The sequence below is a fragment of the Brachypodium distachyon genome, chromosome 2 (assembly GCF_000005505.3).
Source record: "Brachypodium distachyon strain Bd21 chromosome 2, Brachypodium_distachyon_v3.0, whole genome shotgun sequence".
NCBI lineage: Eukaryota > Viridiplantae > Streptophyta > Magnoliopsida > Poales > Poaceae > Brachypodium > Brachypodium distachyon.
Genome location: NC_016132.3, coordinates 20,060,112 through 20,170,699, shown reverse-complemented (window position 1 = coordinate 20,170,699; position 110,588 = coordinate 20,060,112). Strand labels below are relative to the sequence as shown.

General features: G+C 46.9%; 11 protein-coding genes, 1 long non-coding RNA gene and 1 other non-coding gene across 26 annotated transcripts; 7 read left to right on the top strand and 6 right to left on the bottom strand.

Moving 5' to 3' along the window:
- The first annotated feature begins 4,655 nt into the window (after nucleotides 1-4,655).
- Nucleotides 4,656-7,623, top strand: LOC100828386 (ammonium transporter 2 member 1). The gene is made up of 3 exons (XM_003568214.4): nucleotides 4,656-5,352; nucleotides 6,087-6,372; nucleotides 6,804-7,623. The coding sequence occupies exons 1-3, from the start codon at nucleotides 4,726-4,728 to the stop codon at nucleotides 7,367-7,369; spliced, it is 1,479 nt and encodes a 492-aa protein (XP_003568262.1). The 5' UTR covers nucleotides 4,656-4,725; the 3' UTR covers nucleotides 7,370-7,623.
- A 345-nt stretch (nucleotides 7,624-7,968) lies between these two features.
- Nucleotides 7,969-8,865, bottom strand: LOC100828084 (UPF0098 protein CT_736). Its single transcript, XM_003568213.3, has 2 exons — nucleotides 8,326-8,865; nucleotides 7,969-8,231 (listed from the first exon to the last, which is right to left on the bottom strand). The coding sequence occupies exons 1-2, from the start codon at nucleotides 8,737-8,739 to the stop codon at nucleotides 8,151-8,153; spliced, it is 495 nt and encodes a 164-aa protein (XP_003568261.1). The 5' UTR covers nucleotides 8,740-8,865; the 3' UTR covers nucleotides 7,969-8,150.
- Nucleotides 8,866-22,063: 13,198 nt separating this feature from the next.
- Nucleotides 22,064-23,513, top strand: LOC100825400 (RING-H2 finger protein ATL66). The gene has a single exon (XM_010232971.3). The coding sequence runs from the start codon at nucleotides 22,457-22,459 to the stop codon at nucleotides 23,012-23,014; it is 558 nt and encodes a 185-aa protein (XP_010231273.1). The 5' UTR covers nucleotides 22,064-22,456; the 3' UTR covers nucleotides 23,015-23,513.
- Nucleotides 23,514-28,742: 5,229 nt separating this feature from the next.
- LOC112271012 lies at nucleotides 28,743-29,578 on the top strand. Its single transcript, XR_002963787.1, has 2 exons — nucleotides 28,743-28,811; nucleotides 28,924-29,578. It is a non-coding gene; the product is annotated as an uncharacterized LOC112271012 (long non-coding RNA).
- A 1,130-nt stretch (nucleotides 29,579-30,708) lies between these two features.
- LOC100827774 lies at nucleotides 30,709-33,043 on the top strand. Its single transcript, XM_003568212.4, has one exon. The coding sequence runs from the start codon at nucleotides 30,995-30,997 to the stop codon at nucleotides 32,639-32,641; it is 1,647 nt and encodes a 548-aa protein (XP_003568260.1). The 5' UTR covers nucleotides 30,709-30,994; the 3' UTR covers nucleotides 32,642-33,043.
- Nucleotides 33,044-38,238: 5,195 nt separating this feature from the next.
- Nucleotides 38,239-41,833, bottom strand: LOC100825093 (sorting and assembly machinery component 50 homolog A). The gene is made up of 4 exons (XM_003566110.4): nucleotides 41,255-41,833; nucleotides 39,408-39,890; nucleotides 38,749-39,258; nucleotides 38,239-38,652 (listed from the first exon to the last, which is right to left on the bottom strand). Exons 1-4 carry the CDS (start codon nucleotides 41,756-41,758, stop codon nucleotides 38,569-38,571), a joined length of 1,581 nt encoding a protein of 526 aa, XP_003566158.1. The 5' UTR covers nucleotides 41,759-41,833; the 3' UTR covers nucleotides 38,239-38,568.
- A 3,147-nt stretch (nucleotides 41,834-44,980) lies between these two features.
- LOC100824484 (protein MALE DISCOVERER 2) lies at nucleotides 44,981-50,469 on the bottom strand. Of its 2 annotated transcripts, none has more exons than XM_024459898.1 (9): nucleotides 49,828-50,469; nucleotides 49,599-49,734; nucleotides 49,020-49,091; nucleotides 48,083-48,217; nucleotides 47,882-48,001; nucleotides 46,537-47,012; nucleotides 46,190-46,380; nucleotides 45,973-46,105; nucleotides 44,981-45,876 (listed from the first exon to the last, which is right to left on the bottom strand). In XM_024459898.1, exons 1-9 carry the CDS (start codon nucleotides 49,916-49,918, stop codon nucleotides 45,311-45,313), a joined length of 1,920 nt encoding a protein of 639 aa, XP_024315666.1. In that variant the 5' UTR covers nucleotides 49,919-50,469; the 3' UTR covers nucleotides 44,981-45,310. The 2 variants fall into 2 exon arrangements, with proteins under 2 accessions (XP_024315666.1, XP_003566156.1); XM_003566108.4 differs by having other exon boundaries at nucleotides 46,537-46,997; nucleotides 49,828-50,467.
- A 16,317-nt stretch (nucleotides 50,470-66,786) lies between these two features.
- On the bottom strand, nucleotides 66,787-68,697 carry LOC100824175. The gene is made up of 2 exons (XM_010234893.1): nucleotides 68,640-68,697; nucleotides 66,787-67,385 (listed from the first exon to the last, which is right to left on the bottom strand). Exons 1-2 carry the CDS (start codon nucleotides 68,695-68,697, stop codon nucleotides 66,787-66,789), a joined length of 657 nt encoding a protein of 218 aa, XP_010233195.1.
- Nucleotides 68,698-69,883: 1,186 nt separating this feature from the next.
- On the bottom strand, nucleotides 69,884-72,488 carry LOC100823865 (uncharacterized protein At5g39865). The gene is made up of 3 exons (XM_003566107.4): nucleotides 72,347-72,488; nucleotides 72,177-72,233; nucleotides 69,884-72,084 (listed from the first exon to the last, which is right to left on the bottom strand). Exon 3 carries the CDS (start codon nucleotides 70,895-70,897, stop codon nucleotides 70,211-70,213), a length of 687 nt encoding a protein of 228 aa, XP_003566155.1. The 5' UTR covers nucleotides 70,898-72,084; nucleotides 72,177-72,233; nucleotides 72,347-72,488; the 3' UTR covers nucleotides 69,884-70,210.
- Nucleotides 72,377-79,716, top strand: LOC100823049. Of its 4 annotated transcripts, XR_002963044.1 has the most exons (9): nucleotides 72,377-72,518; nucleotides 72,600-72,698; nucleotides 73,280-73,378; nucleotides 73,487-73,552; nucleotides 73,666-74,496; nucleotides 74,580-75,494; nucleotides 75,575-78,891; nucleotides 79,206-79,261; nucleotides 79,332-79,716. XR_002963044.1 is itself a non-coding variant. In XM_010232970.3 (6 exons), exons 1-5 carry the CDS (start codon nucleotides 72,404-72,406, stop codon nucleotides 79,226-79,228), a joined length of 402 nt encoding a protein of 133 aa, XP_010231272.3. In that variant the 5' UTR covers nucleotides 72,378-72,403; the 3' UTR covers nucleotides 79,229-79,261; nucleotides 79,332-79,716. The 4 variants fall into 4 exon arrangements, 1 of the variants encoding a protein (XP_010231272.3); XR_002963046.1 differs by lacking the exon at nucleotides 75,575-78,891 and having other exon boundaries at nucleotides 74,580-74,720; XR_002963045.1 differs by lacking the exon at nucleotides 75,575-78,891.
- Nucleotides 79,717-80,997: 1,281 nt separating this feature from the next.
- Nucleotides 80,998-88,620, top strand: LOC104582639. 10 transcript variants are annotated; one of them, XM_014898317.2, is made up of 16 exons: nucleotides 80,998-81,220; nucleotides 81,408-81,468; nucleotides 81,575-81,634; nucleotides 82,439-82,498; nucleotides 86,134-86,167; nucleotides 86,341-86,416; nucleotides 86,475-86,573; nucleotides 86,646-86,779; nucleotides 86,886-87,103; nucleotides 87,190-87,315; nucleotides 87,385-87,518; nucleotides 87,591-87,666; nucleotides 87,748-87,841; nucleotides 87,909-88,090; nucleotides 88,177-88,280; nucleotides 88,358-88,620. In XM_014898317.2, the coding sequence occupies exons 8-16, from the start codon at nucleotides 86,764-86,766 to the stop codon at nucleotides 88,428-88,430; spliced, it is 1,023 nt and encodes a 340-aa protein (XP_014753803.1). In that variant the 5' UTR covers nucleotides 80,998-81,220; nucleotides 81,408-81,468; nucleotides 81,575-81,634; nucleotides 82,439-82,498; nucleotides 86,134-86,167; nucleotides 86,341-86,416; nucleotides 86,475-86,573; nucleotides 86,646-86,763; the 3' UTR covers nucleotides 88,431-88,620. The 10 variants fall into 10 exon arrangements, 9 of the variants coding, with proteins under 9 accessions (XP_014753803.1, XP_014753802.1, XP_024314368.1 ...); XM_014898316.2 differs by having other exon boundaries at nucleotides 86,134-86,199; XM_024458600.1 differs by having other exon boundaries at nucleotides 86,341-86,573.
- A 2,875-nt stretch (nucleotides 88,621-91,495) lies between these two features.
- On the bottom strand, nucleotides 91,496-91,567 carry TRNAG-UCC. Its single transcript has one exon. It is a non-coding gene; the product is annotated as a tRNA-Gly (tRNA).
- An 11,761-nt stretch (nucleotides 91,568-103,328) lies between these two features.
- LOC100822734 (protein G1-like7) lies at nucleotides 103,329-104,372 on the top strand. The gene has a single exon (XM_010234892.3). The coding sequence runs from the start codon at nucleotides 103,450-103,452 to the stop codon at nucleotides 104,233-104,235; it is 786 nt and encodes a 261-aa protein (XP_010233194.2). The 5' UTR covers nucleotides 103,329-103,449; the 3' UTR covers nucleotides 104,236-104,372.
- The last annotated feature ends 6,216 nt before the right edge of the window (nucleotides 104,373-110,588 follow it).

Genomic DNA, 110,588 nt, shown 5'->3' with positions numbered 1-110,588 from the left:
TTCCTTCAATCTACTGCATGAAATCCATTCTGTTTCTTGAACCTAGTGATTCTGTTCAATGAATCTTTGCCATAACGTGCGCTCATGTGCTTCACCAGTTAGAATTATAGCCTTAAGGAGCTAGTGTTGTACAGCTCAAGTTGTAGCTAGAGAACTGTTAACGATATGCAACTTGTTCAGAAAAAATATACTAATGCTAAGCGAAATGCAAGACGGCTTCCATTTCGTGGATCGATGGAAACTGAGAATGTGGTGCGGCTAACACTAGATGGACACTGCACAGTCCTTGGCATCTACTTTAAGTGAATGCAGAAAACACTGTAAACACAGTTTTTTTAACTAGTATTTATATATGACAAGTTACATCACGTAACAACCGGGTTTTTTAATTTTATTGTAAAACCATCAACATGTAAGTTTTGAGTTTTGACACATTGCACTGATTGCACTCAGCTGCGGTTGAGCGCGTTTTTGGCCGGTGGGGTCCGCCAGTCAGGTTGACTGGGTGGAGCCAGCGTTAGTGGCGCCCCGACATGCCGTTAACGTTTGGACCGAGCCGGACTCCGGACCGAACAGCTAGTGGCCCCTAGGTTCTGACTAGGTGCCATCTCTGTCGCACTCCCTCTCCCCCTTCTCTCACCACTCATCTGGCTCTTGCCTAATGCAGGTTCGATTTGGGTGAAATTTTAGGGCAGTGTTGTTGTACATTCGTACTCTCTGCACACTCAATTTCATTGGAGTGGTTGTAGGTTGGGGTTCCAAGTAGTGGGGGAAATTAATAGGGTTTTGATAAGGGCTACATTACTGCTGCAGCTTGGATGATGAAATATATTTGATCAAAACGTGATTTGATGGAGAAACTACACTTGAAAAGCAATTGGGACGTTCAGACGTTAGATATCAAAACCTGTTAGGACTGATGGTAGCACACGATATGGCATAGATGGTTACTATGTTAAGGATGAATGCAAAGGGGTGACTGGTATGGAATCTATTATATACTAAAAGCAATATGAGGGGTATCGAGAGAAGCCACCACGTTGATCCACATCACTTTAAATATTTTGATTGTTGGATGAGAGATTTATGAAACCATAACCGTTAGATCTATGTAAGTCACGTAAGCGGATTTTAAATCCAAATCAATCTGGGACGCGAAGTATGTCACGGGGCCAAAACAACACGTAGAAAACTATTATCCCTGCCCACCGAATTTATTCAGGGCGCTCGCTACGCGTCGGCTGGACTATCACAATGCGTCTAGCCGTACGATTTGGGAGATACCGTACGACATCGAAACAGAAACACTATCACACACACTGATGCGACATCAAAACACACAAGCAAAACGATAGGGAAGAATAGCGAGAAAAATAAGATTTTTTTTAAGATGCGTACTCGATATGTGTCTTCTGTGTGGCTTCAGGTCACAGGTTTCTTCACGCATCTTTAATGTGTGCAAAAACTGGGTCTTAAGAAGTTGGAAAAATATAATGATGGATTTTAAGCATTGTGGGGGTGGGTCTTAAGTATTTTTTCCAAAGATCGGTCTTCACCCTATGTATGGGTTTAAGCAAACTGAAAAGGGATGAAAGTGGGTCACGAGCATTATGGGGGTGGATCTTAAGCATTTCATTCAACACATAGCCATCTATTCTATATCTAATATGAGGGGTACCGAGAGGAGCCTTCAGGATGAGCCACATCACCCCAATTAATTTGACCGTTTTGTTTTATATCTAATGGTTCCGATTTGATGAAGGAATATATTTATTGGGCTTTCAATTGGTTTAAGACCCACCTAGCCGGCTAGGGCCAATATGCTACGGTAAAATCAGCTCCATTACGACTATACCAAGATGGCGGCAAGACTGCACCAGCCGCCACTCCCAATACATTAAAGCAACCAACTCTTACAGTACTATGCTCAATTAAACAAAAAAAAACACACCCCAACGTTTTTTACGTGCTAGCCGGGAAGTAGCCGGTCTGAAACAGAAGATGCCCACGATATTGATACGAGAAGCAGATCGTCGTAACCGGAGAAAGGTGACGTCGAGGGCTGGATACCATGGTAGATTTGGCCAAATAGATATGTCGAGACCTAACCTTACTAGCTCCGAGACGAAGCCGAAGTTGGGTAGACCTCTCTGATCAGAGAAAATGCACCAAGACAAGAAAAGCATCTGCAACACACAAAGAAAGAACCATAACAACCACTCCAGAAGAGTCGCAGCCAACGAGATCGTCGCTGATGAGGTGGATCATAGTCGAGAACAACTTATTATTAAACCGCACGCCGCCGCCATATCCATCATAGTGTCATAGCCGAGGAATCAAAGCTAACTCTAAGAACAACACAGGTCGGAGTCCCACGCCTACCATACCGTTACCGCCGAGGAACCAAACCTAATGGCTGGCAGGGGAGGAGGGGTCCGTCGCAGTGCCGGCGGCGAACGGTGTGGCGAGAATGCTTTTTTGGAACAGATTTAGCTACGGTTTCGGGAAATATAGACTTTTTTTATTTTGACGAGTTATGACAATCTTAGGCAAGACGTCATGTCAACGACGTATCATGAAGAGTTCGCCGAATTGCAAGGATAAGTCTAATACAAATGTGAACAATCGAACAACTGGTCCACATTCTTTGCGAGCTAAAATCAAATAAAAATAAAATGTTGTTTCATGTCCAAAATATAACATGATATACTTCCATACTTATAGGTGTAGCCAAGTTGGTTAATTCTACTTTTGTAGATCTACTAGCGTTTATCTCATAATCTAAACTTTATTCGAATGTATTACTCCCATGTCTATACAAACACGACACGTTTTTCCTTTTTATGTAAAAACTATAAGGGAAATCCCTACAGCTGTAAAGAAAATCCTGCGGTATAATTATGATCATCAGGATTTGAATCCCCATGGTGAAGTTAACCTAGTTAGTAGACAACAATGCAAAAGTGGATGACATGATTAGGAAGTATCGGAGCAATTTGGTGTCGAATCTGATCGCCATGAGCGGCTTAGGCAATCAACAAAACGTGTGTCACGTGTAAGAACTTTGCTACTAACTCTTACACTAATTTGCCTGGTGACAATAAGAAGAGATCAGCTGGTAGCTCTAAGCAGATATAAAAACTCCAGCAAATTAGAAAGTTTTGTTTAACCCAACCAGAAATAGGCAGTTGTGACAGATCTTACCGGAGAAGATGAGGCAGTTCAACATTGTGAGCCAGTTATGTGTGATCTCACTTTTCGTCAAAAAATATGTGTGATCTCACTGCAGTAGTTTTTCTTCTGTGATTTGATCTTTTTTGTGAGGTTGACCATTCTTATTCTTCACATTTGGCAACTGCCTAGGATCCAAGGTTTTAAACGACGGCATTGCAGCTAATCTGTCTGATCCTGATTGGGAACATAGAGCATATATTACTCCGTACTACTCCCTCTTTTTTGCTATGTAAGGCCTGTAAATTTTTTTCTTTGAATTCCAAAATGTAAGTGCGCTAGTATTTGCGCAAAACTATATGCATCCTATATAAAACAAAACAGAGGGTAGCAATTTTTTTATGGGTGGAAAACCCTAGCCTTACATATATCCTTGGGCAACTGAGCCATATATAAGCCCATTCCCAGAAATATTCGACGAAAAATATTTAAGCCCATTCCCATATATAAGCCCATTCCTCCCAAAGAAAAATATTCGACGAAACATACAGTTTTTAAAATACAAACCTGGATACCGATCGAAACGTACTAATCATTGTCAGTTAAACTTCCAAACAATTGCCCGGCACATTCTGAGAAGGTCGACGTGGTGCTGTTTAACTCGTAATCAATGGAGGTCAACAAAGCTCAAGAAAATATCAAGGTCAGCACAAACTCCGGTCCACGAAAACGCGCTCGTCTTACACAGCCGTACACATGCGCCCCACTGCAACCATCGAAGTCTTGGGGACATCTTCTAGTCTCCAAACTCCAAAGTTCCCTACCATCTTTTGGACGAATGTTTGCACCTAACACTAACAGCAGTAATTGACGAAGCGGGCATACGAAGACAATCCGAAGATTTGAAACGACTCCCTACGTTCTTTTCTTAAGAACAAACCCAGACAGGTCACGTTCCACAGGGAGAACCGGAGAAATGAAGGAGATTATACAAAGTGGAGTAGTTTAAGGGATGAAAAGCGCACCACGCAACATCCTGTGGGCCATTCATGGCTGGCTGCCCGGATTGACCCGGAGACTGGATCCTGTTCCCCTCATTGGCTGCTCCATGCCCGTCACGAACTAGCCGCATCCTTTCCGTGTGCAAAAAGATCTGACTAAATTTCAATGCATCTATACATTTCATGTTTAGATACATCTAAATTTTAACAAATTTAAGACAATTTTTGTTGGAGTAGTACTATCCACTTGATCCATTTCAGTTGTGCAATTACTCCAGACCCAAGCAGTACGCAATGTCGCAGCGAATCGTAAACATGAGAGCTTAGCTAATTACAAGTGCCATCACAAGCAGGGTAACAAAATCATCCGCCGTGAGTATGACGTCTGGGACCTGAAGCCACGTGCAAGTGACACGTCCACGATAGCTACAAGCTCCTATATTAAACCCGGGAGCGGCATCGTTGCCCGGCTAAATTCGCGTCTCCTCTTCCCCGGCACAGGCACAGCTACGGCAAATAAAGCCAGCACGCGAGCAAATCGGCCGCGCGCGCGATGGCGGCGGCTTCCGGCGCGTACGCGGCGAACCTGCCGGCGGTGCCGGAGTGGCTGAACAAGGGCGACAACGCGTGGCAGCTGACGGCGGCGACGTTCGTGGGCATCCAGTCCATGCCGGGGCTGGTGGTCCTCTACGGCAGCATCGTGAAGAAGAAGTGGGCCGTGAACTCGGCCTTCATGGCGCTCTACGCCTACGCCTCATCGCTCCTGGTCTGGGTCCTGGTCGGCTTCCGCATGGCCTTCGGGGAGCGGCTGCTCCCGTTCTGGGGCAAGGCCGGCGTGGCTCTCTCCCAGGACTACCTGGTCCGCCGGGCCTCGCTGTCGGCCACCAAGCACGGGAGCACGCCCCTCACGGAGCCCTTCTACCCGGAGGCCACGCTGGTGCTGTTCCAGTTCGAGTTCGCCGCCATCACGCTCATCCTGCTCGCCGGCTCCGTGCTGGGCCGGATGAACATCAAGGCCTGGATGGCCTTCACGCCGCTCTGGCTGCTGCTGTCCTACACCGTCGGGGCCTTCAGCCTCTGGGGCGGCGGGTTTCTTTACCACTGGGGCGTCATCGACTACTCCGGCGGCTACGTCATCCACCTCTCCTCCGGCATCGCCGGCTTCACCGCCGCATACTGGGTATGTATGCTGCTCGCAACTTTTCCTCATTTTGATTTCCTAAATCCATGTCGGAATGGCCACGTTGACTGGCTCCATCCATGGGTTAATTTGGCTAACGTGTTAGGTGGTCGTACTCATCTTTAGAGTAGATAGTTTGACCCAGCAATGTGGATTCCTCGTTTGGTATGGCATACCGCGCGTGGGAGTACACAGTTAACACACCAAACATGCAATCAAATTGTCTGACTGGAAAAATTGCTAAATGCTGTTCAAAGTCATGGGTCTTGGAAGAACTAATGAGTGCGTGCGGTGGTTTGTAGTACAATTATCTTTGAGCAGTCACATGATACGAGTATATATATTTCGCTGATAGCTGCAAGCACCCGATCGGAAAAAGGGGACTCGCGCCTTTACCACATGGTTCGTGTGAACAAGTTGGACTGTGTCGTTTGCTTCGTCTTAGCTGGTGGGCGTCGGCGGTGGCAGCTCCGTTTTGTGGTGGATGCTACTGCTAAGGGTCCCAATCGCTGTGTCATCTTGAACTCTTGAAGCAGCAGCAACCGAAGAGAGAGAGACGTGGATTTCATATAAGGCAGCCTGGACTAGGACTGCAGAGCCAATTTTAATATCTGATGGGTCACAGTTACAACTACAAATATCCAGTGGCGCTATCAGTTGCGTTATCCAGTTGGTGTGGCGCCCGCTTGCTTAGTTACTAGTGAGTCCGAGACTAACTATGGCGTGGCTGACAGGTGGGTCCGAGGCTGAAGAGCGACCGTGAGCGGTTCTCCCCGAACAACATCCTGCTGATGATCGCCGGCGGCGGGCTGCTGTGGATGGGGTGGGCCGGGTTCAACGGTGGCGCGCCGTACGCCGCCAACATCGCGGCGTCCGTGGCCGTGCTCAACACCAACGTCAGCGCGGCGACGAGCCTCCTGACGTGGACCTGCCTCGACGTCATCTTCTTCGGCAAGCCGTCCGTCATCGGCGCCGTCCAGGGCATGATGACCGGGCTCGTCTGCATCACCCCCGGCGCAGGTACGTACACAACATCTCTCCTTCGTTCTCTTGGTCCGTCGATTGGCTTATTAGTACTGCAGTCTGCAGGGGCAGTACTGCTATCCTACTGCTAGATAGAATTTAGAAATGTCAGGTCGCAATTAATCAAGGGAAACCGATTAATCAAACAATGTAAAGAAAGTCAAACTAGGACAGCGGAAAAGTCCGGCCTATCATTCATGGCCGGCTCGCACGGGTAATAACAAGTCCACACCAACGTAGTACGAACAATTTGCGTAGCTTAAGACCTCAAGTGTGCGCCGTGCTTTTGAACTAGATTTTTAATCAGCTGACATTGACAAGCTCTGGAAATAATATATCTGCCAGCAAGAACCCCCAACGAATTAAGCCCCTTCTTCATGTATTGATTTCGCGGTTTAACTAACGTGATGACTTGCACGTACGTACAGGGCTGGTGCAGACGTGGGCGGCGGTGATCATGGGCATGTTCGCGGGAAGCGTGCCGTGGTTCACCATGATGATCCTGCACAAGAAGTCCGCTTTGCTGATGCGCGTGGACGACACGCTGGCCGTGTTCCACACGCACGCCGTGGCGGGCCTCCTGGGCGGGCTCCTCACGGGGCTCCTGGCAACCCCGGAGCTCATGGCGCTCGAGTCCCCGGTCCCGGGGCCCCGTGGGGCGTTCTACGGCGGCGGCATCGGGCAGGTCGGGAAACAGCTCGCGGGCGCCGCCTTCGTGATCGGGTGGAACGTGGTGGTCACCACGCTTATCCTGCTGGGCATCGGGTTGTTCGTGCCGCTGCGGATGCCCGACGAGCAGCTCATGATCGGCGACGACGCGGCGCACGGGGAGGAGGCCTATGCGTTGTGGGGCGACGGCGAGAAGTTTGACGCCGCGCGGCATGATGTGTCGAGGGGCGGCGGGGGAGGGGACAGGGAGAGGGAGATGATGGGGGCTACCGCCGAGCAGCGGCTCGCCGGCATGGGCGCCAGGGGCGTCACAATCCAGTTGTAGGCGATCTTGATCAACGTCCTGCAGGAGTAGTGACGTGTTTAAGTTTTAACCACAGGGCGTGACTTGTGAGTGTATGTTGCTGGTGCTGTAATTTTGGCTCGGATTTTGGGCATACATACATTGGCGGGAAGATGTACTAATTAGTTTCCTTTGGGGAGAGATTTTGTACGTGCAGCACTACTGCACTAGCACTCGGAGGGAGAATATGTTAGTTTTCGTTGCGTTGTAATTTAATTTCATGCTCTTCGGATGATTATCGTGCACAGCTCAAACAAACAAATGGGAAAGTACAAATTGATCTTCAGTCTCTCCACAAAACTCCAGGGTGGCCTGGTGGGAGACTGGACGCTCCTCTACTGGGCCGTCCAAGAGGACATCTCGCTAGCTACCTGATGGGCTGCCTGTCAAGCCGTGGGCCGTGGCAACGAGGCACGATATGGGAGTGTTGTTGCCCCCTCAAAGAAAAAGGAAAGAAGGCCTCTCAAAAAAAAGAGGAAAGAAGGAATTCTGATGATCAGAATGGTTCTCGCCGCCTGACAAGATGTCTTCCATGAGCAGCGACAGCTTAGTGCGCACCAATTATCTGAACACTACCACAATTGATTTGAGAAGTTACTTCCTTTATTGGATAAAAAATTACAAGACCGGCCGTCGCCTTACGTACACAAGGCACACTACTGAACAAGGCACACGCAATACACAGGACGACGAGGGTGAAGTAACAAACAGGTCAGACACACGCGCGGACGGTGTCAAAATCCACAAGCTGATCGTCGAACACTTATCCAGAGAACACGGCCGTGAGGTCGGCTTCCGCCAGCACGTGCCCCTCGATGGCCAACATCACCTTGTCCACGGTCACCTGCAACAAGCACGATGTTCAGAAAAACTACCGCGCACGCATGCTAAAAACGTCTCCAGCAACGAATTAACCGGTGCATGATGCACTTAATTACCTTGTTCCCGAGGCTGAGCACGTCGTCGAGGGCGTAGATCTTGAACCGGATGCGGTGCCCTTCTGAGTCCGGGACGGGCCCGCGCCACCCGAGCTGCTTCCAGTCGTTGATCCCTTCCTGGACGGCGTCATCGCCGCGGGCGTTGCCCCCGGCGCCGGAGAAGCCCTCGGGCAAACCCTTGGTGTCGGGGGTGATGTTGGCGACCACCCAGTGCGTCCACGGCAGGACCGGGTCGGCGTCGATGTCCTGCACCACCAGCGCCAGCGAGCGCGTGCCGTCGGGCACGCCGTACCACTCCAGCGGCGGGGACATGTCCTTCTTCGCCCCCTGCCCCTCCAGCGTGTACTGCCGCGGCAGCCGCCCCTCGTGCGCCGAGATCGCCGGCGACACCAGCCTCAGGCTCTCCTGCGCCATCTGATCGCCTCTTCTGCTTGCTTGAAACGACGGTTACTGAGAAGGACGGATGAATGGTTTCGGTTGTTCTAGGCGGTGTTGTGTGAGGTGTGAGATGGCTTGACGTATGGGGAGCTAGCGAGCTGATCGTGCTTAATAATGGGACGAGGGTGGCACGCGGCGGGGGGAATCCGTTGGACGCGTGTCCCGGCGGTGCTGGGGTACGTGGAGTCGGCTCGAGTCGTGTCGTGGTCTCGGCCTCTCGTGAAGGGATAGAGGTAACAGGTTAGCAGTATTTTAGTGCCAGTTTCGTGCTTTGTCCAGAACTCCAGATGTTCCGCGTGTTACGCCGGCAGGAGGACGGTGCGGGATTGGTTTTCGCTTCTTGCAACATTCAAGCCTCTGGTCCAGTAGTCCCAGTTGTAAATGGGCTTTGTTCATCAGGATTGACGCCAAGGCGCGGTATTGCCCTGTCCGTAATGAGCGGTATACCGCTGGCCTGAACAGAACTGGCTGTAAACGGCCCAGTTTGGGTGGGCTCTCAAATGGGCAGAAGCCTGGCTTCTCAGAATAGCAAAGTCTCGGCCTTTATTCTTTTCCATCACACTTGATACAGCCCGCGATGTAAATACACCGGCGGTCCTACTATTATGGCCGCGGTGTCACTTTAGTCTCTAATATATGAAACTGGACACGTAAGTCCTAATTTTATTATAAGCTGTTCACGCGAGGTCCTAAACTCGCTCGGCGGTTCTGACCGGCCTACGTGGCACGTTGACCGCGGCCATGTCGGCAAAGGGGGCTTTGGCGGGAGTTTTGCCGCCGCGGGCAGTTGGGATTTTTGCACAAAACCCCCTAATGTTGGCATCTTCTTCATTTGTTCCCGGTCGGTCCGTTCCTCTCCTTCTCCCCTTTCTCCCGACGGTGATTTAAAGGCGACCAAGTGGCGACTCTCGGTGGCGACCGGCGGCGGGGAGACGGTGAAGGAAGCCGGCAGGGAGACAGTGAAGGCAGCCGGCGGGGAGACGCTGGTCGAGATGGCCCCTGCACGCCGCCGTCCTGGAGATCCCGCCCCTCGTTACGGTCAGAAACCTAATCTTTTCTTCTCCTAATCCCTCTCCCCCAATGTTGTTGCTGTTCGATGTCATGGCTCTGGTGTCGTGATCTCTTCTTTGTGATGGTGGATCCTCTTTATGTGAATGCTCAAATTTGGAATTTAGGATTTTGATGGATGCTGTTATTAGGAATTACAATCTGCAATGCCCCATCTTGTAGCTACAAAATTCATCTTTCTTTAGTACTAGGGGATGAAGAGGAGTTGTTCTGTGTTGAAATTAATCATGGGGGGTTCTTTTGCGGTCATGGAAGGAACAAGGCATATGTAGGACTTACGTGTCCAGTTTCATAGATTAGGGACTAAAGTGACACCGCGGCCATAATAGTGGGGCCGCGGGTGTATTTACCTCTACAGCCCGCTATACGCGTTTGTCCTCCCATCCAGCCATCCTTCTGTTCCGTCACCCCTCGTCTTGTCATCAACCCGTCCTCGCCTATCTCCCTCTCGCCGAACCGTGTTTTCTTTAGCTGATGTCATACTATATTAAACGGATAAAAAGCGAACTTTTACTTTTTCATCTCTTGGAATGAACACTCTGCTAACAGTCCGATCAGAAATAGTCTGCGTGCGATTGAGTCACGTGTAAGAGTAAATTACAGAAAGCTATCACATTTGTAGCTTGGGTTCGAGATCAGATCAAACTTTTGCTAATTGCAACAATAGGTATCATTTTTCGGTCGTACGGTTACAAATAGCCCTAAGGTACCTATTGGAGCGCGTTGATGCCGAACATCACTGTCAAACCAGCGTGGCAAAAACATAACCTTCTCCCTAATGTAGCCATAAGCCGGGGGGCAAAAGGAAAATTCTCCACGTGTAATGTGGCCATTTGACTTGAGTAAGCTAAGTGCCACTTGCCTTGTGTAACTGACATTTATTTCCGTAAATGGCATTGACAACTATTTTAGGAAATGCCATCATGGCTAGCTTTATTACCAATTAGACCATAGTCACATCATCAATGAGTAAATGTAAAATAAAACTATGAGGATTATCCAATCAAACATTCGGTTGATCAATTCTCGCGATTCTATCTAGCTCACGAGCAACTGCATTTGCTTCTCTTGGACAATGCTCGATGATGACTTTCCCAAATCCCTTTAGGGTCTCCATGCAATCAATATAGATTGCCGCTGCTGGCGACGAGGGCAATCACCACTGGTCATCTCATGCACCACCTCGCTACTGTCAGAGTGTATAAGCATATTACAGCATCCCACACTCTATGCAAACAAAATACCCCGTTGCAAAGCCAGGGCGTCAGCCATATTAGCGTCATAAACCACTAGTATCAAACTATTTGAAGCTCCCGCAAAAGCGCCGTTAGTTCCCAGATTATGGCCCCCGTAGAGCCTTCTACCAGACCCTCAAGGAAAGATCGATGCATCAATATTTAGTTTTTGCATTCCCTGGAGGGCGCTGCAACCCATGAATGGCAATTGACAACTTAGTTGTGTAGGAGTGAAAACTTTATCCTATGGAGGTTCTGTGCGATCGCAAATTTACTCCGTCCATGTGTTCCCTATATTAAATCAATCTACTTTTACTATATCATCATAAAATAAAATAAATGTATACACGACTCTGTAGAGAGTCTTCCTCCTGCAATCGTGTGGGTTGTGCGCGAGCGAAGTTCGATGATGCTTTCAAATACGGATTTGCTAGGCGTCAAGATTCGTGCGAATACATACAACCTTACTAATTAAAGAAACAGCTGAACTCTTAAGTTTGCTTGGTTGGCTCGGTGGTTCAGCATGGCAAGGCATTAGCAGAGGTTGTGAGTACTACTTGGTCTTTTTATCTGTTTTTTTTTCTTCTTTTGCATGGTTTTTTGTTTTATTTTTTCTTTCATCGTAACTTCTGTTGTAATATAATAAAATCCTTGCATGGGTCGGGCAGCGATCTTACGCGGCAACGACCAAGTCAACATATCTCGGAGACCGGTCAAATCGTCAACAAGGCCTAGCCATGCCGACTAAGTGCCGGTCAAATGAGTCAAAGGGTCAAGCCCCCCATGTCATGGTCAAAGGAACTAGAGTAAGGGTCAAGAAAGCTCTAGAAGCAAAGTTACCACCTTACCCTCACTTTCCCTCTCCCTCAAGGGTACCATGGTCTTTTGTCATGGACCCCTAGGCTATAAATACCCCTCATGGGGGCAATGTATCATTCACTCTCCATTGGAATAAGATAAAAGGGGAGAGGGCTAGAGCAACTCAAGGAGCCCGCTCTCGAGTGCTTGGGTCGAGCCTAGTCTCGACTCGACCTCGGGGACGCGACTTGAGAAGCCTAGTTTCGAGGTTCCGGGCCATCTAGTACGACCTCGACTCGAAGTAGAGGGATCGGGTTAGAGTCTCGAGGGTATCCCAACTTCGCTACCTGGGAAGACGAGTTCGGCCTAGGTCCGAGGTGGCCCCTAGAGATCTCTCGCTATAGGTGACTTGGGAAGACGAGTTCGGCCCAAGCGCTTGGCTAACGACCCCCTCGAAGTCTCTCCTCACATAGGACTAAGTCGTACCCGTAGGGTCGACCGAACCTATTCAAAAAATATCGACGTGTCAACTTGTCCAAGTGTACGGCGACCTTCGCTATTAGGCCGGCGTACACCCCCTACATACTATTCTTGCATTTGTGCCGTCGTGCATTGCCACCCCATACTCCTGTTGTTTTCTAGAACAACAACAGTGGCGCCGACCGTGTGGAACCCTCGCCGCAATTGAAGATTCGATGGCACCGACGAAGCCTACTTCATCGGGTGCCCAACTTGCCACGAAATCTACACGGTTACAAACAAAGAAAGCAAGCACCTCGGGGGCTCCCAAGGAAGGAGAAATTCTCACCAATCCGGACGCCGCCGCAAGCATGGGCGCCACGACGGAGGCCGCACCCCCGCTCCCGGCCGTCCCCGAAGGAGCCGAAGCACTCGGAACCATCGTGGGCGGTCCTTCGACCCGCACCGACGTGGTGGCAAGGATCGGCGAGCTACTTGTGGTTACCGCCCACGCAAGGGACACGGAACTTGGTATGCCTCGTTCAGTGGGCTTCGCGCCACCTCCCCTGCGACCGGTGGTCACCTTGCCCTCGGAACCTACAAGAGGAAACAATATGGCCTCAGGAGGATCCGCGCCGGAAAACCAAGGAGCCCCGGCTTACGACCCCTCCAACCCAGGACTACCTCCATTAGCACTCGTCGCAATCGCCAATGGAGCTCCTTGGTACCATCTGTATTGGGGGCTTCCGCCGCATGGCTCTCTCCAAGTCGCACACGCTCCGAACCATCCTCGCTTTGCGAGCACTCAGCAAGCGCCCCTTGTTCCCCCCGCCGGGGCCGAACAAGGTGGCAACCAAGCTCCGCCTCAAGACGCGCCCCACGGAGATCGAGATCCCAGTGTACACGGAAACGAGTAGGTGGCGGAGTCCGGAGCCCTCGCCGGCGGTGAAAGAAATCCTCGCCAACGCTCCGACCCCCCAAGAAGACGCCGAGATCCCTCTCCGAGTGACCCCTCTAGAAACGAAAGCGACCCCGACGAAGGAGGATCGCGTCGCCGGAAAAACCGGAAGGGCCGACCATCTTGTAACCCGCTCACGCGGGAAATCCAAGATGCGGCTTTCCCGCCAAGGTTCAAGCCGCCGCCGATACAGCCATACGACGGAGAATCCAACCCTCTTCAATTCCTGGACGTCTACTCCACCGCCATGCGAGCGGCAGGTGGAGCCCTCGTCGGATCAGCCCCAGGCGTCCACACCACCCTCCAGGCGGAAGAGGAGGCGGGGGAAGAAGGCGCCCGGCGACCAAGCTCGAAAGATCTTCGCCGTCGAAGGGCAAAACTCGTCCCAAAAGACTTGGCAGCCCAAGAAGCCTCCTCGCCTCGCCGAGGTAAGCGCCGGAAGATGCCTCATCCCCAACTCGGCGAGCCACAGCACCGAAGAGTGCAATACCCTCATCGCGGCCCGTGAAGAGTTCCAAGCACGAATGCAGGCCCGACGCAAGGACGAGAAGGCGCCCGAGGCCCCGCGCCCCGCCAACGTCATCCTTGCCGACCCTGCGCCCAAGAAAGAGAACCTCCCGTTTCAAGAACCCGCTCACCATGTCGGGGTGATACTCGGGGGCTCCGCCATAGGCCGAGGGTCAAAGAGACAGCGCGAGGAGTATGCGCGCGAAGTCAACGTCGTCGGAACCTTCACTCTGACACCACCACCCAAGTGGGTGAGTGTACCCATTTCCTTCACCGAAGAAGACTAAGGGGATACGCTTCCCACACGACGACGCCCTCTTCGCGACGGCCATCGTCTCGAATTGCGAGCTCAAGAAAATACTCGTGGACGGCGGAAGCTCCGTCGACATCTTGTACCTGAGCACGCTAAAGAAGCTGATGGAGCCGCAAGGAGGATACAAGAACGGTTCCTTGCAACCGTCGCTTTACCCCCTAACCGGTTTCGTCCCAGGCAAGTCCATCCAGCTGCTCGGCCAAATTGAGCTCCTCACGACCTTCGGAGACGCCACTAATCATCGAACCGAGCTCGTGCGCTTCGACGTGGTGGACATGGAGGCCTTCTTCAACGCCATCCTTGGCAGGACGACCCTGAACCGCCTCTGCGCTGCCGTCCACCACAACTTCCTATGCATGAAGATCCCGGGCCCAAAAGGTGTGATCACGGTCCGTGGCGAACAATCCTCCGATAGGAAGACGCTATATCGCCACGAGACCAAGTGCGCCGAGAAGGGGGAAGCGTCCAGAAGTATCCACATGCTCTCGGGAGCAGGGGAGTCCAAGCCCGATCACCCGGAACGCTACAACCATAAGCCTCTTCCCAAGGGAGAGCTTAAGGAGATACGCGTCTCTGACAACGACGCCACGCGCATCGTGAAGATCAGAGCCGACCTCTCGATCGAACTCGAGAAGAAGCTCATCGACCTGTTCCGGGAGAACTCCGACCTCTTCGCTTGGTCCCCCTCCGACATGGGAGGAGTCTCGCGTGATGTCATGGAGCATCGACTCGTTGTAAGGCCCGACAAGGCGCCCGTGAAGCAGAAACTTTGAAAACTCTCCACGGAGCGAAGCGAGGTCATCAAGCAAGAAATTGCAAAGCTCTCCGAGGCCGGACTCATCCGAGAAGTTTGGCACCCCGAGTGGTTGGCCAATCCGGTCTTGGTGAAGAAAGCCAACGGCAAATGGCGAATGTGTGTCGACTTCGCCGACCTGAACAAGGCATGCCCCAAGGACGACTACCCTTTCCCGCGAATCGACCAGCTAGTCGACTCCACGGCGAAGGAAGACGAGGAGAAGACCAGCTTCATCACTCCCGTTGGCACCTTCTGCTATCGCAGAATGCCTTTTGGGTTGAGGAACGCCGGTGCGACTTTCCAACGCCTCGTCAGCCTTATCCTCAAAGAGCAATTGGGGAGAAACGCCGAAGTCTATGTTGATGACGTCATCATCAAAAGTCAAGCGGCGAGTACCCATCCCGAAGACCTGCAGGAAACCTTCAACAACCTCCGCAAATACGGTGTGAAGCTCAATCCCGAGAAGGGCGCATTCGTAGTCCGAGGAGGAAAGCTCTTGGGTTTCCTCGTCTCCCAACGGGGAATCGAGGCCAACCCGGAAAAAATCCGGGCCATCCTGGAGATGGAGCCCCCTCACTCCGCCAAAGATGTGCAGCGCCTAGCAGGAAGGATGGCGGCATTAGGTTGATTCGTCGCCCGATCAGCCGAGAAGGGTCTTCCTTTTTTCAAAGTCCTAAAGAGCCTCGACAACTTTGAGTGGACCGACGAAGTTCAAAGGGCGTTCGAGGAACTCAAGACCTATTTGTCGACTCCTCCACTCCTCACAAGCCCGAAGCAGGGAGAGCCTTTGCTCCTGTACCTCGCCGCGACTCCAGTCGCCGTGAGTGCAGCCCTCGTGAAGGAAGAAGATGGGTCGCAACGCCCGGTGTATTACGTGAGCGAAGCTTTGGGAGGAGCAAAAGGTCGATACGTGCAGATCGAGAAGATTGCGTACGCCCTCCTCATGGCCTCTCGAAAGCTCCGTCATTACTTCATGGGCCACACCATCATGGTGCCGACGACGTTCCCCCTCAAAGAAGTCTTCGGCAACAAGGAAGCCACCGGGAGAATCGCCAAATGGGTAACGGAACTGGCTCCCTTCTCGCTGGAGCTTACCGCGAAAACGGCTATAAAATCCTAGGTCCTCGCCGACTTCGTGGCCGAATGGCATGCGCCACAAGCCTCGCCCGAAGAGACGCCGCCCAAGGCCGAGCCCCCCGCGCCACACTGGATAATGAGGTTTGACGGCTCCAAGCGCCTCAACGGTGCCGGGGCTGGTGTCATACTCGTCAGCCCCGAAGAAAAAATCTTGGAGTACGTCGCCCACCTCGACTTCAACGCAACCAACAACATGGCGGAGTATGAAGCGCTCCTACTCAGACTCCGGTTGGCTAAGGCCATGGGTGTTCGACGCCTTCTCATCCAAGGTGACTCCCAGCTGGTGATAAACCAAATGAACAAGTCATATCAATGCCTTGATGAAAAGATGAAGAAGTATATTGAAGAAGTTCGCAAGATGGAACGGCACTTCCTGGGCATGGAGGCGCGACGCATCCCACGAGGAGAAAACCACCTCGCCGACAGATTGGCCCGAACAGCTGGTTCCAAGGAACCTTTGCCACCCGGCGCATTCTTCTAGGTGATCCGCGCCCCTTCCATAGGAGAAGAAGCCGATGACTCTGACGAAGCTTCGAAGGCCAGCATGGTCATCGACAATCCACCCTCTTGGATGACGCCAATTATCCGTGCCCTGAAAGGAGAGGTGGACAAGGAGGCAGAAGGCCCGAGCGCCAAAACTTTGCTTGCAGAAGCAAAGATGTACGTCCTCCTCGATGGCATCCTTTACAAGAAGGGGGCAGCCACGCTACTCAAGTGCATAACCCCCAACAAGGGGGCTGAGCTCATCCAGAAGATCCACTCCGGAGTGTGCGGCCATCATCTCGCGCCAAGAGCCACCGCGGCGAAGGCTTTACGACAAGGATTTTATTGGCCCACCATGGTGCAAGACGCAATCACGATATTGCAAAGATGCGAAGCTTGCCAAAAAATGGCTAAGTCCATTCACGCGCCGGTGACGACCCTGAAGAATATTCCAATAACTTGGCCATTTGCACGCTGGGGAATGGACCTTCTCGGGCCTGTCCCCGCATGCATCGTGGGCTGAAAGTACCTCGTGGTGACGATTGATTACTTCTCCAAATGGATAGAAGCTACGCCACTCGGCAAGATCACGTCACAGGCCATCCAGAATTTTTTCGGGGAAAACATCATATGTCGATATGGCGTCCCACGAGAACTAACCGTGGATAACGGCAAACAGTTCGATTGTGCGGAATTCATTAAATTCTGCGAATGCCTTGAGATCAAGCTGCACTTCGCGTCCGTGGCCTACCCCAAGAGCAGCGGCGCATGCGAGAGAGCCAATGGACTAATCCTCCAAGGACTCCGCCGAAGGGTAGAACACACATCCAGCAAGGCAAGAGGAGCATGGGGGGACGAACTCGCCAGCATGGTTTGGGGCCTACGCACCTCCGTAAGCCGTTCCACGGGCCGAACACCATTCTCTTTGGTGTATGGCGCCGAAGCAGTTCTTTCCGTCGAGGTAGAGTTCCGCTCACCTCGGGTCGAAAGACTCCAAGAAGCTACTCCACTCGCCTTCATCGAAAATGAAGAGCATCACAAGACGGCCGTCGATCTTGTGGAAGAAGCTCATGACAAAGCCCTCATGAGGCACGCCGTCTACGAGCAGAGCGCCGCACGCTTCTACAACACGAGGGTGCGGGAACGAGCTTTCTCCCAAGGAGACCTCGTGCTGAAAAAGAACGTCGACCCAAAACTCCAGCGCAAACTTGACCCTAAATGGGAATGACCATACCGCATCGCCGCGGTGTTGGGCAACGGTGCATACCACCTCGAGAACATGGAAGGAAAAAACCTCGTCCATGCCTGGAACGGCGACAAACTTCGGCGCTTCTACGCCTAAGGAGGAATCTCAAGGACGACCCTCGCCACTCCCGAAGGAAGACTATCAGCGCCCAACCGGCCACTTCCCTGCGAAACTTCGAGGGATCGTAAGCGCCAACAAGGCCACGTCTATTTAAGGCTTGTAAGTGCTTTGGCACCCCGTACTCTTGTTGTTTTCTAGAACAACAACACCTTCTATTTTGTCTTCTTTTTTCATATGCAACTCTAGTTAGGAGAGTACGTTAAATGCTAAATTAATATTGCACAAAATTTATATTTTTGCATTAACGTAAAATAGCAACACTAGTTAACTTTCACATTTATTTATTTTCTTGTGTCCTAATTCTTTTAGACTATAATTGCACGTGAGTCGCAACTTGCAACTTTAATTTTTCGAGTTGGGCGGATGTTGCAACTGTAATTTTTCAGTTGTTTGGACTCTAATTTTTCGAGTTGGATGTTGCAACTGTGATTTCCCCCCAATGAGGTTGCACTGTAATTTTGTAATTTTTTTAATTACACGATGATTGCAAACTATAATTTTCCCATTTGTATGAAAGTTTTAATTATAATTTTTTAAACTTTAGAATAATTGCAGCTATTTTCCTAATACCATGAGGTTGCAACTATAATTTTTCTAGTTTAAATCGGAACTAAAAGGATGCAAGACGCATTGTGTCAGTTTCTGATTTTTAGTGCCAAATCGAAGGGCGTGTGTGTGCACTGCTTTGGTTTGCCATGGCGTGTTTCCGGGACGAAGCAACAGATACGTACGAGCAGCAGCTAGCTACTGTCACAGTCTCTCTGTCTCTCACACACACACGAAACACACGCGCGCGCGCGCATGCACATGCACATGCCACTATGCTCCGTCGAGCACGCACGCGTTCGTAGACGATGGTTAATTTAGCTAACTAAATATAAATTAAATAATTAAATGATTATATCATTAGAAAAAAATTCGATTACAAATTTAATGATATATTTTAAAAACATACATATTTAAAATCAAATTGAGGATATAGCGTGCGTGACTCATATTATGGGACGGAGGGAGTAGAAATAGAATCGCTCACGGCTCTCGTCGACTGAGAAATTAATTTCTCAGACTGAGCGTTAGACACTCCCTTCTGAATATCTAAAGGAAACGATTGAAGAATAAGGCCGTCAATCCACCCATCAAGGAAACGATTCTACAGGCGCACGTACGGAAGATCGTAATTCTTCAGATCAAAGCCCTCCACCCCTTCCTGGCTTCCTTCGGCAACAGTGGTCACACGAGCTACTTTCGCATCGGACATGCACTCACCGGCCGCAAGTAGTCCACTACACCCCACCTCTTTACCTGCTGCGTCCATCTATCTCCCCGAAATATCCATCATCTGCTGCACCAGCAGACCGACTTCACGCCATATCTCATCATCCTACAAGACAGCCAACACAACGACCTGTCCAATCGCGCGCATCGCATTATTCGCATAATTAACAACCCCTTTGTACGGCGCGTACGCATGCATGCATGCAAATGTTTCAATGTCAATGTGCCTCGCTCACTGGCTAGCTAGCCTCTAGCCAGCCAGTGGAGGAGAACTGAAGAAGAGTGGGGTACTGCCAATTTGGCCGGCCGGCTAACTCCTTGCACGTACGAACAGAGCAAGTAGAGATTGCAGCCATGATGGAAACTGTACGCCAAGTCGACAAGATCCCAAGAGGACGAGGGGGAACCGGCGGGGCCTGCAGTGCTTGCGCGCGGGTAGTGCGATGCTGGCTAAGATACGGTAACTTTTAATCGGTTAGCAGCTGGACCGCTGCTTAATTCCCACAGCTAGGTCGCACTTAAATTTGCCCAGATGCAAACCTGGGCAGGCCTGTATGCGCCTTTCCCGCGCACGACGGCCGACTGCCCTCGGCCATAAGCCAATTAAACCTCGAGAACTATAGCTCGAGCCGCAGTACTGCGATACACCTCACTGTTCGGCCTGCAAGAAAAAGCTAGCTATATAGTACCAAGCTGATGACAGAAAGCGCACAGACAACAGCCGGCTAGCTAGTTAACCAGCGTCTCGATCTTCTTCTCCCTGCACTGGATATTTTCAGAGGTGATGACGATGCGTGATTAGCTAGACACAGGGGTTTTGGCTTTTTGATTAATCGTGCCTTTTTCAGCTTAGCTATCTAGCTAACGATTGCGGGTGTGATCCGTGTACGGCACCAGTCACTGCTATATATGCGTTAATAATTTATTATACCAGGAAGCAAAGCATGATCGGGTTGGAAAAAAAGATGCTGATCGATATATATATGTCGCTAGCTGGTGATATGTATGATCGAGCACTACTACTACTACTCGAGACGGCCGGCCGGGGTCCATGCAGGGGTGGTGCACTTTGTTTATCTTTTTTTTATCTCAGGCTTATCTCGAGGAGCTCAATTAAAGGGATCAGTAGCAGCGCGGCCTGATCACCTGCCAGAATTGTTGGCTCGAGATGGCAGAGACACAAAAGATAGAAGGTGGGTTGCACGTAACATCGCACCATATTTGTTTCGGAGTTTCGAGGGCATATATAGTGCTCAGAACAGAGAGGTGCAGTGTGACAAGCTGAGCAGTTGTAGTTACTGCGAAATGCATATGGTAGGGGGAAAAGTTTGCTATGAACGGGTCGGGCCGGTGGCAATCACGGCACTGTACGTGCAGCTTATGTTTAATTTGGGGCAGTCCGCGTCGGTTCCATCGTGGAAAGTTTGCCAGAAATGTGTGTACACGGCCTACATGTGTACGTAGGTTAGGTGCGTTAATGGACTGTATAAGTTTCGAAAGTTTGACATAAATCATGAGTGTACTGTCTATTCAAAATTGCACCACGGAGGTTGGAGTAAGTGTGTTCCGGACCCAGGAAAAAAAAACTAGTTTTCGAATGATACATGTCAATTCTCTGGTTCTTGTAGTTGCCTTGTGCAAAAAACAAAGTTAATTGTCCTAAAAAACGGTTTTGCTATTTTTAAAAGGGCTAAGAAATAACTATTTCTATGTCGAAACAACCATTAATCCAATCATTAATATCTGTACAAGATTTGTGCAAGTACGAGGGACAAAATAATATAAATTGAATGGATATGATTGTCGACTGAAAAATAACAATTTTTACGTTGGTTGGCTGAGAAATATACACCCCTAAAAAGGCATTCTCATAAAATTTGTTTGTTTACCGGGGCCACATGAGTGTTTTCTCTATGAGCATCACAGCATGTATGCACACCTATAGAGCTGCAAAAAGGTTAGGATACCCTCTGGCCCTCTTTATTCAAACAAATGCACTAAATTTTCAAAAAGTGCTGTGATTTTAAAATTTAAGTTCATTTGGTTGGTCTAGGTAGGATCTAAGGCACCGGGTTTCACCTCTACGACTGACACCTGGAACATTCGCATTTTGGGGCTTTCCTAAAAGTTTCTTTTTTTCTGTTAGCTGCCCGCACTACGTACACGCACCTCCTGACTCCTGTTACACGCCATGGCCAATTCAAACGATGTTTTTGTGTGAACTCTGAAGTACTAGCTACTTAGAAAAGAGTGTTTAGAAAGCTAGCACTGACGTTAAATTAGGGAGATCCTTTGTTTCAAAGTCATTGATCTTGGGCGTACGTTGATTTTCCTTTGTGTGTCAAAAGCAGAGCAGTTATGCATACTAAACTCTTTTTATGCAACTCGATTGACAAACCATCCATTGGAAATATTCGTTGAGGAAAAAAAATGCAGACCAGGGGTAGCCCCGTTGGAAAAAAAATATTTATTCGTAGCAGAACGGTGCAGTGCAGGTCAACAAAACTTGTCCGTGTGAATGCACGAGCGCGTCACAAGGCACGCATCCATTATTTTCCCGTGGATCGCGACCGAAGACTAGAAAGGTTGCACCTACAAGTCAGCACAGAGCACAGTGTCTCAAAACGCGCCGGAATTAATTAATTAATTAATCTTCCCAGCAACTCGGAGAACTACATGTCGAAACGAACGATATGCACCGCCGCTTGCCTGCCTCCGTGCCGTGCCAGCCACCCCCGGCCCAGCCCGAGCTCGATCGCCCGCCGCCGGCCCCAGCGCCCAGTCATGCATGCCCAGTTCGTTCCCGCGGCGGCTTCTCTGCCTGCCCGTGTGTCCCACCGGGCTGTCCACGTTTACACCACTGGCGCCCGGAGCCATTGTTTCAACCTTAAAAGGGACGGCCGAGGACTTGGAAATTTTAAAACCACGCACACACCCATCCATCCATCGTGCAATTCACTCACTCCCCCACAAATCTCGATCGCTCTCGGACCTCGCGCGTCGACGCCCGGTCGACAGGCCAAACCACAGCGCGCCACTTGCGTGGAAGTTTCCTCGCTTGCTCGATCGATCGCTACTACGATCGCCTCCACCACAAGCCGCGAGCCCGGCATGGCCGGCCAGTCGTCTTCCATGCGCTGCCTTTGACTAGCACGCACGCACGCACGTACATCCACAGAGACACATGGCCTGGCGTGGCTTCTGAGCCTGGGCTAGCTTAGCTTAGCTTGCTGGTCGACCTCCTGCACGAGCTTTCAACGACCCTCGCGTGCTGTGTGGAAGAAGATTAGGAGAAGAAATGGCGGCGCAGGAGGGCGCGGCGGGGAGCCCGGGGATGAGGGTGCGGTACGGCGCCGACATGGACGACAGCAACTTCGCGCTGCACGGCCGCGCCGTCCCGCTGCTGGTGGGGCTGCTCTGCCTCGTCGTCGTCTCCGTCGCCGTCAGCCTCTACCTCCGCTGGGCCTGCCGCCGCCGCCAACGCCAACGTCGCTCCAACGACCCGGAGGCCACGTCGTCGTCCTCCGCTCCGGCGCCCACGATGCCCGGCCTCGACGCGGACTCCATCAACCGGCTGCCCGTCACGCTCTACAGCCCGCCGCCTTCCGCCTTGAAGAAGAAGGGCGGCGGTGGCGACACTGGCGAGGAGGAGCAGGCAGCGGCGGAGTGCTCCATCTGCATCGTGGAGCTGGTGGCCGGGGACAAGGTGAAGGCGCTGCCCCCCTGCGGCCACTGCTTCCACCCGGACTGTGTCGACGCCTGGCTCCGGTCTCAGCCCAGCTGCCCGCTCTGCCGCACGCTCCTCGTTGCCGCCAAGCCGCTCGCCGTCGATGGCTCCGGCGACTCCCCCGTGTGATCGATCGAACCGCAAAGATCTGACGACGTCCTCTCCTCTCACGACGACTCGATGTTCGAAGCGATGACAAGCAGGCCCCACCTGTAAGCCATCGGATCCAGGCCGCCATTAAACTATCCGGATCGCGCCACTTACGGCTGCCTTGACCGCTTCGGGTCTAGCGATCTGGCCCGTTTAACAGTGCCTAATCGATCACCAATGTGGCTTGGCTCCGGCCTCCGGCGAGGGGCGTCGTCCTCGAGCTAGCTTGCCTCTCCGGAGTTTGGAGGCCGGCCCGGATGTGGGGCCACCTCGCCGACTCACTTTTCTAGCTTCTTTCTGTTCAAGTTAGGCTCCTAGCAGGGAAAGGTGGCCTGTTCTGTTTGTAAATATGTTTTGAGACTTTTTAGCATAGTATTTTTCGTCAGTGGAGGAACAATATTGCAGTGTACGTGCTGCGTGCGTATGCGGTGGAGGTTCAGGTGGAGCTAATGGAATCTTTCTAGTTTAACTTCGCTGACACGCGCATGAAAGCCCGCCTCAAATTAGTCTCAACGTCTCCCTGTTTGTCGGCGTCTCGTTCGCGTTTGCATAGAGTATGCATACTTTGGAATATCTTTTGTGAGGTGTGCTAGCATGTCTGCATGTGTCTTAACCATACGGACTAGCGGTAATACTTAATCCAGGGAAGGACATGACGTTTTCGGCTGTGCTTGATGCACTACCGAGCCTCTATTTGTTTTCTGTTTGAAACCAAGACGAGCCGTCGAATTTGGGCTGGACTGTCGGAGTTATCGTGCACAACAGATAGTGGCAACAGAGATAACACTAGGCAATATTTTAACAGAGACCAACAACTCGTTTAATTAGTCCTCACGCATGCACTCCCCAAGTTCTCATGTCATGCCAATCGATCCATCATGGCGCGCGTCTCCTCAACTGGACATTCGGTCTGATCCAGAAGAAGAAGCCGCGATGGAAGATATATATCGTCTCAAGGAAAAGGTGAGAAAGATAACAATATTGCCGCTAGCTGTTCCTTCTTTCACTAGTTGTAGCTGGATCTGGACTAGCTAGTGCAGCAGTATTTTAATTTTCACTTTAAAGCGGGCCGGGGGAGACACTGGATGGGGTTATCTCTAATCAAATCATCACCCAGTGGTGCCCAGTGCCTACTCTTTCGGTCTTTCCTTTCCCAGGTGCAATTTGATGAATGAACCCACAGCGTACCGCGTAGTGGTTGACGCCCTGTCCTCTCCGTGAGGAAAAGAAGAGCAGGCGGCAGCTTGGATGGATGCGAGCCGAGCTAGCTATTGATGGCACCTTGGACTAGTTGAGACTTGAGACATGGATGGCCCCGGATCAGATGGTCGGGCAGCTCGCGTGCTCTATTGCCTGTGCCGTTCTTTGCCACTTGCTGGGCCAGTGGGGTTGCTAGCGGAGTAGATTACACTCTTTCTGACGAAGAAGCCGAGCAACTTCAAATTTCTTTGAGTCGCCGCGCCGTCTCGAGTCTCGACAGAGAACGGTGGCCTCGGCAGTTTCTTTAACATTTTTTTCTCGAACTGTTTTAGGGTAAGACGGGGAAGTTTCTGTTCTGTCTGAGCCCGAGGGATGAACGAAGGCCCGTCCATGGAGTACATGTTACTGGTAGATACAGAGGCTGTCATACAGCCCACAATGGCCTGGCGATGATTGACTTAATATGCTGACTGTATTACGGCCCATGGTCCTCTCGCCACTACACCCACACTGAAGAAGGGCCGTTTTGTTCTAAAAAAAATACTCCCTCCGTTTCATAATTCTTGTCGAATTATTACATGTATCTAGACGCTTTTTAGAAATAGATACATCCATTTTTAAGCAAATTTGAGACAACAATTATGAAACGGAGGAAGTATATGAAGAATGCCCGTTTCGTATGGGGTCTCCTTGTTTGCCACAATGCGACCTTCTACGGAAACTTTGTACTAAAATCCCGACACTTATTATGTATCGGAGGGAACGGGTCTCCTTGTTTGCCACTGTTGTTGTTCTCGACAACAATTAGAGTAAGAGGTGCCAATGCTCGATGGCACAAGTGCGGGTATAAAAGTAGGACGTGTACGTCGGCTCTATAGCGAAGGTCGCCGTACACTTGGACAAATTGACACATTGATATTTTTTGAATAGGTTCAGTTGACCCTGCGGGTACGACTTAATCCTATGTTAGGAAACTCTTCGAGGGGGTTGTTAGCCAAGTGTTTGGGCCAAGCGGATCTTCCCAAGATACCTTTAGCGAGAGATTCGTCGAGGCCGCCTCGTACTTGGACCGAACGCGTCTTTCCAAGTATCGAGGTTAGGATACCGTCGGAACTCTAACCCAACCCTTTTTCCTTCGAGTCCGTGCTAACCAAGGTTAGCTCGGAGCCTCGAAACTAGAGTCCCCTAGAAGACTTCCTCGAGGCCGGTCGACTTTTAGTCGAAAACGGTGCCCGAGAGCGAACCTTAGAGGGAGCACTCTAGCCCTCTCCCCTTGAGTTTATTCAAGTTGAGAGTGAATGGTACATGCCCCCATGTGTGGGGGGGGTATTTATAGCCTAGGGATGCATGACAAAAGACCATGTCTACGCTTGTGGGAGAGAGAAAAGTGGGGGCAAAATGGTAAAAATAGCTCCTTGGTCTATATCTTTTGTGTGCACTAAGTGGGAAAAGTGGATGTTGGTCCATGGTCCACCATGGACCAAAAGTCTCATCCCAACACCTTTCGTGCGCCCTACTCTAGCTCATTCCACCCTTTGACCATGACATGAGAGGCTTGACTTATTGACTTGTCTTCCTTTGCCATGTAAGATTGACTACGCCACGTGTGCATCTTGACTCACGCTTGGGAAATGTTGACTTAGTCGTCACCATGTAGGATTTACGGCCCGACCCAAATAAGGGTTTTATTTTACTACAACAGTAGCCCCCTTGAGCTGGAGGCATTGAGAATGCCTTCGGGTCAACCTTCGATGCGAGACTCTTGAGTCCTTTTCTTGTATTTACAATGGTGTCTTTGATGAATTCCCTGGCAAGCTTCCTTGTGAGGAACAGAGGTACTTGGTGGTTTTCCTGCAAACAATAGGAGCCTTGGAGGTGTTTCGGGGAAATTCCATGCCTACGACGATTCTCTACGAGAAATTGAGTTTCAGGGGCTATTTTAGCAAAAACTGGGACCCTAGGGGTCTCTCTGTGAGAAATCCCGTGTCCCGAAGGAATTTTTTGCAATTTTCCCAAAATCTTGGGCTTTTTTGCAAAGTTTCCGAACCCTGCTGGCCCGCCAGCTTCGCGCGCGCGGACGTGAGTTGGGCCGGAGCTTGAGCCGCCTTCGGGCGCACCATTTCTTTTTAATAGGCCGGCTTCTTGGGCCACAGTTGGGCCACGGCCCAGCTGGGCCCGATACCGGTTCGGGAGTAAGCGAGCAGATCCGACGGCCACGGGCGAGGGCACGCCCTAGATCGGACGGCTCTGGGCTATCTTCTTCCTTCGTACGGGAGGGGACCGAACGGCCCTTTTCCCCTAGCTTTTGCAGGCTCCGGGCGTCACCGGAGATGACGCCGGCGAGGCCAGGACGCAGGGCCCCTGCGCTGGGGGGCTCCCTTTGGCCAGGCCGGCCTCCTTTGGGGAAAAGGGGGTGCTCCCCATTCCCATTTCTTTCCTCCTCTTGTCTTGTTCCTTGGTGAGAAGGACGGCAAGGTGTCGCCGCAGCATTGGTCCGGCCCGGACGCCTAGGGGCTCCTGCGGCCAATAAAATGGAGACCTTGGGCACTGTGGAGCTTCACACCATACTTGTTTGGTTTGCCCGGTGCCGAAGACGCGTTCGGCGGCATCCGGCATTCCTTCGAGAGCTTGGTGTAGTAGGAAGCTCCGCAGGGGCATTAGCCACTTCCCACATACGACGGAGGTCATGTTGGTTGCCGAGGCGCAGCCGTGGAAGCTTTCCATCACCGAGTCTTCGTGGGGACGCGGAGTACGCCCGAGGCCGCTTGGAGCAAGGTGACGGTCGTGCCTCCAAATTCTCCCAAGAGATCCTCGTCGTTGGGCCGCGCCCTTCCTTCTCTTGTGAAGGTGAGGGGAGCTTTGCGGCATGGACTTTGATGCTTTTTGGTAGTCGGCGAGCCTTGCAGGCACACCGGTCGAACACCTTTGGTGCGTCTTGGTGCAGCATGGGCACGAGCGCTTCATGAGGTCGTCGAGGTACCGGCGTGGGCATGGCTTGGACGCGCATGGCGCGGGCGCGGCATGCGCGGGCGAGGAACCGGCATGGGCACGGCGCGGCACTGCATGGCGCGTCGTGCGCGCAGCGAGGTGCGCGCATGGCACGGCCTGGGCGCGGCGCAGGTACGACGCGGCACCGCGCGGAAGCGGCTTGGCCGGGGCGCGGCGAGACGTCGGCGCTGTATTTTCGCCAAACACTTGGCGGGCGCGGTGGCAGTCCGCCCCAAGCTATGGACCAAGGTGCGGCACGATGGGCGCGCGGCACGGCGTGGCGAGCTCGGGCACGCGTGGCCCGACGCCGCGAGCTCGGGCATGTGCGGCACGGGGGATGTGCAGCATGGTGCAGTGAGGCCCAACGCTCGACGAGGCGGGGCACGCGGGCACGACGAGCGTCGCATGGCGGGCGCATGGCGTGGCACGCTCGGGCATGCGCGGCACGTCGAGCGCGGGCACGGGCGGCACGGCGCGGGCGCGGGCATGGAGCAGGCACGAGCATGCGCGACAAGGCGTTGGCAAGCATGGGCGTGGGCACGCACGGCACATCGTGGGCGCGGCGCCGCTGGCGTGGCGAGGAGCGTGTGGGCGCGGGCACCGGCGTTTATGTGGCGCGGTATTTGCCCGAATACCCTTTGGGCGCAGGAGGTGGCCTTCTCCCCTTTTGTTTTTGCTCTTGTGTGGTTTTCTTCTTTTTGCCGCACAATTGTGTTCCTGGCCGTGCGGCCCTGGAGTTCCAGTGACAATCCCCGAGCTTTTGGGCTTATAGTAGTGACCCTAGCCATTGGAGTCAAGATACTTTTGCGACAACTTTCAGAGTTGTCGTGACCATAACTCTTGGAGTTAGGCACTTTGCGACGGCCCCGAACCTTGGGTTCGCCATGCTAGCTCTTGGAGCTAGAATTTAAGTGGTACCTTTGTAGCTTAGGCTCTTTGCCACGACCATGGCTCTTGGAGCGATGGTATTTCACGGCGGCCTCGAACCTTGGGTTCGTCATGCTAGCTCTCGGAGCTAGACTTTAAGTGGTATTTTCGTACCTTAGGCTCTTCGCTGCGACCATGGCTCTTGGAGCCATGGTTCTTTGCGATGGCCCTGAACCTTGGGTTTGCAATGCTAACTCTTGAAGTTAGACTTTTTAGTGGTACTTTTGTACCTTAGGCTCTTTGCCGCGACCATGGCTCTTGGAGCTATGATACTTTGCGACGGCCTTTGAGTCTTGAGCCTTCAAACCTAACTCTTGGAGTTAAGATTTTTGTTGCGGCAACAAACCTTGAACCTTGGGTTCTTCAATGTTGCTCATACGCCTCGTGACTCATGTTGCAGGTAAGATAGAAGGTGTGGATTTTTTTATCACCGAGATGATTGCACCCCGACTTGGTGGGGGTTAGGGTTTCCTTTTGCTCAAGGACCATCTCGATATAGTCCAATCCTCTCGGGATGCGGACTTTTGTTGGCCACAGTCTTGGTGGTATTTCGCCCCAAAGGAATCGAGGTTTTTGTTACTGAGGTAGTATAATCTAGATATCATGTATGCCTCTTTGATGGATTTAGGTTAAGTCACCTGCTGGAGCAGCTTGAGGCCAGGTTTGGGTCTTAGCATGAGCTTACCTGACAGTTTCCCCTATTGAAAATGCCTACAATTTACAGTTATTGTTTTCTTGTTCAAGTGCCTTACTACACTTCTGTTTCCCTTCAGGCTGATGATACAGAAAACGAAGCAAACAAATTTCATCGAATCAAGAACTATCTTCATGCCAAGTTATCAGAGCAGTAAAGAAATGCCAATGAGATGGTACGAATTGTCCATTGCATGCATGGTGTTGTTACTTTGTTCCTCATAAGGGTCTGATTTGCTCTGTTTTTTCACAAGGGTCTGATTTCAGAGCACACAAGTCATCCCATGCATTGTCTTTCAGGGGCTAACAATTTGGTACCAATTGAAATTACTCTGAAGTTTGCAAACAAGATTAAGGCGAATGAGAGTTTTTCTGCATACTTAGTACTTCCTGTGTTGCCCGAGGATAAGCCAACTGGTGCTCCTACACAAAGAATTCTTTACTCGCAGATTTTTCCCGATAGAGCACACCCAATTTTTCACTTATATTGTAGAACAAAACAACACAAATGATCGAGACAATATATAGGGCCTTGTTAGGTCTTTATGATATATATGAGCCTCATGATTATTTGAACTTTATTTGTCTTGGCAATACTGATGTTGATGACAGCCCTAGCACAGCCTTAGGTGCAAATCTCGATATACATGTATTATTGGATCGAAGGGCATCTCCAAATAAATGCTCAGTGTACAAATAGAAAGCAAACTAATATGGTTGTGTACATGTGTTCCATACCCGAGACCACTAACTGTCATTTTGTGTACCAAAATTTCTGCTGAGCCTCAATTGTAGAGGATTTATTGGTTCATGATTCATCATGTTCAGGTATTGGATCGACTCACAGTCCATCGTTGTTGGCGTCAAATATGTAGCATATATTTCACATTACCGATCGTCGTTGCCTCGGGGATAGTAAATTTTTGTTGTTATGTTCACGTGTCGATTGTATTATTTGTTTTCCTCTCACGGTGCAACGAGTACTTGGAATATGTACATGTACATAAGAGTAATGACTTGTTATTCGATACAATGACTACTCCGTACATGTTAATCCTTTCATGTTTGTCTTTGTTTTTATTAAGTAATAGGATGTTTATCTCTCCGTTGCAACGCACGGGCACTTAGCTAGCAAGGTACAAAAGTCTCGCATCTTCATCAAAATTGACCTTTTCATTCTTGATCATCACTAGCAATAGCATGATGACTTATTACATGAATAAGTTTTTTTTAGAATAACATGAATAAGAGGCGGCCCGATCGAGTGGTGCTGCAGCTTGGGTCCAACTCAAAGAACCAAGAGAATAAATACGGAGTACAAATATTTTTGGCACACGCTCCCCTGCTTGTCAAACTGCAGCGATCGCTCAAAAAAAAAAGTCAAACTGCAGCGGAGATGCAAAGAACACAAAGTTAAGTTTTATTTACAAGTCAGATTGACTGGTTCTTTACGAATTCCGATGATTTGCTCGGATTTGAGTTTTGCTGTTTCGAGTGTTGCGCAATGGAGGGTTGATCAAGCCGAGCTCAAAATCGAGTTTCGACGGAGCCGATCATTCCAGCCCGGTACAATACTCCTAGAATTTCAGCCCTTCTATCCTTTGGGCTCTGAGCCCAGAACAAGGCCACAAAATGGGCCACTGATTACGCATTCCGGTTGAATTCCTAGAGAAATCCACATGCATACAGCCCAGGACGATTTGTACCAGCCTGTCTTTTTCTTAAAAAGAGAAAGAGAAGGCAAGGTGAACCGCAAGGCAGGCTAGTACACCAGCTAGACACCCCGGGACCTCGGCGGTGCGTGCGTGCTGACGTGCCGTCCTGTTTTCCCGCAGCAACAAAACCTCGCGCACCGCGTGTGCTTTTCCATTCCTCTCCCATATCATCCCTTCCCTGTGCCACCGTCTCGCCTCCTCTCCCAATTCCCCATTTCGCACGGCCGCCGCCGCCGCCCCACCGCAACCCACCTACCCACCCCGTGCCCGGGCCCTTTCTCGAGCCGCAGCACCGCCGGGGCGTGGCCATCCCTAATCTGCGCCCACGCCTGGGGTTCGCGCGGCGGCGTGTGCCATGGTGGTGAGGTGGGTAGCGGCCCTCGGGGGCGACCGTGGCGGCGTGGGAAGGTGTTGCTAGGTGCTCTGCCCCCACTGGATGGCCGCCGATGATGCCGCCCGGAGCCGCAGAAGGATGGATCTGAACCTTTACCTCGGCCTCCCCCGCGCCCCGCGCCCGCGCCGCCCGGATCTCGGCTCCGACCTCGCACTCGGTACTTCGATGCTCTCGTCGTCTCCTTCCTCCTCTGCCGCCTCGGCGGACGCGCCGCCGCCGGAGCCGGAGCCGCTCCACCCGCCCTACTCACCGACCCGGGCCGACCTGATGCGCCCGCCGTCCGATCCTTACGAGCCTTCCGCTCCCGAGGCGCACCCGCCCTATTTGCCGGCCTCAGATGCGATACCTGAGCTCGCTGATGACCTCGACTTCAGTTTCTTGCACCCGCACCAGCCCCCGCTGGTGCCCAGCGAGCTGCTCGGGTGGGTGGACCGGCCGTCCTCCTCCACGGCCTCCTCTACCTTCCGCCCGGAGCGTTCCGACCGCTACCGTCGCGCGATGTGCCGCCAGCCTCGTTTCTTCCGTCCACGACGGTTCCGGTCAGACCTTCCTCCCCTCAGCTCTGAGGCCCCTAGCTTGGACAACGATGCTGCAGCGCCCCCACCGCACGAGCCTATGCACGATACTGTTGAGGAGAATAAGGTGATTGCCGGAGGGGCCATGGTGAGTGCCGAAGATGAGCCAACAGAGCGTGGCAAGAGTTCTGCGATGTTTGAGTGCAACATCTGCTTTGAGATGGCTGACGAGCCCGTGGTCACTTCTTGTGGTCATCTCTTCTGCTGGCCTTGTTTGTACCAGTGGCTGCATGTTCATTCCACCCACAAGGAGTGCCCTGTCTGCAAAGGTGAGGTGACTGAAGGGAACATCACTCCTATCTATGGGAGAGGGAATTCGAGTTCTGATGTAGAGAAGAAAGTCGCAGAGGATGTCAACGTGTCCGGTCCTAACATTCCAGCCAGGCCGCATGGGAATCGGCTTGAGAGCTTTCGACAACAGTTCCATCATTTGCGGCCGATTTCTAGAAGGCTTGGTGAGGCACATGGGATATTGTCTTCTTGGAGGCGCATTCTCGATCAGCAGATTATGAGTACTGTTAGTCAGTTTGAAGGGCCTCCTGAATCATCTGTCCAGGAGATGATAGACCATGCTCATCAGACTGGCCGTTTAGGCCGAATTACTACTAGGATGAGAGCAAGGAGGTTGCAAAGAGAAGCAGAAAACCCTACATCTGTTGCTGCTTCTGCCCCAGACAGTGGGCCATCTGGAAACAACGCATCAGATCCGCCTAGGCATAGTTCAAGTCCACTCTCCTCAGAAAGAATTGATTTATTGCAACGGCTTACCCTTGTCGGCCTTGCAAACACGGAAAGGTTGGCGACTGCTGTGAGTGATCTTAGAAGAATATCTAGGCCAAATCCATACAGTGTATTAACTTCACCAAATCCATTAAACCACGAGCCGCCGGTTGATGGATTTCACACTGCTGCAACAATTGCTGCAGATCAAGCTTCTAATTCAAGCACCATGGCTGTGATTCAGGAGGATGCTGCTTTTACTGAGAGCACAGGAGAACCTAGCAATGCAGGGTCTTCAAGATCCATGAGGAGTAGGGGAAGAAGCGACGCCACAGGTTCTTTGGATGTGGATGGTGGGGACCTACACCGGAACAAAAGAAGGAGGCTTAATTAAAGCTAAGCCGGTCAAACTGAAGGTCACAGGTTCAGCATTGTTCCAATTTTCATGGCGTGTTCTCAGTGAGCCCTTTTTGTCCGGCACTATATATGCTGGATGTGATAAAGTTCTTCCTCTTATACTTGCTTGCTTAGTTGGTTGCCTATTTAGTTCCTATAGACCTACTTAATTTATGCTATTACTCAAGGCGCGCCATTACTCAATGCATGTATATGTACTCAACCTGAGGGATTATCATCAGATGAATTATCCTTGATCAGAAATCCAATGTGCCTATGTGTATTAAATGGAATTGACTTTCAGTGTCCAAAATAATGCACTGTCACTCAGTCCTAGAGGCCTCAGTGAACATGTAAAACTGAGTTGAATGGAATAAATGATTGTCGAGTAATTGGATCCGTTGTTGCTTTGCTCTTTGAAGCTTCTGTGTGGTTATATTATACTTGTTACTGAGCAGAGAGGTATGTTAAGCCGCAATACAGTTTTTTTTTCCTTTTATATGCCAATGTCCTTAGATATGTGTCATGAAATCCAATTATGCCGTTCTCATGGATTTATGACCAACTTTGTATGATTTATTGTCTTCTTTGAGCTGATTACACTCTGTAGACTAGTTTTCACTACCATCAGTTTTTTTTGTGTGTGTGAACATCAAGCTTATATTGATAATAAAGCAAGATTACAGTCCTGCTGAATACAAGGTGCAAGGAAATCTCGAAATTCCCCATTTAGCTAAAATATGAGCTGCCAGCTTTGCATCTCTCTGTACACGAGTTAGCTAAAATATGACCAGTCTTCGCTGCCCTCTGAATTTGGCAAACTTTGCTGGACAGGATGGTAGTGTTAGAGAATGTTTGAATTTAACACCACTTGCGTTTCGGAAGTCATATTTATTTATGTTGAAATAGCATTTCTGTTGTGGAGTAGGACTGCACACTGCCACTGGACAATACCTGCAATTTGCTATTTCTGTGCACATGGTCACCATCATGTCATTGCATTGAACATTCTGTTCCATTGAGTAGCCGGAGCAATAATACCAGCAAGGTAGCAAAATATCTGCGTTGCCGTCGGTTTGGTGTTGCAAACTTGCAATGAACCCTAGCTCATTCCCGTAGAACTGGATTCGTTGATATGATGTGTATTCCATGCTGTTGCACACAGCACACCTTTTCAGTGCAAGAGCCTATGATCGATCCTAACTTTCCTCCGGCCCTTTCGTTTTGCGACACGCCTGACAGGCTGACATGACATCGCGACCAACCATCCCACCCGCTGCCCAGGCAGATCGTCCCCGACCGATCTGCCAACCCGTCGCCGGTGGACCCGTTTCGTGGAAAGCTTTCGTGTAAATTTTAATTTTACCAAACTAGCACCGCACAATGTTTATGACTAGCAAGTTGGCCCGTCCAAATTGCGCGGCTAGATTTCTAAATTCTGTAAGCCACCCTATTTCATTCTTTTGTCTTTAAAAAAGTCGATGCCCTTACAACATCACATTTGGGGTGTGGTTGTGGCACAATAGAACACCACCGTTGGAGTAGTTGGTTCGGTCTTGCTCATATTATAATTTGCATCATTCACCATTTTCTCATATTTTCTTTATAGTTTGTGTATTTCTTCCGTCTCACATTAAATGACACAAACTTGTCTAAACACGGATGTATCTATAGCCTAAAATGTCTCACATTAAATGACACAAACTTGTCTAAACACGGATGTATTTATAGCATAAAATATGTCAGATACATGTAATATTTCGGCACTTAATATGAGACTGAAGGAGTATGTAATTTTTTTATTTGCTCCATACATTCCAAATATGGCAGTACGACCGGCTACGGCCGATACGTATTTTGCCCTTGTCCAGCGAATTTTCTAATTTGAAAAAGAAAAAAAATCGCATCACTCGACCATGTCAGTTAGCCTCTTCATTCCTCACGTAGTGCAGTGCTATAGCCGTCGCCTCTGGCTACAATTCAGGGTCTCCTCCCGGCCTCTATTTGTTGTCGGCTGATGGCTTTCGCCTATGACTCCTCGACCCTCCCCTCGCCAGCCGCTACCTGGCAGTTATTCGCTCACTCATCCCCTCCCCGTCAATTGTCAGCTGGCAGTTATTCGCTCACTCATCCTCTCCCCGTCGATTGTCAGCTGCCACCTGCCTCAGCATCTCCTGCGACCTCTTGTGCAACTTAAACACTACACTATCTCATAGGTTAATTATAGAGTAACTTATTGTAATATTTTGAAAAAGAGAAAATTGGCCACATCAGACCGTTGTTTTTCAGCTTTTGCCGAAATCCAATGTGGAATTGTGTCTTTGCTCAATACCATTACAATTTTTTTGTCATTTGCCACAACACGCCGCCTGGTCCATCGACCTGCGCCAGCAGCTGCCGTCGTGATCAGATCCGCCGTCAGTTTGATTTCAGCTTGTGAGATCGAGATAGGCAATCAGAGGGGGGGTGAATGATTGCGCGGAAGCAAATTAAAACTTTTCCCGAAAGTTCAAACCCTAAATCACCTTTCTGTCCGTGATAGTAAAACAGCCGTAATTTTTGATTGGATGAACCAAAAAATATGTATGAGTATGCAAAAGAAAGGTATTGAAATTATCTAACCAACGCAACAAGAATCAACTCAATTGGACTTACCAATCAAAAGATATGATCATATCAGTAACAGCTGACAGAAAGTTGCGAGAATTAATCTATAATCGATTTCGAGGAATAACAAGAAAGATGAAATAATCGCGATCTTCCTTGATCTCGTGTTAAACCTGCAGAAAAGTATTATGAACTCATGATAAACCTGCAGCAAAGTGTTAGAAAGATCTAGCACGAAAAATCCACGAAGATCCGATAAGAACAAAGATGACACCGCCAACGAATTTCTTTATTGCAACGATGTCGATCGATTACAAAAGATGCAACTATGCATCCAAGAACTCTCCAAGAATTGATATAGATCCAAAGCTCTGAGTTCCCTCACATGCTTGCTAAAACCCTAGCTAGGACGCTCTCTATTTATAAGAGAAAATTCGCGACCCTAAACCGAGTCCGAATTCAACACAAACTCCTCTGTCCCTGTCGTTATTCTGCCCGTGGAGCCCATAGACAACCTCGGATTGAGATGACTCCAAAAGTAAAGTTGTTCGTCTCGACGACGCGCACAACTTTCATGTGGACCACTTTTCCATCCGACGCCATCTTGATGATGCTACTGTTTAATCTTTAAACAGCTCTCATGCAGCCACGGCTGGACCTACATATCTTCACGTTGATGCCACTCCATGCCATCAACTCTTCTTGTGATGTCTTCAAAAATCGACCATCACGTATCGAATATCTCCAATACCGTACATATCCGGTATAAACAACGTACGACAAACCGGTGCCCTCCCGGATCATCGTAGTCTTCATTTTCATTGTTCCTTCGCATGAACGTCTCGTATGACCTTGATCCTCGACTTTAGCTTCTCCCAAGCTTCGTCTCTCGATCTCGTCATCGACCACGTTCCTTTAGTTCCGGCAACACCTGAAAGTGAACACACAAATAACCAGTACGAGCACAAGTCCACGACTTGACTCAGGATAAGTTTCACACAACTCACGCCATGTTTTCACATAAGAAACTAATGAATCAGCACACCACTAGCAAAACATTAAATCCAAACAAGATACATGTTATCACATAAATATCCATATTATCCAAAGTATTCACATCAATGTTTCATCTAAAACACTTGCCAATGTTACATATCACTTATGATTTCACACAGCTCGATCTTCCTTTTTTGCGCAACGATTACAGCTCGATCTTGTTTCATGTGCTACTGCAGCACCGCGCATACGCCAGATGCTATGTATATCCAGGAGCTGGGTGTTGTTTCTCAAGCTACAGACAGCAGGTGATGGTACCGATCGCTGAAATCGGCATATACGATTAAGAAGATGCGCATAAAGATCACTGAAATTATGATGGTTCTATCTACTCCCAAATTATTTTGGAGTTCTGCGGTGCGCTATAACCCCATCCTCACGATCAAGGCACCCAGCTCCGCTCCTGAGGGCTGAGGTGCTCGACCTACCTATGCGGATCCCCGCCGTGGCGGTCAAGCCGTCGAGGAGCGGCTCTGCGAGTCCAGCCGGCGGTGGCTACTTTTTGGCTCATACTTTGGCCGAGGGGAAATTGCAGATCGTTTTCCTGGTTTCGCTGGCGATTTTTACACTGGCCGATTTTTCTTTTCTATACTGATGCGAATACCACACCGATCAGATCTCCTGTTTTTATACCAATCCGAATTTAGTTTGCATACTTTTCCATATCAATCAGATCTATCGATTGGGTTTTTTCTTACCTCCCGCGGTTGGATCGAGATTTCCATATTCTATTGTAATAAATTTATATTTATTCTCAGCCGTACGATAACTTTAAAATAATCTACATCATAGAATTTCTGCTACTTTAATTAGATATTAGATTAGAAGATGGCATAGCTGTATGCTATTGGCAGCAGCAGCATATCAACAACTTAGAGCAACCGGATTCTGATATAAGAGGACATTCTTTTAACGACTAAAGTTGTCACCCCACGACGCACATGACGTGATCTGAAGCACTGTATTCTCAATCCGATAGCCCGTTCTGAGAGACCAAAGACCGAACTCAATATAAATCCCGATTTATTAACACCACAACCAGCCGAAGCACCGACCAACCGTCCGTGGTGCTAAACGAGTAAACGCTATCGTCCATTGTGATGGCCGAACGAGGATTAGCCTTGTTGACTATTGGGCTCTAGCGTTCCCAAAAAAAGAACAAAAAAAAAAAGAACACTACTGGCCTCTAGCGAAACGCCGTCGTCCTCTCGTCCATCGTGATGGCCGGACGGGGATTCGCATTGTTGACTGCTGGCCGTGGCATGGCTGGATGGGATCGCATCACTCATGTATTCGTGATATTTCTTTCTTTTCTTTTGAGGGGAAATGTATTTGTGATCTCGTTATTTTTTAGAATATGTATTTGTGATATTATTATTTTTAGAACAAGGCAGCTTTATTAACTCATAATAATGTTTGGGATACAAAAAAAGTCAGGAGGAAAAAAGGTAAATATATCGACCCCAACTAAAAGCTGTGAGTTGAAAGAACGGGGAAGCAGATGTTTTTACGAGGGCAAGTGCACAGAATGGGCCTTGATTGAAAATGGATCAACCAGAATTTGGGCTGGGCCTCTTTTCGTTATTCCGATTTAAGTCAATTCGAGCCTGGCCGGCGCCACCGGACAAACACGTTCTTTTTTGAGGGAGGACAAATACGCTTCTCACGTCTGTGTTGTCCCGACACGGTAAGGAGAATGAGGACGAGACGAAAGGCATACTAGGAACAGGCCTAGATAAACCTGCAATGAGTATTGTATGAGCGGCGAATTTTGCACTGCCACCAACCACTTCCTGTAGGCTGCACCTTGTAACTGGACTGCACACCTACTGCGCTTCTGCGTTTCTGGTACGTGAACCAATCCCACACACGAAACAAGTGAAATCTACAATTTTGGGCAGACTGGTTCACAATTCACAACATAGTATCCAGTTATATGAATATTAGTGCCCACCTAAAATTTTATTATATCCACCGCTGCAGGGCGAGTATTTGAGCCGTACATCATATCTATGAGACATTGAGACCGGGGCACATCATTAGTGTGTTAAGGGAAGGGAACTCTTTAGAAATCCAAAACGCCAAACATTGCAAGACACTCCAGGCTCCTGATGCCCAAAGAATCACATGCTTAGTCAGTGAAACGCAAATCTGGTTGTTGACCAGTTTTCTTGAGAAACAAAAGGGTACAAGGAGGAGCAAATTGGTCAACGCAGGGGCAAAGGACGCTATTTCTGCTGCTGAACACTTGATTGCAAGTCTCTACAAGGGCGAGGAGAAGCTGAACTGAATTCCAGTCTTTCCACAATCATGCTCAGATTGCTTCAGAATATAACAGTAGTTCACCTGAATAAATGCAGCAAAATAAATTGGTTAGCCACGAAGCAGGTATGCATGGTCTGCAATTTGGCAAAGGGAATCGAAAATGCAATTGAAATATACCTCCACCCGGAAAAGTTTAGTAGGTAAGATTATGCCAACGCCAGCAGAGCTCCTAAATGTGCGCTGGAATTCAGCAAATGAAAAGTTCTTGTACTCATTCTCCGATAATTTCGCAAGGTTCCCAGCAGTGAGAAATGCATGACCATGTATTCCAGCATCTCTAAATAACTTCAGAGGCAGATCGAAAGAAAGGTCAGCAAAGGCAGAAACAGCAAGATCACCACCTAAGTAATCCCTCCCTGGAAGAGCAGAGTCATTTTCAGATGCGCTGGGGACAAGCCTTCGAGGTTCTGTTGGACCAACTCCTCTTGTTCTAAAACCCAATAAGGATGATATTCCACCCAAGCTGCAAACTGGAGAAGAATGACCTCCAAGGTTGAATCTATCAGTCACAGGTGAAGAAGAATTCATAAATCCTCTTCCTAGTGGAAGAATGACACCCGCTCCCAGGCCAACATTGAGAGCAGCATTATAGAATCCAAAAGGCACGGCACAGCGTACATCGAACTCCTGAAGCAAAGTAATATCGTAAGAGAATAGAGGTGACAAGGATACTTCTCTATCATTTGAGGAACGAGCAAAAAGAGGAGAGAAAAACCAAATAAAGGATTAGAGCAACAGAAATCATGAAAAAGGGAACATAGGAAGCTGAATAGGACCTGACGGAAAAATCTTAATCCTTTGTTATCCCAAAGACCACCAACTTGAGAGGTCGAGAGAAACGCATATCCTTGTGTGGGCCTGAGATGTGAGTCCCTTCGATCAATCTTGTATGTATATTTCAATGCAGATAGGAAGTTATGCCCTAACTGTCTTCTTATGGACTTTGATGCGCCATGTGTTGGATCAGTTAAGGTCCGCCACATAAGGTTATAAGACAAGTCATGGTGCATGGTTGAAACCAAACCAAATGAAAGACCAAGCAGGCGCTCCTTGTATGATGAAAACTTCAGCCAATCTTGTGACAACAATGATGCCCGAGCCATCAAGGGTGTTGATATTGATTTAAATCTTGGTAGCCTGACTCCAATGCCAAGTTCTGATGTTTGGTCCCAACCATATGCAACTGATGCATCCCACAGGTCCCCGTAGCCAGCCAGGTTCTTCAATTTAAGCGACCCTTCCAGTGACCAAGACCGTGCCTACAAATGTGATGAATACACAACCACACATCAGATTTCAAAACCTCTCAAATGGTTAGCGTAGCTGATTAGCATGTGATATGCAGTAATCCTAATAGTGATGTTTTCTGCTCTTATGCTGCCGGTAGACGGTAGTCTAGGTTCAATACACATTACGACCTACAAATTTATGCTTGCACTAAGTATTGGTACTCAGTACAGGATAAAGTTACCAATGAAACAAAATGAGTTAAGTACTTCTCAATAAAAGTATATTTGAACAAAATACAGGACAGTATGAGTTGAAATATCCCTCAGAAAAAATCACAATCACATTTTATGTTGCTTGAAGCAAAGTGAAACATATGCTGAACCTCAGCAATTGCAGTTCTTTCTTGAGTATCACAAAACAAAAACTGGTAAAACACTAGTAGAATGTGCAGAAGAGCAAGCAAACAAGAGAAAGACAACATTTTCATGACAGCTGGTACGTCAACATATAAGTGTGCCAGTTGCATGTTGAATTCCAACAAGTAAACTCACAGCTTGACTCGGGAAAATTCCATGACATATAGTTGGAGATGTAGGCCATATCAATATCAGGTCCATACCATTAGGTCTGTATCTCCATGCTTTTTCATTGTTTCATTCTACGAATCAAATCGGCTCTAACGAATTCAGATCATCAGCTAAGAAAATTGTCCAAGGCATCAGATGTAGAATTGTACATTATTTGTTATGAAGTGTCCCAAGTCTTCCTCCTTTCTTAAAGAGCCCTTGTTTCCTTTTCTTCACTTTTGCAAGTATACCATGCAGCATTAAATGAAATTTACTAATAAATTTAAGTACAATGGCAGCATCATAGTTAACTTAGAGCACCCAGCTGAGTTAAGCAGCCTAGTGTTACTGTCTTGCCAATGTGCTTAGCTGAATCCTTAGGGCCTGCTTGGATTGTTGTATTTTTGGTGGGTGGGCTCGTTTTAGTTCGACTTTTGGGGGAGTTAAACTAAATACCAGCCTCTCCCACAAAAACAACAACATTCCAAGCAGGGTTTTAGATGAATCTTTTCTCCATGCCCCCCTGGAAATTTACTTATCTAGTTCATTTATTACACAGTTCTTCGGTAATTGGACTGCATTACAGTAGAGGGGTACAATCTCCATTAGTGATGTGTGTCCAGAAGCAGGAACTCGTGATAAATGATAAGTCATACAAATAAGCATAAGTAAACTACAATTCCAGGAAAATTGTGGTAGCTAGTAACTACGAATCTAGATCTCAATCGAGGCCCCATCTATCAACGAGTGTTGCTCCAACTCTCTAGCTACAAGCAATCAGATAATACAATGCAATCGCCACAAATCGAACCAAATGGAGAGCGCACCTCGGGCTTGGAGTAGACACCGGCGGTTCCTGAGACGGGATTGGCGGCCTCGACGACTTCGACGACGACATTGGTGGTGCCGGGCAGCTCGGGTGGGCCCGCATCGAGCGTGATATTGACGGCGTCGAACACATCGAGCCCGCGCAGCCGCGCGCTAGCGATGGTCGCGGCGCGCAGCAGGTCCTGCACAGTGACAGCGGCGCGGAGGAGTTCGGCGACCTCCGCCTCGATGAGCTCCTCCCGCGTTTTTCTGTTGCCCTTGATGATGACGTCGTGGACACGGATTTCCACAGGGTCCGATGAGAGCCTCCGGAATACGGACTGCACCTTCTCCCGCTCGACAGCTGCGGCCGCCGGCCCGTCCAGCTCCTCCTCCTCCTCGTCGTACTCCTCCTCAGCAAGTTCATCGGATTCGACCCAGGGTTCCGGCACGTGGGTTCCGGTGTTAGGGGTATTAGGGTTTTGGTCGGCGGCGGAATCAGGGTCGGCGGCGGCGGCGGCCATGGTGGGGTTTGGGGAAAGAGTTGTTCGGTGTTTCAGGGAAGTCTTTCGTGCTTACCAAGCAGGCAAATGCTGTCGCGATGCGAATGCTCGCGTCGCGCATCCCGGTTTAGCAGGCCGGCGCAGTAAAAGCCCATTTAAAGTTAGCGCAAAGCCTTCTGTAAAAAAACTCGTGCAACAGAGCCCAGCTTGGTAAGCCGTTTTCTGGCCCATACCCGCATGTTAGTTGGAGTTGTAAACTTTCTTTCTGCCAAAAAACGTAGTACTCATAGCAACCGCCAATGTATATGAAAAAATAGAGGTGAGAGAAATTGTACAAATAATTCTATAATTGATGGGGTATATACTACTGGCATTTGTGCATAATTAAAACGGGATGTACATTATACTGGATTTAGCCGGTTTGATTTGGATATTGGATTTAGCCGGTTTGATGGAAAAGAGAATGTTGGATTTAACCGGTTTGACGGATAAAAGGATCGTGAATTCACCCTAGGGCATGTACGCTAGTTAAGATGATAAGCTCGTCTTCACCCTTCATGTTATTTAGAGATTACAATAGAACATCGTTATACAATGAATTATACTCTCCATAATAAAGTTGTAAGAGATTACAATAGAACATCGATCGTTATACAAAGTTGAGTACTAAACCGGTAAGACATGTGGATAAGAGATGACATCCGGTAAGAGATGATCAGACGGAGTACTTTAATTAGGCAAAAGTAAAGCTTTTTTCAAGTCAGTAAACATCCTGTTTGACATTGCAAAGAGAAACCATTGTGTATATATACACCCTTTCTTGCGATGCAGGATCTGAAAGCCCCAAGATCAGATGCTAACGTCAGTGGCGAGCACCGGCCGGCATGGCTGAGATTCTCCAGAACCCACCCGGCTGAGACAGTGTTTTTATATGGCTTAATCAGATCAGCCGCAACTTAAAAAACACGATTAGTGGCTGGCTAGTACTACTCCGTACAGCACTGTTCTTCTGTCCGAACGGTGCTCCTGAGAAAGGCTTCTAGTAGCATCCTAGTAACTTCAGGAAAAAAACAATACCGTATCGATGCCGTTCAGTTGTGCAGATCAGTGTGCAGTGGCCCGGTGCTACCGTTAGAACGGTCAGCCTCTGTGACTGACCACTGACTAATTAAACTGTCTCGTGGGGTAGATCTCGTGCGTTTTCTGATCTGCATCTACACACATGCACAGAGAAACCTCCGCCCCTCGAGCCCGAATCTGCATAGAACAATCCAATCCGGAGCTTCAAACAACACGGGACAAGCTGTTACTAATTATTTTTCTTTCGGGTACAAATATTTTTTGCAAATTGTATACATGAAGTGTACGTTTTGCAACTCGCAAGGTGTGCCGAGGCAATCAAATCTCATGTTTTGCTTCTATGCTCTCCCTACCTCGACTTGTTTGAACTTAGATTCGGCACCATGACCAAAACTGATAAGATTGGTTCATCCTGCACAAACAGACAGGAAAGAAAGTGTCACCGGCCCGTTCCACCAGAAGCGGCTGCGTTTCCTTTGTGCAACCTCCATTGAGGCCTATAAACAGCATCACGGGAAGCCGAGAGCTCCAGCACGCCGGCCGAACCAACGCTCAACCACTAGCGTCGCCTTTGCTGGTACGCGTTCGCACCAATGCCCAAAGCCTCAACCACCTCACCACGTCCACGCGGCCTTTTATACGCTTGATGCGTCACGCCAGTGCATGACACTGTCGCGACGCAGCGCGAGTTGCCTTACTTGCGTAGGCAACGGCGCCGCATACACAAAGACCCGGCGGACTGGCTCGCGGCCGGTCGCCAGCATACATGGAGATCGTGACGGCCAGGAGCTCGTCCTCCGGGGAGCGTCCGCAGCAAGTGCGGCGGCGCAAGGCGAGCGACGGGCACGTCGTGGCGCAGCTGCTCGACTCGCCGCTCCCCACGCCGCGCCGCTCGTGCTGCGGGTCGGCGGCGGACACGCCTCGCAGCGTGCGCGGCGCCAGCGCCGGCGCGTCGTCGCCGCAGCGGACGTACGTGCCTTTCTCGTGGGAGAGCTCCCCGGGCGTGCCCAAGGTCGCGTACGGCGGGAACGGGATGCCGCTGGGACGGGACGTGATGCCCCCTCCTCGGCCACCGCCGGGGCGGGGCCACGGCACCGGCATCGGCATGGGCACCCCGTGGCACTACGCCACCCGGGCGTCCTACCATGGCCACACCACCACTGACGCGACGAGCAGCGCCGGCGGCGATGACGACGACACCTTTTCCGACGCGCTGGACAGGATCTCGTCGTCCGACAGGCTCGCAGCGCTGTCGGCCCGCCTGAGCTCCATCGACGGCCGCGGCGGCGCGTCGCGGCGCCTGTCGAGCTTCATCATGGACCGGTTCCTCCCCGCCGCCAACGCCATCGCCACGACGTCCACCGAGAAGAAACGCGCCAAGAAATCCCCACGCCGCCGCCGAGCCGCGCCGCGCTGCTCCAAGCACGAAGACGAGGCGGAGGCGCCCGCCGCGGCCTGGCGCGAGACGCACACGCTCCCCTCTCTCCGGCGGGAGCAGAATTACCAGGACGCAGACCACTTGACGCAGCACGCGTGGCGTCTCGAAGAAGAAGAAGCGCGAGGCGATGATCAGACGTCTCCGGCTCCGAGCCCGAGGGCGTGCGGGTTCCTGGTGCTCTTCCCCTGGAGCGTCAAGCCGGTGGTGCTCTGCGGGTTCCCGAGGAGCCCGGCCCCGCCACGTCCCGTCCGGACGCCACGGGCCGACGCGGTGGCCTCCCCTCCACGCCGGAGCACCACGCTAGGCGACGTCCTGGTGAAGGAGAGCAGGCTACGGAACGGCATCGGCAGCGGCAGGATGTCGCACTGGTACGAGGAGAAGAGCGGCAGTGGCAAGGAGTGGTCGAGCGCGAGTGCCGGATCCGGGCTGGGCATGTCCATTCTCGGAACGAGCAAGCGGTACTGCGCCGATGCCAGGAAGGCGCTGAGCAGGCTGGCGCGCTCGGCGACGGACAATGGAGGCAGCAGCCCGAGGATCGGCAGGGAGAGAAGGAGCGGCAAGCCGGCCGCTTCGACGCTGGGGTCGACGTCGGGGAGGATGCCGCAGCTGAAGCCGCCGTCAGAGTCGTGGCTTAGCCATGCGCGCGGGAGCAATGCTGTGAATAACAGGAGGTGATGTGATCGACGCGAGAGCCAGCCAAAAACTGCACATATATGCTGATGCTGTTTGCATAGATTTATGTTCTCTCAACTGCTCAAAACAAATCTTTTCAAACTTGGGACGCTGTGAACATATACCTGTTCAGTTTGTCCACTGTTTGTTTGGCATATCTTTGCACTCTACAAGCTTTCCAGGATTTACTAGTGAAAATCCAAAAAACAAACAAAAAGGATCTACTAATAAAGAATGAAAGAATAACGTTTCTACCGCAGGCATATATGTACAGCAAGCCCTGCCCTAAGAACACCGAACTGTACATTTTTTTTTCCTTTCATCAAATGAACAGTATCGCAGAATTGCCGCAAGACTGTTTGCACAGTGACTCGTATATTTCTCTATGCCGTGATGATTTCAAGTTCAGCCCACCACAATGCACTATTCCTTGGGATTACTTGATCTTGCGAAAACCCAGTGATCTCTTGCATCCTTCTGGTTACCGCCGCCAGTGTCGGCCTCTGCCTGGGGTAATCACTTATGCACCATATTATCAGCTCTGTGAGTGCTCTGACATGCTCCTCAGGGACTGCTTTGAGTGTTGAGTCGACCATACCCATCAAGGGCTTTTCGCCGGTGAGGTACCGGTGCGCCCATAGAATTAGGAGGCCGCTATCATCAGAAAATGGACGCCTTCCAGAGATGGACTCGAGCAGAAGCAAAGCAAACTTATACACTGTGGTGCACTCATCGGAGGCGTTGAACTCATCTTCGTCTTCTTTCTTGTTGCCGCCAAAACTGATGTCTGAAACCTTTGCAGCGTTGTCTTCAGTCAGGTATATGCATGAAGAGTTCAGATTTCTTAGGATTACAGGAGGGTTCTGCTGGTGCATGTGGTTCAGACAGTATATTACTCCCATCGCTATCCTTAGGCGTGACTGCCAATTCAATTGCTCAGCCTCTTTAACTGCAAAGAATTGTTTCAATGTTAATTAAGAATAACTGCTAGTACCATGAGTCATCTTGGCGAGAAGAGTAACAAAATAAACTATGGAGTTGTTACCATGCAAGTGTTCAAATAGTGATCCATTTGGAACATACTCAAACACCATCATCCGAGTAAATGGTTCTTCTTCTTTACAGTAACCCAAAAGGTTCACGAAATTCTTATGGTTCACTTGTGACAAGACTTCAACCTAGAACACCACATTTTATGCATGTTAGAAACTCACAATTTTACAGTGTGGAAACATAATCAAACAGAAAAAACAGTTAGATACCTTATTCTTGAATTCTGCTTCAGCTATAGGAGACCACCTGTAGGAATATTTTATCAATGTAGACACAACAGCTATTTCTGCTCCACATGGAAGAGTTCCTTTATACAGTGTACATCCAGGTAGTGTACCAATTACATTGCTGAAACCTTCACAGGCTGTTTCGAGTTCTGACCGTCTGAATGAAGTTATGCCTGCAAAACACGAGTTAGAAGTTTGACTCTTAAATTTGATGGTTGCATCAAAAGAAACACAATATTGTAAATAAGCCAAACTCATAGAAATGCAATTTACCAAAGACTTAATAAAATAAGCAAACAAAAAGAAAATCCATAAGCACAGAAACCAACCTTCCAGGTTACTGGCCTGTAATTGCCTGCTACTTCCAGTTGGAGACAAGGGCACAACAATGCTAGTCTTCCTGCGGCGGTAGCAAAAAAATATTGCCGCTGACAAGGTTACAACCGCAAAACAAATTGCTGCTCCTATGAATGCATATATTTTTGAAGAGCTGCGCTTCTTGTTCTTGCTCTCTTTACTTGACATGTGGTCTTTGTTGGGAGATACAGTATGGGCAGGGGAGGTGACAGGTTCAGAAGGAGGTGGCGCCAGTGGAGAATTTGGTGGAGCAAGGGCATGCTTGGGATGCGAAACTGGTGGTGTTGGATTCTGGGGAGGATCTTTGACTGAGAAAAAAGGGTTCCCATCTGATGGTTCTAGTACAGAAGTTTCAGCACCAAGCATCTCATCCTTCAGAGAAAGTTCTTGTTTGCTTGCTAGAATTCTTCTGATTGTAGCATTCTCCTTACTCCTACATGGCGAATAACTGAATATTAGGAGAACAAACAATCAAGTTTGCTGTGAAATTTATTCCTAAAAAGGAAGCAGTAAAATCTTCAAGTCCTAGATAATCTTAACAAAACATATTCAATCACATTTTCATCTTTCCTACTTATAAAGTTTGGAGTTGGTGGTCGTCAATTCACTTTTTCTAACCCTTCTCTTGTCACCCCTGACATGTAGATTATAAGAACTCATGAGTTGAAACTTCAAGTCATAATCCTCCCTTACATAATCTCTAGTACTGAATTTGCTCTCCAATCTCCATGAGTTTGGGTTTAGAGTTCAAATTCAGCAAAACTTGTCATCAGGCTTTATGTCATTGGTTCATAAGCTGACTATCATGTTGTCTTCAGTTGAATTTTTTTTCTTGAGGATTCCGTAGAAAGCACGGGCACAAAACTAGTCATGGACTAAAAACACAAGTATCCTTAGGAAATAAGTCGGTGCCTCATGCCATACAATAAACAGAACTCCATAGATGTGTTACAGAATTATTACAATCACAAAATATTTACAGCAGTCTTCATACTTATTGCCTTATTGGTGTTCAAGTAAAAGAAGCACTCAACAAGCCACCCATCCATTTGTAGCATAGAGGCAGCAACCTTAGACTTGCTAAGGAAGATTGGTATATATTTTACCATTTTTGTCGAGGAACAGATTTTTAAGCAGTTTAAATTTCTCTGTACTTAGGTTGAAATACATAATTCAAGCCATTTCAGATATCACTGACATCATGCAATAGAATCAGGGTGTGTCTTTCAGCCCCTGTTTCATTTAAATTTGAATCCAAGCCTTGCACGAATCACAAGTTTAATACTCAGATATGAGGCAGATGCACCTTAGACAAACCTTGCAGTGGGCATCCTATTTGATGGAGTCCTGCCTTGATGAACCTGGGACTCGCAGTGACTGATGAGCTCATTTAATTCAAGTGGTAAACCACCAGAAAATCTGTTTCCTTTAAGAAAGCTGCAGTTCAAGTTGTAAAGTTAGGTCTAGTTGCAAAGTTAAACTGACATGAAAAAAAAATGTTTTGGAGTTCTCACGCACAGAAATTCTAGGGAGAAAAGCTCTGGTGGAATTGGTCCATGGAAGTTATTGTACCCCAGATCTAAAACCTGCAAGTCCCATAAATCTCCTATCTCTGTAGGGATGATACCGTAGAAAGAGTTCTTGTGCAGGATGCTGTATGGATGGAAGAAATTAAAATCAAAATATTCTGAAGGAGGAACACCATCTTGCAAGTAATACAAGTCCATAGCATATACAAAATCAAAATATGAAGACATATAAGATGCTATTCGGTGAATGCCTGAACAGGTATACGTACCAACAAGATAGCTGATTCCACTAATGAGTGGAAGACGTTAATTCAGTTCGTAACTCAGATAGCTCTATGCAATGGAGAACAAGCATGGCCAAGGATTGTATGTTAGTGGGTGTTGGTGTGGAGATTGTTTTCCATCAAACAATCGTAGAAATGAATTAGATCAATGCAGATTTCTGTGGCCACGGACTGTCTTCACTTACTGATTTGTAACTGAAGTGCTCTTACTGGTTAATTAAAATAAGAACAGTTCCCAGAAAATAATTAGAATAAGAATGGAGAAAACAACAACTTAGCATCTGATGAACTATTCTAATTCCAACCGTTATCACTAACATATTCCCAAAACTTCCCTAGATTCAAGGAGAAACGCATGTCTTGTATCGACTAGATGCCAAGAAAGAATATGCAGCATGCTAATGATCTGCCTGAATTGAAAGCTCAAAGGATAAGGTCATATGCCCTTGAAAAAATTATCATACATGATACACAGTTTCAGTTTTACTGCCAAGCATTGACCACAGCACAAAAAGTATGCTGATTCAGTTGTAGTTCCAGAATTATGAAATATAACACTGGTAAAAGTGTGAAACGTGTAATATTGTGAAAAACATAGTGTTGATAAAACATGTCACTGAAGTAAGTACAAAATATGCTTACAGAGAATGCATATGTGTAAGCTGTCCAATCTCCGGAGGTAACACACCCTTTAGACCAAGATTTGCTAAGTTCCTACAGCAATTGCAAAGAGAAGTTTAGGGCAAAACATCAACATAGATATGATCAATCAGTGCACAGGGAGACACCGGAAAAATCAAGCATTAGAAACAATGCTAATTTACCATGGAGCAAAATAGCTGCATAAAATGCACAACCTATTCTAAACACCCTCATGCCAGACTGCCCTCGGAACTGGATGTTCAACAAAATGCCAATGTCACAAAAAACCAAAAGGCTGATACTCCACATAGGAATTTGAAAAGAACCTCCTAGTATCAGAATGATCAACAAATTGTCAATCCAAAAAATGATGCTCCCTAAATGCAGAGGATATGTCTTCTTTTAGAAAAAGAAAATGACAATTAAAATCCCATCGATGCAAGATAACATAATACAAGTAATACAAAAATCGAAACGCAAGATTTCATCATTCAATCTAAATTGCAATCCATTCCTTCCAAATATAGAAATGATAAATTTGTGTTCCATTCCATCTTTAGCTGTGCAAAAACAACTTACAGGCCAATCACCCGTCCATCATCCGAGCACTCCACACCAAACCAAGAACAAGGGCCAGCGTTCCCTTCATCCCAATCCAGCAGAGCATGAGATGGATCATCTTCTATCGTATCCTTAAACCTCAGAAGAACAAGACCTGCAATTCAGCAACAAAACCCTAAACAGAGTCAAAACAAAAAGCTGGGCAATAAACCCACCGAAAGAAGCAATTCAAATCACAACTCGGTACCTTCATGATTCAGAGACGCACACAGCTCAAACCCCATCAAGAACCAGAACAAGAAGCATACCACCGGACCTCTCCTCCGATAGTTCTCCATGCCTGAAGCAACTTCAGAAGAGCACGACCCGAGAGAAGCACCGAAGCCCGCTCCGCTCGTGCTGCTCCTCCGAAAACTGGCGCTAGAAGCCCTAATTCCAATCCCTCCCTCTACTCTTGAGCGATTCGGATAGAACGGGGGCTGCGTGCTTCGGATTCGGCGGCCGGAAATGTGGAGCGGATCAAGCGGAAAAAAAGCCAAGGGGAGAGAGAAGAAAACCACTAGAATAGCCGCCAAGAAAGAATCAACAGGCGAACGAGTAGCCAAAATCGCTCCCTCGACGAGCCTAATCTCGGTGGATCCGACGAAAAGTACTACTGGCACTAACAAAAAAGAGAAAGGGGAGGCCGCAACGACAGAGAAGGGGTGTGTGAATGCTGGTGGCGGTGGGACGCGCAATCCGACGCAACCGGGATGCGCACGCGGAGAAGAATGGAATCGTTCAAACGGGTTGCAAGAGAAAAGGCGGCGTCCGTTCCTTTGCTCCAAAATACTCGATGCTGATGAGAGATGAGAATTGGGAAGATACTCTACGGAGTACTAAATTAGTAATTCGTATACGACGTTACTAGGAGTATAATTTTCCAATTTTCTGTTGGACGAAAATAATTGTGCATATCCACTCCGCGTAAGATTGACTTGGCAAGTGCTTTGCTTCGAGACAGAGACAGGTGAGGGTCAATGGCTGTTTTCTTTTTGAAAGATGGTCAATTGCTGTTGGAAGTTGGAACCGAAGCTAAAACAAGCGTGAAAAAACCGGATGCGCACGCACCAATGTACAGGAGTACTAGCCTAGCTCCGGGGAAATCTATCTCGCTGTGCTGATGTTTCTGGGTGTTGTTTGCTCAACTTACACAATTTCTGAACTCGAGTAATACCTTTTTAGCTTTTTGCTATATCTAAGTTATTTGACTTTTAGTTTGATTTTTCAGCTGTTGATTTGTGCTTTAACATTCAAAATGGATGATGAAAAAAAGATAAAATGAGATCTAGATAATAAATCCAACGGGTCTGATTTCTCAACTTAGATTTAAACATGTTGTTTAAAGATCGAGCAACTTAAATAAAGCCACACCTACCCTTTTTTTCTCAAAAAAGAATCCCCACGCTAAAATCAGTTATTTCCACCCTAAGATATTCGGAGAAAATGTGCTCTTCTCCGCTGCCTTGCCTAAATGCTGGTCCATTTAAGTCGATCATTTGTAATCTCCTCCCATCAGTAAATCCTCCTTCTCGCTTGTAAAGTTTAATTTTTTAATTAAGTTGTGATGGTTGGATTTCGCCCGCCGTAGTAAAAAGGATTTTTATTTATTTATGTGTCCCTCCTTCCTTAGATGTACTCAGAAATACTCAGGCCTCATAACTGTGCTCGCTTCTACCCCTCCCCCTTTCGGCGATTCCTCGCAAATGCCCTCACGAAGCACTTCCTAACGGTCAAGCCCCTTTGACCCTTTGCCTCCGACAGGTGGGCCGCGGGCAGCGCTAACAGGTGGGGCCAAAGCGGCGTTCTGACGTGTGGAACGACGAGGATGCAGTGCAAGCGAGCAGGGGCTTAACGGGTCCGGTGGTTTTACATGTGGGCCAGGGTGCAGCATGACGGGTAGGGGCGGTCGGATGAGCTTACATGTGGGCCGACACCAGGAATGACAGGTGGGGGCGGGTGTCGACTTAGCTGACATGTGGACCGGTGTCAGGAATGACAGGTGAGTCCATCAATGTGCACACTCAGTTAAAGATGGCTATCGAATCCTGGTCAACAAAAGTGAACCTTCTCATATGAAGCTTACAATTATGTATGTGAGCATCATTTCCAATAGAGATGACTTAATTAGTTTGTTCTAGAGCTGCAACATAATCGAATCCTAGTCAACAAAAGTCCTTGACCACCCCCACCTGTTATTCCTGGCGTCGGCCCACATGTCAGCTAAGTCGACCCCCGCCCCCACCTGTCATTCCTGGTGTCGGCCCACATGTAAGCTCATCTGACCGCCCCCACCAGTCATGCCGCGTCCTGGCCTGCATGTAAGGACACCGGACCCGTTAAGCCCCTGCCCGCTTGCGCTGCATCCTCGTCGCCCCACACGTCAGCACGCCGCTTTGGGCCCACCTGTCAGCGTTGCCTGCGGCCCACCTGTCGGAAGCAAACGGTCAAAGGGGCTTGACCGTTAGGAAGTGCTCCGTGAGGGCATTTGCGAGGAATCATCGAAGGAGGCAGGGGTAGAAGCGAGCACAGTTATGAGGCCTGGGTATTTCTGAGTACAGCTAAGAAAGGAGGGGCACAGAAATAAAAAAACCCTAGTAAAAAAATATTGGCTACATATAATGTACCTATTTTGCTTCTGTCCCATCATCATCCCATTCCTCTTCCTCCTCTGACAATGAATCTCTATCCTTGCGCATCTGCAAAAGCATGGACCATCCTAATTCAATCCTACTCTAGTAAATTGCATTGTACAAGATTTTTTAGGGAAAGAAAGAAGAGAAAAAAGTACCTTGGCCCAATTTTGTCGAACACCTGGAGTACACCGACCTTGAGGATGTCCGGAATCAATAGTCTGGCAGTGGAGGAGCTCGGATGCAGGCCGGAATCGGTGGCACGGAGGCGTGATCACGGCGTCATAGTGGCCCTTCCATTGCTTGCGATGGCGGACCGGGGAGACGGGGATCCACTCGAGCGTGCCAAAGGTTGTGCGCAGGGTTGTAGGAGGCCTGGACATAACCACAGCATGCCACTTAGGGTTATGGCGAGCTTGAGGCGGCCGAGAATGTGTCGTGGTGGCGGGCTATGGCACAAAGACATTATCTTTACTACTACTTAATTTGCAGTTGGTGGTACCCACATGTCCTTGAGGATATAAAAAAGAAAAAAGAAAACATATTAAAGCGGGTTGTCCTTGAGGATATAGTCCACATGCCGCTTCGCCACAAGCCGGAACATCACCGGCGGCGTCGCCTGCAGTCCGGAGTAAAAATTAAGATGTGGATTTGAGATCATTGTTGTTTTTTTTATGCGCATGCACACCTGGGGTGTATTGGATTAGGGGTGTTGACTGGAGACATTGGGGAGAAGGGTGCACACGACAGTTGACGCGGAACGACCGATTTCCAAAGAGAATGTCTGGGTGGGGCATTTATGTCTTGTTTACTTTGAATTTTGTGATACAACTTATCCCATTAAAAAAGCTCTATTTTTAAATGGAATTTACCGTTTTCCAAATTCTAGAAATCAGGCTAGGGGGCGGCGCCCCCCCCCCCCCCCCCCCCCCGCTCTGTTTGCCTTTGATGGCCAAACAATGGGAGTAAAACAAGGAAAATTTCAGTAATCAAGAAACAGGAGGAGTGTAGGACCAGATCTAATACATATGTATCCGAAAATGGACGATGTAATACACTGCTTGCTATCAATGACTAGGCAGTCCCCGGCTTTGATTAATGCCGGGATGAACGATGGGCGTCCATATATATACACCCGTGCACTGCAGTCTGCCAAAAGGACAGACACAAACTTGCCCGTGTTGATGCAAGAGCAGCCTCATCGTCAAAATAAAACCGGGTCTGGGAGGAAAAAAGGGGACCCGTCAGAGATCTCCGTAGAGCCGTTGAAGTCTCACTAGAGATCAAGAACCCATAGAAGCGACGTGATGGGCGTGCGTGAAGCCTTCGACTGACTGCTCCGCACGCTGCCTAGGCAGATCGTCAGCGCATCACGTGTGGTCGGCCGGACAAGCATGCCAGGAGTTATTAGGGCATCTCCAATGGTGGTTGATACTAACTTTTTTTTCCCTTTTTAATATGTTTTCTTTTTTCTTATTCCTTTCTCTTTTTTGATGGACCCACATGTCATCCTCTCTTCATTCTTGGTACCCGTGTAGTAGCGGTTACTTCTAACCAATACTTACTTATGATATTTATCTCTACTTCACATTGCCTATGTCGCCTCCTATTCCTCCTTCTACAGTCCTCCACCGACTCCCCTGTTGCCGGCAGGATCTGACTTCATGAAGACGAAAGGAGGATGCAGGTGGGAGGAGAAAGGGTACGAGAGAGCCGCACTGCAGTTGTAGAGGAGGGAGAGCTGCTAGGGTTCCGTGAGAGACATTTGATGCTTAGCAGGCCGTCTCAGCCCAGATAACATGCCGTCTTAGCCCAGTTAACCGGGTGACGCCGATTTTTCTACGGGAGCAGCGGCCCATGAGGACAGGCGCCCTAGATCGGACGGCTTGAAGGTCAACATGGCGAGATCCGACGGTCAATAGGGTTGATAGCGTGAGAGGGCAGGAAGGAGGCTCAGTTTTACTGTCCTAAATTCCTTGCAAATTCCAATCGGAAATATTATATGGTCCCGTTAATTCCTCACTCCTCCGAGTTAATTCCTCTCTCCCCGGTAGTTGCCTTTGAGATTGATTGGAGGAGGCAATTAAGGAAGGGAGGAAATTAAGGGGTGATTAAAGCACCATTTTCTCCCTCGATCGTGCCCTGTCTTGATCAACGGGATTTTAGAAATTGGCCATTTATACCCGAACGGAGGGAGTATATATATCTGTATTGCCTTCTTCCTAGCAGAAAGTGAAGAGATAAGCCCTCCTTCCACACTATACTCCATTGGTGCCGCGGCTCTTGATCTGAGGTTGCTTCTCTCAAACAATTCAGCGATGGAGTTAACAAGAAAGGTGTCCATTGTTTCCATCCTCATCCTCTGCGTACTTCTACTGCATTCAGGTAAGAATCATGTCTTTTTGAGTCTTTTTTATGCAAACATGTAAGCTCTCTCCCATCGCAGACATCATTGAGTGCCATCCTCAAAAATATCTTACCATTGTTCCCTGCATGCAATGTACATGAATCTGCAGGCCCGGTGCTTGCTGACAACGATGATTGTTGGACAGCGTCTCCGGATTTCGGCTGGTGCAAGACCGCCAAATGCAGGGGTCATTGTGTAGACCGCGGCTTCGTCGACGGGCGGTGTAATTGGAAGTTTCCTGACCTAGGAGTCTGTGAATGCCGGAATCCAAACTGCAAGCACACGGCAGCCGGTCCTGATCATTCAAGGGATTAAACCCGGAGTAGTGCGTGTGATAGACATGTATCATCTCCTAATTAACGTGTTCCATCCATTGCTACATGAAGAAATAATATAAATATTTTTAAAAGGTTTGCTACTAACAAAACATATTGCTCATTTTCCGCTGGCACCTCGAGCTTCTGGGTGAGCTTGGTGCACGGAAAAGTTGTGAGGCCTAATTCAATACAACCCCCCTCCCAAACTTAGAAGGGTAGGATGGTTTTTTAACGTTTTTTCTTTTACTTCCTTTTGCTCTCCTTTTGCTTAATCTTTTTCTTTCTCCTGCCTCCTTCTTCTCTCGCAAAGTATCTGTAGCCTAAAATATTATTTCTACAATTTCATCGGTGAGATTGTGCGAAATTGTGTGAAATTTCGTCTCGATCCGACGGTGAAATCTCCGGCCAACTCCAAAACACCAAGTGTTGTTCGGATTCCTTGCGGCCGTTCGTAACACCACGAATGTCTGACTTGTTCGCATGTTTCCCGTTGATCCAATCATTATTTTGACAACCCCTTCGGTGAGATTGTGCGGAATTTTGTCTACCAACACAGTGTAAAATTTCGTCGCGATCCGACAGTTGAATCTCCAGAAAACTTAAAAATACCGAGTGTTGTTTGAATTTCTCGCGTACCTGCGAGACAGCACAAACGTCCAAATTGTTCGCACGTTACCCGCTTCCTCAAGAAAGATTTCGACGATCCCTTCGGTGAGAATGTGCGGAATTTTGTATAGCACTACAATGTGAAATTTCGTCGTGATCCAACGGTGGAATCTCCCGAAAATTGTAAAACACCGAGCGCTGTTTGGATTTCTCGCAGCGAATGCATATTTACAGGACTAGAAAAAACAAAAATAGTCACGGAGGCAACAAGTGTTGACCCAGTGGAACGCCCGCTCTCCCATCTCCGGGGTCAATAGTCTTTGGATATAAATGTAGCGCTGAACCACCTGGACGGAACAATTTGTTTCTCCTTGCTCTCTTACCCTGGATCATGCCCAGCAAAAGTTTTCTCTATATGCGTTGCCCGCTCCTATCCATACCTCCATGGCAACTCAATCCTCTTCCACGTGCGGCCTCCCCCTATGGGATTTACTTACTTTACAATTTTCATCATTTGTCAGGGTTGTGCGGTACATAGCTAAGCTGACCTGGTGTGACATAGAGCGAAGAGTGTTGATGGTTTTACCGAATATGGAGTACTAGTAGAGCACATAGATCGAGTGCCAATTTTCCTTTGTGTCTTTAAATTATTTTCTTGAGAAATTCCACTGTTTTTTTTCTTTTGTGGTCATCGGCGCTGCTCCCCTTTACACACAACTTGCGACCTAGCTCTTCATCTCGCATCTCCTAGTGGTCGGTGTAGTTGGCCTCGAACTGCTTGCACATGGCCTTCCTCATACATGGCCTTCTTCTTCCAAGACATCGAGTTCCAATTAGTGGTTCGCGAACACAGCAACGCAACGCTCTCTCGCCGAAAAACATGCTCAAAGCAAAGCAATCATGTACGCGAGGCAGTGGCGACCGGAGGAGGCAAAGGAGCCCGTGACTTAGAATTAGAAGTACTTGAAATGCATGCACATGTGGGATTATGATACCAGGATTTGATTTCTAACCACTTGAAAATAGAGAGTTTCTCACATCATTTTTTTGTTGGTTACTAGTGTTACACGATTACTTAGCAAAGCACAGCCACTATCATGCACATGCATGCAGGCATACAGAAAACCTCTGCAACCATAACTGAACTGCTTTTCTTTAGGGAAATAACTGAACTGCTTTGATCCTGGCCGCCGGAGTACGGTGGACAGCGGGCAAAATCAGCAGTCCAATAAGTTATTTTTTTTAGGCAACAGTCGAATACGTGATTCATAGACATTAGCCTATAGGAACACAAATCAAGCAAGAGATAGTGCTTTAGACTTGAGAGCTCACCGGAAAGACAAGCCAGGTTATGGCCGATGGATGGCAGCCGCGTCTTCCACGGCCAGCAAATCTAGTTCTCCTGTGGCGCCAAATCAGCTAGTGGTGGGCTGGTTGCCAATCTTGAACAAGATGAAGCCTGGTCTCCTCTCCGCTAAATTAATAACCAGCGAATGATGCATATAGATATTCCTTGGATTCGTAGGAAGCTAAGGACATGGTGTAACTGATACTATGCACGGCCTGATTCTTTGGGTTTGGATGGGATTTAGAACTGAGGAGGCATAGGGTGTTGCTGCTGGTTCGGTAAAACTGAGAAGGGGAAAAGGAAAATGGCGAAGAAAAAGAAGAGGCACTGTGAGGATTTGTTGTGCTGTTCTGGGGGTGGCTCGGTCCATAAAGTTTGGAGGTAAAAGAACTAATTCTTACGGGGTTTTTCCCGCTCAACAAAAAAAACCCCTACGGTTTTTCCCAATTCAATCACAATTAAATTATTTTTACATACTAGAGGTGTATGAGTTGGATTTAATATAAATTGGAACGCACATGTTTATAAAGGTCTACAAGAATATTAAGACACCAGAAACACTCCCAAGGATTTTGAGACATTTGCACTAAAACCACGACAAGTATTTAGGAACGGAGGAAGTATTAGATTATTTTCTCAACTGAGCTGCGGTACGACGAGTGGCGGATGCGAATCGTGTTTTCCTGATTGCATCTATCGTGTTGTAGGTGGATTTGGGTAGGGGGTTTTCTGCAAATCGCGTTTAAGTGATGGGGTTGATTCCCACCTCTCATTTGTACTGCACATCGTATATCCGATGGCTAAAGAAGGAAGTTTCTAAATTTGTACTGAATGAGAGTTTTCATTGGATATGCCTCATTCACATGATGCCTAAATCATTAATGGAAAATCAGTATTACACGGTGACCACCAGAGCAAATCTTGTTCGATCTGATGGCTAAAGAAAGAAGTTTGTAAATTGTCAAATCTAAAGAAGGAAGTTTGTAAGTTTGCTCACTCCTTCCACATTCAATACTATAATGATTTTCCATAATGATTTAAGCAGAAAGTCAAGATATGAGCCCTCCTTCCACACTATAAACACCATTGGTCCTGCCGCTCTTGATCTGAGGTTGTTATACGTCTCTCTTCTCTCTCAAACAATCCAGCGATGGTGTTAACAAGGAAGGAAATTGTTTCCGTCCTCATCCTCTGCCTACTTCTAGTGCATTCAGGTAAGAATCATGTGTATCTTTATGCAAACATGTAAGTTGTCTCCCATCAGACACATCACTGTGTGCCAACCTCAAAAATACCTGACCAATGTTCCTTGCATGCCATCTACATGAATCTACAGGCCCGGTGACCTATGTGCTTGGTAATGACGATGACTGTTGGATAGAGTCCCCATCTTTCGCTTGGTGCAAGACTGCCAAATGCAGGACCCACTGTCGGGACCATGGCTTCGTCGACGGACGGTGTGATTGGTCGTTTCCCAACCTAGGAGTGTGTGAGTGTCGGTATCCAAACTGCAACCGCAGGGTAGCGGCACCGGCAGCCGCTCCTGATCCTTCAAGGGATTAAACCCGAAGTAGTGTGTGGGACAAACGTGTGTCATCTCTTTACTCTTTACGGGGTATGCCCCACGGTCCCACCCGTTGCTACATGATGAAATAATATAAAGTTATGCTAATCAAATTTTATTGTCTTAATAAAATATTACTTCCTCCAATCCATAATAAGTATCGCAGATTTAGTACAAAACTCGTGATTAGTGCTTCATATCGCACGGTATCCCTGACAGAAAGGAGTATTATGGATAGGAGGAATAGATTAGATCGGGACTGCTTAACGCGTAAACACCATCTCTTTCGTTATATCTTCACTGCGCGCACACTCCGGTTCTGGCCGTGTGCCCGCCCGTGCATGTATCCTGCATCATGCGTATCGTGTTGCGTTAATGAACACAACAACGCAACGCGTCTCTCACCGAAAAACATGCGCAAGCAAAGCAAGCAATCAGGCACGCAAGGCAGCGGCGAACAGGGGAGGCAAGGAGCCCATGACAAAAAACGAAAGTATCTTTAATCAAGTGGCGTCGGCGTCGCCCGGACGTCCACGGCCAGCGGAACAAGAACGTGATGCAGCTGAAGAAGCTCAACATGGCGCTCTTCCCCGTCCGCTACAACCACGAGTACTACCAGGACGCCATCGCCTCCAAAAGGACCTCTCCAAACTCGCTTACTATAGTGATAGTTAAGTGCGTTGCAACGGAGTCATAAACTTAATAACAACCCTAGCACCGCGAGTCTCAATAAACCAACAATTCAGAATCCATGCCAGGTAGAGAACAAAAAACCAACTGTGACATACACAAATTGAATGACAATTGATGTTGGCAATTTACTAATAATAAAGTATTGGTGGAGGACACAGTGGAGAGCTGCCACATCAGTGTGCGCAGCGGGCCACTGTAGAACTCCCCGCCGGCGGTGGCCTGCCGGTCGGGGCGGCGAGCGCTACGGCGGTTGGATCCAGCAGAGGAAGCAGAGGAAGCGCTCCGCGCCAACACATATCGGGAAGACAGGAGGAAGGGATCGAAAGGGAGAGGAAGACCCAGACCGTGGTGGCGATGACGGTCGGGCGCAGCGAGCTCTGTGGCATGGCAGGCGAATCCGGCAGGCGACCGAGGTAGTAGTCTTCCCTGGCCATGTAGATTGGAGAGCCGGGGAACCCTAGCGGGTGGTTGGGTCGCGGCGGTCGGGTCGCCGGAGCACACGAGGACAGAGGGCGGGCGGCGGCTGAGATGGGAACGATGGCGGAGGGCGCGGTTGGATCCGGATTTTTCTCCTTTTCGTTTCGTGGGTTTTTTTTGCGTGGTTTCCTCGTCGTGGGATGGGATTGCGTGGGATTAGTTTTTTGCGGGCGGGGGTTTGGGGACGTAGTAGCCACCTGTGGCTTAAAGATTATGCATGGCTTAATCTATACCAATACTAATATATTAAATTGGAATTGGTGGTTGGAGTTGATGGTATGGTCGTTGTCGTAGGTTAATTTCACAACCAATATGTCATTGTCCGTTATTTTTTTTTCTCCAGTTTTTTTCACGATTTCTCCTACTCTGTCTTACAACCGACGTCACCACACCCGCATGCTGACCTCGACGGCGCCATGAATTGCCTACACAGAAAATAAAAATAAATAGTTTGTGATTTTGTTGACCCGTAGCAACGCGCGGGCATACCTGCTAGTAGTGATATATATGTGTTGGTTGGAACACCTTCATATTTCTTTCAGTCCAATTCTTCTGAGAAACAAACATCACTAAGGTGACCATGTTTTTTTTGCCGGATCACCACCAATGCTGGACCGAATTAAAGCTTTGGTCAAAGAAGAATATCAGACTTCCTTCTCAGTTAAGCAACTTTAACTAGTAACATCTATTTTTCAGAATGGAGGATCTTCACAGATTACTCGACTGCCTTCACACATTTAATACTGATTTCCCCTTATTAATTTGAGCAATTATATGTGCTCGCAAGCATTTATTTTTCAACTTTGAAGAGATATTATTTGTGTTGTCTTCTTCCTAGCAGAAAGTGTACAAATAAACCCTCCTTCCACACTACAGAGCACCATTGTTTCCGCGCTCTTGACAGATCTGCGGGTGTTGTACATCTCTCCTCTCTCAAACATTTCAGTGATGGGGTTAACAAGGAAGTCAATGGTTTCCAACCTCATCCTCTGCCTACTTCTAGTGCATTCAGGCAAGAAACATGTCCCTTTTTTATGCAAGCATGTAAGGAGTCTCTCATCACATGCACCCAGAATAAAAATCTCTGACCTTTATTCCCTACATGCCATGTATTTTTCAACATGAATCTACAGGCCTGGTGTCATCTGCGCTTGGACTTACCGACTATGATGACTGTTGGACACCGTCCTCGTCTTTCGCCTGGTGCAAGACCGCCAAATGCAGGGGCCACTGTCGGGATCGCGGCTTCGTCGACGGGCGGTGTGATTGGTCGTTCCCCAACCTAGGGGTCTGTGAGTGCCGGTACCCAAACTGCAAGCATAGGGTAGCGGCGGCCGGTCCTGATCCTTCGAGGGATTAAACCCAGAGGCGTGTGTCATCTCCTAGCAGGCTATGTCTCACAGTTGCACCTACATAAGGAAATAAAAATATATGATTATTTTCTGTCGTTACCTCGAGCTTTGTTTGCTGCACGAAAGTCAAAGTAAAAAAAAAATAGTCCACTGGTTTCTCAAACGTATACTCCATTCGTTCTGTCGAACGTATAATTTTGCTACTTTTCGAACTTTCTAAAATTTGACCTAACTCATAGTAAAAAAGTATCATCATATATAGTGTCAAATCAAGATAGTATGAAAATACATTTTGTAATTGATCTTCATTGACACCCTAGATGTCGATTTTTCTCTGGAGCTTCACTTGTCTTTTCACGGTTAAGCAATTTTGTAGAAATGCAGCTGAACGAACTCCAGCACTGGTAACCAAGATGGCAAGTGGTCCCTCTCCCTCCTAACTCTTTGATCTGTCATGTTTGGCCTCCATCCCACCTTTCTCCGCTGGCTTCTATACATCCGGAGAGGCAAATAAAGGGGGTTATGTTTGTCTTTGTTTGGCTATACTACTTTAGCTTCGATATTGATATAGATAGTGTCTTTGGATGTAAATAAAGCGTTGAACCAGGTCTGAACAGTTTGTTGTTCTTTTCTCCTTGCTCTCGTAGGACATCCACAATAGTAGAGTCGGCATTAACTCTCCACGTTATTTAGAGTCGACGACAAAATAATACATGTAATAGGTTGTGTCTTTAGACTTAATATAAACAATTTGTTACCTGGAGGGTGCACCTTCGTACTTGAGTGGGAGTGAAAGAACTGTCCATTTGCCTGGTAGGGGCAATCTAAAGGACATGATGGAGGGTGCGCCATCATACTTGAGGAGGTGGCATCACAAGATCTTTGGATTTGTCACTCCTTCTTCGGCATGGTGGGCTCTCATAATGACATCAACATGCTTCAATGCTCTTAGGTATTCTCTAGGCTGCGAAAAGCGAAGCTCCAGTAATCAACTATGAGGTCAATTGCAACCCATACAGCAACGGGTACTAGCTAGCCGATGGTATCTATCCTGAATGGTCCACATTTGTTAATACAATCCGCAGGCTTCAATGAGAAAAAAAGTCTAGATAAAGAGTAGGAGAGTGCTAGGAAGGATGTGGAACGGACATTTGGTGTGCTCCAAGCTCGTTGGGATATTGTTCGACGTCCTGCTAGAACATGGAAGGTGGAGATCATGACTGAGCTGATGACAGCTTGTATGATCATGCACAACAAGATTGTTGATGATGAGCATGATGATTCCATCTATGATACAGAATGAGACTTTCAGGGGGATTTGGTTGGACCTCACCCCGTACCGGCAACCTTCCAACAGTTTCTCCATGTGCATCATGAAATCCGTGATCGAACCACCACTCACAACCAACTCCAAAACGGTTTTGTTGAGCATATGCAGAACCACGTAGAAAATCAGTAGTCCCCTCTTATTTTATTTGTATTTAGTTCAATGTTGAAGACACGCCGCCGGCAACCAACCTCAACAAGAATACGAGAAGCTGCTGATGGAAATCCTAGATATCTCTAGGTGTAGATCTTCCGGTAGATTAGAGTTTCTGTGAATCATCTAGGGATTGGTATGGGAGAGAGAGAGAGAGAGAGAGAGAGAGAGAGAGAGAGAAGAGGAATGTACCTTCCCCCCTTGGCTGCTTGAGGCCGAGGTGGACGACATGACGGCGAGGGACGGTGGCGAGGGCGGCGGTGGAGCTTCCCGCGCCTCTGCGCAAAACCCTAGATCGGTTGGGGTTTGTCGTTGGGGTTGGTGGCGAACGTAGACGAACCTCGTAGTGCGTGGCCCGACCCGCCACCTCTTTATATAGCGCAGCGCGACAGGGGCCCGCCAACCATATTGGGTTGGGCGTCCCCGATCAGGACGCGTCAGATTTAGTCCCGATGGGTCGTTGGGCCCACACGGTTGGGAGATCACTCTAACATTCTCCCCCTTGATCTCAACTTTCTTTTAACTGTATACCTTTTGCTTTACTCGTTCCACCACCGATTAGTACGTAGAGCATGTTTCATCGTCTCAGCTTAATTGCCGATAGAATCAGACAGCTACAATATACCTTTCTGTGTTGAAACAAATTATGTTTCTTTTCGGGCCTTTCTTGATCCAGGAGTCATAGGCTTTCCCTTAAACCCAAGCCGGCTATGTGTTCCTTGCACACATTGGGTGGTAAGTCTTTCGTAAGCGGATCCGCAAGCATGTCCTTTTGTCCTTATATGCTTTAGACTTATAGTGTGATCCTGGATTTTATTTTTCACAACATAATACTTTATCTCTATTGGTTTGGTAGCATTACTCGACCTGTTGTTGTGAGTATAGAATATTGCGGGCTGGTTGTCGCAGTACATCTTTAGTGGCTTGTCAATACAATCTACCACTTTCAAGTCGGGTATAAATTTCTTTAACCATATCGCTTGCCCCGTGGCTTCATAACATCCTATAAATTCTGCGTACATCGTGGATGATTCAACTATTGACTGTTTGGAACTTCTCCACGAAATAGCCCCGCCTGCGAGAGTGAATACGTATCCTGACATGGATTTTCTATCATCTCTGTCTCCTACAAAATCTGCATCTGAATATCATTTTATTTCTAGAGAATCAGATCTTCTGTATGTTAGCATGAGGTCTTTTGTGCCTTCGCATAACGCAATGCTTTCTTTACCATTTTTCAGTGCTCTATGCCTGGATTTTCTTGATATCTACCGAGTACCCCAGTGATAAAAGCTAAGTCAGAGCGTGTGCACACTTGTGCATACTGTAGGCTTCCAACAGCCCAAGCATATGGAACCGTTTTCATTTGATCGATCTCATATTGGCTTTTGGGACATTGAAATTTCCCATAACTGTCGCCCTTGACTATAGGAGCAGGTGTGGCATTGCTCGCATGCATATTGTATTTCTTTAGAATCTTTTCTAAATATGCCTTTTGCGATAGTCCTAGAACCTCATTTTTTCTATCTCGATGAATTTCTATGCCCAAAACATACGATGCCTCACCAAGATCTTTCATATCAAAATTTGAGGACAAGAACTTCTCTGTTTCTAGTAATAGACTGACATCACTACTAGCAAGCAAGATATCATCCACATACAAAATTAGGAAAATGTATTTCCCACTTTTAAACTTTGTATAAACGCAGTTGTCCTCAACATTCTCTTTAAACCCAAATTTCTTAATAGTCTCATTCAATTTTAGATACCACTGTCTAGAGGCTTGCTTTAATCCATAAATGGATTTCCTTAGGCGGCATCCCATGTTTTCATTGCCTTCCATGATAAAACCCTTGGGTTGTTTCATGCAGACCTTTTCTTCTAAATCCCCGTTTAGAAATGTCGTCTTTACATCCATCTGATGTAGCTCTAAATCAAAATGCGCCACTAGTGCCATTATTATTCTGAAGGAATCCTTGCATGAGAATGGTGAAAATGTCTCATTGTAATCTATTCCATCTCTTTGTGTAAATCCTCTTGCCACGAGTCGTGCTTTGTATTTTTCTATATTCCCTCTAGAGTCATATTTGGTTTTGTAGACCCGTTTATAGCCTACCGTTTTGGCTCCTTTAGGAATTTCTTCTAAGTCCCAAACTTCATTGGAACTCATTGATTTTATCTCATTTTCCATGGCCTCCAGCCACTTCGATGAGTGAGAACTACTCATGCCTTCTTCATATGAAGTGGATCATTCTCCATATGAACTCTTCCTGTATTATAAACTTTATAATCTTTAGGAATGGCTGATCTTTTAACTCTTTGAGACCTTCTAGGGGCCTCAATTTCTAGCACATTCTGTGTCTCTACTTGCGGCGCATCTTCGGAAGGTGGCTGCTGCAGTTGTCTTTCATGTGCAACAATGGGTTGAGTCGGCTCTTGACGGACAGGTTCCGGACGTTCACTCATTGTTGACATGTGTGGAGTTGCAACAGGTGTTGGCACAACAATCTCAGGTATTGTTGGTGCGGCAACAGCAGGTAGTGAAAAGAATGGCTCCTGAGTCATCGGATTAGGTGCATGCACCCTCTTCTCCTCAAGATCAACTTTTCGAGCTACCGTGCTCCCCCTCATCATTTCGTCCTCTAAGAAGACGGCGTGTCTTGTTTCTACAAACTTTGTGTATCTGTCTGGACAGTAGAAACGAAAACCTTTTGATCTTTTAAGATAGCCAATGAAATGGCAACTTACTGTCTTGGTATCCAATTTTGTAATATTTGGGTTAAATAATTTGCCCTCAGCAGGGCTTCCCCACACCCGTAGGTGTTGTAGAGAGGGCACTCTGCCTGTCCACAGCTCGTACGGTGTTTTGGGCACCGACTTGCTTGGTACTCTATTGAGAATGTGAATGGCGGTTTTTAATGCCTCCATCCACAATCCTAATGGTAATGTGGAATAACTCATCATACTGCGCACCATATCCATAAGGGTACGGTTACGCCTTTCAGCTACTCCATTTTGCTGAGGCTCGCTCAGCATTAAATATTGGGCAACTATTCCATTCTCCTGTAGGAACCTTGCAAAAGGTGCAGGGACTTGGCCATATGGGGTATGTCGACCGTAGTACTCCCCCCACGGTCAGATCTTACTATTTTTATTCTTTTATCATGCTGATTTTCAACCTCAGTCTTGAATATTTTAAATTTATCCAACGCTTCTGACATTTCTTTTATTAGATAAATGTAACCATAACGGGAGTAGTCGTCTGTGAATGTTATGAATGAATCATAACCATCCACATTTTTCACATGAAATGGTCCACAAATGTCAGTGTGAATAATTTCTAGTGTGCTGGCGCTACGTGTTGCACCCTTTTTGATTTGTTTTACATATTTTCCTTTAACACACTCTATGCATTGCTCTATTTTTGAGAACTCTAATGGAGGAAGAATTTCGGTTTTAAAAATTCTTTCTATTCTCCCCCTCGAAATATGGCCTAAACGACGGTGCCATAATTTTGATGATTCATGAGTCCTCTTTTTTTTCTTTTGTGCTTTCTCCGATGCGGCAACATGTTCATTCACATTACACATAGAATATACGTTTTCACGTATGGATAATAAATAAAGCTCATTGTGAAGGAAAGCAACACCCACACAATCATTATTAAACCATATGGCACACTTGCCATGTCCAAAATGACATTCATAATCAACTTTGTCCAAACGTGAAACACTAATCAAGTGTCTGTGCAATGAAGGAACATAAAAAACATCTCTAAGCAGAATCGTGAATCTATCGGCAAGCTCCAAGGAGATGTCGCTGACAGCTTCAACGTCCGCTTGGACTCCATTTGCAACTTCAATGCATCTTTCGTTTCTTTGCGTAGTCCGCGTCGAAAGGAATCCATGTAAAGAATTTGCACCATGAACAGTTGCACCAGATTCAATCCACTAAGTAGATTTCAAAACTTGTGTATACAAGGATTCATTTACAAAAGAAATGGAGTTTATACCATTCTTTGCCATTATTGACTTCAGCCATGTTGGGCAATGTCCAGTCTTCTTGCAGTGGAGGCATGTATCTTTGTCCTCTGGAAAAGACTTTTGCTGATGCTGATGTTGCATGGGAGCTTTACCATGTGGCTTTGAAGGGGGAATTTTGATTGCCTTGATTGAAGTTCTTTATCTTGTTATCCTTCACATAGTTCAGGGAACTACCATATGAGGATTTAATTCTGTCCTCTTCTTGCACACACATGACTATTGTCTTTTCAATATCCCATCGCTTTGGCTACATGTTGTAGTTGATAACAAAAGTGTCAAACTCTTTTAGCAGTGAAGCCATAACCAGATGAACAAACATTGCAGACTTGATCTCTAGATCAGAATCCATGGGTTTCAGCTTAGCTGCCATGTTGCTCATCCTGAGGATATGCTCTCTTATGCCATGTCTTCTTCCAGTGTACTTTTCTGTCACCAGTTGCTTTAGTAGCTGGGTAGCATATATCTTTGAAGAGCCAGTGAACTGGCTCTTTATCTTTTCAAGATACTCCACTACGGAAGCACACTCTGCAATTGAGCCCACAATAGCGTGCTCAGTTGTGTTCTTTATGAAAGCCATGCACTTTTTGTTGGCGGTGAGCCACTTTTTGTTCTCGAGGGTGTATGACATCTCCAATGGAGCATACTCCCTCTTCTTTTTTCCCCAAGCAGCATCATCATCTTTATCATCCCTGACTGGCTCTGTCGGCTTTGGTGGCTGTGAAGTGTCAACCACCCAGTCCACCTCAGCACAGACGAAAGCCAGGTCAACTTTCTTTCTCCACTCAGTGTAGTTGTCACCCCTGAGAGTTGGCACGTCCTTGATGCATCCCATCAAATAGTACCCTCCTGAAATCACAATTGCATGCATTAATCCAACGTTGGTCAAAAATAATACATACAACTGTTTGTGCAATTTAATCTATATCACCGTTGGACAGAAAATAGAAATAAATACACATATTAACCATTAATCATGATCATGCTATTAATGTTGTTGGTCAAGAAAAATAACAGGACCACAATTGTCATGAAACACTTTTAACCAAGTTCTTTAGATTTAAGCAATACTTTTAAACTATTTGCAGCGGAAAAAAGATGAATAAAATTCATAACTTTATACTTTTCAGAAGCATTATTTTGCACTTTTCTATTTCCTAAAACATACATCTCGTGGCTTAGATTGAATAGGAGAAAAGTTATACCAAAATGTGCAAAAACTTATCATAAACTGTAAAAGAATACTTCTGTAAAAAAATAAAACTATTTTTGTGCCCAAAACAGTGCCTGGCCCACGGCCTGCCACGCGCTCGGCCTCATTTCTGGCCCGAGGCCTGTTCGTGCTCACACTGGCCCAACGGCTTGCTAGCCACCCGCGGCCCACGGCCCCGCCACGCATCCACTGCGCGCCCGGGCTCGGCCTGCTAGCTCCTTTACTCAACGCGGCCCGCGGCCCACGCGGACAACGGCCCACCTCGCGCATGTGGCCCGCCAGGCAGGGGCAGCCACGCCAGGCTCAGGCAGCCGTCCGATCGAATCGGACGGTTGGGAGCGAATTTTGGCCGAGTCAAAACATTTCGGCCGAAACCCCCCAAACCCTAACTCCTTTTGTTTTCCCCTCTTGCCTTCTCTTGTGGCGGTGGCAGGGAGGCTTTCGGCCGCTGCGCCGGCGACGGCGAGCCCCGCCCCCTCCTTTCGCCGGGGTCCAGGGATTCTCCCCTCGCGGCGGCGGCCTTGGCCTCTTGCCGGCGCGCGCGTGCACCTGAAGGTGTGCGCGTCGCCGTCAAGCGGTCAACGGCGCTGCCCTTTCCCGGCGTGAGCCCACTTGCGACAACGATCGGCGGCGCCATGGCGACGGCGACCAGCGGCAGCCGCCACCTCTTGGGTAAGTTTTTCTTTTCTCTTTTAGGGTTAGGATTTGTCTCTTTTTTGCTTTTCTTCTTTTCTTTTTCTACTCGACCGATCTACTTCTCTCTTCATGCTCTGATACCATTGATGGAAATCCTAGATATCTCTAGGTGTAGATCTTCCGGTAGATTAGAGTTTCTGTAAATCATCTAGGGATTGGTATGGGATAGAGAGAGAGAGAGAAGAGGAATGTACCTTCCCCTTGGCTGCTTGAGGCCGAGGGGGACGACATGACAACGAGGGACGACGGCATCGACAGAGCTTCCCGTCGCCTCCGCGCAAAACCCTAGATCGGTTGGGGTTTGTCGGTGGGGTTGGTGACGAATGCAGACGAACCTCGTAGTGCGGGCCCCGGGCCCCCACCTCTTTATATAGCGCACACGGCTGGAGATCATACTAACAGCTGCAGCCACTTAAGTCGTAGGAAGAGAAGAGATGCTTGGGCTGCCACTTTCACTTCTTATGAGCCAAGCCCACGTAACAACCCAGTCCATCTTAGAATCAGGAAAACCTAGCTTTCTTCCACCTCCCACACTATATAAGAGCAGCCATACCCCCTTTGGCTTGTTGTGTTTTGTTTAGATAAATTAGTCATTTTTGCAACTTCGAGTTTCACTCTAGTGCCCAACGGTGTAGTGCAGAAGCGCTATCAGAACCCCACGCCGATACTCGTCTCTTTGAGACTATTAAATCTCATATCTATATTCGCAATTTCAAATTGTCTGATCTTAATTCTTGCTTGTTCTCGATTGCTAGCAGGAATTCAAACTTCGTGTTCAGGTTGACGACATCTTTCAGTTCCGTTAATAATCACAAAAAGTTGGTTTAGCAATTGCTAAGGCGCATCGTCATGTGCACGGTGTAGTCGGGTCGTGAGAGTCAACCGTGCCCAAATAACAGTTATCAGGGAGTTGGTGTACTGATTGTCGTCTTTTGCACGGTTAGTCAGGTCATCAGCGTATACTTCCGTCCAAATCTGAGTTATCCTTCTCATCGAGTTCACCCAAGGAGCCTAGGAGTACGCTTCACAACCTGTCCGGATCGCCACGACGCCCCAAACGGACTAAATCAGACACTTTTTATTGTCCAGAAGTGTCTGATTTGTATGGCCGCTCGCCCTTCGGCCTTCACTGCACGCATCCTCCTGTTCAGGCCGTGCGTGTCCGAAGCGGCGTCAGCAATTGAGCACCCCATGATTGGCCGACACAAAGGGCTGCGTGATGTAACGCCAGTCTTTCGAGCGTTCGCCTCGCTGCGCCCCGACACGAAACAACGAGGAATCATCGCATCGCAGGCCCGATGCTCCTGTTCTCATGCGTATCGTGCTGCGTTCGCGAACGCAGCAACACGACAACGCGTCTCTCGCCGAAAAACATGCGGAAGCAAAGCAATCATGTACGCCAGGCACTTCGAATTAAAAAGACTTGACATGCATGAACAGAGACAAAAACCAGAGTATCTTTAATCAAGTTGTATAGTCTGATTGGATTAACCAAGAGCAGAAGCGAACAGCAAATCTTCTGAAAGTTCTAACCCAAGGTTGGAGCAAAGCTAAAATTAAAATTTCTGATGACCTGTAACCGGCTTGAACCACTTAACTAATCAACTACTGATAAACTAGGAGTATAGGACTAGGAGAACTGATGATCACTAGCTCCAAGGTTTGATGAGAGTAGCAGTCGAACTAACAGTACTGTAGCAGCAAAGGGTTGAGTTATTGGAGGGGGAACCACAGCCACCTCCGCCCAGCGGATCTTGGATCTGGATCAGGCGACCGGGAAGGAGCAGTCGGGGCACCGGACGAGGCCGTTCTCGTTGCAGCAGGCGCAGGCGCGGAAGCCGCCGCCGCCCTTGCGGCTGTACCGCTTGTGGCTCCCGTCGCAGCTGCCGCAGAGGACGTAGCGCTCGCCGCCGCAGCTGCCGCAGGGGGCGGGGGCGGCGTCGGCCGGGGCCGCAACGATCCGGGCGAGCTCGCCGGACTCGTGGAGGCGGCGGACCTCCTCGGCGCCGCCGAGGTGCCGGCCGCCGACGAAGACCTGCGGGAGGGTCACCGCGCCGCGGCGGCGCCGCAGGAGCGCCGCGAGCTCCGAGAGGAAGCAGGCGTCCATGGAGAGGTCCCGCTCGTCGACCGCGGCGCCGAGCCCACGCAGGATGGCCCGCACCGCGCGGCACTCCTCATAGGTGCCGCGGATGACGCGGAGCGATGTGAAGTACAGGACCACGCGCCCGCCGTGGTCCGCCGGCTGGAGGCTGCGGAGGAGGCGGAGAGCGGAGGCCGCGACACGGAGGCGGTGGAAGACGCGTGGCGACGGGGAGGACTCGCCGGACTGCGGCGGGTCGGCGGAGGGCTCCGGTTGAAGCAGGGATTGGATGTCTTTGAGGGAAGGGGTGGTGGAAGCGGCGGCGAGCGCGGCGGAGTTGGGAGCACGCGTCTTCACCCAGGGAGGCCACATGGGGGCTGCGGCGAGGACGAAGGGGACGGTCGGACGGAAGAGTGGGATTTTCTTGGGCGTGTTGGTTATCGGGTCTGCTTCCCCGGCCTCATTCGTTCCCGTGGGTTTTATGCGATGCTTTAGAAATTCCAGCCCACCAGGGCATGTTTATATACAGTACTTGAGTTTTTTTTTCTCCATCTAGTTTTGTCAAGAATTACAGTTCAAAAACTTGACTGCCCGATACAATTTCAGAAAGATACATGTTTTTTCAAAATGTATACACGTAATCTTACGCGCAAGTTTATCCCGAATAGTTGGTGGGTAATTAAAGTTCGTCTTTTCTGCGAGATCGTATCATCATATTGATGTACAAAACAACAATTTCAAGGGAACTACAGGAAAGCCATTAAATATGAGTTCATTATATCCAAAGAACTATTGCTGAAATTTGCTGGCATGTTTTATTAGGGAGATTTATTTGCTAAGTATTACGATCGCCTCTCAACGATATCTCCGCAACCATTAAATTTTGTCCATTTGTGTAAATGGAGCGCATTTATGCTCATAACAAACCTTTGCATTATCTCGAAGGTACTGTAGTTGAGATTCATAACATATGTTAGCTATGAAAAACTAAAGTTTATTTTTTTTGTTTCATTTTTCCTTGTACTTTGTCTTGTGGTCATTGTGTTTGCTTCACAAATCTCATTGAATAGTGTTTTTTATGAAATATTTTGTGAGAAGCTGACCCGTCGTAGCATTATCTCTACTAATTTTTAATTTCCAGTCTGCGTACGTTGGTCCCTCGTACGTCCTCTCCCTCACGCCCGGAAAAACCCACGTAAAAAAACCCGTCTGTCCTCTCCCTCGCCTGGAAAAAGCCTCGTCAAAAAAACCGTTCCCTCGCGTACGCGGCCGCACGGGAAAAGCATCGATCCTCCAATCCCTCACGTACGCGGCCACTCATCCATTGCCTGAAAAAGCATCCTCCCCCGCCATACCCTACACGCGCCGGCGCCTCGCAGACCGTACGCCCGGAGCCGGTGCTCAACGGCCGACGATCTCTCGCGGCCTCAGCCTCACCGGCCGCCGCCGTTGACTCCAGCGCTCGCCCAGGAAAACAAAAGAATCGCCAGCAAGCCAAAATCGTACAACTCCAGGTTCCATAGCTACCTTCTCCCTCCGGGCGTTGACGAACGCGAGCCCTGCTGATCAATCAACATCAGGTCAGTCTATACTATTCTTTAGATTCACACACAGCGGCAAGTAGGAATTGCATCCTAAGCACATCATCAACCTCCAGCCCAGATCGATGATATCCTCATATAGCTGTAGAAAAAGGAAGCAAGTGTACCTGTGTAAGTAAAACAGTATTAGACCTGAGAATATTAGCAAAGGAATGAAACTGTGAGACCTGTTTAGAATTACAACAGAAGGCAGTAGCAAGCGTCAATTTTAATTTCTTACCATCAGGCAAAGAGCAACCAGGAAAAAATGGATGAGGTACAAAATGGAGTATAGTTCATGCTTCACAATTTCACTATGCCTTTGTTCCAGTCCTGGGTGCGGCCGACCATGTCTTATCAGCCACGACGACTTCCTACTACATTGCTGCCGCAAAACGAAAACGAAAATTCAGGTCTGAAATTGTAATTTACAACAGGATGGCGCTATATGATCTACTGAAATTGTATATGACCTCCTCAATTTGTAATTTCAGAGAACAGTACGCCAGTAGATGTTGGATATGCTAATCGCAGGCGTGCTGCTTTCGAAGACATTACTAACCGATTTACTCAGTCGTCCAATTCGAGACAAGGTACTTTGCAACTTCTTCAAATGGGCTGCCATTGCTGTCAGTTTAGTTTTCATGATATGCCTCCTTAAAATGTGCACTTTGCAATGATTTTATTATGCACTGCTACAGGGTTACTGTAGGTTTCATGGTATGCTTCCATTGCTGGCGCTTTAGTTTTCATGATAGTCCACCTTGCCTCATAAGTTGACAGCTAGGACCTGTACTTCTTTCAGATTAGCATATATAATGGTTCAGCTGCTGCCATGACTATTTATTCTCAGAATAAAACATGTTTCACCATACATGGTACTCCCTCCGATCCTAATTTCTTGAAAAGCGTCTAGATACATGTAATATGAAGACAACAATTGTATAAACGGAGGAAGTAGCATACAAGAGCAAGTGAGGAACGTGACACTACCTGTCCATGGGTACAGCACGCCATGAATATTCTTCCTTCTCAAGCATATTCTTCCTTCTGTTATTATAGATGAGCATATCAATAAATTGAGCACTAATATGGTATAATTGAGACACCTTCTGTTAATACGCTATACAAATTTTTTAAATATCCAGTCTTTTACATGACATTGTAATTTCAGATGACAGTACGCGGGTAGGTGTTGGATATATTGATCGGAGCCATGCTGTTCTAGAAGATATTACTAACAGATATACTCAATCATCCAATTCGACTCAAGGTACGTGCCTCATCATAAAATATGATTTCCATTGCTGTGAGAATATCGCTTGTAATTGTTATCAAGAGCCTAATTCACATTGGATATACTTCCTTTGCAAATTGACAGTTGGACATCCCACGCAAAGTAATCTCACATTTCAGAGTGCAACACAGCGTGGAGATACTCCAAATGGTAACCACACTTTGAACAGTTGCAAATTGATAGGCTTCCATTCCTGTTAGGTTGCACAATTTATCATCCAAACCATTCCATTTTATCTCCGTGCTACCCTGTCCTTTGAACAGTTGAAGGATCCTCAAACATTAAGGAATTTGGAGCATATGAGTCTCCAATCGACAATTATGCATACAAGCGGGAAAAAAAAAATCAGACTAGAAGGGAGCGAGACCAGGCCCGCCGGGATAAGCAAACACCTGAGGAGAGGGCGGCCATCAATGCCCATAGACGGGAGCGAGACAGAGCCCGACGAGATTGTTTGACACCCAACGAGATTGTGGCAAGAAGGGAGCTAGACAGAGCATGCCAGGATAGACAAACACCCGAGGAGAAAGAGGCCAACAATGCCCGTAGAGCGACACAGATCATGCCGGGAAAACCAAACACCCGAGGAGAAGGAGGCCAACAATACCCATAGAAGGGAGCGAGACATAGCTTGCCGGGATAAGCAAACATCCGAGGAGAAGGAGGCCAGCAGTGCCCGCAGAAGGGAGCGAGACAGAGCGAAAAGCGCCAGTCGAATTGCAAAACTTGCAGCCAGGAGAGGCACCCCATGCCCTGAATCCATCGCACTGCCGTGCCCAGATCAATCTGCCAACGGCCTGGCGTCGAGCGCTCCAGCGTTGCGTGCATCCCAATCGGGGCCTTCATCGCCAACATTCACCATTGGAACCGACAGTAATCATCAAATTTATGGCCTGCTTCTTTTCCTAGGATCCTTGGGTTGATGTTCGCTGACCCAGATCACAACACAAGTGACAAGGATGCCTTCCTGAAGCATCTCATGCAAGCCGAGGAAGGAACACCCTTTTCCCGCGTTACATGTGACAAGGACGCTTGCCAAGATGCCTCTTCCGATGAGCTGATGGATGATGAGTACTACATTTTTGCTGTTGAATGTACGCACTACCATTGTTGTTCTCGATGCTATAAGATATGTCAAATGGTCATATAAAGTTGATCTCTATCTCTACACCTGCAGGTTCTAATACCGAAGACATGGACATCGACGAGCGAGCGGGGGACTCACCCGTGAGCGATATCATCGACCCATTCGATTTCGTCTACTCCAACATCCCCGACAGAACCCATAGCCTGAAGCAAGGCGACGACTGCAGACACTGTAAGACCAAGAACTTTGAGTACGAGACGAAAGGTTTCTGCTGTCGGGGAGGAAAGAGAGAGCTCACCAACGCGGTGCCAGATCCTGACCCAGAGCTTATGACGCTCTGGTCTAGCGCTGATGCGGACTCGCGCCATTTTCTGAACAGCATTAGGTTCTTCAACGGGCACTTCTCCTTCACGACCCTCAGCGTCAGTCTTGACAACAAGTATACAAACATGACTTCTGGGGTGTACACCTTCTGGGCTCACGGAACAATGTACCATAACGTACACTTTCGGGGCTGGGTCGAAGCCAGAACATCTACAACTCTACTTCTACGATGACGACCCCAGTCTAAGCCATCGCGCAGAAGCTACCAAGAGACTGGACCAAGATGTTGTAAGAAGGTGGCCCACATCATGAGAGGAAACCTGTACTCCGAGACGTTTAGGAGTCTAGGAGCTTGTGTGGACAGCCTCGCGGAGTACCGCATCGACCTAAACACTGACAAGAAGCTAGATCAACGAACATACAACACTCCGATTGCTTCGGAGGTGGCCGCTATCTGGGTGGAGGGCACTGACTTAGCAAGGAGGTTTCAACGCAGCATCACTCTGTACAGGGACAACAACGAGAGGTATGGCATTCATGCCACGCAAAGCTGCTATGACCCGCTGTCGTACCCGCTATTCTTCCCAAAGGGAGAGCTCAGGTGGCATCCCAACATCCCCAAACGAGGCGTAAATTGGGAGGTTGCCCAACGATCAAGGGCGTCTAGCAGCGACGATCCAGGTACCATTATGTTAGTTTTCTAACTCCTCCCACCTTTTTTATTACGCAGATGCGGGTCACCATCTATGTGTATCTGTCAGGGACTACTACTGTTACAAGTTACAGACGCGATACTGCATGGAGGACGGCTATTCCAGTAGTACACAGTCGACATGTACATAAAGATCAAGGGCACCGGGTTGCAATGGTTTCGGGACAACCAGCCACTGATTCGAGCTGAACTATACAAAGGAGTCGTTGATAGCATCGCGGCCGGGGAGACTCGAGCCTGCCAGATCGGCAAAAGGATTGTACTCCCATGTTCATTCCAAGGAGGTGACAGATGTATGAAGAGGAGGCACATGGATGCAATGGCATTGGTGCAAAAGCACAGCAAGCCGAACATCTTCCTAACAATGACCTGCAACCCCAATTGGGACGAGATAGTCAAAGAGTTGTTGCCAGGCCAGACTCCTCAGGACCGACCGGATCTGGTCGTGCGGGTATATAAAGTGAAGCTTGAAGCCATGAAAGATATGCTTCTGAAGAAACACATCCTTGGAGTTGTCAAAGCGTATGTTTACGTGGTCGAGTTCCAAAAGAGAGGCCTCCCACATGCCCACTTCCTGCTGATCATGGATTCCAGATATAAGCTCGTGATGCCTGAGCAATATGACCACCTAATCTCGGCCGAGCTCCCGGACAAGCACAAGTACCCGGAGCTTTACGCCATGGTTGTCAAGCACATGATGCATGGCCCGTGTGGTGTTCTCAAAGCCAACAACGTGTGCATGCAGGACGGGTTGTGTAAGAACAAATACCCGAGGCCGTTCAACAGTACTACCCTCCAGGGGAAGGACTCCTATCCAGTGTATCGTCGACGGGACAACGGTCGCAGTGCTCGTGTCCGAGGCCAGACGCTAGATAACAGATGGGTCGTGCCATACAACCCTTACCTCCTTCGTATGTTCAATTGCCACATTAACGTCGAGGTGTGCTCCAGCATCAAGGCGGTGAAATATGTGTACAAGTACATCTACAAGGGAGGAGATCGAACGTCGATGAATTTTGAACAGCCTGACAGCAACGGGAACATCGACGAGATTAAAAGATATGTTGACGCAAGGTGGGTTACTCCATCAGAAGCTTTATGGAGGATCTTTGGGTTCGACCTCTACGATAACAATCCGTCGGTACTACAGCTGCCGCTTCATCTTCCGGGTATGCATATGGTGTCGTTCAACGCAAATGAGGACCTTAGAGATGTGGCCGCGCGGGAGAAAGCATCGAAGTCCATGCTCACAGAGTATTTTGAGGCCAACAAAATACACGAGTGGGCAAGAACTATACTGTACAAGGATTTTCCAGAATGGTTCAGATGGATAGCAGGAGAAAAGTATTGGAAGAAAAGAGAACAACGGCCCCAAGTAGGTCGAATCGTGTCAGCCCATCCTGCGGAGGGAGATAGATACTTATGTGAGGGTGCTCCTTAACCATGTCGCTGGCTCTAATTCCTTCCAAGACCCGCGGACAGTTGAAGGCCTCCTATGTCAAACCTTTCGGGAGGCTGCCGAGAAGAGGGGTCTTATTGAGGCCGACAACACGCTCGACGAGTGCCTCATGGAGGCGGAACAGTGGGCTATGCCATCATCGCTCCGAAGGCTCTTCGCGACAATTCTGGTATTCTGTGAGCCTGGGGATCCGCGTGGCCTCTGGGATAGGCACCTTGACGGAATGTCCGACGACTTCAGACGGTCCCTCACTTGCCCAATCGAGGTGGAGCAGAAGGTATTGCTTGAAATAAGGGGCATTCTGCAGTCCGTGGGCAAAGAAATAACGTCCTTCCCTCTTCCGAATATCGACGAAACATACGACGACACTGGGGGCGAGGCTAGGGAGATAATCGAGGAGACCAGTATCCAGGTCGATGTGGCGGACACTTCTCTAGCGTCCTCCTTTAACTCTGAGCAGAGGTACGCATACGATGAGATACTGGCAGCTGTTGACAGCAATGCGGGAGGAGTGTTTTTTATTGATGGGCCAGGAGGCACCGGGAAGACATTCTTGTACAGGGCCTTGCTCGCTAAGCTCCGAGGTGAGAATAAGATAGCAGTGGCTACAGCGACAGCGGGTATCGCTGCTTCCATCATGCCAGGAGGCAGGACCGCCCACTCGAGGTTCAAGATACCCCTTAACATTGATGATGGCGCGTCATGCAGCTTCACAAAACAGAGTGGCACGGCCAAGCTTCTAAGGATGGCTTCGCGTATCATATGGGATGAGGCCACAATGACCAAGCGGCAGGCGATCGAGGCATTAGACAATAGCATGCACAACATCATGGGCCAACGAGACCGGCCTTTCGGCGGGAAGACTGTCGTGTTCGGCGGTGACTTCAGGCAGGTGCTTCCGGTTGTGAGGAAGGGCACACGGGGTCAAATAATCGACGCGAGCCTACGTAGTTCCCATCTATGGCAGACCATGCGACAGCTCAAGCTCGTGACAAACATGAGGGCGCATGCCGACCCGTGGTTCGCCAACTTCTTATTGCGCGTCGGTAATGGCACCGAGGAGGCCGATGAAGAAGGCAACATAAAGCTTCCAAAAGACGTTTGTGTGCAGTCTACTGACAAGGAGAGTGACATACAGAGGCTGATCGACCATGTTTTCCCAGCTTTAAACACCAGCATGGCCGACCTGAACTATTACTTCTAGAGCTATCCTCTCCACGAAGAACGACTGCGTCGACAAAATAAACATGCGAATGATAGAGCGTTTCAATGGAGAGGAGAGGGTGTACCATAGCTTTGACAGTGCGGAGGATGATCCGCACGGTTACTACCCTCCCGAGTTTTTAAACTCGCTTACCCCGAACGGGCTGCCTCCGCACGTTCTTAAATTGAAGATCAACTGCCCTGTTATACTGCTCAGGAATATTGACCCGGTTAACGGATTGTGCAACAGCACAAGGCTCATAGTCCGGGGATTCCAGAGAAATGCAATTGATGCCGAGATCGTGGTAAGGCAGCAACACGGGAAAAGGGTGTTCCTTCCTCGGATTCCGCTTTGCCCCTCCGACGATGACATGTTTCCGTTCCGTTTCAAGAGGAAGCAGTTCCCGATTAGACTGAGCTTCGCAATGACAATCAACAAAGCACAAGGGCAGATGATACCGATTGTCGGCATTTACCTACCAAATCCAGTGTTCTCCCACGGCCAGTTGCATGTGGCCTTGTCGAGAGCAACAGCAAGAGGGAACATAAAGATCCTCGCCATGCAGGACGATGAGAATACGAACAAGGCAAGGGCAAGGAAACCAAAGAAACAAAAGATGTCCGTGGTGTCTACCACAAAAAACATTGTGTACAAGGAAGTACTCACTGCATGATTGAACTGGAAGAAAATAACAAGCGTCCATGTAATTCAATTTAATATATATATATATATATATATATATATATATATATATATATATATATATATATATATATATGTTTCTGCCTTGCAGATCCTTGTCATACATGACTTAATTTTTTTTTGTTTTACTATACTGTTGCTGACAGATTTCTTCCTAGCGTAATTTGTTGGCCTAAACATGTACGCTGACATTGTTCATTTTATTTTTTGGACTTAGATGTTTTGAGTTCAGCCATCTGTATATTTTTGGTTTCAGATATTGCTTGTTTCTAATATATTATCATTAACTGAATGTCCATAGCTTCTTCAATGCAGGGCTACAGTGTTATTCTCCCTGAGAAGTTGAAAACTGGAAAGTGGAACGTCCACCGGTAGGTTCTGAATTTGTTAAGCTGCATTTTACTTATGTTATTGCTCACAATTGTTGTTCCCATCTTGCAGATCTGCAGAGTCACCTCTATGCTTAATTAGTTGATTTCCTTGATTCGTGAGTGATGTGCCAGGGCGCCGGTTTCAGGAAATTGTATGGACGACCCAGTTGAGGATGATTTAACTAAATGGTGCAGTAAAAGATGAGTTGTCTGAGAGAGTTTGAGAAATAGAGCATGGTATCTTCATTCACAGTGATTCAGTGGTCCGCCACGTCGTCTTGTGTTGGGTTATTTACAGCATCCAGGCTTTGATTCTTTATTCAGAGTTTCTTGTTCTGATATAAGCATGTAAGAAACTTGTAGTACGTGATTTCTGTAAAATTATGCCTTTCAACAGAGAAGATGTATGTAGCTTTTTCCTATGTTCTGTTATTTACAGCATCATTAAACTTCTATTAACTTTGATACAGTTCCAGCTCGCCCCTAATTTCATTGATCCAAATTAATGAAAGTAGAATGAAGGTATTGTTGTCTTCTGATAGAGTAGAGTATATACAGACAAAATATTCGAAAGAAACCTATTTATTGTGGTCGTCAAAGAAGACCAAAAAGAGGAAGTTTTTACGCATGTTTTCGAGTGTATCCAGTTATTTTGTTGTTCTGCTAATGTACATGGGAGGAATTATGCCTTCACAAGATTGCTGTGTATACTCTTTCGAACTGGAACTCGAAATTAGTATAAATCGACAAATATAATGAATTGTGCTGGCATCTTTGGTCATGATAGCTTAATAAATAAATGCGTGGTCAAATGAAATAGCATACATAATGAGTATGTTCTGTTCTCAAATCTACCTGAAACTTGGCATGTTTACTTTACCTTCTGGCTGGTTCCCTATTTCTTTAAACCTTCTTTTCTCTGGTTGTGCATCCATTGTCCTGATGTTGTTTTGGTATGGCATACTTTCACGTACCTGCAGTGCACAAAGGCTGATGTACATGGTAATATTCGATGAATGAATCCTGTTGTTTTTTCTCCAAATTTTTTTTATTGAAAGGCAAGAAAGCGGAGGGGCAGCTCTGGCGGAGTGAGGAGTGCTCAATTACCTGCAGTGCAGTGTTGTTTTGGCAGGAGAGAGGATGGAGGCCGGCGGGGGCCGAGGAAGAAGGACAGGATGTTGGGGCTGAGCTCTGGAGGCCGCGTCGGATCTCCTGGACAGCCGAGCCGGCGGTTGCGCCGGCCGAGTCGGCGGCGGCGGCACCCGGATTCGGGGGCCCGATTTGGTCGTCGCCGGCCCCAAATCAGAGGGTAAGTGCGGTCGGGGAAGCCGCCGATGCCGCGGTCGATGACGCGGGGAGAACTCCGGCGCGCGCCCGGACATGGCCAACGGCGAGGCTGGGTGGCGGCTGGTGTGAGCACGTTCAGGCAAGGGGATGAACGAGCAGGGTGAGCTGAGAGTGAGATAAGAGAGTGATGCGGCTAAGGCTTTGCTTGTCTTTTTTATTTTTTAAATACTTTTTTTAATTGAGTGGATTTTCACTTCGAGAATATTACAACCCATGCCACCGCAAAACGAACGCAGCGGCCAGCGCGAACGAAAAAACAAAAAACCGAAAAAAATGAAAATCCCGATCCGCCGCCGGCCTGCTGCCGTTCGCATCTCGCCCGCCCGCCCCCCCAACCACCCACCACCCATCTCCCTCTCCCGTTCTCCTCATCCGCCGCCGGCCTGCCGCCATCCGCATCTCGCCCCCCCCTCCCCCCCCCACACACCCACCCATCTCCCTCTCCTGTTCTCCTCTCTAACAGAAACCATGCGATGGCGGTTACAGGACTTGCACTTCCTGCGGTTCCTCGCCTGTACCTCGGTCAGCAAACGTGGTCAGCTCCTTGGACTGCAACTTCCCCACTTCCCCACTTCTGGGGGTTCATTCCTTCCGCGTCTACAAATAGACCAGGTACGAGTTCCACCACTCTCTCCTCTCCACTGCTCTTCCCGTCTCGCTTCCGGCATTGTTAGTATAGTTGTAGAGTTCTACGGTTTCTCCTCAATTCTTTCTGTACCTAATGGCGTTCTTTCTTCTCCATTGTTGTTGCTAATGGCATTCTTCCTTCTTCGTTGTTGTTTCATGTTGAGATGTGTAGAACTCAGAACACAAGTGAAGGAAGTGGACCTGGAGGCTGGAGGAGCTCCGGCGAGCTATAGGTTTTGTCTATTCCTCTCTTTTTTTCATCCTGCTCAAAATTTCTAGAGTTTCTACTCCCTCGTCTGCATTCTTCATTCTTATTTGTTATGTCTCTGTGATTTGTAGAACATAAGTCAGAAGATAAGTGAAGAAAGGGGAGGTAGAGGAGTTACGGTGAGAAAAGAGGTCAGTTCACCAGGCTGTCCGCTATGTTATTTTCCTTCTCATTCTGATTGTTGTCTCTGTTGCTTGCTTGTGGTTGATTCTTCTTTGTTCGAATTGGTTTACTTGTCTGGTTGTGTGCCTGATTTGCTTTCCATGGTTAATTAGCGTCTGCTTTTGGTACGTGCTCTGTCTGTGTTCAAAAAATCTGCCATGACGTTGTTTCTTTTCAAGCCCATATGAATATATATATATACTGGACTATCCATGCTGTACGTACATATGCTTCTCTAGCCCATATGAACACAGAGCTATGCTTTGCACTCAACCTGAACACTACAACGATGCAGATATGATATGTTCCTTTCAATAGAACAAATTTTATCTTCATATCTTCATATGTTCAGTACGGGTATTTGCTGTCCCTTCTGATGCTTTTATATGCAATAGGTTGGTATTCACCTGGCCTTATTGATCAATCTTATAACTGAGTACATGATCTTCCTGATATTTACTAAAAAAACATACCTGCTAATTTTGTCAACTCTTGAACCAATGACTGACTTGACTTGGTACCACAATTATATATGTTTTTTATCCGGTTCTATATATGTGTATCTCCAGTAATCAGTGTATTCCATCCCAGTCGGCCCTGATCATCAACAAAATTATGAATTATCAATAATCATGGTCATAACATGTAGAGAATTATGCCATCAGTAAATCAATTTTCTTATCGTAATTGGTCAGAGATTGTCTTATCTTAATTTTCTTCTTGGTTTTCAGTACAACACAGTGTGATAATGCTCTGCCATCTGTGATTTGTAGGAGATAAGTCGGAAGATAAGTGAATAAAGGGGAGCTAGAGGAGCTACGGTGAGAAAAGAGGTCAGTTCACCAGGCTGACCACTTTGTTCTTTTCCTTCGCATTCTGATTGTTGTCTCTGTTGCTTGCTTGTAGTTTGATTCTTCTTTGTTCTCATTGGTTTACTTGTCTGGTTGTGTGGCTGATTGCTTTCCATGGTTAATTAGCGACTGCTTTGGTACGTGCTCTGATTGCATCAAAAAATCTAGCTTTGATTTAGGTTAGTTCTTGCTTCATTTATTGACCGAAATAGAGTCTGATCTGCTACTTGGTTTTGGATAACTATGATTCCTTTCACTTGGTTGATCATGCAATTTAATTTATCATGGCAAGCTGCAGTAGTGATAAATATATACCCACTTCAGTTCGAATTTAAGTTTCAGTTTCATTTTAATTTTTTCTAAGAAAGGTTGTACACTGTTTGATACTCAGTTTGTTTATACAAGAAAGAGAGGGGGTATCGGGGGCTGATGCTTGTGCTTTCTTGTGTTAGTTTCGTTTTCAGCTCAATAGCTAAGAAAGTGTGTGGTTATCAACAATTAGTAAACAAAAAACTGGCCCAGACGCAAAAATATTTCAGGTAGCTGAGAATTAGACTCTCCCTTTAACTTTTGTTATTTCCTGGCTTCCCGGTATGAATAGTACAAGTACCAGATTGGAATGTTCAGCAAATAATAACCATAGTACGCGAATTAGGACCTATTTGTTGTTTCGGTTAGATATTGTACTAAGCTTTGTTCTGCCATGGGATCTACATAGTTAGGGGGGATCAGCTTCTGTGTATTATGTGTTCTACAGTACATTATGTTTGAATATTACATAACACGTTTGGTTAAGATTTCTGAAACACTTAGCATCTCTACTTCCTTACTTTCAAATAGTTCTAAAAGAACATAATAATATATGTCCCATTGCGATTACCCATACTAACATTTATCAATACATAGATAGATGGCACCATCAAACCTTACACGTAAGTGCAAATATGCGGATTATACAACACTCCCGCCGCCACCTAGGTAAGTTTAGCGTAGACCTTCCTCTCAGAACAAACAAATACTGCTACCTAATATTACTAGCTATATTATGCTTTTTGTTTAACTGGACTATATATTCAAAGACTTCGATGACATTGAGATGGATGATATCTACACAAACACAAGATGGAGCATTTGTGTCAGGGTAGTGGTAAAATTTCCTCCGAACTCATATGGTGATGACATACGATTCATTCTTATGGACAAGACTGTAAGTACCAACAATCCCTAAACTGCAACTTGAAACATGTATTTATAAACTAACATTTTGTTCTATATATAATACATATAAAGGGGGCCAAAATTGAAGCAATTGTGGCGGGAAATGAACAAGTGAACCGATTCAAGCTCATCCTGGAATCAGGAAAAAATTACACAATACACAATGTCTCTTTCCATCCAAACGCTCAAGAAATGGTCTTTAGAAACATTGGGAGCACATTTGAGTGTGCCTTTGATCGCAAGACAAATGTTGTCAACTGCACCATGGCAATTCCGTTTCCCTTGTACCCAAAGGAGTTCACACCCTATTCGGAAGTTGTCAGCCGCCCAAACAAAACATGCGTAGGTATGTACAATACACTTTGGTTCAGCATTGCAAATTCTCAACAAAGACACATGTGTTTTCTATCATCAAACTTCACTAATACTACTTTATACAAACTTAATTGGTATCGTGGTTTATTTCGGTATCTTGAGATCGTTGGAAGATACCCATATGCTGAACAGTACCGAGAGATCACCATAATGGACTTGAGGTACAATAATCGTTAAATAGTACTCCTAATTATATATAAAAACTCCGCTAATCATATTTTTGATATTCAAACTGTAGTGGCAAGCTTATGAACGTCGGTATTAAGGGTGGTTATCTGATCCAGCATTCCTATCGCTGGTCAACTGCCGGAGCCAACAAACCGATTGTAAGTGCAACTATGCTTCGCAAGAACCGGAAATTTGGTAAATAATCTCTATTCATCCTCATGAATTTATTTTAAAAAATCTCATTTGATTCATTGCTTAGCTAACTACTTTATGGTTCGACTTAAAAATAGGGTGTCTGGATACAAATGAGCACACAACCATTGCGTGGAACCCAACACACCCTGCAGCTGCTGCACTACAGGGTTAGTAATTGTCACATGGCAACACATGAACATATTTACCTATGACAACTATCGATCAATAGATATAGAATGCATTCAAAAATATTAATGCGACATGCCTACTAAACAATTGCAGAACTCCGCCAGAAAGTGTTAAGCGAAGAGATTGACCTGAAGTTTGTTCGGAGCTATCTTGAGCAAAGATGGGCTTATCTGGCAACCGTTGTCAAAGCTACAAAGCCTGCTCGACGTCCGTTCTTGTTATAGATAGGATGTTTATTTATAACTACGTATCTCATGGATGTTGATGTGTAAATATTAACACGGAGCAACATTTATCTCTCTCTGTGTGTGGATGTCTAAGGTTATGAAACATTCGTTGTTTGGGTAATGTATGTATATATGATTGTGATAGATTGTATGTGACGTGCTACTTTAATATCAAAAAATGTGTTTGCCATGTTCAGATTTGTCCTGATTTAAGCTCTCCAATCTTTCAATGTTTTAGCAAAAAATCCAGATTAGCACGTAATAGTGCACATTGTTGGACTGGGCCATGGATAATCTGATGATACCATTCTGTTCTAAATATTTGTGCTCTTTATTTCCGTATGTTATGTTCTGAACTTATAAATAATCTAATGTCCTATCAATAAATCTAGGGGCAGAATACAGTGCAGTTCTAATCAAACCAGTTCAGTCCATATATTTTGATTGATTGAACACTACTCTAATTGCTGCACTTGCAGTCCAGTACTGCTCCCTCCAGTTATTTTTCTATGGTTCAGGTCAGTTTGAGCCATCAGATATCATAGGAAAAGCCAGTTCTTTTTTTCCCTTGCCAGTAGCTAGCTTTATTACGAGACGGTGGCTTTTTCTCAGTACCACAATGGCCAAGGTATGTCATTGAGACTGATTGAAGACTGCATCCAGTACAGTGCACATTTCAAGAAGAAAGAATATCATGAAAACTAAATTAACAGCAACAGCTTGCTATTTTTAATAAGTTATGAGTTGTGAAATTGTCAAGCATCTCAAAAATGAACAATGTGTATAATTTTTGGTGAATAGCAAAGCCTACATCTCAAAGACAATTATTCAAGTATGACATTTCATCTCAAATTAGATTGGTTGATCATTTGAATAATTTGGCAACTGTAAATCCTTTTCTTCTCATTCTCTGCCCTGTTTCCTTCTTTGTTTTTTGTTTTTTTTAAGGTTGCTTCCTTCTTTGTTTGTACCACAGCACTTTATCTTATTTGTTTGTTTTCCTTTCTGCATTAAAAGCAACACCAGACACCCTCGGTTCCTTCCATCATGCCTGAAAAGAAAAACGGCTCAATATATTTGATTGATTGATTACTTTCTTCACTGCGTGCAATTTTGGCAAAGATGCATGGCCAGTTCAGCTCCATATATTTGATTGATTGATTAATTTACGTTATTGGTCCTGGTGCTGCCACGTAATGTTTCGTTTCAGATTATGATTGCTCATGTTATTTTTTTTCAAAACAGTAGAAGGACGAGGAGGAGGTGCTGGAGCTTGTCGGTAAAGAATACGTCCATCAAAAGTTCCTTTTGGTATTTATTTCGCTCTTTCCGTGAGCAAATCATCTAGCTTTTCAATTGCTTCTTAGTATTACCAACTTGCACTTCAATCATAACGAAATAGGAAATACTGCTCCAATGCCTCCATGTTCACCCACAACTTTTTGATGATAGCCTATTGAGAACATCAACACCATGATTGACTCTGGCAACGCCACCATGACCACCACAGGCTGTGGGTCCACACAAGGTACATATTCCCTTTTCTTAGCGACTTTGGGCAACGACATGATCAAATGAAAATGCAGGCCTCTCGGTTCCTTCTATCGTGTCTGAAAACAAAAACGACTCAAATCCCCTTCAGGCTACGATCATGCCGAATGTAGGGACGACGGTTTTATCAGAAGGTACCTATTCTCTACGCTTTTATTGACAATAAACTTTCCGTATGTTATTTCCTGACAGCTTCGGCATGGCAGAAATAGAGTACATCAATTATATCAAACCCAAGTCCGCTGTACAAGAAGAAGAATTGATAAAGATCCATGATTTGCCTTTGAATTATAAGATTTTGAGGTCTCTTACGGATGACCGAGCATGGCTGGAAGGGGATGTAAGTGTAGTTGTATGAATAATCCATATGACTATTTTTTAAATCGAACCACATATCTATCTAAATTTTTTACATACTAATCTTATTTTTTTTAATAAAATTATAGGTCGTAAGTGCTTACATATACGATACGACTTAAGAACCCGGAAAAATATGCTCACACGAGTGGGTCGAAAGATATATCTAGAGACCTCAATTACTAGTGCTATGCTGAAGCGGGATGGTGGAAACAATGAGGACGGAACGGAGATTGATGTCAACCCATCGAAAAGAAAACGCCAATTGATAGTAAAATTGATTCTAGAGTATTTGGACAACGACATGGTTACAACACATCCACACCAGCCAGTTTGTTTGATTAAGTTTTATTATCTATTCTATGACTATAACTAACAGAATACTTATTTCAGGTATTTTTACTGGTTAACATCAAAGACTCGCATTGGTACCTGGCAAATATCAATGCTCCCAAACGCGTTGTACAGGTCCTCGACTCATTTGGTGCTATAATGAATCGCAATGACCTCCATAAGACGGTGAGTATTTGCTACTTCATTAAAGTTCAAATATTTTACCTCGAAGACTAAGCCTGCAAACTTTAACAGCTAAAAGGCTTGTCAAAATATATCAAAATTGTCCAAGAGACAATGCCAGAGTTAACGTGCAATAGATGGCCGGATATGGACGTTACAAAATGGGCAGTAGAGGAAATGCTACGGCACAAAACGCAAACAGATAGGTACGCTCAACACTACTAGATTATGACCACCTTGTCAGATAAAGGCCTTGATCGATATTTGTTATCCTACAGCTCATCATGTGGTTTATTCATGTTGAAATACATGGAGCATTTCACGGGACACGAATTGTCCGAACCAGTTAAACAGGTATTTTCTTGTATCACAAAGTTTCAAGGCATCAAAGATATTGTGTTCACATATTAATTCACCAAATAACTTGTTTTGTAGAGCGATATGTCAGCTTTCAGACACAAGATGCCATTCATATTATTCGACACAGAACGGAACACGAATCCTAGAATATTCTTTGAGTGTGATCAAGGTATGTGCTATGGCAGCCTTTTTTTATCATTGTTTACTTACATACGTGTTCTAACTTTAGTAATTAGATCCCACCCCTGAAATAACCGAGCCACCGGTTACAACAAAAGGATCGAGCATGGGAGTCGTGCCGGGCACGTCCAAAATAACCGACCCACTGGTTACAACAAAAAAATGTACCTCTGGGGTCTTCCCGGGCATCTCAGAAATCACGACGAAGCAAATTTCTGACGGTTTGGAGCCTGACATGGTGCAGCCTAAACATATGTGTTAATTTGTGCTTCTGAGATGCCCATGAATTGTTAATTTACCTTCTTTTTTTTGTTAAATTTGTAGATTATTGTCGTTGGCATCGTAAGAAACCTTGGCTGGGGAGAAGGATATGCCCATTTCAATATCGATGATTGCACCGGCCCCGGCATGCTCAGCTTCCGAAGATGGTTGGATCGTTTAGAAAATAATATGTATATGGAAAGTATGCAGTCATATTAATAATATGTTTCGATCTATTGTATAGGGTACAGAATGATGCAGATGAAAAACAAGCCGCTGCAATCAAGCAAGCAACTACTGCACGCATTATTTTGTGATTGTTGTAAAGTACTAACTTTTTTTTTGGTACATTTCCTTAAACAAGGGATGGTAAGTATTTCTCCGTCATCGGCACCTTGAGACCAATAAAGACTATGGGTCATGCTACTACCTACAATGTGACGTAACCTTTGTAACGTAATGTTGCCCAGGCATTTCAAACGATTATATGCATATATATAATACCAACTATCCTTGCAGGCCTATTACTGTTTTCAACGAGATTACGTGCCATTTCATGAGGTGCATAAGAGCTGAGATTGAAAGAACTTCTAAAAATAAAGAGGCCGTGGAGAACATTCATAAGCACCAGTGAATGGTGTGGGCGTTCTTAAATTTAGGCATCAAATTAGCATGTCTTGCAGTAGCATTTCTCATATTATTTTGTTTCTCAATATTTTGGTACTGTCAATTTTTTGCACCTTATCAATTGAGTATGACCCATATAACACACACTTAATTTCAATATTTTAGCATTTTCAATTTTTATTTCCGTTACATGTTGGTCATCAGGACGATTGTGTTCCGTCGCGAAGCATGGCACCTTACTAGTATATAGTATGTTAGAGTTGTTTCTGCAATAATGTAATTGTTGTTTCTTTTCTGTTTTTCGTTCAGTGAGTTTGTTCCAAACTGAAAAATCATGTGCAAAGATGAGTTTTTTTTTCCGGAAACAAATATGACTGATCATATCAAAACTAACTAGTATAGTCAAAACAAGTGAGATTTAGCGAGAGAGATTTGGTTGCGATCTTTCTTAATATGGAACCAATCTCGATCAATTAAGATCTCACAACATTACATGGTGATCATTATCCACGTGATTGCAATCCGATTGCGAGTGTCTGTTTGGATGTCCATAAATCTATAATTTAAGGCATGTTTTGATGATGAATCAGGGTAAGAGCCTTGCTCCTGGGTCGAAGTAGCCCAGGCCTGAATTACAACGGTTTGGACTGGGCTTGGAGTCTGTGCTAGGCAGCAGTGCTGCTCTCCCAAATAGTTGTGCACACGGTCATAAAGATAGAAAAACCGAGGTAACGACAGCCATATTGGATCATCGGATTTGTTACATGTTCGTAACAAACTCCAATTATCCTAACTGGCATGACTCTCCAAACCGTGTGAGAAGGATGTACCCGGATCGATCCAATCTCGATTCACGAAACACGACAGGCGTGTGGCTTAGTGTATCAAGTGAGCGAGTGAGTACGGGGATAGTCTCTATTTTCTTGGTTATGAGAGTGTGAGCTGCCTTCTCTTACAAAGGAGTTCCAACACTCCCACCACCCATCCTCTAAAAGAACACTCTCTCCACTACTTTTTTTTGGAGGAAACACTCTCTCCACTGCTAAGCTGGAAGTCTGGAACTGTTCCTACTAACTATCATGCCACCACCTGAAACTGACCTTTGAGATTTATTCTAAATCAACCGTTTATTGGGTTTGGGCCTCGGCCCAATTACACCAAAATTTCAACGCTGCAAAAAAAAAAAAACCTATAGAGCGGTGTTGTATCTTGGTGCTAGACTTTGTACCTGTCAATGACATCTACATTTGTTCTCTTCTGTTTGCTCATGATAATCATGGTTGTCCTCGTGGACAACCTGACACAGTGACATGGCAACTCTTTTTTAGTATTTTGCTTACTGTAACATCATGATGTATTGGAAAATCATCTCTTGTAAATGCCATGACATATTCTGATTTGGTCACATGTTGCCCTTGTTCTGATCATCACCGCTTGCGTGCTTGTTGGCACTTAGGTAATGTATAAATGGGCATGACATACTCGAACTTTTCTATCTCAGTTACTGGTTGTGGTTTGGGCATGCTTCAAATTTTGCCAAAACATCTCGCCTTGCAAGCTTTCGTTGCTGGCAATAATCTTCTCCTCGGGCTATTCTCCATACAAGGCTTATTTTTTATACACATCTTGTCATGATGACACTGTTGTTCTAATTCTCCTTTTTCTGCATGAAGATACCAAGGGCTGGAACATGCCGGCAATTCAGGGTTGGTCACTTGGTTGCACTCTGTACTTGGAAGTTGGAACCAAGGATTTAATCGACTTAATGTTCTCCCTTTTCCTCTTCATGCCTCAGCTGCACTTAAGGAGTAAGATGCAGTTGTTCTGTTGCAAGTTCATGATTCTGATATAGTGATATCTGTTTTTATTTAGCTACTTTTACATATGTTCACAAATTCTGATTATGTGCCTCAACTTTCCTTTTATGAACATTTGGTTTCGACCAAGTAGTTTACACCTTGTTCTCTCGCAGGTGGAGAAGCAACATAATTCAGACATTTATGTACTGGAATGCAAATTATCTTCTACACGTCTGGTCTTATTTGTTTTCTCTGATTGCTTCCTTGCTTGCGTGCGCTACTGCGCTGCATAGCCTGCGTCCTGCGGATAACACCGGGGCACAGTGTGATGTTTTGATAGGTTTCGTTCAGACCATAATTGAGTGTATCATAACTACGACCACAATCTCGAAAAAAATTGTATTCCAGGGTATAATTAAGCTACTTCCTCCGTCCAACAAAAAATGTCTTAAATTTATTAAAATTTGTATGAGCATGACTTAACGTGTAGATGCATTTAAATTTAGTCAAAGTCGAAACATCTTTTGTTGGACGTAGGAAGTACGACCAGGCTCTGGCTAGTCTTGTTTATTCTACCGTTCAATTTCAGTCTTAGTTTCAAGACTCCCTCTCCCAATTTCTTCACTGATCCATCTTCGCTTCTCAAAACTACCACCGCCGTGAGCTCGTTGCGACTCCACCTCCCCGCCGCAAATCCTAGCGTGGCCTGGCCGGAGCACGACGCCATTTTCTGATACAGGCAGGGGGCAGCTAGGAACGAACCTGAAGGTTCCAGAGCAGCGTAGGCGAGGATGTATGTTGCCTGCTGTTGACGGATGCTGCTGCATCGGGAGGGAGCCACAAGTTCGTCGGAAGAATCGAAGACGGTCCTCTTTTTGTCGTCACAGCTCATGACTGAGAAAGTGAGAACTTGGTCGTGTAGGACAAAATTTGTTGTCACAAAAACACAAAATGAATGCGTCTGCCGGGAGTCGAACCCGGGTCTATTGCTTGGAAGGCAATTATCCTAACCGTTGGACTACAAACGCCATGTTGATTGAAATATTTATACAGAGCATTATAACTTTATGGTCCAATGTTTCGGGCTTACCATTCATAGAAGGTAGCTTCAAGCCTTCAACAGCCCAACTCTAGGCCTTCTCTCTAGCTTCCTCAATGCGAATCTCTTATCATCTTTTTCAGACTTAGAGTCTAGACCCGTCTCTGGCGACTAGTACAACTCACGCTGGACGTGAGGGAGAGCAAAGGCAACTAATTAAAGTAGCATCGCCAACAAGTGCCAACACGATCAATCTCTCCTACAGTAAAACGGGGCTACTCTTGCCTGCCACTGCACATCCGAAGAAGCATCTCGCCTTCCTTTCCAGCAAAAGCAAACGAGAAACAGAGCCAAAGAGCACAGCTTTGGAATATGTAACCTTTCATTCACTGTTCGGAAAGAGAGACCTACAGAGACTCCCAAAATTCCCCTCAACTTTACCCGATGTACTCGAGCGGATGGAAACTGTTGCTAGTAGTACTATGCTTGTCCTGTTTGTTTTGCTCCCCAATCATTAGTTTGTGGGGGCCTGGATGCCTGATGGATGCTGTTGACTACGTCCCTGTATCTGTATGCCTCCTCACAGGATCAGGAGCCAGATCGACCAGCTAATGTAATATGATTCCCGTTCCATAGTCCACTAGCATCGCCTGGCAACAGTGCAACCTGCCAACAAGTTGACGCTTGACACTGACAAGCCATCCGGAGGTTTCTATTACTAAAAGTTAAATCCATGGGTGTGTGTAACTGTGAATATATACCTCGATATATAAAGATTCAGTAAGATTTTTCTTTTGGTCCAAAGAGAAGATCCATCAAGATTTTGTCGCCTCCAATATCTCTATTATGTTATGCGCACCGATGATACTCAATGGTACAGCTGGTGCAATAGTAATCGACGGGAAAAAGGTTTTACTTGCATGATTAAAATGTTAATTTGACTGAACCATGGATTAGCAGCTAGCGCGCGCGCTAGCGAAAGTGCGAAACAGCCTTGCTTTTAGCAGACTGTGACTGCCAAAGGATATCCCATCAACGGACTTTCTTGCATGCCTTGTTCTAGAGGTTGTTATCATGTTGAGTACTACTAATGTGGAGCGTTGGAAGAAACCCACACGCTAAGCCACGCCTACATATACACAATCTGGAGCTAATCTAAAAAGGTTATATATAGGTGAATAGGTGCAATTGTTTAGTCTTGGGAGTGTGCAGTCTCAATCTTTCCAGAACTAGTTTGAGCAACTTGGTGACGTTTGGGTCAATCCCTTTTTCTTTTCGAAAAGAAAAAATAATCGTGCTGGCATGCTGCTGAGAGTACAGACACCTACCTGCTGTCTCACCAAAACGCAAAGAAAAAGAGCTAGCACGACGTACGTACGCACAAGCATGTGAGGGTTTTACGATGTCAGATCGATCCTGTTGACGTACGCTGTCGGATCGACCTGGATTGGCTCGCTCGGTTGCGTGCTTCCCTCCGGATGGCCAGTTCCACGCGGGTGCTTCGTCGCCGGCCCGTGCCCTCGGCGCATGCACGACGATATTTCTTATTCTTTCCGAAATAAAAGGGTAGTAATGTCTTTTTTCCGTTTTTTCCACCACCATGTTTCCTTCTCCAGCCAACAATGTTCAAGTCATGTCTCGCCATGGTCTCAGGGCCTCTTGGAGGATCTTTTCATCGCCTTTTCCTTCCTCCACATATACCTCCGACTCTGTGTTACTGGACCCGGTCTACGGCTATGTCACACACATCTTCTCGCTCCAGCACCAGGTCATGACACTCCAGGCCCAACTAGCCTTGCCACGTCGGCTACGTGCTCGAGCGTCGGCATGTGTCGTCCGGCCGCAACAAGGACAATGACCTGAATCGAACCGAAGAAAGACCCAGCAGTAGCACACATGCAGTGCCAAAATCAGTGAGATTAGAGATTCAATTAATGGAGAAAATTAAGGGAATAAGGTTAGGATAGAAGGGGGGCTAAGGGAGGCGAGGTGAGGAGGGGCATGGCCGCCGAGATCAGACGAAGAAGAGAGAGGGAGGGAGAGAGCAGGTGCTGCAGATGGAGAGAGAGTGGTTTATAAATTCTAAACTGAAACATCATGTTACCAAAGGGGTATGGTGTAATCTAAGTCATCCTTGCGTTTGAGTTTGAGGGGGGGGGGTACTTGGAGTGTGGTTCGTCCGGCATAGGTGCGAACGGTAGGCCATCGTGCTTTACTCAATATTTCCGATGGATCTCTAATCGTCTCAGGATCAATAGAAACATTCAAATTGCTGGGCTAGCAATCATATGTTGTGCCATTTGGAAGTTGCGTAATAGAGCTTGTTTGGAGAAGCGCTTGCAGAGATCGTCAGCTGAGCTGATCTGTTATGCATGTCCATTCCTAAAATACAGGACATGTCTCCAGGCCGGTGCTGATGGAGAACTGTTGTTGGAAGGAGCTTGAGTTCTATAGGAAGAGGCCATGAAGCACTATCCCATGCGACGACTCCAAGACAAGCCTGCTGATGATGAGGAAGACGCCTTAGATGGTCGGATTTCTGTTTGGGAGTTCGTTGGATTCTAATGGTCTCATGCTTTTGCTACTTTTGACTCTGCGAGTCAATGGTTTGCTGATCATGTGTTGTTGTGTGTGTTTTTTTCAAAATGGGGAGCGGAGCCCCAGCCTCTGCATCGAACGATGCACACAACCTTTTTATTTATTATTAGACATCAAAAGTCTGGCAAAAACCCTTACAAGGATCATACAAACCAAAAACCACCAAAACAACACCACCGAGCATGACGATAGCGATCCATCGCCAGCTCCCTGACGAGGTCTGGAAAACACCCAACCTCATCGTGCAAGCCAGGAGCCCAAATCCACCCAGCATATTCGCGAAGCGGTGCCGATGCACTCGCTCCGGATGTTGCCGCCTCCGCAATCTGCCGCCTACCCATCTCAGTGTGTAGATTGAGGCACAGACTCTCGCCACACCAGCCACCGACACCACGGCGGTGCCAAGTAGCACCACCTCCATGCGTGCAAACTCCTTATTAAGCATGTCGCGGTCACCACCGGTACACCGCAGCACCATGCTGCCAAGTACTACTAGCCGACACAGCTTGAAGTCTCTGGAAGATCTGTCGTGCGTAGCACCTACCGAATAGGCACGCTTCAGCGTAGCACCTGTCGGCCAGGCATGACTTGACATCTCCGCCAAAGCTACAATGCAAGACAAAGCCGCTCCAGCTCCTGCCTCTTCCATCCAGCGCTGCTCCACAAACGACGCACCCAAGAGGGGACACGACACCGCAGCGCCGCCATCGTCCGATCCGGAAAACCAGATCCAAGGGTTTCCCCTGGAGCAGCACGAGTGGGTCGAACATAGTTGCACGACGATGCCTTCAACAAGGTAAGGGCGCAAAAGCCGCCATCGCTCACCATGACGGAAGTCGTAGCTCGATTTTCTCCGGTGACTAGGCCTCCCCACTTGCCGCCGGGACTAGATGAGGAATCGCGAGATCCGCCAAACCAGTCTTTTCCTGTTGTTTTCAGAACCTCTAAGTCGCAGGTCTTTGGCCTGTTTTCGTTTGTTGAAGGCAGCAAGTACGTGCTTAACTATGTGGGTGGTGTGAGCTGTTGTAATTCCGTGATCTCCTGATAGGGAAATCCGATCATACCATGGTAAGGGGAAAAAATGCACGATGAGAAAGCCAAAGTTTTGGGGGAAGGAGTTGATTGGGACTCTCATTAGCTAAGCAAGCTATTACGTACGCAGAACTAAATCGATCGGTAGTTCTACATGGCACACTAGATGACTAGGTACTAGAGTCTAGAGCCCATGCATGATGAAACAAAGCTCATGGTCATGCATGGATGAAGAATGAAGTTTTGAAGTGTACGGTCTTTTGAAACCGAGGGTACTCTGTCGATCTGATGATTAATTACTTCAAATCATCCAATTAATCCGGTGTGGTGTTGTAGCTCATAATTATGGCAACATGTGGGATGAATTGATGATCGATTGGTGTAAAAGTAGAACTTAATCGATGGAGATGGAGTAGACCACAGGTAGTATAGACCGTAGGCTTGCAAAGTACCAATCGTAGATGCATGGTTTGTTGGAGGAGCGGGTTGATCTGGGCCGGAAGAAATTAAATTGGATAGAGACCCAAATTAAATCGGTGTGAAGTTGCGTATAATTAGAAGATCGAGCGGCTGCGCGCCAGCAATGAGGCAGTTCACACCATAGGGACTCAGATTTTCAATGTTCGGTGGGAAAACAATGTATTTTCAACATTGGGTGGTATTTTTTTCTCCTAATTATTTACATTTTTTACTTATGATAAAAGGATGCTCCACCCAATCACCCTGCTGGGTCCGCCCCAGCGTGGAATTCCCGTTGAAACTTGGTCCGACTGACGACGGTGGCGGAGAAATAAACGTTCACACGCCTCCAAGCAATATAAAAGGTTGTTCTCAATTGATCGAGAGGCCGCATGCAGGCATCCATCGATCACATAGTTGCATGCACTGCAATTTTTGTTATTTTTAAGATAATTAAAAAATAATTATTTCTTAGTCGATGTTAACAACTGTCTGATCCAATCATTGCGATTCGTGCAGGAATCATGGAAATGTAAAAGATGAAAAAAATCTAAGTCGGATGGTTATGATTATCAACTGATAAATAATTATTTATAAGTCAACTGAAATAATAAAGCCCTAATTTTTATGGGGCCTGGTTGTCTTTTTGAAAGTACTACTAGGCTGAGGCAGTGAGGCAGCTCAGTGTGTTAGCAATAATATGCATACATGTGTTGTCACTTGTCACTATTGATAAAAGGAGTGGAAATTAAGTGATTCCGCCTGATGCCAATAAAGTTCAATTTCCTCTTAAATTACGGTACAAAACAATTGATGCAACTATAATTAGTTAAGTTGGCCAGTGGCCCTTAATTAATTTCACCTGTTTTTTTTTCAACCCGGGATCTCTCCCCTTTTCATTACTCGCATAACGGAAATACAACGATGTCCACATCATATCGACAACCCTGGTTTTGAAGATAGGAAAAAGGGAGAGAAATAAACTACTAGGACTGGAAACCCGCTGACCAGTCCCGCAATCGGGTAACTGACTACGGGACGAAAACCTGTCTCCCTAAACTAGCCCTATCAAGTTTTGAACAAAAGAAAACAGTTCAAGACATCCATCATTACAATACGATCATCAGAACAACAACCAAAAGCACAGCCTCCTTAGCCGAAATCAAGCATCAATGATTCGGAGCGCCGACAGCACTCCAACAGGATCAGCAGTATGAAGCGCCCCCTCACCAAGCCGACGCATCAGGTCTTGAGCATTTTGCACCAGCTGCCTAGCACCAGTTCTCAATATCTCCGCATCAGGCGCCTTCTGAAGACCTGCCCAGGACAGCAAAATAGAACATGCGGCAAAGACAATCTCGAAGGAGGGACAAAGAAAGTAATTGTCAAAGGTCATTCTATTTCGAGCATTCCAAATCGCCCACACAAGTGCAGCTAAACCCACAACATAGAATTTATCCCCATGAGGCAAAAAAGCATGCGTCCAGCTGAAAAACTGCCAAAGCGAAGAAGGAACATAGGTAGTATGAAAGAGGGATCGAACAACATCCCAGATTACTCTGGACACCCCACAAGTAAAGAATAGATGTTGAGCAGTTTCAATATTACTGCAAAAAGAGGAAATAGGAGATCCCAGCCAGTTTTTCCTACTCATGTTGTCCCTTGTCAACACAGCATCATGAAAAAGGAGCCACAGAAAAATCTTGATTTTAAGGGGAATTTTAGCTTGCCAAATCCACTTATGATGACTACCATGCAAGTTCTTTTCTAACCATCTGTACATGGATCTAACAGTATAGATTTCCTTCTTATCCAATTTCCAGGAAACCTGGTCTTCATCATTACTAAGATGCATATTGGAAACAAGATGAGAAATAGTTAACCGTTGTTCGGTAAGAATAGGATTCATCCTTCTCCTGAAAGTCACCATCTTTAGTTAAGCCTTGAACATGCTCACGGTAACATTCACATGAGAGAAAATCTCATAAACATCAGGGTATTGATCACATAATGGTTCAGCATTATCTCCCCAAATACCCTCCCAGAATCTCACAAGGCTACCATTATGTAAAGCAACCTTCCTCCCTTCAAAGTAATAGTCTTTAACTTTCAAAAGAGATTTCCAACATGGAGAATCTGAAACTGTAGGTTTCACAGTAGCAACAGTATGATTAAACATATATTTTCTTCTTACCATAGTGTGCCATAAGCCTTGACCAGAATCAAGCTTCCACCACCATTTACACAGTAAACTGACATTTTGTTTTCTAAGATATTTAACTCCCAGGCCCCCCTTATCTTTAGATCTACAGACTCTGTGCCACTTTACAAGATGATATTTTCTTTTTTCACTATTACCTTGCCAAAGGAATTTCCTTCTATGTTTGTCCAGTTTTTCAACAAAGGTCTTATTAAGCAGGAACATGGACATATAATAAGATGGTAAATTGGATAAGCAAGCATTTAGCAAAACAGTTTTGCCTCCCATAGAAAGACTACAACTCTTCCAGGCTTCCAGTCTTTTGAGGAACTTAGCATCCAAAAAATCCCAGTCCTTATTTTTCAAAGCAGAAAAGCTAACAGGAGCACTCAAATATTTCATTGGTAAAGTGCCAATTTGGCAGCTAAAAGGATCAGCATAATATGCAGCAATGATATTATTCCCACCCACCACATAAGCTTCACTTTTAAGGAAATTTATCTTCAGCCCAGACATGAGCTCAAACAAGTACAGAAGCAGTTTAACATTTAAGGCTTTATGCACATCATTAGATATGCATAGAACTGTGTCATCAGCATACTGCATGATAGCCAAACCATTAGGTATAAGATCAGCAGCCAGACCAGTCACCAAACCATTCCTCTGAGCTTGAAGGATCATTTTGGTTAAAGATTCAGCAACCAAGTTAAACAGAAAAGGATATAAAGGATCACCTTGCCTAACAACTTTTGAACTTTTAAAGTAAGGGCCCATCTCATTGTTCAGTTTTACACTCACAGTGCCATCCCTAAGCACTTGGGCAATCCATCCACACCACATATCACTAAAGCCTCTCAGTTTCAAACAAGCAAGAAGAAAGTCCCAATTAATTTTGTCATAAGCCTTCTCAAACCCAAACTTTAAAAAGATATCACATTCTTTCTTAACATGAGTATGATGCATAATCTCATGCAGTGTCAGCACTCCATCCATGATATTCCTGTTTCTTATAAAATCATTTTGTTGTATACTGATTAGCTTGACAGCCAAAGGTTCCCATTTATAAATATATCTTAGCAAACAAATTAGTCTATATTGTTGAATTTTATAGGCACCAGCAATTAATTTCACTGTAATGTAGTGATCTAGTACTGGTACTTAGTATTTTCTCCGTCTCGGTCTTGTCACGTTTGCTAACACTTACTAGCGTGCATACGCCAAAGTCGACCCAATTATTGCTCGTGGGCAAGCCAACAAAAACAAAACTAGGTTAGGTCGGCCGTACGATATGATTACAGGTACTCGATCCGCCGATCCGGTACGCAACTGTAACGGGACGACGGGGGCATCGGCGCATGGCTCGATCCCGACGTCGTCCCGATGGCGATGTGTGCTCCGGTCGACGGCGTTGTGTCGATCGATCCAGCGTCCTCCTATCCAAATTAACTCCAAGTTCCTGACGCATTTCCTGCCGCTGGATGCATCCAACCCGCACCGCACCTGTCTCGTCTCGTGTCAAATTAAACCGGTCGGGCCCCCCTGCTCTGCATCAGACGTTGCGCTTATGCTCTGTCCCTGTCCCGCCACATGGCCGAACCGCGACGCCAGGGCTGTTCACATTTCTGCTGGAACCGGAAAAAGAAACTATATGAACTGTTCCTGCGAAACAATAGGAATTAATCTCACAACTAGCCTAGCTAGCGCGCGATCGAACATGCAGCTGCGGAGTAGTACTGCAAACTGTCCCTCTGATAAATTAACTAAAATAATAACTCCATCCGTCCAACAAAACTCAAGTTTGCTACTCCTCCGACCCTAAATTGTTTGTTGTCGAAATATTACATGTATCTAAACGATTTTCAAGAGTAGACATCTATATTTGGACAAATTTAAGTCAAAAATTTAGAATCAGAGAAAGTAAAATTTAGATGTATTTAGACATGACTTAGTGTATAGATGCATTCAAATTTAGTTAAAATTGAGATATTTTTGTTAGATAAAGGAATACAATAATTTAGAATCGGAGTGAGTAATCAAACCCGCGAACATTTTAGCTTCTGTTCACCTGATGCAGACATCCCGGCGGTCAAACATTCGATCGAACTCAAACCCGTTCCAGAAATCCCCACTCGCTGCGATCGGCACCTGAGAACGACTTGCATTTGAATTTCTTACTCATGGTCGTGTGACCGTATTCAGACGGTGGATGGGGACGTGTTGCCGTCGCCTTTGCAGTTTTTCCAAGACAATATTCGCCAGATGGGCTGAGAAGTTACTCACTAGTAAAATAATCGCCAGTCAAGCTAGCTAGTGGTAGTGCTCAGGTAAAGCTAGTAATCGCGATCGGGCCCGATCTCGGCCGATCGGTCCGTGACGTAACTCATCAATCAAACCGCGATAGCTCCAGTTAGCTCTCTTTCCATCTCTTCAGGGCAGAAAGGTACGTGAGGGACTGAGGTGTGGTTTGGGGGCGGGTATAGCACACTGATTAGCATCGTGTTGCTGGGTTCACACGTCCGAAATGGAAAGAAAAGGCGTCACATTTGCGGATTCGAGAACAAACTTGACCAAATTAACAAACTAATTTTGTCACCAGAACCATCTTCAGGTGGAGTTTCTTTTTGAAAAAAAAATGTGACTCTTCGGCTTCTGCATCGGTTGATGAACACAACCGAAAAGCCAAGAGATAAATGATGCAGAGTCAACGCTCGACACAAGCTGGAGGCTGCGGGTTAGAGTCAGGTCGGAGGAAGGAGAGAGGGCAGCTGTACGTGAGTCCATGAGAGAATGCAAATCTAATGAGGAAGAAATTCCATTTTGAAAAACAAGGAAGAAAACAGAAAGCAAATTGATTGTTAATTAGGACATACTCTTTCCGGCAAAATAATTGGAAGTGGCTATTTCTCATTTATTTAGAAGAAGAGTATCTAGGTGAAAACCATTTTTATGTTACAAATTGTGCAAACTTGATAGAAACTATGTTTAAAAGTTAAAAAAACTGAGTACAAAAATACCATATGTTCGAGATACAAATTTTCAAATCGAAACTCGTTGCTTTTGAAAAAAATTTAAAAGAGAAATATATGTGAATAGTGCCAAGGACCACTATTCTATTGAATTAGTTTTTCCCTCCTGATAATCAAGGCTGGCATGACCGGCAATTAATCTGTGCAGAATAGGTTCCAATCAATCAAAGAATCTATTAATGCTGAAACCTATTGAGCAATCTACGGTGTTCGTTTTCTTGGTGATCAGTACTTAGAGAGCTCGGGAAGCTTTGTTTTCATTTTAAAAAAAAAGTGTGCTCAGTGCCTAGCTTAATTATGACACTTATCGATTACACCTACTTCGTCGAGGATGGCGAAGCGCGCGATGGCGAAACGAAGAGCTGCTTGCAGCCGCGCGCGGTGTGGACTGTGGAATTGAAGCGCACATCATATAAAGACGTTAGGTTAGGCCGGCTGATCTAAGGTGAGCGAGATGGGTGATGAGTACTGCAGAGACTAGAGAGAATGTTTGGAAATGGATTAAGGTGAAGACGTGGACGTCTCGCCAAATTTTTCAAAATTCCTGGCTGCTTTATGCAGGAGAGGACATCACGTTGGTAGTTTTCCACTAATAGTCCAATGGTGTGCCATCCAGCACACGAGAAGCAAAAAAAAAATATTGTTGCCTGACTCTGATCTAATACAAAGCCCTCCATGCTTTTGAAAATGGGCATCTAGGCTGCGGATTCATGTTTTCTAGAGAAAAATAGGTACATTTAGACATAAAGTCGCTCCAAAAACACATTTAGACATAAACGATCAACTCAAGCACTTAATACTCCATCCATTCCAAAATATATATAGAGCATATATGTTTTTCAGAATTTAACTTTGGTCAACAATTTGTTCCCAACTACATGTGGGTTAGCTCATACAAAATTTGTACCACTGACAAGTTCTTTTAAATATGGATCCAACGTTAGCGTCACAAAATAAACGTATATGTGAATTAATTGACGGTCAAAGTTAAATTTTGAAAACATGTGCGTCCTGTATTTTGTATCAGATATATAATCTACATATGAACTATTTTGTATGTTATTGCGCAATCATAAATCTTAACAAGAGGGCATGGGCCCCTTACATATGGAGTATGTTGCGAATAATACTAGTTAATTCTCCTAAAGTTAAAACCATGGCTTTTTGACTGCTTTGGAAAAAGCCTAATTGCAACATCACCAGTAAGTTTCCACAAAGCTTTAATTAACTTCTTTACATTCAAAAACACAAAAAATTCGATGCACCTTGTAGCAACATATTATCGGATTCTTCGCAAGGGCAAGAAAGTCTCTAATAGCAACAAGGCGTAGGTGGTTCATGCTTCAACAATACTGCATATGTGCTGAAGGGAGATGCAACTTAGATGGATCTAGATCGCAAAGAAGCCCTTTGTCAAGGAACACATGGATCCTTCGAGCCCTCGTGATTTGGTGTTGACGAAGATGATAATGGAGAAGACAGTCAGCCACTCGAACTCATGGATGGACAGTCACTCAAACGCATGGCTTCATCAAAACTTTAATGTCGAATAAGGTGACACAACTTGGGTAATTAATTAGGGAAAACTAGATGAAAAAACCCTTGCAAAATTGACATTGATCCCTTTGCATTGCAAAAATTACCTCGACCCAAGGTCTACGCAAAAGCGGTTTGCCTTGCAATTTTCATCTTTCTTTGGTTGCATGTTGGAGAAAATCAAGGTTTTTTCACTGTGATTAATAGCATGTTTGCAATTTTATTAACCGGACCGAAGATGTAGCAGCGTTTTTTCTTTTCTTTTTAAACGCGGTTTTAGAAAAACTTTCAAATGCACAACCGAAACTTGAAATTGCTTCGTAAAAAATAAAAGACGTAACTGGCACCGAAACAACAACACACCATCACCATGCATGTTACCCCATCCGATACTAAATTCTTGTCATGAATTTAATTTGTCTTAATTAACTTCACGACAAGAATTTATAATGCGAGCGGGGGAGTAATTATTAGGACTGAGTTATTTTCTTGTGGCCAGGAATGATACGAAGACCCATGTACACATCTGCCCGCTCAACAGTCCACTTCTAGGCAGGCGACCGACGGCGGTGCATGCTATGCGCACGTGCACTACTGTTCATCCATACATGCTTGCTGCGCAACACACCTGGCCTATACTAGGTAGGTATATATATACTCGCTTGCTCCTGCGTACGTAGCGCGGGCGTGTACTTGCGGGGCGACTAGCTACGGCCAGGGGCCACCACGTGAAATGCTCCCCGGCCCCCACGCAGCGCTCCCCCAGCTTAGCTATCGCCCTCACATCATGTACAAACACCCCTTCTCCGTCCCCTTCACTGCACTACTAGCTAGCAGAAGCAATTCGATCAGGTTCACCTCCCCGCCCCCGTCGCTTTCCCCCACCCCCCCCCCCCCCCCCCCCCCCCCGCTTCCCCCATCCACACCCGCCGCCCCTCGTCCTCCCTGCCCGATCGCTCGCTCCAGCCGCGCCGCGCGCGGCCGCGCCGTCGGCCGCCCGGCTAGGCTAGTTAACTGCGCATGGATTCCTCGGCGGGCGCCGTCGGCGGTACTACTACTACTACTACTACTACTACTACTCCGTCCTCCTCCTCGGGCCCCGGCGCCGACGCGCATCCGCCGGCACCACCTCCTCCCCCTCAGCAGCAGCTGAGCAGGTACGAGTCGCAGAAGCGTCGGGACTGGAACACGTTCCTGCAGTACCTGCGGAACCACCGCCCGCCGCTCTCCCTCGCCCGGTGCAGCGGCGCGCACGTCATCGAGTTCCTCAAGTACCTCGACCAGTTCGGCAAGACCAAGGTGCACGCCCCGGCCTGCGCCCACTATGGCGACCCGAGCCCCCCGGCCCCCTGCCCGTGCCCGCTGCGGCAGGCCTGGGGCTCCCTCGACGCGCTCATCGGCCGCCTCCGCGCCGCATACGAGGAGTCCGGCCACGCGCCCGAGTCCAACCCTTTCGCCGCCCGCGCCGTCAGGATCTACCTCCGCGAGGTCCGCGACGCGCAGGCCAAGGCCAGGGGGATCCCCTACGAGAAGAAGAAGAAGCGCAAGCGCACGCAGCAGGCCTTGCCGGCCGCTCAGCAGGCAGCTGCTGGGGAGGGGACGAGCTCTTCGGCGGCGGCAGGAGCTTCAGCAGCGACTGATTCCGCTTCTGCTATTGCTGCTTCTGGCGGTGGCGGCGGAGAGTCCAGTGGCCAGACCGGTGGTGCCACGGCGGCGGCTGCAGCACCAGCGGTGGTACCAACTGGCCAGCAGACCGGAGGGAGTGGCAGCACTACTGCTGCACCGACAAGCGCCGGCTCCCGATGAGTATAGTAGAATCTCCTCGAAAACCTCTCTGGATTGTTTGCTTCTCTGTACGTGTCGGCCGGTATACCTCGCGCTAGCTTAACTTGATTGCAATTAAGATTTGAGCTGCTTCTTTAATTTGCCATTTGGTTCCATTATCCTTCTCTCTCTGTTGGTGTTGGCCTCTTGTGCAATCTCTCACGCTATCTCTTTTTTCTTGCCTGGCGTTCTTGTCTTCTTCTCGATCGAGTACTTTTTAATCCTTGTGTCCTTAATTAATGACTAGCTAGCTGATTATAGTATATGTGTCAGCACGTCAGCAAAGCGATAATTGGGATTTGGAGAAGTTTTGGGACGCTAGCGGATAATTAATCAGCTATATAGCGCGGCGTGATGTTTGCTCGATCATATATTGTTCCATGCATGCCTCCTTGGTGACCCAAAAGCGATGATTTGATCTGAGGTTAATTGAATATTTAAGATCTCTTCCATTTCAACAAGCTAGGTATATTCTGATCTGCTTCAACTAGGAACATTTCCATCTTGCTTCCATTGATTTATTACTGACTGTTCGTCTATAGTACGTTCTTGGCTAATAGCTCAACAACGACACTGCTATAGTACTGAGACGCAGTACCCACGCTGTCAAACGTACATATATACATCTTCTTCCCTGCAATTTGTGTCTCGCTAATGCTATGCAAATAGAGACATACACATATGCAAATTATTAAAAGCTTGAATCAATGATGCATGTACTCCTCCTAGTGTGCACACACATAGTCCTTGGCCCAGACTCCACACAGTCCACACTCCTGAACCCGCACTACCATTAAATACATTTCTAAAATGCTCAGCATGTATGCATTGCCCTTCGATCTTAATTTTAGCTGCAGTTTGAGGCCGGAGGTATGCCCTTCATTTCGAAAAATAAAACAAATTATCTTCATTTTGAGGTTAATTAGAACTTTTCCTACAACAAAAGGTTAATTTGTTCACGCTAAATAATACTCCCTCCGATACGTAAAAAGTGTCGTCCATTTTATACTAAATTAGTACAAATTTTATACTAAGTGAACGACACTTTTTATGAATCAGAACGAGAGGGAGCAGAGGGAGTACTGTAAACCAGTGCTAAATACATGTTGGATTTAAATTGCCATGACGAGAAGTGCCAACTGAAGCTAGCCATGCATGCATGCAGTTCTTGATTTATTTCAGTTGGATATATAGAGAGCTGAACTCAGGAGATCTTCTCTGGTCCCTGGCAGGATGGGACGTACTGTAGCTAGACTGCGGGGAGTAAGCTAGGCCCATGGCGACGACCACACGTGCGCGGGCGCGCTTACCCACTGTTCAATTCCTCTCTCCGAAGGAAGATCTCACTCCCCCCCACTGATCTTCCAGCCAACGTGCATGCACTCATCTGCATGGCAGCAGCAAGTTAATTATTTCCCGAGCTTGTTTTCCTTCCGTTTTTTCCTTCCAGTAGTCTCTGTGCTGTACTGTACTGTACCTTTTCAGGGCGAAGTGTGGAACAGCATCAGATTTCTGAATTGGAATTAATGGTGAACAAATTAACTAATCCTGGATACATTAATTACAGATCCATCCGTTTTTCTTTGGCTCCGATCTGTTGTTCCCCCTTTCTCTTTTTTCTCTCTCTCACAGTCCCTCATTTGACCGTGGTAGATCTCATTTTCCAGGCGCCTTTCATTTTTGCCATGCTATATATATGCTCGGTCGAGCTCGATCCCTCTGCGGCTCTGCCTGTCTGCCATGCATTTTTTTGGGGTGAATCCATGTTCCTTTTTTTTATGAGAGTCAGGGAGAGAGAGAGAAAGATTGAGGAGAACTGGAGAAGAAAGAGGAAGAAGAACAGTAGCTAGCCCTTTTTCTCCCCCTCACTTTTTTCGCGCGGAAGGGGTCGACATCGATGCACGGTGTGTGTGCAGTACTGTCCTGGATCGTTCGAGGAGCCTGCAGGTGGGAGAAATTAAAGTGAAGCGAATGAATCAATGGCTAGCTCGACTAGCTGCTTGTCTTTTGCATGGCCGGACCCTCTTCCCATCATCACGTAACGTACGGAGCACCCTGACCCCTGCCGGCCGGCCTCGATCATCTCTGTAGGAAAGCCGCCCGTCCATCCCTGATCCTCTCGATCGGTACTGTGGGCTATATATGTACGCACTGTGCATGCTGCATGCGATTATTTGCCCATTTTTACATGAAAATTAACTTGGTCGATCCCGAGATCTCCTCCCCTAGCGTGCCTCGCGTCATGACCGGCGGCCCCACGTACAGTACAACCCTCCCTGATCAAGCTCAAAAACCACCGGCTAGCTTCCTGCCCGTGTGCTCGATCGCCTTTAATTCCCGGGCGTCGGTCGGGTCTTGTCCCAAATCAATGTGCTAGACGCCGATCGATCCATCCTCCAGCTGCGACACAGAGGTATTTTTATGCTCCCCCGCAGAAAAAAAAAGAAGAGTTGTGGCTTTTTTCTGGTTCTTTGCCGTAATTAAAATTTGACAGGAACAGTACTTTCAATTCTCGTATGTATCGGAGAGATGTGCGTGCAAGGCGGCCGGCTACTAGAGCTAGCTAATCTATCAGCTATGTATACGTAGCTAAGGAATGCCAAAAAAAAAAAAACTAAGGAATGCCGCGATGCTAATTTAGCTACGGAGTAGTAGCTAAGGAATGCCGCAATGTGCTTTATTCGATTCAGAGGGGCCATATATGCGTGTGTGGTTGCAACGTCGTCGCGGGCTGATTATCTTTTTGTTACTGGGGCGTACGGAAGGGAGGCAGGCAGGATTATATTTTGGGAGCGGCACAAAGCATCGTTGGATTCTTGATCTGTGATGATTGAAGCCGTGACGACATTATTAAAATTTGCGCCCGTACGTACATCCGCGGCACAGGGCCAACGTCCCTTGGCCCCTCGTCGCGCTAGCTTTGTTCTTTGTTGTGGTTGGTACGTAATCCCTCCGTTCCATATTGATTGTCACGAATTTAAACTAGCTCTAGTTGGTGATTGTCACGGATTTTTATGAAAGTTGGTGATTGTCATGGATTTTTATGAAACGGAGGGAGTACCGTATATCTCCTCGATCTTTGTGATTGGTGACTGAATTAGCATGCAGATGCCAAAGAAAACTAACCTCACATTGATGATCTGAATAATGAATTTGTAGATCGGTTTGAATTTACAGGTTTTGTACTATTGTATACTTATATACGTATGGTTTGCTGTCATGATTTGGACTGTCATAATAGCCGCTCCTTTTCATATTATAAATTATATTAGACTTTGTTTTAAAACAAAGATTTAATCAAGAATTACTTAGTTAACAGTATATGGTTTATGTGCCACGTGGCATTCGTGGCTACCTTATTTTTTTTCAGAAAAAGGTTTATGTAATATAAAATTGATATCAGTAAATTTATTTTTAAAAGCACTGTTGATTCATATCATATAACATTTGACTACATTATTTTTAAGAACACTATATTTTTCTGTCACCAACTGCCACGAAAGTAGACATTTGGTCTTAGCCTTCTTTTTATTCTATATTTTGTTCCTCGACAAAAAAGAATAGAAGATTTTTGGCTCCTCGACCCGGTATGGGAGAGTTGCAACCTCTCTAGATGAGATGGCATCGACCAAGACCTCAACTGAGTTGCAACCTCTCTAGATGAGATGGCATGGACCAAGACCTAGGATTATGAAAATGTAATGAGGTATCCTTAAACATATCATTATCACATTAGTTATGCATTATTAAATGGCTAAAGAACTAAAACTTTTTATAAATCCACCTTTAAACCCTAATCTTGGACCTGTGTAAATAAACACATACAAATAATTATCCAGTGACAATGAAATTTTGGTAGCAAGCTCACATATATAATACGAGTCTTTCTAAATTTTCATGATTTATCGAATTCATTTGGACCCTCAAATAATTGATATACATGATTTTTCATATTTTAAAAACCCTAGAAAATCATACAAATTTTAAACCTACGATCACCAAATTATGTATATGATGTTTATTTATCTTAGAAATAATATTTTATGAAATACAAAAATGGTAGCTGTAGTTCAAAATGACCCCGAAGCATTTTGAATTTAAACAAATGTTTAAATTCAAATAGATTCAAACTTGCCTAAAATGATGACTTCTATAGTAGGTGAATAATAACATTTCAAGCCTACCTTTAAAATCTCATATAATATTTTAAGTTGATTTGGATCGCCAAATCAACAAAATAAGTTTTCAACGGATTTAGGTTTAACAACAAAAGGAAATGGAAAGAAAAAAAATTCAAGGGATCCTACCATGTGGCACATGCTCGTTGGCCTACCGGCCCACCTGTTGGACGCCTACGCCATATATCCCACGTCACCTTGTACAATTGCGGTCACATCTCGGATGGTACGGCCGATCGGCGGCCATGCCATCACCCACACCCCTATATATGTCGATGCCCCTTTTTCTTAGGGCCTATTTGATTCATAGGATTGGAAAAGTAAAAGAATAGGAAAAATATAGGATTCTAATGTCATGTCCACTTGAGCCCTATGATTTCAAGCCTTCAAAATTCCTACAGAAATCCTTTGAATCAAAGGAGGCCTTCCCTTTGTTGCCTCCCCCCCCCTCCCCCCCCCCCTTCCTTCCCTTCAGTTTCGTGTTCGATATGAGGTGTGTTTCGTTTTCCCTTGACTAATAATAAGTCTATTTACTTTATAATTTTTGTGATAAAATTGATATCATTGTGTTCGTATTCAGAAGTAATTATTGTTTATGGTTTGTGTTGTTGTTCTCGACAACAATTAGAATAAGGAGTGCCAATGCTCGATGGCAAAAGTGCGGGTATAAAAGTAAGGCGTGTACGCCGTCCTTATAGCGAAGGTCGCCGTAAACTTGAACAAGTTGACACGTTGATATTTTTTGAATAGTTTCGGTCGACCTGCGGGTGCGACTTAATCCTATGTTAAGAAATGCTTCGAGGGGGTTGTTAGCCAAGGGCTTGGGCTGAGCGGATCTTCCCAAGACACCTTTTGGCGAGAGGTTCGTCGGGGCCGCCTCGTACTTGGACCGAACACGTCTTTTCAAGTATCGAGGTTAGGATACCCTCGAAACTCTAACCCAACCCCTTCTCCTTCGAGCCCGTGCCAACCAAGGTTAGTTCGGAGCCTCGAAACTAGAGTCACCTAGAAGGCTTCCTCGAGGCCAATCGACTTTCAGTCGAGAGCGGCGCACGAGAGCGAACCTTAGAGGGAGCACTCTAGCCCTCTCCCCTTGAGTTTATTCAAGTGAGAGTGAATGGTACATGCCCCCATGGGGGGTATTTATAGCCTAGGGGTCCATGACAAAAGACCAAGGCTACCCTTAAGGGAAAGAGAAAAGTGGGGGCAAAATGTTAAAAGTAGGTCCTTTGGTCCATAGCTTTTCTTGCACCATGAGGGGGAAGTGAGGGATGGTCCATGGTCCACCTTTCTTGCCCCCTACTCTAGCTCATTTGACCCTTTGACCATGGCATGAGAGGCTTGACTTGTTGACTTGTCTTCCTTTGTCACGTAGGATTGACCACGCCACGTGGGCGTCTTGACTCGTGATTGGGAAACATTGACTTGGTCGTCGCCACGTAGGATTTACGGCCCGGCCCATATAAGGATCTTAGTTTACTACAACAGTTGACCCTTTGAGCCGGAGGCATTGAGAATGCCTTCGGGTCAACCTTCGATGCGAGACCTTTGATCCCTTTTCTCGTTCTTGGATTCACGATGGTACCTTGGATGGATTCCCTGGCGGGCTCCCTTGTGAGAAACGGAGGTACTTGGTGTTTTTCCTGCAAAGAACAGGATCCTTGGAGGCGTTGCGGGGAAATTCCATGCCCGCAGCGAATTTCTCTACGAGAAATCGAGTTTCAGGGGGTATTTTAGCAAAAACCGGGACCTTAGGGGCCTCTCTGCGAGAAATCCGGTGTTCCGGAGGACTTTTCTGCAAAAATCAGGGGCCCTACGGGCCTCCCCGAAATTTTCGGGGTCTTATTGGCAATTTCTCCCAAAATCTTGGTTTTTTTTGCACTTTTCCGCGGGTCTTGTCGGTCGCACGGGCTAGCCGGGCAGTTGGGCCGCCTTCGGACGCGCCACAGTTTTTTTTTATTTCGGCCGTTAGTTGGGCCGCTCCTGGGCCGTGGCCCGGTTTGGCCCGATACCGGTTCGCAACTTAAGTCGCGCGATTGGACGGCTCTGGACGAAGGGGCGCCCTAGATCAAAGGGTCGGGGATCCTTCTTCCTCCCCCGTACGGGAAAGGGAAAGGTGGCCGGAGCTGACCACCTTTTCTCCATCCTGGGCGCGAT

Bases quoted from the DNA above. Each gene is read 5' to 3' on its own strand.
- LOC100825400 (XM_010232971.3), top strand. From the start codon at position 22,457: ATGGCGGCGCAGGAGGGCGCGGCGGGGAGCCCGGGGATGAGGGTGCGG.
- LOC100822734 (XM_010234892.3), top strand. From the start codon at position 103,450: ATGGATTCCTCGGCGGGCGCCGTCGGCGGTACTACTACTACTACTACT.
- LOC100823049 (XM_010232970.3), top strand. From the start codon at position 72,404: ATGCTTCACAATTTCACTATGCCTTTGTTCCAGTCCTGGGTGCGGCCG. The intron at 72,699-73,279 runs GTACTTTGCAAC...TTGTAATTTCAG, and splicing joins GTCGTCCAATTCGAGACAAG to ATGACAGTACGCGGGTAGGT. The intron at 73,553-79,205 runs GTAACCACACTT...TCTTCAATGCAG, and splicing joins GCGTGGAGATACTCCAAATG to GGCTACAGTGTTATTCTCCC.
- LOC104582639 (XM_014898317.2), top strand. The intron at 87,104-87,189 runs GTTACAACACAT...TACTTATTTCAG, and splicing joins AGTATTTGGACAACGACATG to GTATTTTTACTGGTTAACAT. The intron at 87,842-87,908 runs GTATGTGCTATG...TTTAGTAATTAG, and splicing joins ATTCTTTGAGTGTGATCAAG to ATCCCACCCCTGAAATAACC.
- LOC100828386 (XM_003568214.4), top strand. From the start codon at position 4,726: ATGGCGGCGGCTTCCGGCGCGTACGCGGCGAACCTGCCGGCGGTGCCG. The intron at 5,353-6,086 runs GTATGTATGCTG...CGTGGCTGACAG, and splicing joins GCTTCACCGCCGCATACTGG to GTGGGTCCGAGGCTGAAGAG. The intron at 6,373-6,803 runs GTACGTACACAA...ACGTACGTACAG, and splicing joins CTGCATCACCCCCGGCGCAG to GGCTGGTGCAGACGTGGGCG.
- LOC100824484 (XM_024459898.1), bottom strand. From the start codon at position 49,918: ATGGAGAACTATCGGAGGAGAGGTCCGGTGGTATGCTTCTTGTTCTGG. The intron at 48,218-49,019 runs GTAAGCATATTT...CCATCCATACAG, and splicing joins CTTACACATATGCATTCTCT to CATCCTGCACAAGAACTCTT. The intron at 47,013-47,881 runs GTTTGTCTAAGG...CCTAATATTCAG, and splicing joins AATAGGATGCCCACTGCAAG to TTATTCGCCATGTAGGAGTA.
- LOC100827774 (XM_003568212.4), top strand. From the start codon at position 30,995: ATGGCCGCCGATGATGCCGCCCGGAGCCGCAGAAGGATGGATCTGAAC.
- LOC100824175 (XM_010234893.1), bottom strand. From the start codon at position 68,697: ATGCCGTCGTCCCTCGTTGTCATGTCGTCCCCCTCGGCCTCAAGCAGC. The intron at 67,386-68,639 runs GTACATTCCTCT...TTGTGATTTCAG, and splicing joins CTCAAGCAGCCAAGGGGAAG to GAGGGTACTATTTGATGGGA.
- LOC100828084 (XM_003568213.3), bottom strand. From the start codon at position 8,739: ATGGCGCAGGAGAGCCTGAGGCTGGTGTCGCCGGCGATCTCGGCGCAC. The intron at 8,232-8,325 runs GTAATTAAGTGC...TGCTTGTTGCAG, and splicing joins TGCTCAGCCTCGGGAACAAG to GTGACCGTGGACAAGGTGAT.
- LOC100823865 (XM_003566107.4), bottom strand. From the start codon at position 70,897: ATGTGGCCTCCCTGGGTGAAGACGCGTGCTCCCAACTCCGCCGCGCTC.
- LOC100825093 (XM_003566110.4), bottom strand. From the start codon at position 41,758: ATGGCCGCCGCCGCCGCCGACCCTGATTCCGCCGCCGACCAAAACCCT. The intron at 39,259-39,407 runs GTCCTATTCAGC...ACTTTGCTTCAG, and splicing joins GATTAAGATTTTTCCGTCAG to GAGTTCGATGTACGCTGTGC. The intron at 38,653-38,748 runs GTATATTTCAAT...GCATTTATTCAG, and splicing joins CTAAACTTTTCCGGGTGGAG to GTGAACTACTGTTATATTCT.